General features: G+C 40.4%; 3 protein-coding genes across 3 annotated transcripts; 1 reads left to right on the forward strand and 2 right to left on the reverse strand.

Annotated features, from left to right (window-relative positions):
* Nucleotides 1–18,723: 18,723 nt before the first annotated feature.
* LOC115219217 (BTB/POZ domain-containing protein KCTD9) lies at nucleotides 18,724–76,441 on the reverse strand. Its single transcript, XM_029789351.2, has 12 exons — nucleotides 76,053–76,441; nucleotides 44,422–44,543; nucleotides 41,286–41,329; nucleotides 40,325–40,475; nucleotides 36,338–36,399; nucleotides 34,787–34,918; nucleotides 32,782–32,849; nucleotides 31,396–31,491; nucleotides 27,656–27,805; nucleotides 24,404–24,509; nucleotides 20,290–20,423; nucleotides 18,724–19,336 (listed from the first exon to the last, which is right to left on the reverse strand). The coding sequence occupies exons 1-12, from the start codon at nucleotides 76,098–76,100 to the stop codon at nucleotides 19,220–19,222; spliced, it is 1,230 nt and encodes a 409-aa protein (XP_029645211.1). The 5' UTR covers nucleotides 76,101–76,441; the 3' UTR covers nucleotides 18,724–19,219.
* On the reverse strand, nucleotides 61,074–62,363 carry LOC118765900 (palmitoyltransferase ZDHHC11-like). The gene has a single exon (XM_036508690.1). It carries the CDS (start codon nucleotides 62,155–62,157, stop codon nucleotides 61,312–61,314), a length of 846 nt encoding a protein of 281 aa, XP_036364583.1. The 5' UTR covers nucleotides 62,158–62,363; the 3' UTR covers nucleotides 61,074–61,311.
* Nucleotides 76,442–88,378: 11,937 nt separating the features above from the next.
* Nucleotides 88,379–92,902, forward strand: LOC115218873 (CCR4-NOT transcription complex subunit 7-like). Its single transcript, XM_029788850.2, has one exon. The coding sequence runs from the start codon at nucleotides 90,008–90,010 to the stop codon at nucleotides 91,109–91,111; it is 1,104 nt and encodes a 367-aa protein (XP_029644710.1). The 5' UTR covers nucleotides 88,379–90,007; the 3' UTR covers nucleotides 91,112–92,902.
* Nucleotides 92,903–117,500: the final 24,598 nt, after the last annotated feature.

The following is a 117,500-nucleotide window of genomic DNA, read 5'->3' on the forward strand; positions in this document are numbered from 1 at the left end:
AGAGAAGTGAACTTATACAGCCAGATGTAGTTGGCATAAAACTGATGTAACTCTTACTGGTTCCGTTGACTTCAAGTAACAGAAAATAGGAAGCCTAGTGGTGTTGTATGGTCTGCGGATGTGTGTCGGTTAATAAGAATAAGGCAGTGGGCGACAGGTGGCGGGACCAAGTTTTGTCTAATCTCTATATATATAAACGGCAAAATGTCTGCGTGCGTGTCCTTTATACAAATCCACAATTTTTCAGTTAGAGGGCTCGCACTTTCTATGGTCATTTAAAACCGTCCAAGGGTGGTCATACACATCTTTACATTTCCCCAGTCACTCCGCAAAGCCATTAAAAAATCAATAGAAGTGATTTTTGGTGAATTTTCTATCCAAAACCCAATCAAAATGCCCGAAACTTGATTCGCCAATTGAATGCCAGCTAGCTGTATGTGATTGGTCGGAGATTTGGACAGTACTTACATGTATGTGTGCACGCACGCAGCTGTATATGCATGCGCTAGCACTATGACCCGGCGTTGCCGGGTCATAATGCTAGTATAGAATATAGAACGGTATTAAGAGCGTTTGAAGATATCTATGTGTCGATGTGGAAAGCTTGTACGAGATGGGACTAATTGATGGAGAGAGGATTTGCAAAATACTCAGCTTCCACGCTGGCGGCATCGGTGTAGGGAGGGAAGAGGAGTTCAGGATGCTGAACTCCTTAAAGACAACGACTAGGGAGAGGAGTGGAGTGAGATAAACATCCTCAACACAGGAAGGGATGTGGTCGAAGAGATTCTCGTGATTTCAGGAGTTAAAAGATCGGAAGAGGAAGCAGATGGTTTAGAAGAATTGGTGGCGAGAGACTTGTTGCTGATATCCAGGTTAGTAACATCAAAAAATGGAGTTTCCCCATTCTCGCAGTCACTCATCTCTCTCAATTGAGCCAATCGTCTCTGTCGTGAACATAGATACCACCTTTCAGGATCAAGATACAATGGATAGTGAAGCGTGGACAGCTGAGAGGAGTTGAATACTGGCTTTGAGAAATCGCTATCTCGAAGACAAAGAGGATGTGACACTCGTAGAATGGAACAACGCCCATAGCAGAGAAGGGAAAAGTGTTCAGAGGATTTTTTTAATGCATTTCTGACGCCTGAACCGAATGCTTACAACAGAGTAAACTCTGCTAAAAGTACCCAAGAACTAAGTGGAAGAACCACACCCGGTGGTATCATAAAAATATGGGCATAGATACATACATCTACCTACTTATATACATATATATATATATATATATATATATATATATATATATTATATATATATATATATATATATATATTATATATATATATCTTATTATAAAAGGCAGATTTTATCTGCCTCCCTTTGTCAGTTATAGAAATCTACAATATAAGATTTCTTCAATTACAATTTACCTAGCATTTTAAAGAGTAGAATGCATCGGGTTATGCCAGGTCCAGTTTTTAAAATTTAAACTCCAATTAAGCAAAATTTACAGAAAACTCACATTCTGGTGTGTATGTCAAATGCTTTTCTTAATGTGGTTTACACCACACGCACACGCACACACACAGTGTGCAACGAAAGTAATTCACTGTGTGTGTGTTGACAGGTAGACAATAGAATGCGATGGCGATGGCGATGTAATATTTGTTTCTGTCTATCACGCTGATAGATACATGAGTAAAATGTATGGCAAGCTAAGAGATAAGAGTGAGTGAAAATGTTCTTGGAAGAGAGTAAATAGCGACAGAGTGATTTGAGGAAGACTAAACTGAAAGTATTTCTATAAAACGGATCAACCATGCTATCAACATAATTTCTCCCACTTTCTCTTTGCAAGTGTACCTTAAACCACTACTCAAAAAATAAAAAAAACACAGCAAACAGAAACAAATAAATACATAACGATTTACTCCTCACACAATTTCTTCAATTAGAGTTTACCTAAGATTTTTCAAAGTACTCCATTCGGTCATGCCATAACAAATTTCTTTCAATTTCACCCCCAATTAAGACAAAATTCGAGAAAACTCAATATTTTAACATTTCACTCCGAAAGCATTGATGTACATGTGTGCGTGCGTGAGTGTGTGTGTGTGTGTGTGTGTGTGTGTGTGTGTTTGATGGGTTGTGCGACACAGAAAGTGTGGTGTGTAAGTGAAGTGCTTTTGTTACTGTGTGTAAAGAGACAGAGAGAGTGAAAGAGAAATAACTGAACTTTTTTTATTCACTTTTTGTAGTGAGTGACTGAGAGAGAAAAGAGAGAGAGAGGTTATGTATGTATATATGTATGTATGGCTTCAGTGACACACACACACAAAAACACATACCTACGTACACCTAAAGCACGCACACACACACACACAAGCGGAGCGCGAACTTCAAAATTTTGGTAGTATTAATTTGCGAGCGTACTTCTAAGCGCGCGTAATTGAAAGTTTTCACTATGATATCATCACGTGCGAAAAAATTCGAAGGGTTTTGAACAATTGAGATACAGATGTCACACCTGTATTGAAACCATTGCTAAGCTGCCGTAATTGCTTAATTAAGACTTTGTTTAAATTGAAAGGGGCAAATATGTGACGAGGTTGAAAAAAAATACCCCAGAAAAAAAATGTACTGCTGGTATTTATATAATTCACTACTATTTTGCTACAATGTCATGAAAAAGAAAAAATTTAGGTATATACAACATATACATTTTTTCTATTCATTCAACGAAATTTAAAAAATCGAATTCGCCACCCCCTTTTCCCCGTTCGCGTTTGTGTAAAAAAAATTATTATTTAAGTTTTAAAAATTATTTACTTTGTTCAAAAAATATTAATATTAATTAATTTTCAAGAATTATTTAATTTTATTCTGTAAAATAGTAATTAATTCATTTATCTGTAAATCCGCGTGGTTGTTACTCAGGCACCTAGAATGGTAACCTTCAACTAACACTATCTCCTCCGAGACCCTGCGGCGTAAGTTGACCAAAATTGAGAGTATGATAGAAGAAGGGTTGCTCTTCCTTCCGTAGAACATAAAATTCAAATCGGACCATGTTAACACCAAAAATTATTTACATCAAAAAGATGCTTTTTTCTATGAAAATCCCTATTTTTTACGATTTTTTCACTGCTGTGTCGCCACTTTTCGGTGTATTTCGACCAGAAAAATGTTCACAAAATTTTTACTTTTCAAAATTACAATTCCAGCGGGTCGAAACAAACCCGAGCAACGCCGGCGATACTGCTAGTATATATATATATATATATATATATATATATATATATATATATATATATATACGTAAGCGCGCGCGCACATACACACAAATATTTTTATCTCTTTGGTGAAACTTTGCCTTATATATTTTTCAATGATTTCCACTCAGTTTTATAATAAATATATTTTAAATGACAGGAATTCAGAAATTCCTAAAACGATCGAAGAACTTCAAAGAAATTCTGACAAGGGTGTTCAGAATTTATTTGTTTTGGGGATGACGTTTTGACATTAGCTCATTTCTAGAATTTGATAAAGGAAGTCATCTGGATGAAGAATTGCTTATAGCTGCACAATGGCATTGCTCGACATCCGCCAGAATATGGCTTAGCAAAATAGACTTCTGACCACAATATCTTAAAGTTTATGATACCTAAAATAAAATGTTTGTTGTGTACCTTCTCATAAAGACGCATTCTTTTAAGCCTATTGTAACATGTTTTCTGCCAACTTCACCTTGGCACAATATATCAATTTCTTGCTGTGGCATATATTGTTAAATGGACGTAAGTTAGTACTCGTACAGTTGCATTGGGATTCAATAGCTGTTTTTGTAATTTCGTCTGTTATCTTAAGGTTTCTGATACTGCTGTAACAGACTTTCATGGAATTTTTGTTAAAGGTTTTATAATATTTATGACCAATTAGAAAGTATGTCTGTATAACTGTTAATAAAGATTTTGCGATATTAAATGTCGCATTCGGACTAAATAGATAATACGCTTGTGTGGTTTTTGTAGCTTTGTGATATGTTACAATGTCCAGGCGTACATAACATTTCTTTCAAAATTACGAATAGCTGTGAAATTTGCGCCAAATTCCAAAGAGTTGAGAATAAGGGGTTTACAAATGGAAGGGTAAAATTCTATTATATCTATTATGTGCAAATTTACAATTACATAAATTATCTCTTTAGTTAAGTCAATTAGTTATAATGGAACTATTTTTCCACAAATTCATATTCGTAACTTGACAAACTTTATCGCATCGGAAATATAATTAGCAACTATGTCTAACGGGAGTGGAAGAAACAAAAAAGTTACCTTATGATCTTTAAATGTAATTTGGGATATATCCAATTCAAAGTATTCAACTCTCTCTAGTTAAAGTTTGGTGGCGAATATTTGTTGCTTATAATTAATCTTAAGTGTGGCACTAACGGTTGATTGCAATAAGTGAAACTCATTAATACAATTGCATTGTCTACTGCTTGTAGAACGACTTCCGTTCACTAAAATGGTTGCATGCTTCATTATGTCAAAATCGCTCATTACAAGAAACCTCACGTAATTTTGGTACAAAACATGGAATTGATTTCTCTGTAGACATTCTCAGTTCTTACGCCAAAGACAGGCGAGAGATAAACTTGGCCAGGTACCATGCTGCGAGACGTCTGACTTCATTAAAATCAAGAAGCGTTTATGAAGTAAGAAGTAGCAGAAATTTTATCTGGATCCGGCTTTATTCCATTTTTGGCGAGTTTGATCAACAAAAAACTAATTTTAATTACTAGCAAGGACACGGTATTCCGTTTTGCAACCACAAAACGCTACCGAGTATATTAAAGGTAACCGAGTTAATATCGTCTTACTTTTGGGGTTAGCTTTGCAATATTCTCATTTTTAAGCGATAAACTATAGATTTTCTATCGAATTCAGAGCCAGTGAGTTACCGCTCACCCATCAACAATTTTTCTATCTTCAATCACATTGTTTACAGGTTTGAGCGTGAATTGAAGGCTGTTTATGCGTGTTCGCATCTATAGTAGCGTGCAATATTTGAAGTGATGCTGGCTTGGCAGGAGTAACTGATCTTAACATTGTGCGATCGAATAGTTCATAATGCTTATTGGTTCTAAGGAAAAGTCTTAGAAGCGATAAATTACGGGACTCAGTAGAAGTGTAGAATATTCTTTAATACATCATGACTAAAAGGCTCCTATTTTCAGTACTCCGAGTCACATATTTCCAATCATCAGCTTTCCCTTTGGAATATTTGCCGTTTGAAAATATTTTTGAAATATTATTTGAAAGTTATGAAGAAAACGCGGATCTTTTCGGTTTCAACGACAGTTTTTTCTAGCGGTGTCATATGAAATTGTCACCCATAATTATGACCCTAGTATCGATCTATTGCATTTCAATCTGTTTTAGGGTTAGGGTTAAGGTTAGGGGTGGGGGGAAGGGTATCTTTTTTTCTTCACAAATATAAACAAACCCAATCTGTTTCTTAAACGAGGGACATATTCATACGGCACAGAATGCTGTTTTTACCTCAATAGACGTCAGTGATTGGTTGAAATTGCAGAAATTGAAGAAAAAAACAACAAATATCTTACAAACTATAGAATTTTCTCAATAAAACCAAGAGAAAAACATGCTTTATAAACACATTCTACCAGTATACGAAGTTTAAAATTTTTTAGTTACCTAGAAATTATGTTAAAAACTGCCGTTCAAACCGAAAAGATCCGAGTGCGTTTTGTGTGCGCCTGTGTATATACATATCTATACTTATACGCACATATATCCACGAAATTATGTATGCATACATATATATACATGTATGCATATATATATACATACGCACACATGTTGATGATGATAAGGAAATTGCTTAACATTCGTATCGACTCTCCGACCACGTGGAGCTGGCATGAATTTCTTAACTATTCCACTATATTGCGTTTATCGAGCGCGAGTGCGCGCACACAGACACTCACACATTGATACTCTCTATTATATAATATATACATAATACACACGTATGTATAAATATATATAACTTATACAATGATATATACCAAACACACACACGCATGCATGCACATACGTCTGTGTGTGTTCATGTATGAATGTGTTATGTAACGTGTGTGTTCTTCATTAGGTGTGTATAAAAATGTACGTGTGGGTTTATGCATGTGTGTATATGCATGTGTGTATATGCATGTGTGCATGTGTGTGTGTGTGCGTGTGTGTATATGCATGTGTGTGAAAGCGAGTGCCCCAAAAGGTTATGACCCACAGCCGTTTTTACCTTATTGCTGGACTTCCTTTCTCATCTTGGAAATAATGACGTCAGACGCACGTTGACATTTCGCGTTCGGATTATTACCAACATAGCAAACATACAAACCCAACTACTGCCAGTTACCACACACGCGCGCGCGTACATATACATACATACATACATATATAAATATATATATATACATACATTCATACATATATACATACATACATTCATACATACATACATACATACATACATACATACATTCATACATACATACATACATACATACATACATACATAAATACATATGTACATACATACATATATAAATATATATACGTACATACATATATATACATACATACATACATATATATATATATTTATATATATATACATACATACATGTATGTATGTATGTATGTATGTATGTATGTATGTATGTATGTATGTATGTATGTATGTATGTATGTATGTATGTATGTATGTATGTATGTATGTATGTATGTATGTATGTATGTATGTATGTATGTATAGTGCGTTCGGCTAGATTTTGACGATTTTATATGTCTCCTGTTTTCACGAACGGCTCTTGGCATATTAGTGAACAGTCGACGGTGTTGGAGAGCATAAAGGTTAGTTTAGAAAGAGTTAGCTGGAGGCCGTCTGAATACTGGGAAAGAGTTTGTTTGCGTCATGACGATTGGCGCCGGGTATCAAAACGCCAGCATCATGACTGCTGCTCAATACTCTGTGAACATTGTAAAGGGTGTAAGACAAAGAATGGACATCTGTAACAGAGGCTACGAAGTGGTTGCCAGTAGGATGGGACACTGCAGGCGTTCTGACTGCGTCCACACGCTAGAATTCAACCCCCACGTCTTTAAACGGGGCATCAGGCTCAATTCGGACGGCTACTTGAAGCTGCTGGAGACGGTGGCCAATCCCTGACCAAAGAGGGTTGTTGCTGAAAGGCCATATTTGTGGCAGTAGGATTTGGTTCCTCGCCATGGTTCCAAAAAGTGTCAAAAGAGACAGTCGGAGAATTTCTATGAGTTTACCAGCCCCAATATCTGGCCCCCTAATTCACCCAAAGGGAATCCCATGGATTTCTATGTGTGTGGCATGATTGAGAAGGACACCAATTGCTCTGCCTGCAACACCAAGACCAAGCTACTGGGCTTACAAAGAATAAATCCTGGAGTTGATTCGCTCGACTAAAGGCGGTGCCCCAGCATGGCCACAGTCAAATGAGTGAAACGAATAAAAGAACAGACTAAAGATCACCAGATGCATTACATCAATCAGTGACACTCGTTACATATAAATCACTTGACGACTCCAAGTTTGCTTTGTGAGTCAGGTGACTTTTGGACACCCTGTAGGATGAAGAATAAAAGCCAAACAAACTCATAAAAGTCAACGGTCATCCATTTGCATAGATATGTATTGGTTTATATTATTTATCTTTACACTCCTCTTTTAGCATTTGTTTATATTTTCTCTCTCTCTCTCTCTCTCTCTCTCTCTCTCTATCTATATATATATATATATATATATATATATATATATATATAATATATATATATATATATATTCATGTACATTTTGTCATTTTATATTCTAGCTTAGTCACAAAGCTGTTTGCCCTTCAGTTCTGTGTGGACTTTGTGTGTCATGGGTGGAGGGTGCACAGTGATATAGACAGGGCTACATTTGCACTTTGTCACATGTGCATGCTGACTAACATTGTACATCCTGCTTCCTTTCTTTCAAGCCTTCACATGTCCTCTGCATCCGCAGTCTGCATTTCCCTATCACGTAGCATCTCTATTTGTACGCAAGCATCATACAATCTGCCCAGTTCTTTATGAGGGAGGCTTCTTGTTAAAAATGAAGGTAATAGCTCTCTGAACGTCCCTCATTTTGTAACAGGTAAATTGAGGATTGATAAAAGGTCTCATCTGCATAAAAGAGATCTTATTTATTCAGTTTATATTGAGATTTGTGATAAAACAACAGCAAATTTTCTGGCAGATTTCCAGTGGGACAATCACTGAGTTGCTGCATTTCCAACAGTGAGAACCAACAATGAAGCATTTGCAATTCAGTGATCTTCACTCAAAAAAGCACCAATTTGTCTTATGCTTACAACCTTCACCAATACAGACCAATGCTGACACACACACAAACACCCTGACTGGCTTCGTGCCAGTGGCACGTAAAAAGCACCATCCGAACATGGCCAATGCCAGTGTCCCCTGACTGGCCCTGTACCAGTGGCACATAAAAAGCACCATCTGAATGTGATCGATGCCAGGCCCACCTGAGTGGCTCCTTGTGCCGGTGGCATGTAAACAGCACCCACTACACTCTCAGAGTGGTTGGCGTTAAGAAGAGCATCCAGCTGTAGAAACATTGCCAGATCAGATTGGAGCCTGGTGCAGCCACTGGCTTTCCAGACCTCAGTCAAACCATTCAACCATGCCAGCATGGAAAACGGACGTTAAACGATGGTGATGATGATGATGATATATAGGTCAGTTGAGTTAGAGGTTAAAATAACCATCTAAGGGATAGAAATATCCATTACACTACCAGTATATTACCTATATTTAACCATGGACATACATATGCAGACATATGCTCATAAATTACAGGTAAAGACAAAGATAAACATGTGTTTATCAAGAATCAAAATTTGAAGAAAACAGAAAATTGAGAAGTACTGATTAACAACAATTGACTTACACCAATTATTATTTATTAATTCAATACATCTAATAGCTGTTTCTGCTTCCAATGTTATATGGTATTGCCATTGATATTCAAAATATGTAAAAATATTAATCATATTTGGTAATAAAACCGATTTGAAACAAGGAGCTTCATCAGAGTGAAGAATAAATAAAGAAGAAGAGCATGAAGAAGAAAAAGGGAAAAGTTGAATATGGTTGTAATCCTAGCATTTTGCTTGTGTCACACAAATATAATATATACTAGTGTGACCACGTTATCTTTAAGATAGCGTATTTTATATTGTATCATATATTTGTGTAATATATATATATACATACGTATATATAAGCGTAGGAGTGGCTGTGTGGTAAGTAGCTTGCTTATGAACCACACGGTTCCAGGTTCAGTCCCACTGCGTGGCACCTTGGGCAAGTGTCTTCTACTATAGCCTCGGGCCGACCAAAGTCTTGTGAGTGGATTTGGTAGATGATAACTGAAAGAAGCCCGTTGTATATATGTATATATATATGTGTGTGTTTATGCGTTGTGTTTGTCCCCTCCCCCCATCGCTTGACAACCGATGCTGGTGTGTTTGCGTCCCCGTAACTTAGCGGTTCAGCAAAAGAGGCCGATAGAATAAGTACTAGGCTTACAAAGAATAAGTGCTGGGGTCGATTTCCTCGACTAAAGGCAGTGCTCCAGCATGGCCACAGTCAAATGACTGAAACAAGAAAATGAGTAAATGAGTAAATATATATATAGAATGCAGTAATTAATAATGGAGCAGAAAAGTCTTCGCGTCTGAAAAGGAATAGCTGAAATATTAGCAAACTCCATGGTCCAATAGCATTCACGGTCATCATGTGCTAAACCCAGTTTCCTTGCAGCCTCTTTGTAACTATGGCAAACTACACCATTAATAGTCCTCATATCTTCAAATGATTAACTCCGGGAATATGATACAGTAAATCTCTCAGATAGAATCGCTCTTCTTCTTTTGGTGAAACAAAATAGATACGCCCAATTGAGTATGTATTATTTTTTCTGAGATGCCACATTTTCTCACTATTATTCCATTTGTAAAATTCAGGGAAATCAATAAAGTGTAATGTCCATGCAAATGAGTGATTGCTGGTGATTCCTGGTTAACTCGCATCCATTCAGTGAGAGTGGAGCTTCCATGTGTGTGGATAACATGTTCAATATCATCATCATCGTTAAAGTAAATGTATTGCTGTTGGGGTAAGCTGTCAGATCGCAGGATATGAACCTCTCTTTTACTCTTTTACTTGTTTCAGTCATTTGACTGCGGCCATGCTGGAGCACTGCCTTTAATCGAGCAACTCGACCCCTGGACTTATTCTTTTGTAAGCCCAGAACTTATTCTATCGGTCTCTTTTGCCGAACCACTAAGTAACGGGGACATAAACACACCAGCATCGGTTGTCAAGCAATGCTAGGGGAACAAACACAGACACACAAACACACACACGCATATATATATATACATATATACGACGGGCTTCTTTCAGTTTCCGTCTACCAAATCCACTCACAAGGCTTTGGTCGGCCCGAGGCTATAGTAGAAGACACTTGGCCAAGGTGCCACGCAGTGGGACTGAACCCGGAACCATGTGGTTGGTAAGCAAGCTACTTACCACACAGCCACTCCTGCGCATGTAATTTGAACCCTAAAATCCTCCAGACTGCCTCGGATGAGGATACACAGTGGCCAGTGATATAATTTTCAGTTTCATCTTTGTGTGTTTGTTGTGCATTGGTTTGTCCACTGATATTGACCGTCACCCGATAATGACCTTTATGAATATATCTGCTAATATATTTAATTGATTTTACAGATGCACATATCCCTACATTACAACGACCTCCATATCTGACTACGAAAGATGAGGACATATGGTAACATTAGCCAATGTAAATGTAAAACCATTATTCCAATGTCGCTAAAGTGGACAGCCATTATAACTGTGTCATGTATTTTCCTGAAAGTCTCTAGAGAAATGTTTTTTTTACATTTCCCATCAACCATACATGTTTCATTAGGTTTATCTCTTCCACATGGACCATGTAGCATGCTTTTCATGACATGTTGGAACAGAATTGGTTGTATTTGGGCCTTTGGAAGTTCTGCACAAACAGATTTATCCTAATGTTCTGGATCTTTATTTAATATGAACAATATTTGACAAGGGGCTAGTCCACGCTTTTGGAACTCTATAGTCCTCATGTACCCCTGCAACCTATCCCAAAACATTCTTCTCCAAAATATTATGCAAGATATCCCTAAGTTTCATATTAAATACTCTGTCAGTGAAATCTGGTCTGTCAGCTGGTGTCTGACCTGGATAAAGTTCGTCTGTGATACCATTTGAGCAACGAAAATTCTGACACAAATGAAAATTAAATTACAGAGATGCATAGCAAGTGACTTGATCTGAGATTGTACTGAAAAAAACAACAATTGCAGCATGGAAGATGATTGTAAGCCATCAAAGAACACACAAAAAGCCATTAGATTCATTTCAATATTCAGCACAAAGTTTTGTCAGCACAAAGATGCAGCACAAAGTTTTGTCAGTGAAGAGGTTCTGGTTTCAGAGAAACGAAAATATTTTGACAAATTAAATTTAAATGTTGAAGTGAATCTAATGATTTTTTGTGTGATCTTAAATGGCTTACAAACATCTACGCTGCAATTGTATTTGAAAATTAAATGTTGAAGTGAATCTAACATTTTTTTTGTTTTCCTTGAATGGCTAACAAATTTCTTTGAAGCTGCAATTGCTATAGATATACACAGGAGTTGAACAAAATAGTGGAAACACCTAGCATCATAGCATCATAATTTTGAAATATCTATAAAACTGTCGAAAGCTTATTTATTTTTATGTTTTTTTATTTATTATTAGTGTTGCTTTATATGTTTTGCTAAAGTTGCTGTTTCTTTTGAGATATCAGAAAAAGGTAATTAAAATTCATTAAAATGGCACATCTACCGGACTTTCAAAGAGGTCAAATTGTTGATGCTCGTATGGCAGGTGCTAGCATAAGGAAAACAGCTGAAATGTTTGGAAACTGACTTTCCGTCGACAACTATGATTGTCACACGCCGATGATAGGTCAATACCTTGAAACTCGAGTCCGTGTGTATCATAAGTTGAAGATGGGAAGGATGACTTCCCTTCACAAATACTGATAGGGCACAGAAAGTGTGTCTATAGCCAGCTGGAGGAGGTGTCTTAGGGGTTAGCCATATTCAAATGGCAAATATACGTCACTATATATATATATATATATATAGATATATATACACGCACACAAAAAGATAGATACAACTAAATGGGCAAACAAAAATATGAGATGCTGCCTAGTGCTTTTTTTTTATGTTGATAAGCCCCCAATAGGTGCCTTAACTCCCACATTTTAGAGCTCCATGACCTCTATTTTTCAGGAGCAAAATCCTTTTAACAAGTTCCGTAAGATTGCAATTTTGGAATCTGCACATAAAGATCAGTAGTATGGGATGCATGTGTCATGATTAGAATTTTTTTAGGGTGTGTAAAGAGGGGAATTGCAATTGTGATGAAATTCGAATCATAGGTAGACCAGTTCATTAGAGAAAATATAACAGAAAAGTCTAATTGTTCAACTGCATGTAACACGGGCAGCGCCGGGTATATCTGCTAGTATATCTATATACTCAGCTGTAAATAGGTAACCCTACTGTAGACTAGCCATCTGATCAGGAGGTAGTGTTGGCCTGCATGCCCTAACCAGTGGGATGACGTAATTTTATAGTTAAAACAATGCAAAGCGCATTGTGACCAGTGATGTGTAATGTCTGATGATTTGGTTGATCATGTGATCATGCATATATGTATACACACACAAGCTTCCAAACATTCCTAAACCATTATAGGTGCATGTTCAGTGGAATTGATCCCAGGACCATGTGGCTTGAAGCAAACTCATGAACCATGTGCTCACATCCATGTTTGATTGGAAGTAATTGTAACCAGGTGAGTAAGGTGGAGAAGAAAAGCTCACCTGAGATCCAGCAGAGTTACGGTGTTTGGAGAGGGATGTTTTCAGAACAGAATATTGTAAACTGCTGATAGAGAAGATAAAGGAAGAGAGGGGAGGGGGCTAAAGGTGAGGGTCACTGATCTCAAAGAGCCTCTTCCAAGGACAGACATTGAAGGTCAAAAACAAACAAACAAACAAAAAAGCACCTTGTTAATGTCAGGGGCGACAACTCCACAAAACTTAAGGGATTTGAGTTGGCAGCAATCGAATTGACGATGTGAAGTAAACAGCGACAAAGCTAAGATGGAATTAATAAATTGAATTATACTTTGAGAACCAACATAGATCAGTGTTTGTAATAGTGTCAGGGGATGGACGTGAGGCTAAGAAAACTTGCCAGACGTGTGCTTTCAGGTTCAGTGCTTAATGCACAGCACCTTGGCCTTGTATTTTCTATTTGCAGCCCCAGGCTGATCAATGCCTTCTGGAGTGAATTTGGGAGACGGGCAACACAGTGTGTGCGTTCAGATTGGTGGTCTACGAATATCACTATGAGTTGTATTGTTGTCACATCCCTCCTCCTCATCATCATCATGTCAACAAATGGTTCATCTGCTTTCTACTTTGAAGACATGTTCAGTAAAATATCTGTTACTTGAAAAACAGGTAAGGATTAGTGACAGGAAGAGCATCCAGCTGTAAATCTATGCCTCAATAGAATATTTGTCTAACCCATGCCAGCATGGAATAATGGACATAAAACAAACAACTAAACCTATGAGACGGTACTCCAGCATTGCCACAGTCTATCAACCTCAAAATAAAGAACCATAAGACACTGGATACGTTTATCTTGGCTAAATAGAGTTACATTTATGCTTAAACCTGCACATATTTAATGTATCTGTATGTTATATGCATAAAATATTGTTTGATGTATAAACCTGCAAACATTGGTTTCAGCTGTTTTAAATAGAAGTGTTGAATTAAATAAGAAGATAGGGGTTAAGAATTAATTTCCAAATATTCACATATTTTATTGAATTTGTTTTTGATCTCATAATTTTGATTTCTGCCAAGATGAGAGAAAGAAAGAAATAAAGAAAACAGCAGACCTTGCAATTAACTCTGAGTTGAAGTAAATCCTGTCCTTTCTCAGATTTACTGTAGCTTGGCCTCTCATTTATCTCTAGATTTATGTGTGTTTTATATTATACATACATATATTACACACATCTACCTATAATATGTATGTTTAGTGTCAAACTGTCAGAAAAAAGAGTACTCAATACCATGGTAAAGATTGATATTTTATTTTGGTTAAGTTAGCCTCTTTCACCTGTATGTGCACAGGATCTTCAGGTACATAGTAACTTGCCTGAAGAGCCTGTGTACCAACATTTGAAACCCAAAGTAGCAAGAGACTAATTCAACCAATACACACACACACAATATTAAAAAGATGGTCTTGTCACATTTCTGATTGCTGAATGGTACAACAATGCACTATAATACAGACAATGGGCTATATACCTGTTGTAATTTAGTCATCCATTGTCTGAAGAAGGAATTTTATTCCAAAACTAGCAGTATCACCCGGCGTTGCTTGGGTTTGTAAGGGAAATAACTATACAAGCATTTTTAGAGATGTAAAGTATAATAGCCATCTCAATATGGCTAACCACAAAGGGGGGGTGTTACTGTAGCTTTTTACGTTCTGAGATTTAATAAATTTTTAGAGAGTTACTTCCCTTATATATGCCAAAAATGCATTAAAAATGGGAAAAATTCATGGTAAATTTTTTTTTAAATCGTAGACGCGCGCTAATACCCAGAAGGGCTCGATATGAATCATGACTATAAGATACCCGGTTTTGGTTAAACTGCACCGCAAAATGTGGGAGTAGTTAGGAATCTAAATCGTAGGAGACAGACAGCACACAACCTCACTTTTATATATAAAGATATCATATCAGACAATGGATGATTAAATTACAATGGGTATATAGCCCATTGTCTTCTCTCTCTGATGACCTCTGAAGTCCGGTGTAAGGGATGTCCTCGCAGAATATACACGCAGCAAGTTTAGATGGGCTGGACACGTCGCCTGGCTCACCAATAATCGGTGGACCTGCGCAAGCAGAAATAACCACTCGGAAGGCCTCCACGACGGTGGAGTTACAATTTCAGGAGGACGATTGGGATCACGTGGATGAGAAAGGTGCGATCTAGAGGAGTGGACAGCGTGCTGTGACCAGCGGTGTCAAATGGACGCCTGACAGAATGGTCAGTCAAGGTGATCAAAGTAATATAGCCCCTTGTTTGTATTATAGTGCATTGTTGTGTCATTCAAAACATTTTGTTCTTTACAAACAATTCACAATGCTTCAAGCAAACTACAATACTCTCCAAACAGTTTATTAATTGTGAGGAGATTAAAAAAGATTCTTTGTTTTGAAACCTGAAGAACTTTATGCCCGACAGAATGAAGAATTTTCCAAATAGATGTGGTCATGTTATCAATAATGAGGAGACAAATAATATTTTGATTAATATGTTTCAATTAAGACCAAAGAAGCATTTGTCCCTTTACCATCTTGAAATGTGACAATTGGTCCCAGGGTAGAGAAGAAGAGACTTGCCCAAGGTGCCACACAGTGGGACTGAACCTGAAAATACAGGGTTGGAAAGAAAACTTCTTAATCACATAGCTATCCATGCTTGCACCTAATACACACACACACACGTGAAGTCGTGGCTGTGTAGTAAGAATTTTGCTTCCCAACCACATGGTTCCAGGTTCAGTCCCACTGCATGGCACTTTGGGCAAGTGTCTTCTGTTATAGCCTCAGACCAGCGGTGGTGATGGAGGAGGAGGAGGAGGAGGCAGTGATGGTGACACTGATATTCATAATGTTGAATGGAGAGAGAGAGAGAGAGAGAGAGTGGGAGAAGATATTAATATTCACATGGGGGAGAGAAACATGTGGGAAAAGAGGAGAGAAAAATGATGATGGTGATGATGGTGATGATGGTGATGATGGTGATGATGATGGTGATGATGGTGATGATGGTGATGATGGTGATGATGGTGATGATGATGGTGATGATGGTGATGCTGTTTATTTCTTTTTTGTGACACTTGCTGTTTGTTTGGTGGTGGTGGTGGTGCTGATTGTGGTGATGGTGGTGGTGCTGGTTGTGGTGGTGGTGGTGCTGATTGTAGGGCTGGTGGTTGTGGTGGTGCTGCTGCTGCAGGTGGTGGCGGTGGTGGTGCTGGTGCTGATTGTGGGGCTGGTGGTTGTGGTGGTGCTGGTTGTAGTGATGGTGGTAGTGGTGGTGGTGGTGCTGGTTGTGGTGATGGTGGTGGTGCTGGTTGTGGTGGTGCTGGTTGTGGTGGTGCTGGTTGTGGTGGTTGTGGTTGTGGTGGTGGTAATCCATCATTTCAATGATGCTGGAGGCAACAACACCGCCATTAAGGGACAGACATGAAATAAATAGTTGTTTTTATATTTTAAATTTTAGTTCACAAAAATCCAAGGCCGGCTCCTTGCAGCCATCACCACCACCTCCTCTGTTATATAACAACCTACCAATATTATCACAGCTCTCAGTGTGTGTGTGTGTGTGTGTGTGTGTTTGTGTGTTTGTGTGTGTGTGTGTGTGTGTGTGTGTGTGTGTGGTGTGTGTGTGTGTGTTTGTGGTGTGTGTGTGTTTGTGTGTTTGTGTGTGTGTGTGTGTGTGTTTGTGTGTGGTGTGTTGTGTGTGTGTGTGTTTGTGTGTGTGTGTGTTTGTGTGTGTTGTGTGTGTTTGTGTGTGTGTGTGTGTGTGTGTGTGTGTTGTGTGTGTGTGTGTTTGTGTGTTGTGTGTGTGTGTGTGTGTGTGTGTTTGTGTGTGTGTGTGTGTGTTTGTGTGTGTGTGTGTTTGTGTGTGTGGTAAAGAAGCTTGCTTTGCAATGCAGTGGTCTTGGGTTCTGTTTCAGTGCACAGCACATTGTGCAGGTATCTTCCACTATAGCCCTGGGCTAAACAAAGACTCCTGAGTGGATTTGTTGGATCGAACTGAAATGTGTGTGTGTGTGTGTTTCTCAAATCTCCGAGTATGTTTATGTGTTGGTGATCAACCATGGCTTCCCTAATGAAGTCATTTACTTGCAGTCCACCATGAAAATATATCCCTGTTTTGTTCTTTATCATGTGTCCGTGTGTCACAGAATCATCTTTGTATATAAAGGAATAACACTTATTTCTTTGTAACACAACTTCCAGAAAACACACACACACACACACACACACACACACACACAAAACACGTACATATATAGGCAATATCAAATATATCTAAATACAACAATGATGATGATGATACGTATATACATACATATACACATCATCATCATCATCATCAGAAATCGGACGCTAAATGATGATGATGATAATGATGTGTATATATATGTATGTATATACGTATCATCATTATCATTGTTGTATTTAGGGTTAAGGTTAGGGATATATATATAAATATGATGATGATGATATATACATGGTGGACTCTCCCGTCAAGGACGAAATATGAGCATTTAGCTTTTGCCGAACGACCTGCACAAATTATTTGTTTATAAGAGATCAAAATGTTTGTGCCACACATTAGCTTACTCTCACAATCAAATCAACAGTACCTGAATAGGTGTCACAGTGTGCCATGCATCAGGTGCCAAAGTGACTGCAGAGCAACATGAAATAAAGTGTTTTGCTCAAGAACACAACACACCGCCCGGTCTAGGAATTGAACCCATGATCAGTTGACTGCGAGTGCAATAGCCTAACCACTAGGTCACGCACTCTCACTGATATATCTATATATCATAGTCGTCATCATTGTTTAACGTCCGCTTTCCATGCTGGCATGGGTTGGACTGTTTGACTGAGGTCTGGAAAGCCAGGACGCTGCACCAAGCTTCAGCCCTTCCTAACGCCAACCACTCCAAGAATGTAGTAGGTGCTTTATACATACCACCGGCACAGGAGCCAGTCAGAGGGCACTGGCATCGGCCACGTTTGGATGGTGCTTTTTACGTGCCACCAGCACAGGAGCCAGTCAGGGGGCACTGGCATCGGCCACATTCAGATGGTGCCACATATATATGTGTGTTTGCATCATCATCATCATTGCATGTAAATATATTTGACATTGTCTATATATGTACGCGTTTTGTGAGTGTGTGGGGGTGTTTCTGAAAATTGTGTTACAGCTGAAAAAAAAAAGTCCAAAAGGTCAACCAAATCATGGAACCAAACTGTAGCAGCAACAGCAGGGTTCAGTTGGAATCCCATAAAACCCAAACGTAAACCGACAAGGATCTACAGGAAATTTGCAGGGACCGGTTGAAAAATTACAGGACCAGCTACATATCTGAAGGGATCAAATGAGTGCTGGCAGATAGGGGCAAACTGAAATTTTGTAGGGACCAGCTGGAAGCTTGAGGAGAGTAGCTGAAAGATTGCAGGAATCAGACGAAATCTTTAATTCTGTAAAACAGCCAGAAATTATTGCTTTTCTGTGTTAAGTGAAACATTTTGTGAGACCTGAAACCAAAATAAACATTTAAAATAAAATAAAAATGTGTAAATAGATCAGCTATTTTAATGTTATATCCCCACCCTCGTTCCATCTCCAAGATAAATGTGGAATCAATAATAATGAGAAAATAAGGGTCGATACATCCTGGCTCCTGAGTGGTAGTGGTCGGTGGGTAAAGGAAAGGCATGTCCTAATGGAAGCTGAGGGAGAGACAATGAAGAAACAGCAATTGTTGCCCAAGAGCAAGATTGGTGCCGCTTATTGGACACGTTTTGGATCAAACATAAGAGTTGAGGGAATGTTACAGTTGTGTTGATATGCTTCTTCAGTCTAAATATAATTTAAATCCTTCATTTGGTTTTTGTGTTTTGGTTCTATTTCGACGGAACATTCTGGCTTTTTTTTCCACCATTCTTTGTTTCCTGTCCTTGTTCGTTTGTTCTGTACACAGAATCATTGCTCGTTAATTTTCATGTTCGGACGGCACCACTGCAGCCCTCGCCCCTTCTCCAGCTGGCACCAGAGAAGGGGCATGCACGTGTCAGCGCAACGTCTGCGACATATGAAGTGCATTCAGCATTAACTTGAATGTGGCACCAGTCAGGTTGGCTCCGCGCAGGTTTGCATCCTGCAAATCGGAGCCTGAAAGGTCACAGTTCTGAAAAGAGAAAATGAAATTTTTGTTATTTACACTTTATATATTTTTTACATAATTATTTTTTTGAATGTTTGAACATAAGTCAAACTTTTTAAATGCCTGCACATCGATTAAAGTTTAGAGGAGGGTAATTAGAGAGGTGTGTGTGAAGTGAGATCACAGAGTGGAGGTGGGACTGACCATGTGGTTCATCAATTCTTCGCTTATAATTTAAGGGCAAAAAATGTCTTTGAACAGAATATTTAATTGGGGAGAAGAACATCTGGAATTGTGACCTGAAATTTGGTCCCCTATTTGTAGGAAGATGTTTCTCTGGTTTGTTCAGAACCATGAAACAAAAGTAACTCAACTTCTCTTAAGAGTTTCTAATGAGGAAACACATGCACGCACGCACACACACACACACACACACACACACACACACACACACACACACACACACACACACACACACACTTACACTCTCACATACACACACACATACTTTTACACACACACACTTACACTCACATACACACACACATTTACACACACAGACACTCACACATACACACACATTTACACACAAACTCACAATTTACACACACACACACACACTTACACTCTCACACACACACATTTACACTCACACACACACATTTACACACACACACAATTTACACACACAGACACTCACCCCTCCACACACACACACTCTCTTACACTCTCACTCATCCCCCCTAACACACACACATACACACACTCACACACACACATACACACACTCACATACACACACACATACACACTCACACACACACACAGACACTCACACACACACACACCCTGATATCCAATCTTGCAATGCAGAGTAGATTGTTAAATATAAAACCACCATCACCCAGTTTCACCCAAGTGAGGGGGTGGATAAGTGAGCAAAAGAACTGGCTTTTGGCAAACTGATTCTGCTTTACCTCAAGATCAGCACCAGCCAGCACAGCACCCCGTAGGTCACAGTTCTTTAAATTTGCATTCTTCAATGTTGCCACCCGTAAATTGACGCTGGCCATATGGCTGCCTTCCAAGATGACATTCTTCATCTGGGCACCTGCAAACAGAAGGAAAAAGGAACCAGAATCGGTAAACAAAATGGAAACTAACAAAAAAATGAAAAGACGTGGATCGAATGTTGGCATTTTACACATCCACAGCCATGATAACCATGGAAACACTGGAGTTTCACCAGAGCCACATAAGTGTATCCAGGGGCTGAAAACTGTGCTGAAGCATCACTTCAATGGGGTCAAATCTCTCTTTGATTATTGCTGGTTTGGGGCTAAATTGCACACACACAACGGGTTTCTTCCAGTTTCAGTTTACCAAATCCAGTCCAGTCTCAAGTCTTTGATCAGACGAAAACCAGAGTAGAAAACATTTACCCAAGGTGCCACACAGTGGGACTGAACCTGAAACCACAAGGCTGGGAAGCAAACTTCTTATCACACAGCCATGCCTGCACCTGTGTGTGTGTGTGCGCAGAGCACGAGGGGCTAATGATATCAATCATCGAAAAGGCGGCGAGCTGGCAGAAACGTTAGCACGCCGGGCGAAATGCGTAACCGTATTTCGTCTGCCGTTATGTTCTGAGTTCAAATTCCGCCGAGGTCGACTTTGCCTTTCATCCTTTCGGGGTCAATAAATTAAGTACCAGTTACACACTGGGGTTGACATAATCGACTTAATCTGTCTGTCTGTCCTTGTTTGTCTCCTCTGTGTTTATCCCCATGTGGGTAGTAAAGAAATAGAAATAGCAGCATACGCAATTTGGTGATAAACATTGAGGAAGAGTTGATTCAGAAAAACAAGACACCTGTGCGAGTGGCACGTAAAAAGCACCATTCGAGCGTAGCCACCTGACCAGTGCTACCTGACTGACACCCATGCTGGTGGCACATAAGAAGCACCATTTGAGTGAGACCGAAGCATGATCATTGCCAGTGCTACCTGATTGGGTCCCATGCTAGTAGCAAGTAAAAGGCACCCACTATACTCTCGAAGTGGTTGGCTTTAGGAAGGGCATCCATCTGTAGAAACCTTGCCAAATCAGATTGGAGCCTGGTGCAGCTTTTTCCTGGCCTGCCAGTCCTCAGTCGAACTGTCCCACCCATGCCAGCATGGAAAACGGATGTTAAACAATGATGATGATGATGATGATAATGATGATGACACCGCAGTCTCGTCTTCAACATTAAAGATAGCAACAAGAGGGTGTGTACATAGAAAGTGACAGGAAATGATAGCTTGTGAAACAAAATGTCAGTAGATTTAAAACTGATTTATACAATGTTCCCAGTGTCATGAATTGAGGCATTTCATTTATTGATGGAACAAAATATTCTTTTCTACTCTAGGCACAAGGCCCGAAATTTTGGAGGAGGTGGGGTATTCGATTAGATCAACCCCAGTATGCAACTGGTACTTAATTCATTGGCGAGCTGGCAGAAACGTTAGCACGCCGGGCGAAATGCGTAGCCGTATTTCGTCTGTCCTTACGTTGTGAGTTCAAATTCCGCCGAGGTCGACTTTGCCTTTCATCCTTTCAGGGTCGATAAATTAAGTACCAGTTACGCACTGGAGTCGATGTAATCGACTTAATACCTATGTCTGTCCTTGTTTATCCCCTCTATGTTTAGCCCCTTGTGGGTAGTAAAGAAATAGGTACTTAATTTATCGACCCCGAAAAGATGAAAGGCAAAGTCAACCTCAGTGGAATTCGAACTCAGAACATAAAGACAGACGAAATGCCGTTAAGCATTTTGCCCAGCGTGCTAACGTTTCAGCCAGTTTGCCGCCTTGATGGAGCAAAATATTATTAAATGTTGGAGTAGCAAAAAACAATGTGCCAACTAAAAGCTGTGCAGTATTTAATGAAGTGGGCTCTAACATATTGAATGTAATGAATCAATGAATTTTAATGAATTGAAATTATTCCTATAATGAGAAATCAGTCATTATATATTAATAACTAATTATGGTCAAGGGGTGACAACTTCGGTTTTGCAATTAAAACTAGAACATAGTCAAGAGAAAGCTCATCTTTGGTAGTATAGTGATGACTCTGGACATGTTTCAGTCTTATTAGAATTCATCAGCAAAATATAGCCAGTAATCATCTTGGAGCCTTCGAATCTAAGAAATTATTATTGACCTAATCATGTGACGGAAGTGAGTTGGCAGACACGATTGGAGTGCTGGACCAAACTCTTTGAACCATTTGGATTTTCACATAAAAGCACCAAACCCTGCAAAGTGGTTGGCGTTAGGAAGGGAATCCAGCTGTAGAAACCATGCCAAATCAGACTGGAACCTGGTGCAGTCCTGATCAAACCCTCCAACCCGTGCCAGCATGGACAACAGACATTAAATGATGACGATGATTATATATATATATATATATATATATATATATATATATATATATATGTGTGTGTGTGTATGTATATAGAGGGGGCACACACACACACACACACACACAATAAACAAAGTTCCACCCATCTGCATCATCAAGATTTGGCTTATTTGGAAAAAAAGCAACAAAGCACCTCCAGTGATATTGCTGTGGGAAATGGAATATCCAGTATCTTGGGCAGGGGCCTTCTTTTGGCTTGATATGACAAGAGGAAAAAAAAATGAAACACACACACACACACATGTACATGCATACACATAAGTATATATATATATATATATATATATATATATATATATATATATATATATATATATATATACATGGGGTCATCCCATAAATAATGCAGTTTTTTTAACTGCATGAACAAAAAGTTGGAGGAGGACGGGATAAACTACCTGCATCAACTTGCAATAATAGCAGGTAGTAATATTACCTTGTGCTTATTCATGGTGCAAGTTTTGAAGAGTGCAGTTTGATTTTAACAATTATTTTTTCAAAGCTATAATGGAAGTGACGAAGGAACATATTCGCCATATTTTCCTTTATGAATTCAATAAAGGCAACAGTGAAACGGAAAGTGCGAGGAATATTAATGCAGTAGATGGGGATTGAACAATAAGTGTAAGCCAGAGTCAACGGTAGTTCCAGAAATTCTAAACCAGAAACAACAGCCTAGAAGATGAGCTTGGAAGATCTGTAGAGCTTGACAAGGATGTCCTGCAAACCCTGGTGGAACAAAATTTCATCAGAACTGTTGAGGAACTAGCAGAGAAGCTTCCATTTGGTCATTCAACCATTCATCAACACCTGCATGCTATCAGAAAAGCCAGCAAATTGGATCGATGGGTTCCTTGCAAACTTTCTGAATCTAATCATGTGTAGAAAGTGAATATGTGCTCTTTGCTGTCACGTCTCACGAATGAACATTTCTTTGACCGAATAGTGACTGGTGACGAAAAATAGGTTCTCTATAAAAATGTCAAGCACTAAAGACAGTGGGTAGGGAAAGGAGAAATACTGGCATCCCAGGCTAAAGGTCTTTACCCATGTAAAGTGTTGTTATCTGTTTGGTGGGATATGAAAGGTTCAGTCCACTTTGAACTTTTAAACCCAAACCAAATGATAACAAAGGAGATCTACTGCAAGCAGCTTGAGTGGCACTAGAAAAAAAAAATGACCATCTTTCGTTTCAAGACAAAAGGTGTTCTTCCATCAGGATAATGCTTGGCCACTTACAGCAAAGATGACATTCCAAAGGCTGGAGCAGTTTGAATGGGAAATGATGCCCCACCCACCATATTCGCCAGACATTGCCCCATATGATTATCATTTATTCCGCAGTTTTCAAAATCATTTGAATGGAAAAAATATTAATTCTGTAGAGGAGGTCAGAACAGGAGTATTTTTCATCATGGACAAATGAATTTTGGAAGAGGAGCCTTGCAAGTCTACCAGATAGATGGAAGAGCATTGTAGAAAATGAAGGGGAGTACATTTTAGATTGAAAAAAAAACTTTCTTTATCTTAATTTTGAAAAATAAAAGAAGTATTAAAAAAACGCATTATTTATGGGATGACCCAATACATATGTATGTATGTATGTCTTACTGCCTTACCTTCCATATTAGCTTGGTGACCAGCAGGGTCTTCAAAGTTGCAACTACACAAGCTGGAACCTTCCAGATTGGCACAAACCATTTTGATTCCTTGTAAGTTGGCACACTACAAGAAGAAAGCAACAATCCATAGACTTGGAGCAAATAGTTGCAGCAAGCAGCAGCTGCAGTACATGGAAATAAACACTTCAATAAATATATCTAGTAAATAAAAAAACACACATACACACACACACACATGCACGCGCGTGTGTGTGTGTGTGTTTGTGAAGGCATGTGGCTTAGTGGTTAGGGTGTTGCACTCACAATTGCTAGATCATGGGTTCAATCTCTGGACCAGGCAGTATGCTGTGTTCTTAGCCAAAATACTTCATTCATGTTGCTCCAGTCCACTAAGCTGTAAACATGCCACCCTATGATGAGCTAACCTTCCAATAAGGGGAAAAATTTGGCCTGCTTGCCTAACCAGAAGGATGACATCATTCAAAAGTTTAAAAACAATGCAAATCACACTGTGAGCAGTGATGTATAACATCAGACAGTCTGGTCAATCTCATGAGATATCTTCACCCAAACGGCAGAGACAAGTTTAGAAGATTTTATATATTTCTGGATTATTAACCTCCGTTACCAGCGTCGCCTTACTGGCACTTATGCCTGTGCTAGGAGGGTGCCAAGAGCACCATCCGAGCATGATCGTCGCCAGAGCAGCCAACTGGCTTCCGTACCCATGGCACGTACAAGGACACCATTCGAGCGTGATCGCTACCAACGTCGCTTCACTGGCACCTGTGCCAGTGGAACGTGTAAAAAGATTCGAACGAGATCATTGCCAGTACCGCCTGACTGGCCCCCGTACAGGTGGCATGTAAAAAGCACCCACTACACTCTCGGAATGGTTGGCATTAGGAAGGGCATCCAGCTGTAGAAACCATGCCAGATCAAGATTGGAGCCTGGTGCAGCCATCTGGCTCGCCAGCCTTCAGTCAAAATCGTCCAACCCATGCTAGCATGGAAAGCAGACGTTAAACGATGACGATGATTTTTAGTGTTTATTTGCAATATCTACAGTCTTCCTCTTATGCTACCGTCATTCATTTACTACAGTATATTTTTTACTAATGTATTCATAGCGCTGATATTACACAATGGTAAGGCATCAAGCTGGTGGAATTGTCAGCACACGTGGCAACATGCTTAGCAGCATTTCGTCCATCTTCACATTTGGAGTTCAAATTCCAATGAGATTGACTTTGCTTTTCATCCTTTCAGAGTCAATTAAGTAAGAACCCGTCTCCCAAAATTGTGGTCCTTATGCTGAAATTTGAAACCAATGATAAATACTACAGCGATGTATTTTCTGCAGTGAATATTTACTAAGTGACTATTTGCTACCATATATTTACATTTTCACTATATTTAAATTGATTCTGAGAACACCATCAGCTGACTTACTCCAGGGTCTGCATACAAAACTAGACTGTGATTCCCATAAGAATTTCACTATTGTAGTGTAGTGAACTAGTCTGGGACAATGTAGACATCTAGGAATAAGATACTGGATAACAGTCAGAGATCAATCTAATTGGAATTTAATGTGTATATACAGGGAGTGTAAGATATTTGAGGACAGATTATGTTTAGAAAAAAAAAACATATATAATAACTTTATCAAAAAATGCTGTGAGGATAAAAATAAATGTTCTTTTCTATAATGTTATTCAATAAAGCCACCTTCAGCTTCAACAATCGCTTCTATATGAGATCTAAATCATCTACATGCTCAAATCAAGTGGTCCTGGTTCATTTTGGACATTACTCTGACTATGGCAGCTTTCAAAGAATCTTTGGTGTTATGGGCATGTTCATTGACCTCTCTCTCAACAATGCTCCACATGTGTAATAGTCCAATGGATTGAGATTTGGGGAATTAGGAGGCCAAATATCAGGGGTTATGTGATCATGAAAATTTTCAGCCATCCATTTGTGTTACTAGAGCCATGTGTGGAGTCTTGCTGAAACACATAGGGCCTTCTATTGCATGCAGTGTCTATCCAAGGCTTGGCAATTATTTCCAGGACCTCAATGTAGGCAGCAGAATTAACTCTAAGGCTCTGTGGAAATAAGTAAGAGAGGCATCACATGTCCTTCATTGCTGACAACCCTTAAAACCATGACAGTTGCAGAAAATTTTGTATGCATAACACTTGGAAGTTCAGAAAGGTCTGCACAGAACCATCTGTCATTTCTTTTGTTAACCTTTTAATCTTGGCCGAAGTTTTTCTCATTTGAGAAAAACCAAATCATATCTTCTTCTGCTGGATTTTTCAGTTTGTTTAAGAACCTTTTAGATCTGATGTAGTGATTTTCTTTGCTTTTCCTGACAAATTGACCTTTCCACATCATATAAGACTTATATCTGATATCTTCGTGGACAACATTTCCGACACATGGAGATCTTTTGCAATTGACCTCATGGACTTTCTGGGATTATAATCAATGGTCTATTGAACTTGCTGGATAAACTCAGGTGTTCTGATGATTTCAGAGCATTTAGAATGCATTTTATGCTTTGATACTGGTGATACGTTTCCATCTTCAGTCTCTAACTCCTTACAAACTCTGTAGACAAAAGGTCTGGCAACTTTTAAAAATTGAGATATTTCTAAATCACTATGCTCAGCCTTTATAACCACAATAACAGCATGCCTCTTCATTTCTTGAGTAAGCTGAGAGTCTGCAATTATTATTTTCTGAAACAAAGATTATACAGAGTTAGCAAAAAATGCAGCAATGACCCAAAAAAGGCATGTCCTCAAATACCTTATGAACCCTGTATAATACAAATATTGTAAATGCATACAATAAAATTTTTACACATAAAATGTGTTATGCATTGTTATGCTTGCAAAAAGATGTAAGAACAGAAAAACATTGCAACAATGTTTTATGATTAAATGGGGGATGAAGAAATGGAAGTTGTGATGTTCATGCTTTTCCCAAGGACATTAGCAGAATAAATGAAACAGCTACACTTAATTGATAGATAGTTTGAGAACACTCAGTGGGTGCTGTTGACTGTTGTATTTCAAACTGATATTCGTGATGTCTAATAACAATGAAGAACTCACCAAAGACTATCGTCCTGGATACATTATGCCTGAAAATAAAAAAGACAGGATGGCCACAGCTAGAATGCATTCTATCACAAATCTACTCAATGAAGGTTTAGTTGGAGCAATGACAACTTACATCTAAGATGGCTCCAGAAAGGTCAGACCTTTCAAAGTTACAAAATGATAGGTTGGCTCCAGATAGGTTAGCCTTTCTAAGGATTGCATACTTGAAATTTACCGACCGTAGATCGAGTTTCGACAGGTTTGCCGACTGGAAGTTGAGGCCCTGTAAGCAAATAATTCACTTTGGTTATTAAAACACCATCAAGGAAAAACATGGGAAGAAAGAAAATGAAATTCAGTGTTATTGAACATGTTTAGTTCATAACATGTTAGGTTAAGTAATGTGTTTAGTTAGTGATATTCTAGGAAAGTAAGACATGTTTAATTAAGTGTTAGGTAGGTAAATAATGTGTTTAGCTAGTAGCATTACAAATCAGCTTGTTTAGTAAAGTTAGGTAAGTAATATGTATTTAGTTAGTAATATATCAGATTAGTAAGACAAGTGCTTGGTAAGTACTACATGTTTAGTGCAATATATTTCACAAGCATATTTTAAGTAGTAATATGTTAGATAAGTGTTTAGTTAGAGTTGTTAAGTAACGTGTTTACTATGTAATATGTTAATGAGTTTAGTTAATAACATGCATGGTAACATCAAAATAACAATAGTCATTTTAATTATTTACTAATTGCTATGTGATATTTGCTTCTGCACAGCATTTAATTAATAACAGGTTAAGGTATGTGTTTAGTTACTAAAATGTTAGTTTTTTAAGACATGGGTTTAATCAGTAAGGTGTTAGGTTAAGACATGTTAATTAATAATAGGTTATTTAAGACATGTTTAGTTAGTAATTGGTTATTATTAAGATCTGTTTAGTGAGAAAGACGTTGGATTAATAAGATGAGTTTCATAATAGAGAATGGAATCTATTAATTGTGGTGCAAGAACATTGTTTGAACTGTGAAGTCAAAAGAAATAAAGATAGCAAGAGAAAATAGAAAAGACAGATTACAAAGATAAAGAGTGGGGGGAGGGGGAGAAATTAAGAAGAAAATGAAGAGAGGAAGAAAGAAAGAAAAAAGAAAAGAGAGAAAGAGATGAGAAATAAAGAGAGAAAATAAGAACCCAAACAGAATTGAAATGGGGTCAGTTTCTTGGGTTTCCTAGTAATTCATTCATTCTTGATAACCTGAATGATTGCAGGTGTTTTATGATGCAGTCATGGAATTCCATCACTGGAATCCTAGAAAATGTCCAGGTTTCAACAACATACCAAAGAATAGACTACTGTGCTGCAAATGTTGTGCTGAATTCGAGTGGAAACCTGACAACTGTTCCATAGTTGTAGATACAAATACAGTTCTTGTCTTTGACAGCTCAGGCTTAACATGACTGTCTCTCAATAAGTGAAAGTCTTGGACAGTTTTCAGGTTATTACCATTGACTATTACTTCCTTCGTGTATTAACAACTTATTGAGCAAATATGGTGATCCCGATAAAACCTCAGCTCCCTATGATGGTCACCCTCCACACACTGCAAAGATGGCAACAATTCCAAACATACCTTGGACACAATTACAGTCTCAGTACTAAACAATGTTCTTCATCTTTCTCCCAGCAAGGAGAGGAGACCCCTTTCTGTACTCTTCAAACACCCACAAAATTATTAACCATCCTGACAACCTTGAACACCATTTTGAATTCCATATGTCTAACACACGTGGGCATGCCTACAAAGTCAGAAAACAGCAAAGCTCCCATGACTTTCGGAAACATTTCTTCACATTCGGAGTTGCTGAAGCATGGAACAAACTACCTGCATCAGTTGTTAGTTGCCGAGACATTGCTTCCTTTAAAACCTCCATGTTTCCTGAAATTCGCCAACGCTACACCTGATATCCCCCACTCCATACACATGCACACATGTATATCATGACTCATACACTGTTTACCTTCCTGACTTTTGTACATAATTCTATGTACTATACATGCACCTTTGGTGAGTTGTGGTGCACCTGAGCACTATACACAATAATTTCATTATTATTATAATTATTATCATTATTATTATTACTACTACTACTACTACTACTACTACTACTACTACTATTATTATTATTATTATCATCATACAGTCCTGCCAAACTGAATATCTCTTTAATGCCAACCATTTTAGAGCAAGACCAAAGTCTACCGTATCTTTGTAAAAGAACCACTCAATACAGGTGACTGTCTGCCAGTCCACGCAGACAATGGAGTGGATCCTGCCTCAGCTGAATCAAAACAATTTTATCTCAAAATCGGCTTTGAAATTTTATCTTACAAAAAAAAAAAAAAAAAAAAAAAAAAAAGACACACGTGCTGCTCTTCCAACCAAACCCCAATGACTGGAAAACCTCAGCTGCGTGGGACGCACAGCAACATCCCAACACGAGATCTGCTACTTTGGCATTGGTTTTCCTTTACTTGTAGAAATGTGAAGGTTTTTAACAAATCGAAACAAATGGAATTCCCGGGTTCCATTCGTATTGGTAAGCAATCAGTTGTGAAGTAGAAACAGGGTCTGGTATTGTTAGCCAGGCAAAGAGAGAAGGGTTTATATGCCTTGCCCAACACAATGCCTTCACTGAGGATGGAACTCACACACATTATTTCTTTATTCTGAGGATGGAACTCACACACATATGAGCAGGCATCAAGTCCATCCATTTCACAGCCATTAAGCCTTATCTACTTTGCAACATTATATACATAAGTTCGTCTACGTGTATGTGTGTGTCTATAAGCGAGTATGTATGTGTGTGTGTGTGTGTGTGTGTGTATGTGTGGTGATAAAGAATTGAATACAATTTAATGAAAACAATAATACAGAATGTTTTCTAAAATCTCGTGAAAATATAGAAAGGGTTTACAAAACTGTCCCTTTTTCCTTCTTTATTTGCTGAGTGTGGAGGAAGGGTCAAGCCCATGACCTTTGTTCTTTATTTGCTGAGTGTGGAGGAAGGGTCAGAGACCATGACCTTTCTTCTTTATTTGCTGAGTGTGGAGGAAGGGTCAGAGCCCATGACCTTTGTTCTTTATTTGTTGAGTGTAGAGGAAGGGTCAGAGCCCATGACTTTTGTTCTTTATTTGTTGAGTGTGGAGGAAGGGTCAGAGACCATGACCATTGTTCTTTATTTGTTGAGTGTGGAGGAAGGGTCAGAGACCATGACTTTTGTGGACTCCAAGACTGGTTGAGGTTGATGTGGTTTGTGTTCTGTTTAGGTAAACATCTCCAGGAAAGACAGGAGCAGGAAAAAACTCATCCTGCAATGGGGAAGAAGGATTGGGCAAAGTGATTAGTGTGGGGGGAAAGAAGGAGATTGTATTATACCCCCAAGAGAGATGAAAGGTGGAGAGACAAGCGGGTGAGAGGTGCCTGAGAGGTGGATGTATGAAACCAGTGAGCTGGGAGAAACAGGGGCCATTACGGTAGTTTGCATCAGGGAATGAAGGAACACAGCAAAAGCCAAGTTAAATAACCATGCAAGCATCAAATAGGAAAGAGACACAATTGGACATTATGGAAGCAAAAATATAAAAACCACACAATGAACCCTCTATATGTCGCTCAACCTGCTAAAAATATCAGCTTAAATCATACCCTACTGTCTTAAAGATAAAGGAACACCTTGAATAATGGGGTCTCAGCTATGCTGTGTCTGAAAAATAAAATAAGCTGAAGTGGTCATGGCTGGGATGGCATTGATTATAGAGATCTACTCAATGCTGGCTGACCTGGGGCTAAACAACAAACGCGTTTACTCACCTGGCATCGTAGTTCAGACCTTGCTGATGTAGACATTAACCTTAATACAAACTCACGTCGATTGATTGGGGTCGAATCATCAGCAGGGGCTTCACGCTACAACAACAACAACAACAAGCAATTTTGAACAGAGATGCAAGACCGAGAAAGTTTAAAAGGGTCCCAATTTCCATTTACACAATTTCATCTTCAGTAGGACTGAAACCCTGCAACAGTATGATGACAAAATCAATCTAACCACTCAACCAAAATACATTGACAGATCAAAATAAAGATGGCAGGGAAATTCATCAGAAAACAAATTTATCATATGAACAGTGAGAAGGCTTATTTGCAACCCCACTTGTGTTCCAAACAGCAGCATCTTCACTTCTATCGTATAATAAAAACTGCTCATCCACTTCAAGAAATACCCACTTCTTCCAGTTGGGATTCCAGGGGTGTGTTTGGTTCTTCTTTGGCCTCCTGCCTTTAATAATCTTTTCTACTCTAGGCACAAGGCCCAAAGTTTTTTTTTTTTTTTTTTGGGGGGGGGGTCGAATAGTTCGACCCCAGTACACAACTAGTACTTAATTTATCGACTCCCGAAAGGATGAAAGGCAAAGTCGACCTCGGCGGAATTTGAACTCAGAACGTAAAGACAGACAAAATACCACTAAGCATTTCACCAGGTGTGCTAACGTGTCTGCCAGCTCGCTGCTTTATGTGCGAAAGGGGAATTTTCTTACAGCAAAAATGTTTACGGTTAAATTTCCTCTACTCATTAGAGTAATTACAGTGATTAGAGAATGTGTGACCAATGATTCCAGCATCGGTTAATTAGCAGAACAGGTTTCTAGTTTCCCAGCCATTTTGGAAGCATGGCCATTCTGTGATAGGTCGAGGGAGCTTTAAACATATAATCCCAGTTTACCCAGTTTGTAGGCATGTGGTTAAGAAGTTTGCTTCCCAATCCAATGGTTTCAAGTTCAGTTCCACTGTGTGCTACCTTGGCTGTTTTCTACAATAGTCTCTCAGACTAAGGCTTTGTGAAAGGACTTGCTAAACACTAACTGAAAGAAAACCATCCTATATGTGCGTGTGTACGTGTGTGTATGTGTGCACATATGTGTGTGTGCATGTGTACATGTCTGCATGTGTGTGTGCGTGCATCTTGATATCACATGACAGTTGTAACTGAGTGTCCCTGTCATACAAGCGGAGTCATTCTTTCCAATATTCTAAGAGAATATGTTTGGCAATGCTTCTTTGAGATTGATATTGTTTATTCTCTCACTCAAATGGGTTCCGTTTTGTAATTTCTCACAGAAGCAGGTTTGAGGTTGAAGTCCCACCCACCGCCTTACACCAATCTGGACTGTGAAGATTAAAGATATAAAACCTTACCTCGATAATTTCTTCCAATAATCCAACCAGATAATCCAGACCAAAAAATCGAGCCTCTTCTAATACACCTGCAATAATAATAATAATAATAATAATAATAATAATAATAATGATAATAATAATCGTTTAACTTCCACTTTCCATGCTAGCATGGGTTGGACGGTTTGACTGAGGACTGGTGAGCCAGAAGGCTGCACCAGGCTCCAATCTGATTTATCAAAGTTTCTACAGCTGGATGCCCTTCCTAATGCCAACCACTCCAAGCGTGTAGTGGGTGCTTTTTACGTGCCACCGGCATGGGAGCCAGTCAGGCGGCACTGGCAACGACCATGCTCAAATGGTGCTTTTTACATGCCACTAGCACGGGAGCCAGTCAGGCGGTATTGACATCGACGGCGAGCTGGGAGAAGCGTTAGCACGCCAGATGAAATGCTTAGGAGTATTTCGTCTGTCGCTACGTTCTGAGTTCAAATTCCGCCGAGGTCAACTTTGCCTTTCATCCTTTCGGGGTCAATTAAATAAGTACCAGTTACACACTGGGGTCGATATAATCGACTTAATCCATTTGTCTGTTCTTGTTTGTCCCATCTGTGTTTAGCCTCTTGTGGGTAGTACAGAAAAAGGTATTGACATCGACCACGCTCGAATGATGCTTTTTATGTGCCATAATGATCCTTTCTACTAAAGGCACAAGGCCTAAAATTTTGTGGGAAGAAACTATTGACCCCAGTGTTTCATTGGTACTTAATTTATTGACCCCAAAAAAAATGAAAAGCAAAGTCGACCTCGGCAGAATTTGAACTCAGAACATAAGGATGGGCAAAATGCTGCCAAGCATTCTGCATGTCATGTTAAGAATTCATTCAGCTCACCACCACTTCCTCCCCCTCCTCCTCAATGGCAACGACCAGTCCCAGAAAGATGATAGGTGAGACCAACTCTGGCAGGATTTGAACTCAGAAAGTAAAAAGATATAACAAAACAAACAGTAGATAAAAACTAGTGGAGCTGCCGGGGGGGGGGGGATATTAAATGAAACACGAGGTTCAGTTAAAAGCTGGGAAAGAATAAAATACATAGAATAGACAAATAGTGTCTGTGTGTCTTTTATCATTTGCTCGTTTCAGTCATTTGACCACAGCGATGCTGCAGCACCACCCTGAAGAATTTTTTTGTCGAAATGATGATGATGATGATGATGACTGTCACTGCATCAGTTACAACAATAAGGGTTTCAGTTCATCTGAACGACAGAACAGCCTATTCATGAAATTAACGTATAAGCGGCTGAGCATTCCACAGACATGTACCCTTAATGTAGTTCTCAGAGAGATTCAGCCTGATACAGAATGTGACAAGGCTGGCCCCTTTGAAATTACAGGTACAATTCATTTTTGCCAGCTGAGTGGACTGGAGCTACATGAAGTAAAGTGCCTCGCCCAAGAACACAACGCGTAGCCAGGAATTGAACTCAAGACCTTACAGTCATGAGCCAATTACCTTAATCACTAATCCACACACAATGGCCTTCTTTCACTTTCCATTTGCCAAATCCACTCACAAGGCTTTGGTTGGCCCAAGGCTATAGTAGAAGGCACTTGCCCAAGGTGCCACACAATGGGACTGAACCCAGAGCCATGTGGTTGGGAAGCAAACTTCATACCACTCAGCCATACACATATACATATACACATACAGACACCCACACACATGCAAGCGTAATGGTGAGTGACTTATAGGCTGGTAAGGGAGTCAGTCTCCTTGATTTTCTGGAACACGGTTGTCCTCTGAATAGCAATGCATTCAGACCATTGGTACTTATGATCCACCCCCAAGAGACTAGGATGATTTCAATCAATCAAGAATCTATGCTGTTTAGTATTTGATTGAATCCAAAAGCAAAGGAGTGACATTCTTCCCTCACGTACCCATAACTACAAACAATTGACAGATTGACAAAACAATACTAAAAAAGCAAAACAAAGTCATTTTAAAAATGGTTTACCTTCTGGATTGACATTTTTATCCAAGATGAGTTGTCCATGCCGTAAGTAGTTGAGAATTGGTTCAAAATAGGTGGGACTACGATCGATGAGGTAAGCCCCGTTCGCATCAACAGAGCTGTTCCATGGAACTTCTGCCAAATAAAGTGAAAACATTGGAGTCAATGGTTTGAAAACAAATTCAAGCAACAGTTTCAGAGACAAATGAAGGGAAAGATCATGGCATATATATACATTTATGTGTCTGTGTGTGTGTGTGTGTAGGTATACATGTATATATATATAATAATCAGGCAATAACCTGATAGCTCTGTGTCAGTAAGTTCATTGTACCTCCCCTTTCACTTTTTACCATGTATGTATAAATGTAAGCTTCTATGTATTTCTATGTACATACATGTGTGTGTGTGTATCTCATTGCTCATTTACTCCTGATGTCTCGATATGAAACATTTTAGTAATAATCAGGGCTGGCCATAGATTCTGTAGAATATCTGTAGAAACAATCTCAGCAAAATAATGTAACAAACTCTGCTGATGCAGAAGGGGCATGCTACTGACTTATAAAAACATTCAGTATGCTCCATGTTTGCATAACAAACTACCATGTACCTACAAACTTCATATATATATATATATATAATATATATATATATATATATATATATATATATATATATATATAAAGAGCACCAACTGATCGTGGCTGCTGCCAGCCTCCCCTGGCACCTCTGCTGGTGGCACGTAAAAAGCACCCACTACACTCACAGTGGTTGGCGTTAGGATGGGCATCCAGCTGTAGAAACACTGCCAGATCAGACTGGAGCCTGGTGCAGCCTCCTGGCTTCCCAGACCCCGGTCGAACCATCCAACCCATGCTAGCACGGAAAGTGGACGTTAAACGATGATGATGATGATGATGATGATGATGTTATATATATATATATATATATATATATATATGATGATGATGAAATTTACAGGAAAACAAAAGACAAGGACAGGTGTCTAAACAACAAACAGGTGTATTAGTTTAACACTCGGGAAGATGAGAAAGTCTTTTACGTTTTGAGCCTCCACCCTGCAAGAGAAAGGAACATGAGAAAATAAAGAGAGAGGGAATAAAAACACTTTTGGCTGATTCTTCAAGTGCTTCAGGTCAGTGCATGGACATAATATATTTACAAGATTTCTGACATATATATGTACTAGATCCCCCATTGTGTTCATGTGCCATTTTCTATCATTAATAAGACTGTCAGCATTTTTGATGACACGGGTATGCTAGTAACGAATCATTAATTAGTGTATACTAATGATGAATTAAATTAAAGTGAAGTGCATTCACGGCCCATATTCCAATATTCAAAGTGAGTGTCACATCAGAAATACGACAACACATATGTAATCAATGTAATTAATGTAATTAATATAATTAATGTCCAGATCATATTCACATGAGGAACAAGAAAAACATAGAGAAACGAAGTGCATTTGTGTGATAAATGCAGAGAACAATGAAATGCATGGCATGGACAGTAAACAGTGCCTACCTGATTGGTCAGAGAACATTCGAGCCAGCATACTGGCAGGCTCTTGGCGCGTCAAGGTACTCCTTCATATTAAAACATAAAAAAAATAAATAATAAAACATTTCAATATGATATCATGTAAGAGATAAGATAACAACGGATATTGATTTCAAATTCTGGCACAAGGCCAGCAACTTCAAGGGAGTTGGGGTAAGTCGATTACATTGACCCCGGTGTTTAGCTGGTACCCTATTTTAATGAACCCCAAAAATGAATGACAGACAAAGGTGACCATGGCAGCATTTGAACTCAGAACGTAAAAAGGGACGAAATGCAGCCAAGCATTTCGCCCAGCCTCACTGCCTTAATAATCCTCCCTACTCTATAGGCACAAGGCCTGAAATTTCAGAGAAGGGGGAAAAGTCGATTACATCAGTGATACTTAATTTATCGACCCCCAAAAGGGTGAAAGGGCGAAGTCGACCTCAGTGGAATTTGAACTCAGAACGTAGCGATGGGCGAAATACCACTAAGCATTATGTCCAGCATGCTAACGATTCTGCCAGCTCACCGCCTTTATAATAACAGCAGATATTGACAGTTCTAATGTTGATCATAAACTAATGAAGAACTATGAAGATTCTCTGCTGTATTCAGTGATTCTGACAAACAAGATATGGAAAATTTTATGTAAAGCTGAGGTATTTAAAACTATTCACATAGTTTCTCATTATCTAAATATTTTTTTCCTGTGTTAATTCGTTTCTAATTTATTAATTCTGTTTTCTTATAAGTAATGAAAAATAATTTGAGATTTCTTTCACAAGTTACCAAATCCATTTACAATTGCTTGATTCTCAGAACACGTCTAAACCTACTTAATACTAATCCTACAGTTGTATCAAGACCGTTCTCTCTCTCTCCCTTCTATGAACAGTCGATAAAGCCTACCTATATCAGCTTTAGGCTGGTCCATTCGTAATTTGTGACGATTCTTTCCTTAGTTTTCCGAACACCTTGAATTCATTCATCTTGCAATCTATTATAATTAATTATAATTAATGATGTAGACTTGGACTGTGATGGCAATTATTTCTATTCTTTGAGACCTTATTATTTGTTATAAATCTCTGTATATTCTTTCATATACTTTAAACAATGCCATCCCTTTTCTGATGCTAGTAAATGGTGGTCACATATCATGGCTACGTAATACAAGTGTAACAATACTTTCTAAGTATTGGGATCTTTTCGGTTTGAACGGCAGTTTTTAACAAAATTTCTAGGTAATTAAAAAATTTTAAACTCCGTATACTGGTAGATTGTGTTTATAAAACATCTTTTTCTCTTGGCTTTATTGAGAAAATTCTATAGTTTGTAAGATATTTGGTCTTTGATTTCTTGCATTTCGGCAATTTCAACCAATCAATGACCGTGTATTGAGGTGAAAACATTCTGTGCCGTATGAATATGTCCCTCGTTTAAGAAACAGATTGGGTTTATTTACATTTGTGAAGAAAAAAAGATACCCTTCCCCCCAACCCTAAAACAGATTGAAATGCAATAGATTGAGACTAGAGTCATAATTATGGGTGACAATTTCATATGACACCGTTAGAAAAAACTGACGTCCAAACCGAAAAGATCCAAGTTTTGTTTCATTTTACCAATGTTTCAGTGAAGTTTGCATTTTATTTTGAAGGCCATTATCTAAATGGATTCGGCAGAGGGCACCACCTGTAACACTCTTGTTACATGTGATTTACAGTAAGAGTACACTAAATGTCTGTAGACTTCGTACATCCAGGACAGATGTTTGTTGTTCTTGGTGTTGGTCAGTCTTTTATTCATTTCCTACTAAAGCATCAACCACTATCAACACTTTTACTCAATTTTTTTTTTGTCGCCGACCCATGACGCCTGCTACAGACAAAGAGTCAGCTTGGTTTTGACAGAATTGCCTCCCTTTATCAATATAAATACTTTTAAGGCAAATACGCTGACTTACATCAACACACACACACACACACGTGCATTCACCCCCCCTCATCACTCTCTCAACCCTAATCCTCTCACTTCCTGTTCTTCTGTCCATCATGACAACACCTCATCACCACCCTCTTTATCTTTTTCCAGTTCCACCCCATTTACTTCCACCCACCCTTAGATAATGTGGGGTAACCATATATTTCCTCCACAACAAACTTGCCCCTGTCCCTTCCTTAATCACACTTCAATTTCTCAGTACCTGGTCCGAAGCCACCTCACCCCCTCCTCAACTCTTCTCCCTCTCGGTCAAGGCATCTCTTTAGTGTACTACTACTACTGCTGCTGCTATAGTGAGTAACAGATATTCAGTTCATGAATTTAAATCTAAAACCATGATTACATCAACTTGTGTCACACAAGCAACCCACCCACAAACGATACGAAACTCGATTATCAATACCATATCATCTATCATCATGAGTGTTAATCATAACCAACCGTAACTCTATTTGTATTATTATTCCACCGAGGTCAACTTTGCTTTTCATCCTTTCGGGGTCGATAAATTAAGTACCAGTGAAACACTGGGGGTCGATGTAACCGACTTACTCCCTCCCCCAAAATTGCTGTCTTTGTGGAAAAATCTGAAACTATTATTATTATTATTATTATTATTATCAAGACATTTTGCTGGTAATACCTAGATTGCTCTACTTGGCTTATTTGATTGACCTAATTTGAGAAACACAATAGAACTGAAGTGAAACTTTCTGTAAAGACATAGGAAGTGGGGAGGGTCAGATAGTAACACAAATATTACAATTACAATTAATAATCGAAATATCATAATTGCAATTTATAATTAGAATAGATCCAGAATGGATGGCTGAATATTTGTGGTAACTTAGTTGTAACAAAAGATTCCTGAGGTAAGGAATGCAACAGGAGGAGGTGGGGGATGCTTCAATAAAATCTTGTAATCATGATTTAGCAATTTTTTCCGATAAACTCGAGTGTGCTGATGTGGTTCACTTTTATAACGAGGGAAGCAAACGCAGGTTCAATCTCCTCCCACAGTTGGCAAGTATTTTTTAACCTCAGGTCAACAAGAGGATTTTGAGTACAATTGCAAGGGAACAGGGCATAAATCCATCAAATGGACCCTACCTATTCTTAGCTGGTTATCAGGTTTAATACTACTGTCTGGACATTGGGTATTTGTAGCAGAGTCCACTATGTTGTGAAGAAATCCCTAATCCAAGAATATTCAACATCTTTCTCCCTTTCTCTCACCAGTCTTAGAGACCCTGTAAAAAGGGATCAGTGAGACTGGTGAGGTCATATAAAAAAAAAAAAAAATTCATAAGTAACAAATGGTCAGTGAGCACCAATACCTGATGGTGATCCTGTATAGATAACATGGCTAAAACAACATCCCTTTCTCTTGGTGGCCAGAAAATATAGCTTTTATCAAATGCTGAGTCTCTCTAATATAATACACAATGGAGCCCTGCTTCCACAGCAGAGTCTATTCTGCTGACAGAAGCGCAAATATCCTCAATCACATTAAAAAAAAAGCCATCCAATCAAATGACAAAGGCTCACCAAAATACCTATTTCTTTACTACCCCCAAGGAGCTAAACACAGAGAGGACAAACAAGGAGAGACAAAGAGATTAAGTCGATTACATCAACCCCAGTGCATAACTGGTACTTAATTTATCAACCCCGAAAGGATGAAAGGCAAAGTCGACCTCGGCAGAATTTGAACTCAGAATGTAACAGCAAATGAAATACAGCTACGCATTTAAGGTTCACCAAAATACCACAACCATAATCTCACAAACACCCTCACTCTGTGTGTGTGTGTCTCTCTTTCAATCTCTCTCTCTCTCTCTCTCTCTTGCACTATCTCCCTCTCTTTTATTGTTGCTACATCGACCTTTGCATACAAGTTCCACTTGAAATCTCTTCTACTCAGAATCATTCAACATACTTTGATAGTTTGCTTCCTCTTACCGTGTTGTCGAGAACAACTTGCCACCAATGTTCAATGTAAGCCATTCATTTCGGTCAGCAGGCACCAACTTTGTTCGTTGTTTCTCTTTAGCAGCCACAGTCGGTGCAACTGAGACGCTGGCATGATGTGATGTACGGGTACTGAGATAAGCTGCAAAGGTGGACAAGGAAAAAATATTATGGACAATTAAACAGTTATTTCCAGTACCATCTCAAAGCATGGGCACACTGTATAGTTGCCCAGGAGCTTCACAGGGCGAGGGGTCCAATTCTGATCTCTGACTTAGTGTAATGATTTGCCCAAGGGTCTATATTACGGTTAAGATGTCTCTGGTCATCTCATGTAGTAGGATCGCTAATGGTAAAAGATAAGTTAAGCTAGTGTCCTAATTACACTCATTAAGAAACAAGATCATATTGTAGCTGTTCACTAACTTTAATTACATTTCGCTGCCATATGTAGGTCAATTTTGGTTGACATGAAAGTTTTGTCTTGTGTTCTTGTTGTTTTAGAGGTTATAAAAAATATTTTATTGTCCAGACACCATTGAAGACGATTGTGTTGAAGTAGTTCAATGATGTGCTTCTGTAGAGTACGACAGCCTGGCAGACAATAAAATTCTCCAGCCTCTCCAAGTTTATTCAATGAAGAAGGCCAAACTCATCACAACAACCTAATAGAGACAGGTTTAACATTCAACAATTATACAATGATCCAACTTGCTACTTCAACGATAACTCTTCATGACATTTATTTACAGGGCCACAGAGGGCTCGGTGGAGCAGTAACGGGCTGTATTCGATAATTCCAATTCTTACTTGTCCTTCATCTATTAGCCAGGAGGGAAAATAAAACAAATCGCTTGTTACGGAGAAACAAAGAATTGTCTCAGCTACTGTCAGCAGGATTGAAGTTGCGCCTTTGGTTACAGAAGACGAAAACGGAAAGAAAAATACTCACGCTTAAATGGTTCACCATCAGACACGTAAAGAACATCATCATCTCTACAAAGAATTAAAAGGGGAAGGTTAAAGAAAGAATATAGAGATGAATAAATGTGTGTGTGTGTGTGTGTGTGTGTGTGTGTACATTTATTTAGATTATGCTAGTATGGTCATGTGATGCATATGGATGAGGACAGCTGCATGAAGAAGTGCTAATCTCTAACTGTGGAGGGAACCTGTGGAAGTGGTGGACCCAGGAAGACATGGGGCAAGGTGGTGAAGCATGATCTTCTGTGGCATCTCACAGGGGCAATGACAAGTGATCGTGACCACCGTGGGCAATTTGCTGAGCTTGAGAAGACTCATCAAGCCAAGTGAAATCGCAGTTGCGTCCAGTGCTGGTGGCACATAACAGCATCCACACCAGGGACACGTAAAAGTACCCGTGCCAGTGACATGTTATAAGGACCCACCACACTCTCGGACAGGTTGGTGTCAGGAAGAGCATCCAGCCATAGAAACCAAACCAAAGTCAGACTAGATCCTGGTGCAGCTCTCTCACTTGCCAATTCCAGTCAAACTGTCTAACCCATACCAGCATGGACAACAGGCGTTAAATGATGATGATGATGATGATAAACTTTAAGAATGTTGGTGTGCATTCATGTTTATGTGTATGTGTATATAAATGTGTGTGTGTGTGCATGTGTTCATCATCAGCAGCAGCAGACTCATGCTTGCATGGTTGAACAAGGTTTATTGTGACACATTTTCTATGGTTGGATGCCCTTCCCATAGTCAACCCTTATCTGTTTCCAATCAAGATAATATCTCTCCAGTCATGCTTTCACACAATGCTGGAAAAGAAGGACATTGCTTGTGTGATGGTGAGACTCGTTTACGACTGTCACTTGAGGGAGGCAGTAACATACACAAAGAAATACACACATGCATTCAAACAGACATACACACCAACGTGTGTGTGTGTGTGTGTGTATATATACATATACATATACGATGGGCTTCTTTCAGTTTCCATCTACCAAATCCACTCACAAGGCTTTGGTTGGTCCAGGGCTGTAGTAGGTGGCATTCTATGGGATTGAACCTGGAACAATGTGGTTGGGAAGTAAAAGTTTTTGCACAAAGCCATGCCTGTATATATATATATATATATATACACACATACACACACACATATATATATATACACACACACACACACATACACACACACATATATATATACACACACACACACACACATATATATACACACACACACATATATATACACACACACACACACATACACACACACACACACACAACACACACACATATATATATATATATATATATAATATATATATATATATATATGTGCGTATATATATATATATCTTTATATATATATATATAAAATGTTTGCGTTATGAGATAAAAAACCATGGTTGTGTAGATATTAGAACATTTATCTATAAATGCTCTAATATCTACACAGCCTTGGTTTTTTTATCTTATTACTCAAAAAATTCATATATACACATGCTGGCATAGAACCAACATTGAACCCTTTATTTGCAATATTATCGAATCTGGAACTTAACTATGGTCTGTCTATTGCACTTATTCAGCATTACCAGACACCTTTGGGTCTCAATGACACCATTACCTCTTATAACCTCTTCATTGGACACTAAACTCTGCTTGTGAAGACTTGTTGAGGCAATCAAAATCGAAATCAAATTCGATGACTGGCATCAGTGCTAGTGGAGTGCTAAGAGTACCATACGAGTGAGATTGTGGCCAGAGCAACAAGCCGGTGGCATGTTAAAAACACCATTCGAATGTGAGCGTTACCTGCGTCGCCTTGCTAGCACTTGTGCTGGTGACACGTAAAAAATATTCAAGCGAGGTCATTGCCAGTACCGCTGGACTGACTCCTGTGCAGGTGGCACATAAAAAGCACCATTTGAGCATGGCCGTTGCCAGTACCGCCTGACTGGCCCTCGTGCCAGTGGCACGTAAAAGCACCTACTACACTCTCGGAGTGGTTGGCGTTAGGAAGGGCATCCAGCTGTAGAAACTCTGCCAGATCAGATTGGAGCCTTGTGCAGCCATCTGGTTCGCCAGACCTCAGCCAAATCGTCCAACTCATGTTAGCATGGAAAGCAGACGTTAAACGATGATGATGATGTGTGTATATATATATATATATTGACCTCACGAGTACTGATGCCATGTAAAAGGCATCCAGTCCACTCTGTAAAGTATTTGGCATTAGGAAGGATATCCAGCTGTAAAAATCCTGCCAAAGCAGAGAGTAGAGCTTGGTGCAATACTCTGGTTACCCCCCTCCTTTCAAACTGTCCAACCCATGCCAACATGAAAGAAATGATGAAGATGAAGATGATGATACATGTATATATTTCTACACACACACACACACACACACACCAGCGTTCTTAAGTTCTTACTAAATCCACTGAAAAGGCTTTGGTTGGCCTAGGGCTGAAGTAGAAGACAGTTGCCCCCATCCCACCCCCACCCAAAGTGCCATGCAGTGGGAATGAACACAAAGCCACCATGTGCTTACTAAGTAAAATTCTTAACACAAAGCTAACACTGTACCTATGCTGCTTGCCTCCTGCCTATATTTTCATGATCATCATTTAACATCCAATTTTCCATGCTGGTATGGGTCAGACAGAATTTGTTGAGGCAAATTTTCTATGGCTGGATGCCCTTCCTGTTGTCCACCCTCACCTGTTTCCAAGTAATGGTGATACTTCCCAAAGGCCAGACATGTTTTCATGGAAGATTGGGAATAAGCAATACCACCTGTATGAGGGTGACATTCATTTACTGAATGTCAAAATGAAGAGACACAAACCACACACACGCACACACACATTTTCAGCTTCTGTCTGCCAAATCCGCTCACAAAGCTCTGATAAACCTATAATAGAAAACAGCTGCCCAAGGTGCCAAGCAGTGGGTCTAAACCCAATACCATTTGGAAGTGAACTTCTTAATCCCACAGCCATCCCAGCACCCATGTGTGTGTATGTGTATGTGTAGTGTGTGCACACACAAATTTATGCAAACACAAGCACACTCACACATATATATTAAGATCAATATCTGACCTGATTAACTTTATGTCATCAATGAGGCCTCCTTGTGGAGTGTAGAGTGATCGGGCTGTTATACCCAACTTCCTGCCAGCTTCCAGGAGGATCTCATCCAAGCTCTTCCCCAAACCAATCACCTGAAAAAAAAAACGGAAAAAAACACAAGTTCAAAGATCAATTCAAATTAGAATTTCTAATTTAGATACAAAGCCATCAATCTCGGGGGATTAACCCCTCCCCCCCAGCTAACCAAAAGGTTGGATCGTTTTTTGAGAGGTTTGGACTCAGAGTATACAAATGCCAGAATGAATATCTCAAAGTGTTTACCTGATCTTCTACTGACTCATTTCAAATAATCATTTTGAATCATAAACACAATGCCTAATAATATTCATTTTAAATTTTGGCACAAGGCCAGCAATTTTGGCACAAAATCAGCAAGTTGATTTCATTGACCTCAGTGTCTAACAGGTACTTATTTTATCAACTCCACTACGACCACCACCACCAAAAGAAAAGATAAAAGATAAAGTTGACCTTGGCAAAATTTGAACTCAGAACCTAAGTCAGATGAAATGCTGCTAAGCATTCGGCCCAGGGCAGTAATAATTCTTACATAAGCTAATAATAATAATAATAATAATAATAATAATAACAATAATAATAATAATAATCTGTGGAAATTATGACCTAGAAATATCAAGGACATGGTCTGACCAAATCCCTGAGGGAGTTAATGAGAATGAAGATTGCAAAATCCTGATTCAGTTTGACCATCAGATCAGACATTGGAAACGCGACATTGTTGTGGTGAACAAAAAGGAAGGAACTTGCGTGAGAATCAACAAAGCATGTCCGGCTGACAACACGATCGAAGAGAAAGAAAAATCATCATCATCACTTCCACTCTCTTCATTGACCACAACCTGAATTCGTCATGGTTGTTTCCTTTTGATTTTTCTTTCTCTTCGATCGTGTTGTCAGCCGGACATGCTTTGTTGATTCTTACGCAAGTTTAACGTCTGCTTTCCATGCTAGCATGGGTTGGACGGTTTTGACTGAGGGCTGGCAACCAGATGGCTGCACCAGGCTCCAGTCTTGATTTGGCAGAGTTTCTACAGCTGGATGCCCTTCCTAATGCCAACCACTCCAAGAGTGTAGTGGCAATGTCCTCGCTCGAATCTTTTACACGTGCCACCAATACAGGTGCCAATGAAGCGACGTTGGTAACGATCACACTCGAATGGTGCCCTTTTTACGTGCCACAGGTACAGAAGCCAGTTGGGTACTCTGGCAACGATCACAACGATCCCACTCAGATGGTGTTCTTGGCACCCTACTAGCACAGGCATAAGTGCCAGTAAGGCGATGCTGGTAACGATCATACTCGAATAGCCTCTCTGTCAACGATCACACTTGTATGGTGCTCTTTGCACCCCGCTAGCACGGATGCCAGTCATCGAAATGATTTTGATTTAATTTTGATTTAATTTTGATTACACTTGCCACCAATAGTAATTGGTGCACTCAGCTACCAACATGGCTGGAAAAATTCGGTGCAAGTGTGAAGGTAGAACACCTACAAAACCCAGCAAGAATTCTTCGCAGGGTTCTTGAAGCATGACCAGTAAACAAGTGTCACCTTAATCTGCTGGCTGTGGACAGTTGATGCTTTCCATCATACTCAGCAAAATAACTTGTTTTTGTCAAATAATAATGGTTTTAAATCTTGACACACAGCCAGCAATTTCGGAGGGGGGGGAGTCAATTACATTGACCCTAGTGCAAAACTGTTACTTGTTTCATTGACCCTGAAAGGATGAAAGGCAAAGTCAACCTCAGCAGCATTTGAACTCACAATGTAAAGATGAAATACCGCAAAGAATCTTAATAATAATAATAATAATAATAACAATAATCCTTTCTAGTAAAGATACAAGGCCCCAAAATTTGTGGGAAGGGTGCTTATTTTTTCGACCCTGAAAGGATGAAAAGCAAAGTTGGCCTCAGCAGAATTTGAACTCAGAAAGTAAAGGTGGATGAAATGCCCCCAAGCATTTTGGCCAGCACGCTAACCATTCTGAGAGTTCACCTTAACAACAACAACACTGTGTAACATGATTTCTGTCCTTGGACAGCAACTATTACTTCCTGTTTGCTTACTCCTAGAAAGTATGAAAAATGGCTAATATTTCCTTCAGACTTTGCTTTTGTCACATTTATTCAAACCCCAAAGAATCTCTCTCCTCAACGCATGGTTACGATGCTCCCACCCACTACTCCTGCTCATAATTACAGATGCACACATTGTCAGCCACAAAGAGACAAGCTCAAGTGGTTAAGGTCAAGCAACTGACAAACAAATCTGTGGTACTGAACAGAATATTTGCTATAATGATATTTCTACTTGAGCAACTCAGCACTGAATTTGTCTGAAATGTAATGGAAAATAGGTCAGGTTACAAAAGAAAAGTTTGAAGGAAATAATAGTCATTTTTATTTCGATTTCTAGATAGAAGCAAATACAAAATAACACTTACTGACCAAAGATTAAAACAAATAAAAATTTTGCTCCACTGTAATCTCTATATATATAAAGCTGAAGTTGTCTGTGTATGGCAGGTTTGGTAGCCTTCAACTAACACTATCTTCTCCGAGACCCTGCAGCGCAAGTTGACCAAAATTGAGAGTATGATAGAAGAAGGCTTGCTCTTCCTTCCATAGAAGAAAAAATTCAAATCGGACCATGTTGACACCAAAAATTGTTTACATCAAAAAGGTGCTTTTTTTCAATGAAAATCCCTATTTTTTATGATTTTTTGACTGCTGTGTCACCATTTTTCGGTGTATTTCAACCAGAAAAATGTTCACTTAAAGAGAATAACAAGCTACATAGTGCAAAATTTTTACTTTTCAAAACTTCCAATTCTAAAGGGTTGAAACAAACCCGAGCAATGCCGGGCAATATTGCTAGTAATAACTATTTCTAATTTAGGCATGAAGCCAGCAATGTTTGTGTGAAGGGCTTTAGTTAATTTCATGAACCCCCCCACCACCTCATGACTGATACTTTATTCAACCAATCCCAGAAGAATGGAAAGAAAAATTGAGCTAGATGGGATTCAAACTTGGAATGTAAAGAGCTGGGACAAATGCTGCAAGACATTGATTCTGCCCCTGCTCAGACACGATCAAGCTGACTCTCACAGACAACAATCTATGAAACAAAATATTGGTGATGGTAATAAATAAGTTCCATAACCTCCAAAGAATCTGTGGACAAAATCTGAGGAAAAAAACTGTGGGAAAAAGAAAAAAGAATAATAGTAAGGACTGACCCAAAGAATATTTTACATTGAGAATTACTAAAAGAAAGTAAAATTATATTTTTTTCAAAGGAGATAACTCTCCAGCATGGAAGACATCAAACCAGTGGTTCCCAACTTTTTCACTATCAAAGACCCCTTTTATTTAAATGAGTTTTCCCACAGACCCCTTTTAATATACTTGTCCTTATGTGTGTGCATATATATATGAAATTTTGAATTTAGTTCCTGGACCCCCAGTACTACCTTTGCAGACCACCAGGGGTCCAGACCACAGGTTGGGAACCACTGTGTTAAACGATGATGATGATGATCATCATCATCGTCGTCATCCTCTTATTTTTTAATTATCTGTGAGATTAATTAGGCTACTTTTTTATTGTTTAATTAGGTTCTATTACCTGAGTTAAGTATCATTATAATTTAATAACCTCCCCAAAGCCCAAACAATGTAAAATAAATTTTACCTAAAGGTGAATTTTTCAACAGCTTACAACTAAAAGTTTAGAAAAACACAGATTTTTCTGAACACCTATAAGCACCAACCTTGCTAGAGATAACAGGCAATGTCCATCATCATAAACAAAACCAACTTCTCATCCTTTTGGAGGAGTTGATGAAATAAATCATCGTTTAACGTCAGCCTTCCATGCTAGCATGGGCTGGACGATTTGACTGAGGACTGGCGAACCTGATGGCTGCACCAGGCTCCAATCTGATCAGGCAGAGTTTCTACAGCTGGATGCCCTTCCTAACGCCAACCTCTCCGAGAGTGTAGTGGGTGCTTTTATGTGCCACCGGCACGAGGGCCAGTTAGTGGGTACTGACAACGGTAACGCTCAAATAATGTTTTTTACGTGCCACCTGCACAGGAGTCAGTCCAGCAGCACTGACAACGACCTCGCTTGAATGTTTTTTCACATGCCACTGGCACAAGTGCTAGTAAAGTGACGCTGGTAACGATCACGCTCGAATGATGCTTTTTACATACCACCAGCATGGAAGTCAGTTAGCTGCTCTGGCAATGATCATGCTTGGATGGTGCTCTTTGCACTCCACTAGCATGGATGCCAGTCATCGAATTTGATTTAGATTTCGATTTCACTTGCCTCAATAGGTTTTCGTAAGCAGAGTTTAGTGTCCAATGAAGGAAACGTATGCATAAGTGGGCTGGTTACACCCCTGGCATAGGTCTCAAGGTTATGGTCTCACTTGGCTTGCCGGGTCTTCTCAAGCACAGCATATTTTCAAAGGTCTCAGTCACTAATCATTGCCTCGGTGAGGCCAAATGTTTGAAGGTCATGCTTCACCACCTCGTCCCAGGTCTTCCTGGATCTACCTCTTCCACAGATTCCCTCAACCGCTAGGGTGTGGCACTTTTTCACACAGCTATCTTCATCCTTTTTCACCACATAACTGTAGCAGTGCAGACATCACTCTTGTACACCACATCTGATGCTTTTTAGGCCCAACTTTTCTCTCAAGGTACTGACACTCTGCCGTGTATGCACACTGACATTACACATCCATCGGAGCATACTGGCTTCATTTCTTGCGTGCTTACACATGACCTCAGTAGTCATGGCCCATGTTTCACTGCCATGTAGCATGGCTGTTCTTACACATGCGTCATACACTCTACCTTTTACTCTGAGCTAGAGGCCCTTTGTCACCAGCAGAGGTAAGAGCTCTCTGAACTTATCTCAGGCTATTCTTCTTCTAGCAGCTACACCTTCAGTGCACCTTCCCCTGCTACTGACTTGGTTACCTAGGTAATGGAAGCTATCAACTACTTCTAATTTTTTTTCATGGAATGTGGTGGAAGTTGTTCTCTGCACATTTTCAGTGTTTATTGCTCCTGAGAATCTGCCACATACAAAAACTATCTTCCCAGTTAGCTTTCCTTTGATATTGCTGCACCTCTTACATGTCCATAGCTTACACTGGGTACAAGTTATAGAGTTTCTACCTACACCTTTTCTACAGATCGAGCAGGGCCAACTACCTGAAGGGATTTGTGGTTTGTCTGCCTTCCTACTTATTAGGACTTTGGTTTTAGCTAGGTTGACTCTAAGGCCCTTCAATTCTAACCCTTGTTTCCACACCTGAAACTTCTCAAGTTCTGAGAGTGACTCAGCAATTAGAGCAAGGTCGTCAGCATAGAGGAGCTTCCAGGGGCATCCTGTCTTGAATTCCTCCATTATTGTCTGGAGGACTATGATAAATAGGAGGGGGCTGAGGACTGAACCTTGGTGGACCCCCACCTCTACCCAGAATTCTTCGCTGTTCTCATTGCCAACCCTCACCTCACTGACAGCATCCCTGTACATGGCTTGCACAGCTCTCACTAACCATTCATCTATCCCTAGTTTCCTCATTGACCATCAGATAAGGGATCGGGGGACCCTGTCAAAGGCTTTCTCCATGTCAACGAAAGCCAGGTACAGGGGCTTATCTTTGGCTAGGTATTTCTCCTGCAGCTGTCTTACCAGAAATATGGCATCAGTGGTGCTTTTCCCTGGCACAAACTTAAACTGCATCTCATCTGAACTGACTCTCTCTCTAATTAGTTGGGCTATGACCCTCTCCGTAACCTTCATTACCTGATCCAACAGCTTGATACCTCTGTAATTATTTGTACCTAAAGCGTCACCTTTACCTTTGTAGCAGTTGACTATGGCGCTGCTACACCAGTCATTGAATATGACTCTTTCGTGTATCACCTCGTTAACTATACAGGTGACTAGGCTATAGCCGACACTGCCAGATATTTTGAGCATCTCTGCAATGATATCTGATGGGCTGGGGGCTTTCCCTGTCTGCATACTCTTAATTGCTTTATCTACCAAGGTACTGTCAACTCAGATAGCTGGTTCCTCTGTTGGGTCAACATTCGGCAGACTCTCTTTCTCCCATTCATTCTCTTTATTGAGCAACCTTTCATAGTGGCATCTCCAAACCTCTCTCTTTGCAGCCTCGTTTGGTGCAAGTGAACCATCATCCATGCGGACACATTTTTCTCTTACAACATCACGATTCTCTCTCACACACTGTCTTGCAACATGAAATACCTCAAGTCTTTGGTCCTCACGGTGCAGAACATTGGCAAATTTTTTCTTATCTGCTTCCCCTCTGGCTAAATAAACCTGCCTCCTAGCTTCCCTTCTGGCAGTCTGATACACTTCCCTGCTACCACCATTCTTCCAGTTTTTCCAAGCCTGTTTCTTTTCTCTAATAACCTCTGTCAACAACATTGTTCCACAACCACGTTATTTGGGGTCGACAGGGGACTTTGCACCATCCACCGATCTGGTCAGTGGCCCTCAGCAGGTTGTCCCATAGAAACCTCCAGTTGTCTTCTACATCATGTGAAGCTATATCACTTTCTATTCCGTTAAAGGCTTCGAGTAATATGTCTCTAAATCTCTGTCCATTCAAAGGATCTTTAAGCTTCCAGACCCTTCTGCTCCATGCTGGTCGTCTTCTGGGCATCCACTTAGCCCTAAACAACTGAAGAGAATGTGTGTGTGTGCACAAATATACATACATACATACACACACATATACACACACATATACAAACATACATATAAATAAAAATATATGTTTATATATCTCTATATACGTATGTAAGTATAAAAGTCTGTATACACATATATGTAGATGTCTGTATATATAAATATATCATCATCATTTAGTGTCCATTGTCCATGCTGGCATGGGTTGGACAGTTTGACCAAGTCTGGCAAGCTGGAAGGCTGCAGCAGACTCCAGTCTGATTTGGCATGGTTTGTACAGCTGGATGCCCTTCCTAATGCCAACTCCTCCAAGAGTGTAATGGGTGCTTTTATGTGCCACCAACACAGGTGCCATTTGCGTGACACCAGTATCTGCCATGACTGCATTTTTACTTTGCTTGATGGATCTTCTTCTGAAGCACACCAATGTGAAAGGTCTCAGTCATTACCTCCGTGAGACCCAACACTCAAAAGGGGTTTTCCATGTGCCACCAACATCAGCTACATGCCTCTGTGAGGCCCAACACTCGAAAAGTGCTTTTTACATGCCACTGGCACACGTGCCAATTACATGACATCTGCACAACTATGACTTCACTTGGCTTGAGGGGTCTTCTCAAGCACAGCACATCACAAAAAGTCTTGGTCACTAATCATTGCTACCATGAGGCCCAAAGTTCAAAGATCATGCTTCCCCACTTCATCCCATGTCTTCTTGAGTCTATCTCTACCACAGGTTCCCTCCACAATTAGAGATCAACACCTCTTTACACAGCTGTCCTTGTCCAAGTATGTCACATGACCATACCAGTGCAGTCATCTCTCTTGCACATCATATCTGATGCCTCTTATGCCCAACTTTTCTTTCAAGATGCTTACACTTTGTTGAATGTGCACACTGACATTGCACATCCTGTGAAGCATACTGACAAGCTGTCACAGCCCATGTAGCATAGAATATTTATACGGGTGCAAAGAGCACCATATGAGTGTGATCATTGACAGAGCGGCTATTCGAGTATGATCGTTACCAGCGTCACCTTACTGGCACTTATGCCTGTGCTAGTAGGGTGCCAAGAGCACCATCTGAGTGTGATCATTGCCAGAGCAGCCAATTGGCTTCTGTACCCGTGGCACGTAAAAGGGCACCATTTGAGCGTGATCATTACCAACGTCACATCACTGGCACCTGTTCCATTGGCATGTGCAAAAAGATTTGAGCGAGGTCATTGCCAGTATCGCCTAACTGGCCTCCGTGCAGGTGGCACATAAAAAGCACCCACTACACTCTCGAAGTGGTTGGCGTTAGGAAGGGCATCCAGCTGTAGAAACTCTGCCAGATCAAGACTGGAGCCTGGTGCAGCCATCTGGTTGCCAGCCCCCAGTCAAAATCGTCCAACCCATGCAAGCATGGAAAACAGACGTTAAATGATGATGATGATTCCCACTTGTCCTTCCTATGCTTCCCTTTATAGAGAACCACCACTGTTTGGGACACTCTTTTCAATTCAAAACTTTGGCATAAATCTAGTTAGACATTGAAGCAGGTTTTTAAACCCACATTTCAAAATCTCAGCTCAGAGATCATCCATCCCAGATAACTTACCACTGTTAAATATATATGATGGTTAGCTGTCAAAACAAAGCTATTCTTATCACTAATATTGGAATGCCTGTATACTGAGGATTGTGATCATGTTGCAGACTCTTATGGACTCTCAACAGCAAGCGGTATACTGAGTCTAAAAACCAACCTGAAAAAGCTATCTTGGACCAACCTGCACCCAGAGAGGCAAACTCCAAGTCAAACATTTACATGTATGGACAGAAATTGAAGGGTGTAGATAAATCCCAGTATTTAGGCAGGACTGTGAATATTTCAGTGTTGATAGCATTTGATAATTTCCCATTTTCAATGTGATCTGAAACTGAAGGTGGGCCTTTATGGGAATATATTCTCTCAGGTTCAAAAACTTGTTCAAACAGTATTCAAAGTTTTATTTTATTTTTCTGTGAGTGTGGCTGTGTGGTATGAAGCTTGCTTCTCAACCACAGGATTTGGGTTCAGTCCCACTGCATGGTACCTTGGGTATCTTCTACAACTTCAGGCCAACCAGAGCCTTGTGAGTGGATTTGGCATACTGAAAGAAGCCGGCCATATATCATCATCGTTTAACATCCTTCTTCCATGCTGGCATGGGTTGGACGGTTTGACAGGAGCTGGCCAGGCTGAAGACGGCACCAGACTGTTTTGGCATGGTTTTTACGATTGGATGCCTTTTCTTACACCCCCGCCCCAGGGTGGGCTGAGTGCTTTTTAAATGGCACCGCATTCACGTATATCTTTATGTCTGTGTTTGTCCCCTACCACCGTTTGACAACTAGTGTTTGTTGGTCTGTTTAGCTCTCTGTGATTTTGCTGTTTGGCAAAAGAGACTGATAGATACGTATTATTAAAAAAATAAGTACTGGGATCGAGTTAATCCACTAAAATTCTTCATGGTGGTGCCCCAGCATGGCCACAGTCAAATGACTGAAAAAACTATAAAATGAAAGATTTGTGTAAAAAAAAAAACAATATAAAAAATGTGAAACAAGTGAGATTGCTCTGACCCCAAACTGAAGAAACGAAAACACAGACGCCTTAAGGGTCCCTCAGTGTAAGATTGGTTCTCTAACAATTACAACACCAACTCATTGGATTTTCGTTTTATCCTTGTTTTATTGAGAAAATAGAAGGGGGGAGTCCTCTGATGGTGGGTGGCTGTGAAGGGGACAGGCAAATTGCATTGTCTAATAAAATTAAAATAGTTTTAAAATTCGTTTTAAATTTGCCCAACACCATGGTGAAGAATAAAGAGTTATATGAATGGGGACCCGACAGTGTTTGCTTATTAATGAAGAGGGGAAGGGGAAAATGCAAAATAATTTCATTCATAAATATTTATGTGTTGCCTAAGATTTCAGTTTGACAATCACAATGGACCAGAGTAGTTTCGGATCTTTTTGGTTTGAACGGCAGTTTTTTCAAGTGGTGTCATATGAAATTGTCACCCATAGTATCGATCTATTGCATTTCAATTTGTTTTAGGGTTAGTGGTGGGGGGAAGGGTATCCTTTTTTTTTCTTCAGAAATGTAAATAAACTCAATCTGTTTCTTAAACGAGGGACATATTCATACGGCACAGAATGTTTTTTTACCTCAATAGACGTCAGTGATTGGTTGAAATTGCAGAAATTGAAGAGAAAAAAAAAACAACAAAAATCTTACAAACTATAGAATTTTCTCAATAAAGCCAAGAGAAAAAGATGTTTTATAAACACATTCTACCAGTATACGAAGTTTAAAATGTTTTAGTTACCTAGAAATTATGTTAAAAACTGCCGTTCAAACCGAAAAGATCCGTAGTTTCTCTTTGTGTAAAAACAGGCAACTAGGGAAAGCATTCAGGGACAGAGATATTGGTTGTTGACAAAAACGAGAGACAGACAAGGGGGTGATAATAACAAAAAAAGAACGAAGAATTGTGTCGATGAGCCACTTTCGATTCTCAAGTCCAAGATCATTTAACTGCTCAATCTTTTACAATGCCAATTGTTGCCATAATTCACTTGTGCCCGAGCAAACCCAACTTTAAAGCCAGGGATTCTAACCATAACCATTTAGTCTTTTATTCTAACCTTACATCAATTTATTTTTAAAGACAGTAAGGTCTGAAGGTGTGACTTGAGAAAGATGTAGCTGTTGTTTCCAGCAGATCAAGCGACCAAATAATAGCTTCCTTGTTCCCATGTTGTATATTCAATACTGGATGAAAAATATAAAATTTTATTGTCCGAAACTGGAATTTTCCAAAAAACTTAACGGATAGATTCTTTCTCTTTATTTTATTTTATTTATTTTTCTGGCTAAACACTGAAGTTCTGAATGGTTAATTAAATTGAATACAATTTATAATAAAAGGCTTAAGGAGAGGAGTGTGGTAAAGAACCCTAGATTTTCAAAACTATTTTTTCATAAAAAGCTTTGGATCTTTTCGGTTTGAATGGCAGTTTTTAGCATAATTTCTAGGTAACTAAAAAATTTTAAACTTCGTATACTGGTAGAATGTGTTTATAAAACATCTCTTGGCTTTATTGAGAAAATTCTATAGTTTGTAAGATATTTGTTGATTTTTTCTTCAATTTCTGCAATTTCAACCAATCACTGACGTCCATTGAGGTAAAAAAAAACATTCTGTGCCGTATGAATATGTCCCTCGTTTAAGAAACAGATTGGGTTTATTTACATTTGTGAAGAAAAAAAAGATACTCTTCCCCCTACCCCTAACCCTAAAACAGATTGAAATGCAATAGATCGATACTAGGGTCATAATTATGGGTGACAATTTCATATGACACCGCTAGAAAAAAACTCGTTCAAACCGAAAAGATCCAAAGCTTTCCCCACCCCAATCATTTTGTAGTGCGTGGAGGAAAAAAAATGAAATATCCCCGCCGAAACAGAAAATCCAACATACGAGGGTCACCTATTGCAGACCTCAGCCCAGATTCATACCACAAGAGTTGTTCCGCATGAACTATTCCTACTTTACCAGGCCTAATTTTTTACGGTGCCCATAGCTGCTATTTCTAGCAGTGACGAGAAACTGAAGGAGCGCTTTTTTGACCTCCAATGTCAACAAACATGTGACTGACACAATTTTATTCTCTGATATGGTTGTTCCATTATTTCTCCTCCCCTCACCAAAAAAAAAAAACATGATTGAAGGTTCATTAACAACAACAACACGGGTTAGGACGCATTTCTTGGGATTAATTTGAAAAGACAAAAATACAATTAACTTCTGAATTTGATAAAAAAAAAAAAAAAGAGAGAGAGGCGCAGGAGTGGCTGTGTGGTAAGTGGCTTGCTAACCAACCACATGGTTCCGGGTTCAGTCCCACTGCGTGGCATCTTGGGCAAGTGTCTTCTGCTATAGCCCCGGGCCGACCAATGCCTTGTGAGTGGATTTGGTAGACGGAAACTGAAAGAAGCCTGTCATATATATATATATATATGTGTGTGTGTGTTTGTCCCCCTAGCATTACTTGACAACCGATGCTGGTGTGTTTACGTCCCCGTCACTTAGCGGTTCGGCAAAAGAGACCGATAGGATAAGTACTGGGCTTACAAAGAATAAGTCCTGGGGTCGATTTGCTCGACTAAAGGCGGTGCTCCAGCATGGCCGCAGTCAAATGACTGAAAAGAGTAAAAGAGTAAAAGAGTAAGAGAGAGAGAAAAGGTGTGGAAGACGATCACAGAATGCTTGAAATTGTGGTGAAATGTCCTTGCGCATGCGCCAAAATCTAAAGACGATCGGACGATATTTTCTTTTCGTTATCTAAAATTGCCAAAAACTTGGAGATATTCGCTGGTTTGCTTCCAAATGTGTGTTGCTTCCCAACCACGTTGTCTTGGGTTCAATGTCACTGCGCAGCACCGCAGGCAAGTTCCCCCTTGTGACTGGTGGCTCGGTCAGTCACCACTTGGCGAGTCGGCAAAAGAGATCGGTAGAACAAGTTACCAGACTTTAAAATAGGTCCTGAAATCGATTTATTCGAATCCTTCCAATGTCCATGACTCGAAACAAGTCATCCATTCGCAAATATCGCCGACTCCAATCTTCAATGCTTATGGTTTATATTGGTTTCGTATTTTGGCACACAATGCCAGCAATTTCGGGGGTCGGGAGTAAGTCTTTTACATCGACCCCAGTATTCAACTGGGGATCTTTTCAGTTTGAACGGCAGTTTTTTCTAGCGGTGTCATATGAAACTGTCACCCATAATTATGACCCTAGTATCGATCTATTGCATTTCAATCTGCTTTAGAGTTAGGGGGAAGGGTATCTTCTTTTCTTCACAAATGTAAATAAATCCAATCTGTTTCTTAAACGAGGGACATATTCATACGGCACAGAATGAAGAAAAACAACAACAAATATCTTACAAACTATAGAATTTTCTCAATAAAGCCAAGAGAAAAAGATGTTTTATAAACACATTCTACCAGTATACGAAATTTAAAATTTTTTAGTTACGTGGAAATTATTTTAAAAAACTGCCGTTCAAACCGAAAAGATCCCTCAACTGGTACATATTTTATCGACCTTGAAAGGATGGAAGGCAAAGTCGATCTCGGCAAAGTAATTTAAGGATTTTCCAGTCCTTAAAATGAACCAACAGTGCACGCGCGCTGGTAGTTTTGTTTTCTTTTTGACTGATGAAATGAGAGACGGGCATATTGGGTGAAGAATCAGGAAAATTATGTCGTGAATTTGGTTGTCTTTTACGTTTCAAGTTCAAAACTTAACATTTTTTAATTTTGATTTTCTTGAAGCCAACAAAAATATAAAAACTCTTTAGCATTCTCTACCGCAATCCTAACCCGACCCTTTCTTCTGACCCAAACTTAACTGGGGCTCATCCGCCATTGGCGAAGTCTCAAACTCATTTGGCATTGCTAGCCGGGTTAAAACACAATAATTGGGAAAAGGGTTCAATGTAACATAACAACTTTGACCGCATGCTAGCGATACGTATTTTACTAGTAACTAGCAGTATCGCCCGGCGTTGCTCGGGCTTGTAAGGGAAATAACTATATAAGCATTTTTAGAGAGTTACTTCCCTTATAGATGCCAATTCGGGCTTTCTTAGCCATTTCTGTTTTGGTGTCTTCAAGCCATGAAGTCGTTGTTCTAAAAGAACGCTGGTCTCCTTGACAACGCTTTACGACGTTGATTTCCTTACACTCCCTTCCCTACAGCTTCACGAGGGAGGGAAGAAGGGGGAGAAGCAAACAGGTGCAGGTGTGACCATGGACGCCAACTCCGCCGCCATCGACACACGAAAAATTATGCATTAAAATGGAATAAAAAATGATGTTAAATTATTTTTAAAATCGTAGACTCATCGTAGACGCACGCTAATACTCAGACGGGCTCGATATGAATCACGACTATAAGATACCCGAATTTGGTTAAACTGCACCGCAAAATGTGGGAGTAGTTAGGAATCTAAATCGAAGGGGACAGACACTCACACAACTACAGTTTTATATATATAGATATGTAACTGAAAAAGTTTCGCTTTATAAAATTGAACCGAGGGAGGCAAGGGTTGACCAAATACTACCGCAGACCGTATGTTTAATATTCCCATAAGTTTTCATGAAAAATATTTTACTTTAAAATGTTTAATTGTAGTTGTATCATAGAAAGAGAAAAAAATGAATAAGTTTACACAAACTACCAGTTCTGTGATGTAAATGTTTTGCTGTTCCACATGTCTCACTTTGAAGATGAAATTTATGGGGGTTTTTTTTTCCCTACTATTTTTTTATGGGTCTTTTGAAGGAATCTATCAAAATCGTCGGGAATCACTCATTCTTTAGATAAACCCCAACTACTGAAGGTGAGACGGGTGGAAAGTGGAAATATTGCAGATTTCATAACTTTGGACCAAGTCACAGTTTTGATGAAAAACAAAAAAAAAATTTACTTAAATTTCTTTGCGAATTAGCAATTGCCATTTCTTGTCAAATATTTGATTAAAAGGTAAAAAAACAAAAATAAAAAAAAAAGCAACTGTGGCACTGAAAATCTACTTTAAAAAAATATATGTATTCTGTAAGCCTCTAAAATGACAAAGTGAGTTCAAGAATCAACCATTATATAAGAGATACACCTGAAGTCATGAATGAAATTCTGTACAAATTTCGAAACTAAACGGTAATATTTACGAGCTGCCAGAATCGTTCGCAGCACGCCGAGCAAAATGCCTTGCGGTATTTCGTCCGTTTTTATGTTCAAAGTTAAAATTCCGCCGAGGTTGACTTCGCTTTTTATCCTTTCGGAATGGATAAGATAAAGTACCAGTTGAGTAAACGACTTTACCCATCCTTGGAAATTGCTTGAAACCAATATATATGGACTGCACAAGAAGTATACGAATGGAAAATAAGCAAAGAGAAGAAAAAAGAAAGACGATTGAGGGTTTGGGGGAGAGGGGTTCCTTGGATCTTCTCGGTTTGAACGGCAGTTTTTTCTAACGGTGTCATATGAAATTGTCACCCATAATTATGACCCTAGTATCGATCTATTGCATTTCAATCTGTTTTAGGGTGAGGGGAAGGGTATCTTTTTTTTTCTTCACAAATGTAAATAGACCCAAACTGTTTCTTAAACGAGGAACATATTCATACGGCACAGAATGTTTTTTTTACCTCAATACACGTCACTGATTGGTTGAAATTGCAGAAATTGAAGAAAAAAAATCAACAAATATCTTACAAACCATAGAATTTTCTCAATAAAGCCAAGAGAAAAAGATGTTTTATAAACACATTCTACCAGTATACGAAGTTTAAAATTTTTTAGTTACCTAGAAATTATGTTAAAAACTGCCGTTCAAACCGAAAAGATCCCAAATATTTTTACATCTGTCTAACTTTGGAGGCAAAATGTATTCCATTTGTGGCTTTGAATGTTTTGAAAGAATCTGACCATCGAACCCATCAAAAACTATTCGTTCTGTTGGCAAATCCCGAACCATAAAGCTAAGACCGGGTGCAAATAGAAAACATTTAACAGAGAGCATAGAACTAACAAAATCCTGTGAAAACATCAATCGATATTTATGTGTTCATAAGATTCGTAAAAGCCATAAGTTACACAGTTAATAATTAATTTACATAAGCGAAAACTCACAGAAATGTTGTAACGTCTAGTCTTGTTGCATTCTTTTGTTCTTCAGATCTTGCCAAATATTTTCATGGACTTCTTTAAATGTTAATACTACTTTCTAGGTACTTTCGCACCGAAATATTAATAGCGGTTTTAATTACAGGTATATGGATATTTATGCTGTTGGAATCAGCACAAAGAATAAATACGAGGACTGTTAGATTTGTAGGCCGCCCTTCGATGTTCCAGACTTAAGTCTGCAAATCGACCACATATTATAATAATAATCCATTCTACTGGAAGCACAAGGCCTCAAATTTGCCTAACTGGTACTTGTTTAATCGATCCCAAAGTCGACCTCGGCGGAATTTGAACTCAGAACGTAGCGGCAGACGAAATACCTATTTCTTTACTACCCACAAGGGGCTAAACACAGAGAGGACAAACAAGGACAGACAAACGGATGAAGTCGATTATATCGATCCCAGTGCGTAACTGGTACTTAATTTATCGACCCCGATGAAAGGCAAAGTCGACCTCGGCGGAATTTGAACTCACAACGTAACGGCAGACGAAATGCCGCTAAGCATTTCGCCCCGGCGTGCTAACGATTCTGCTAGCTCGCCGCCTTAATAATAATAATAATCCTTTCTACTATAGGCACAGGCCTGAAATGTGTGGGGGAGAGGACTAGTCGATTACATCGACTCCAGTGTTTCACTGGTATTTAATTTATTGACCCTGAAAGGATGAAAGGCAAAGTCGACATCGGGGAATTTGAACTCAGAACGTAGCGGTAGACGAAATACTGCTAAGTATTTCGCCTGGCGTGCTAACGATTCTGCCAGCTCAACGCCTTAATAATAATAATAATAATAATAATAATAATAATAATGGCAGTAAATAGAATTTAAGTAAATGTTAAACTATTTCTAGATTTGAAAATATTTGCCATTTTATTCGGAATAAAAAAAAAAACAAAATCATGTAACAATGTAAGCAAGAAAAGAAATGTCCCAAAGTAATTTGGTTTATAAAATTCCTTGTTAGAAACCGAAGAATTTGAGAAAGAATTACTGTTTGAGTAAAGATATTCCTGGAATTAAATCTGGATTTTGGTTTTAGGGTTTCCGTATTATAAATTTTAATGTTGTTCCTCGTTAAATCGAAAGAAGTAAGTTCTTAAGAGATAAATTGTTTTAATTATCTGAAACAACAATTATTGTGTGTGTGTGGAATATTAGAGAGGAATAAATACACAAACCAGAGCCAAAGAAAAAGATGACAGCAATATATCTTGTATCTTTCGTGTATCGGATTTTCTTTTCGACCATATCATGTATCCCAAAGAGCACGAACCGGGTAGTTACGTGTCTGGCGTATGTACTCCAGCGTGGTCGTGTTGTGGCACATCAAATAAAAGTGGAAAATAATCAAACACAGAAGGAGAATCATTATAACGAAAACCAAGATCTCGGTGGCACATACCAGTGCTAACCAGACGTCAGGTCGACAGCGAATAAAGAGAATTTCGAAGGTGGGTAAAGAATTGCGCTCAGTGGCGTAACGGTACATAAATTTCCACCAACCGACTAGCAGGATAGAATGGATACGCTCTGACATAATAACCAGGGTACTGGTGAAAACTGTAGCCGACAGGATGAAGGCTGAACTGGAACTAATAATGAAACAGGCGTAGTTGCGACTTCCGATGCAATTGTTCAGCCAAATACAATGGTGGTCGAAGAGGAGGACACATTTCTGACAGATAGGGCAGTGGTAGGACGATCCACACACGTAAGTGCCGCACTTGGCGCAGTAACGAAGGTCTTCGTCGTATTTTATGGCGACTTTCAAAAGTGCTGACGATTCAACAGGTTCTCCGTCCGGCATCGAACTGCCAATGCGAGACACCGGATCGACGGGGTCGGTCAGTTTTGTGACGAAAAATGTTGTCAGAAATAGAAGGCTCATCAGACTTGCCACTATACCCAAACCAACGGTGGTTTTCGTTGGAAAGAGTGGCAAGACGGCCGAAAAGTATATGAAGAAAATCCAGATAACTGAAATCCACAGAACCGCTTGGCGGCAGTTCTTCAAACGGTGGCGGCCATGTTGTTGAATATGTCCAGTCAACAAAGTCCTCTCAGTGGGAGACGCGGAAGCATAACTGAAAGGCATTTTCAAAGATTAAAGGACGTTTTCTTTTGTCTTCGCGTTTGCCAAGGAGCACCATATAAAGGAACTAGTTTGGCTAAAGAAACCAAGCTAAATAACTGTTGGATATATCATTCCGTTGCGTCGGTTTATTGAAGGAAAGCGCAGGAGGGGGGCCAGGCGGCAACAGGCATCAGTTTACAACCAAAATCTAAGATGAAATGTGTTACTAGTTTTTAACTTGCACACAACCAGGTTGAGTCGGAAATTTGCTAGTAAAGGTGGTAACAGGTCAAAAAATAAAGAAATAGGTAACAGGTCAAAAAGGCAACACATTTCACTGTTTCGGGGGTGGGAGCCATCTGTTTAAACAATAAACAGTTTATTTTTTGAGTATTTGTATAGTGCAGAGTTCAAATCTGTCCTGAAGTCAAAGTCGTTGTTAACTCATTTTAGGACAATTAAACGTATGTGTATAAAAAACACAACTACGTTCCAATTTTAACCTTTTGTTTATTTCATTTTATTTCATTTTTTCGTTTCTGCGTGATTTGCAACAATAAACTACACAAATTCATGTTTAGGAACATATCCACGCTATCTCAGCCTCATCTCAAGGATAAACAATGATGTTGCTCGTTCTTTTTATATAATGGCCGGCTTTTGTTCCTGCAGACTTCACAACCAGGGTCTGACTGCAAGAGGGTTATTAGAGTTCCACCTCATTACATGAGTATTAATGCTGTTAAAAAAGGGGGGGGGGGTGCAGTAGAAAGCCAGCCCCACTCAATATCATGAAGACGAGAATGAGATAACCAAGAAATGTTGGTTATTGTATTTTGGAATGTTATTGTTCCAAACGAACTCTCAAGTTCTGAAACGCAAGTACGAGAAAGCCCCTAACAATCACGCGATATACACACATCGGCAGGTAGCAGTAAAATAAAATGAATATTTCACGTAATTATTTCATAATTTTCCTCTTTTTAATGATTTAATCAAGTGTGGAGATCTGTGAACCATGACGTTCCCATGCCGAGCGAGACAAGTGGGGTCAATAGGATTGAAATTTCGTGTCAACGTCCGTGGCCTGACCTCTGCACGACAGAACACCTAGGCTGAAATAGGGGTTGCTGTTCTAGAGTAGGGGTCGGCAAAGTGGTCAATATTGACCTCCTGTCTCACCTCTTATGCTCCCCCATCTCCTCTTGTAAATCCAAACCCAGCCACATTCTCAATTCTTGTGACCCGACCCACTTCTACTCACCTCTTATCCGGATCATTCCCACTTTAAATGTGATTAGCCATGTAGCTCCTCTACAAGAAACTGCTCTGCTCTACCTTTCTCATACTTTAATTCCTCATGCAGCATAAAGCTATATATACGTACGAACGCGCGCGCGCGCGTGTGTGTGTGTGTGTGTGTGTGTGTGTATATATATATATATATATATATATATATATATATATATATATATAAAGGCGGCGAGCTGGCAGAACCGTTAGCACGCTGGGCGAAATGCGTAGCCGTATTTCGTCTGCCATTACGTCCTGAGTTCAAATTCCGCCTAGGTCGACTTTGCCTTTCATCCTTTCGGGGTCGATAAATAAAGTACCAGTTTCGCACTGGGGTCGATGTAATCGACTTAATCCGTTTGTCTGTCCTTGTTTGTCCCCTCTGTGTTTAGCCCCTTGTGGGCAGTAAAGAAATATATATATATATATATATATATACACACACACACATATGACGGGCTTCTTTCAGATTCCACCTACACTTCTCCAAAGAGACTGAACCTGGAACCATGAGGTTGGGAAGCAAACTTCTTACCACAGAGCCACGTCTGTGCCTATATAAATATGTGTGCATGTGTGTGTGTGTGTGTGTGTGCACGCACACCCACACACACATCTTTATATCCAACGTGGATATCTTGTTAGTATGCTGAAAAGAGTCTCTCATATAGACGCATGGTGCATAAAAACACAGCCACATAAAGATTGCCATTTGGCATTAATACACCTCCCATCACACTAATAATTATTCATCATCATCATCGTTTAGCGTCCGCTTTCCATGCTAGCATGGGTTGGACGGTTCAACTGGGGTCTGGGAAGCCAGAAGGCTGCACCAGGCCTAGTCTGATCTGACAATGTTTCTACAGCTGGATGCTCTTCCTAACGCCAACCACTCCGTGAGTGTAGTGGGTGCTTTTTACGTGCCACCGGCACAGGTGCCAGACGAGGCTGGCAAACGGCCACGATCAGATGGTGCTTTTTACGTGCCACCGGCACGGGGGCCAGGCGAGGCTGGCAAACGGCCACGATCGGATGGTGCTTTTTACGTGCCACCGGCACGGGGGCCAGGCGAGGCTGGCAAACGGCCACGATCGGATGGTGCTTTTTACGTGCCACCGGCACGGGGGCCAGGCGAGGCTGGCAAACGGCCACGATCGGATGGTGCTTTTTACGTGCCACAGGCACGAAGGCCAGTCGGGGCGGCGCTGGCAACGGCCACGTTCGGATGGTTCTCTTACGCACCACCGGCACTGGTATCACAGCTACAATTTCCATTGATGTTGATCGATTTCGATTTTGATTTTGATTTTTGTTTATTGATTTTGATTATTATTTAAAAAGCTTGCTGTGATATCAGTGTCTGAAAAGATCCTGATATTCTATATATCGGTGACAGCACAATTCAGCTGGTATGTGGCCACCAGATGCCTGGCACTGAAGAGATCCAGTAGACCAAAATTATGGGATCTGATTGTTCCGGTGGCCATATCAGACGATTACCATCTGCTACGATATGTGTCTGTGCTTTTGTGCACCATGCGTCCATATGAGAATATCTTGCAAGGCTAACACTGCAGCCTTCTGCATTCGAACAAGACAGCCACATTAAGTTGGATATAATGATTACCATTTGCTAAAAATACTGCTTCTGCTGTTAATAATATATATATATATATATATATAATATATATATACACACACATATGACGGGCTTCTTTCAGATTCCACCTACACTTCTCCATAGGGACTGAACCTAGAACCATGTGGTTGGGAAGCGAACTTCTTACCACAGAGCCACGTCTGTGCCTATATAAATATGTGTGCATGTGTGTGTGTGCACGCACACCCACACACACACACACATCTTTATATCCAACGTGGATATCTTGTTAGTATGCTGAAAAGAGTCTCTCATATAGACGCATGGTGCATAAAAACACAGCCACATATCATAGCAGACGAGAAGCTGGACATAAAGATTGCCATTTGGCATTAATACACCTCCCATCACACTAATAATTATTCATCATCATCATCGTTTAGCGTCCGCTTTCCATGCTAGCATGGGTTGGATGGTTCAACTGGGGTCTGGGAAGCCAGAAGGCTGCACCAGGCCTAGTCTGATCTGACAATGTTTCTACAGCTGGATGCTCTTCCTAACGCCAACCACTCCGTGAGTGTAGTGGGTGCTTTTTACGTGCCACCGGCACAGGTGCCAGGCGAGGCTGGCAAACGGCCACGATCGGATGGTGCTTTTTACGTGCCACCGGCACGGGGGCCAGGCGAGGCTGGCAAACGGCCACGATCGGATGGTGCTTTTTACGTGCCACCGGCACGGGGGCCAGGCGAGGCTGGCAAACGGCCACGATCGGATGGTGCTTTTTACGTGCCACCGGCACGGGGGCCAGGCGAGGCTGGCAAACGGCCACGATCGGATGGTGCTTTTTACGTGCCACAGGCACGAAGGCCAGTCGGGGCGGCGCTGGCAACGGCCACGTTCGGATGGTTCTCTTACGCACCACCGGCACTGGTATCACAGCTACAATTTCCATTGATGTTGATCGATTTCGATTTTGATTTTGATTTTTGTTTATTGATTTTGATTATTATTTAAAAAGCTTGCTGTGATATCAGTGTCTGAAAAGATCCTGATATTCTATATATCGGTGACAGCACAATTCAGCTGGTATGTGGCCACCAGATGCCTGGCACTGAAGAGATCCAGTAGACCAAAATTATGGGATCTGATTGTTCCGGTGGCCATATCAGACGATTACCATCTGCTACGATATGTGTCTGTGCTTTTGTGCACCATGCGTCCATATGAGAATATCTTGCAAGGCTAACACTGCAGCCTTCTGCATTCGAACAAGACAGCCACATTAAGTTGGATATAATGATTACCATTTGCTAAAAATACTGCTTCTGCTGTTAATAATATATATATATATATATATATATAATATATATATACACACACATATGACGGGCTTCTTTCAGATTCCACCTACACTTCTCCATAGGGACTGAACCTAGAACCATGTGGTTGGGAAGCGAACTTCTTACCACAGAGCCACGTCTGTGCCTATATAAATATGTGTGCATGTGTGTGTGTGCACGCACACCCACACACACACACACATCTTTATATCCAACGTGGATATCTTGTTAGTATGCTGAAAAGAGTCTCCCATATAGACGCATGGTGCATAAAAACACAGCCACATATCATAGCAGACGAGAAGCTGGACATAAAGATTGCCATTTGGCATTAATACACCTCCCATCACACTAATAATTATTCATCATCATCATCATCGTTTAGCGTCCGCTTTCCATGCTAGCATGGTTTGGACAGTTCAAGTGGTGTCTGGGAAGCCAGAAGGCTGCACCAAACCCAGTCTGATCTGGCAATGTTTCTACGGCTGGATACTCTTCCTAACGCCAACCACTCCGTGAGTGTAGTGGGTGCTTTTTACGTGCCACCGGCACGGGGGCCAGGCGAGGCTGGCAAACGGCCACGATCGGATGGTGCTTTTTACGTGCCACAGGCACGAAGGCCAGTCGGGGCGGCGTTGGCAACGGCCACGTTCGGATGGTTCTCTTACGTACCACCGGCACTGGTATCACAGCTACAATTTCCATTGATGTTGATCGATTTCGATTTTGATTTTTGTTTATTGATTTTGATTATTATTTAAAAAGCTTGCTGTGATATCAGTGTCTGAAAAGATCCTGATATTCTATATATCGGTGACAGGACAATTCAGCTGGTATGTGGCCACCAGATGCCTTGCACTGAAGAGATCCAGTAGACCAAAATTATGGGATCTGATTGTTCCGGTGGCCATATCAGACGATTACCATCTGCTATGATATGTGTCTGTGCTTTTGTGCACCATGCGTCCATATGAGAATATCTTGCAAGGCTAACACTGCAGCCTTCTGCATTCGAACAAGACAGCCACATTAAGTTGGATATAATGATTACCATTTGCTAAAAATACTGCTTCTGCTGTTAATAATATATATATATATATATATAAAGTTAATCCAAACATGAAAACACAAAGAGAAAACACAACAACGCAAGGATGTGGAACAAGTATAGTATTATTGGACGTTCAGGAAAGAAGGAGGGTTTAATGTTTCGAGCGGAGCTCTTCGTCAGAAACATAGGAAAAGGAAAGATCCAAAGAAGGGAAGACGGAGGGAAAAAATCGCCAATGGTACGCACGCGGTCACATTTTGAATGATATATATAGTGAGAGAGAGTATTAAAAGATAGACTAGTTATTGCAAGGTATCATGTCCTAACATATTTATACAGAGGAGAGTACAAAAATATACCTCTATATTTAGCAGAAAACCAAGAGAATCCACATAATGAAAGTCCATAGTGAATTCACATTGACAGATACATAACCAGGAAATTTAGTTAATAACATCATTGACAATTTAGAGGAGAATTTGAGTAGTCCTTCATGTTGGTTCAACCTAGCTAGGTAAATAAAGATGCAGGGGATCACTTGTCAAAATGTTGAAATAAGGGAGTGGAAAAAAGCAGATAGTTCTTTACAGCTGTTTCTGAGTAAGGTGTTCTTTTGAAACAGTCAAGTGCACTGTGCCTGCATATAACATAAGGTAGTTAGGTGCAAGTTACTGTATATGTATCAGCATATGTGTACGTTATGTGAATAGCCTAACCCATCATCAGAAAAGAAACTTCACATAACTTACAGCTTGCACCATTCTATTTTAGGTATATGCAGGCACAATGCACGTAACTACTTCTGCAGGAATACAGCCAAGTATCTTTCAAATCAAACCCTACTGTTATTTTTAAAATGAAAGGCTGTTTTCAAAAATATTGACGAGAATAATCAATATCCGAAGAGTCAAGAGATGAACGTGCCTGGCACACTTTTCATCATGGATTTCTTCCATCAGAGCTGACCTGGGACCAAATAAAAAGAACTGTAATAGACAAACACCTGCTCCACAAACCAAAGTGAGAACTTCCTGTCTAGCCAAAGAAATGTGAAACAGAAAACAGATAAAGTTTCTAAAACAGCTACAAAGTTATGAATGCATAAAATACATGAGTTTTTTTAGTTCTTGTTTGTTTTTTTTTTGGTTTTTTCCAGTCATACATTCGCCAATACATTAAACTTTGTTGCTTCATTGCACCACCACAAATTAGGAAGCAACGTTGTTTTAAGAATTTGGTTGATTAATCTCTGCCACACAATATGTCGACAACAACAATTATTATGATGATGATGACGATGACGATGATGATGGTGGTGGTGATGATGATGAATATCTAGTTCATTTTATCATCATGCAGCCTCCACTCTGCATGCTGGCAAAGCCAGAGAGTTGTGCTGAGCTCCACTGTCTGTTCTGGCATGGTTCCTGTGGCTGGATGCCCTTTCTAATGTTAACCACTTTGCAGAGTGTACTAGGTGCTTTTTTTCATTGCACCAGCACCAGTGGGGTCACCAAGTAACTTGCAAGACAAGACAAAGTCCCCCACCACCACCAGTCAAGGGGCAGTAGTATTGAGGGAGGTGGCTTCGTACCAGTTGATGAAAGGCTGAAAGAATGATAGAGGTATAGAGATAGGTGTCTTGCTGTAGAAAAGATACAAGGACATCCTAGTTGGAGAAGGGAGAGAGGAGGAGACTTAGAGAGAGTGGGAGGGGAGACAGAGAGGGAGAGAGAGAGAGATAATGGTGCATATATGTATCTGGGCACTATAGATGCTTATAAGTTTCCAACAGATAAGTCATTGGCTAAGTGCATGCCTGACAACAACAAGGAGTCTGCAACTTGATACCACAAAGGATTATTGAAAAGTCTTGAGCGATCCTTCAGTTTAACATTCCAACTTATCTTATATATTACTTTACGTAAAAACAAATATATAGTCAAACCGTCCAACCAATGCCAGCATGGACAACAGACCTTAAATGATGATGATGGTGTGTATATATATATATATGATTGATTGATTGATTGATTGATTGATTCTAGTTTCAGCTTATGAGCTGTGGCCATGCTGGGGCACCGCCATTTGGTGTTGCTACTTGGTTTCACTTCATGGAGGCTTTCTAGCAACTGCTATTTGGTGCATGAGAGAGTTCGATGCAGCTGCCCTCATCTGCCCCTCCTGCCGTGAAGTTGGTTCATCTGGGACACCTGACAGGAAGAGATCCAGCTCCATTTTAAAGACATCTGTATCCACCCCATGCAGGTCTCTCAGGTTCTTCGGGAGGATATTGAAGAGCTGTGGGCCTTGGAAGCCCAGGCTATCACAGAATCTTGTCCTACATCTTGATGGCAAGTTTGGAGTCCTAGGCACCACGCAGTGGCGCCCAGTTCTGGCATTTGCGTAACTCTCGATGCCAAAGTTCAGGACACTTCCCTCCAGGATCTTCCAGATGTATATTATGGCATATCTTTCCAGCCTACGCTCCAGGGAATATAATTTTAATCTCTTGAGTCTTTCCCAGTAGCTTACATTCTGCATAGAGGCTATCTTCTTCGTGTAGCTTCGTTGGATCGCCTCAAGTTCTGTGATCAACTTGACACTGGATGGTGACCATAGCTGAGAGCAATAGTCAAAGTGGCTTAGGACAAGTGTCTTCCAGAGGACCATCATGGTTTCTTGTTCTCTTGTTCTAAAGGTTCTAAGAATCCATCCAGCCAGCCGTCTGCATTTCATTGTCAGTTTAGCAACATGTACATGAAAGGTCGCGTCATCACTCATGTGAATACCCAGGTCACGCACTGATTGTGCCTCTGGGATTGCAATCCCTCCGGGTCCAGTGTATTCATTGGGTATTGCATTCAGTTTTGCATGCTGATAGTATAAAGCTTGAAACTTTTCAGCATTGAACTGCATGCTATTCTTTTCAGCCCACTTGTATATTTCGTCCAGCTCATATTGCAGGTGCTTAGTGTCTTCAGGGTTCTGTATTGCCTGTGAAACTTTTGTATCATCTGCATAACTTGTGATCGTGGCTCTCCGCGTGGCTGAGGGCATGTCTGAGAGGGCCATTATGAACAGTAGTGGTCCCAAAACAGTGCCCTGTGGAACACCGCTCACTATTTGCGTGCTAATGGAAGTGGCCCCATTGGCTGCTACCACCTGACTTCTATTCTTCAGAAAGTCGTGAAGCCATTCTCCTAGTTTTCCAACTATGCCAAGATCACGCAGTTTGTGACATATCATTCCATGATCGACTTTATCGAAGGCCTTTGCGAAGTCGAGATATATCACTTCCACATTTGAGTGGTTGAGCAGTTGTTTCAGCACCCAGTCATAGTGCTGCAGGAGCTGAGTTAAGCAGCTTCTTCCTGGTCGGAAACCATGTTGGGTGTCGGGCAGCAAGTCATTTTCTTCAAGGAAGGTGACTAGTTTCCTTCTGACTATTCGTTCCATGACCTTGCTGATGTGTGAGGTCAGAGAGATAGGTCTGTAGTTCTTGGCCTCCACTCTGCTACCTCCTTTATGAATAGGGCATATTTTACCTTCCTTCAGTTTTCTTGGAAGTTTGCCAGCTGCAAGGAAGCTCTGAAAGAGGAACTGCAGTGGTCTTGCTAGGACTCTCTTACATACTTTTAGGAGGATTGCCGGGAATCCATCGGGGCCAATAGCTGAGTCTGTTTTCATTTCATCTATAGCCTTTATTACATCGTCTTCCTTTATATCGATGTAATTTATCGTCGCCGCCTCTGATTCTATATCTGCAGTGGTAAAGAAGTCAGTTGGATTGCTGATTTGGAAATGCCCAAGGGGTGGAGTGAAAACACTCTTGAATTGTTCATTCAGTATTTCACTTACCCTCATTGGTTTTCCTGTGAGTGTGCCATCCTTTTCAAGGAGTGGCCCTATCCTACAGTGCACCGTAGCTGTTTCTTTGGCATACCTGTAGAAAGCTCTGGGGTTAGTTTTTATGTTGTCTACAGCCCAGGCTTCTTTGTCTGCTCTTTCCTTCTCATGGGAGAGTTGCAGACAATTTTCAATTTCCAACAGTTTTATTTTCTTGTGGAAATTTGCTCTGCTTGAGAAGACATGTAAAGCTAAATAAAATCACATACAGGCAGGTCCTTTACGGCCATGCCCCACCACACACACATAATTCTGTCCTCTATCAAATTCCCCCAAAACCCATCATCCCAACACCCACCACTATTCTCCTTTACATGCCTATCCGCACACCAACCATACACCCTCCTAGTCACTCCAATTCCTCTCACCATCACTTGCTATCTCTAAACATCTTCCCTCACCCTCTTATGGAACATTCCCCTCTGGACTACTTAAAGAACCCCCACCATTACCTATGGACAAGCCCTCTCTCTCATTCCCACTTTCTTCTCCTTCCTTGTCCTCAAGTATCTCCTCAATAATATGAGGGCCCTGTCATACTCCCTCCCACAGCCAAGTGGCCATGCAAGCTCATGGATGCTGGTGCAATGAAAAAGCACCTGTGCCAATGCTACATGGAGAGTATCCATACTGGTGCTACATAAATAGCACCCAAGTCAGTGTCACACAAACAGCACCCATGAAAGTGCCACTTCTATGAAGTGGTTGGCATAAGGAAGGGCATCCAACCATAGGAACCATGCCAAATCAGACAAATGGAGCCTGGTGCAGCTCTCTGGCAGACCAGCTCCTGTTAAACCACTCAACCCATGCCAGCATGGAAAACAGATGATGATGACATATATGAAGGGGTGAGGCTGAAAAGTTCCTATCTTTGGGGAACAGAAAATACTGGAGGAGGATCAGTTAATTATGATTTTATTCAACGTATTCCCTTCTCAGATTCACACTTATTGCAGTGGTCCTTCCCTTTTTCTAAGCCCTGTAAAAGAACTTAGAAGGTTGGACCTCCAACCAGGCCTTTCACGACACCCTTAAAGCCAGGAACTTTTCAACATCCCCTTGTATACATATACGTGTGTGTGTGTGTGTGTGTATCAGTGTATGTCATCATTGTCATTTAACATCGGTTTTCCATGTTGACATGGGTTTGACAAGGACTTGTAAACTGGAGAACTGCACTAAACTCCAGTCATCTGGCTTGGTTTCTATGGCTACATGCCCTTCCAAATGCCAACTACTTTACAGAGTGTATTAGGTATTCTTTCCATGTCACTGGCACAGGTGCCTTTCACAGTCCACTGGTAGGGGTGCCTTTTACCTGTAACCCTACAATGACCCCAATTCACTTAGCTTGACAAGTTTTCTCAAGCACAGTAAATCACCAAAGCTCTCAGTCACTTGTAATTGCCTCTGTGAGGCTAAACAATCAAAGACCATACTTCACCACCTCATCCCAAATCTTCCTGGATCTCCCCTTCTACAAGTTCCCTTTATAGTTAGAGATCAGCACTTTTTTACACATCTGTCCTCGTCCAAACACATCACATGACCAGCATAATCCCCTTAACCCTTTCGTTACTGTATTTATTTTGAGATGCTCTGTGTTTCAGTTATTTTAAATATAACAAAGAATTTAGTAAAATAACTTAGTTATCATTCAGCTAGTGTTAGGAACCTAAATTGTGACTAAGGCTTGGTGGAATATTCTAACTCAAAATTTATGAAAAGACATTTTACCACAGAGCCAGAGCCGGTTTTGGCCGGGTTAGAAACAAAAGGTTTAAACCTAATGTTTCTCTTGAAACACATTCTGTCGCACATCCAGCAAAGCATGCTAGTTTCATTCTTTTCAAGCCTTTACATATCCACAGCCCATGTTTCACTGCCATGTAGCATGGCTGTTCATAAGCAGGCATCATACAATCTGCTTTTCACTCTGAGGGTGAGGCCCTCTGTTACCAATAAAGATAGAAGCTCTCTGAACTTTGCCCACCCCATTCTTATATTCTAGCAGCTACACTCTCAGAGCACACTGCTGATTTGATCCCCTAGCTTAATGGAAGAAGCTATCTAATACTTCTAAGTATCCTGCTGGGCATTTGACAAAGTCTATTTTCTCCACATTCCTTGTGTTTATTGAACCTGGACATCTGCTAAACACAAAGATTATTTTCCCTTTTAATCTTCCTCTCAGATTGTTGCACCTCTCATGTGTCCATAGCTTGCACCAGATACATCTCATGGAGTTACTAGCTAAATCTTTTCTACATATCAAGCAGGGCCATCTCCCTGAAGGGATTTGTGGTTTGTCTGTTTTCCTATTTACTAAGACTTTGGTCTTTGCTAAATTAACTCTAACACCTTTAATTCCAGAACTTGTATCCACACCTGAAATCTCTTCTCTAGTTCTGGAAGTGATTCAGCTATAAGAACAAGGTAATCAGCATAGAGAAGCTCCCAAGACCAGCCAGTCTTAAATTCCTGTTATGATAAACAAAAGGGGGCTGAGAACCAATCCTTGGTGAACTCATACCTGTTCACTGAATTCAACACTATATTCATTACCTACCTTCACCTTATTGGCAGCATCCCTGTACATCTCTCACCAACTGCTCATCTATCCCTTGCTTACACATTGACCACCAGATAAGGGAGCTGGGGACCCTGTCAAAGGCTTTCTCCATACAGACAAAGGCCAAGTACAAAGGTTTTTTTTTTTTTGGTTAAATACTTCTCCTTACTTGGAAATGTGTGTGGGTTGGTAATTGGAAAAGCAAGCATTTCCCTCATACAAACGGTGTCATCGGTTTCCCAACCTCCATGAAAATATGTCTCACCATGGGAAAAGTATTACTTTGCTAGGAAACAGGTAAGGGTTGACAACCCGAAGGCGTCAGGCCGTAGAAAATGTTCCACAGTGAATTGTCAGAACCATTCAAGCATGGAAAATGGCTATTAAAACGTTGATGATACGTGTGCATTTAAGGGATCACTGACCAAAAAGATATTATTTAAGAAGTCGGTGCCTTTTAACTTTAGAGAATCTTTAAAAGTAAAACAATTGTGATAAGTAGCTTGCTTACCGACCACATGGTTCAGGGTTCAGTCCCACTACGTGGCACCTTGGGCAAGTGTCTTCTACTATAGCATCGGGTCGACCAAAGCCTTGTGAGTGGATTTGGTAGGCGGAAACTAAAAGAAACCCGTCGTATATATGTATATGTATGCATGTTTGTGTGTCTGCGTTTGTCCTCCCCAACATCGCTTGACAACCGATGCTGGTGTGTTTACGTCCCCGTAACTTAGCGGTTCGGCAAAAGAGACCGATAGAATAAGTACTAGGCTTACAAAGAATAAGTCCTGGGGTCGATTTGCTCGACTGAAGGTGGTGCTCTAGCATGGCCACAGTCAAATGACTGAAACAAGTAAAAAAAGAGAGTATAATAACACTGAATGAGTGTCCTTATCTTAGTTGTTACCGACACGATGTCTTTGGTTGTTCCGCTTATGTGTTCAATAACGTTCCCAAAACTTTGATCCACGGAGGCGACTATTGCCATTTTGTTGTCCATAACAGAATATTGCTCCTATTAGTTACTCTTCTAGTTTGGGTGTTGCTTGCTCGTTCTGCTTTTACCTAAATATATACTGATTCACCCAAGAATTGAACTCGAGACTACTACCTAAACAACTACGATAAACAGTTCATCAACGCTTATATCCGCCATCCCAATGTCCATCCCCGTCTCTCTAAATTTTTTATATCCTTGAGGAATTCATTTATTCTTGCATCAAATTTATGATCTTGTATGAAATTTTCATTTCGAACGCATTCACCTTTCTATTTCCTGCAAATTCTATCCTCGGCCTGTCTTCATTACTCCATCAGTTGTTTCGTCCCACAAGAAATATTCTTGAAGTGGGTCGTTCTTCGAAATACTTATTCTTGCATTTATTTTCTAGGATCTTTTGCCTTAAATACTTATTCAGTACTAACACATCGAGAATAATTTTACTATGACACCCGTCTTGAGATAAGAATAACAGTAACAATTTACCGGCGAAGGGTACAGAATAGGGAAGCAACAATGTAAATAATTGAATTTGGGGGTCACAAAATTATTTCACCGAAAAAAACAACCACCCAATTCCTTGAGGTAAGTGGTAGCTATTCCGAAAGTCTGTCGATCAGAGAAGACAGCAGTCTCGTGAAACGGGTGGAAGAGTAACAATTTACCCTGTATCGAAATATTTTTAATGTCAAAAAATGTTAATGTGAATAAACAAAGAGGCGGAAAGAGAGGAGAAAATTTGTTGCAACTAACAGAGCGTGTCCAGTGTCAATGAAAGAGACGGCGGTAACAACAAATGAAGGAGATATTATTGATATGGGAATGGTGTTTCACTTTCAGGGGGATCCCCGAAATGATAATAAAAAGAGAGAGAGAGAAACACCTACAGCTGAATTGGACAAAGTCTGTGAGTACGGAAGATGAGAGAAGAAAAATAGCAGCTAAATGGGGGGAAATGGAATAAGAGAAACCTATATCAAGGAAACTGAGTGGCGATCGACTTGCAGAATAGATGAAGCAAAAATTAACTTTAAAACAAGACACTTGGTTCTTGACATCATTCCAACAGGCGCACATGGATTGATGGATGTGCAGACATAAAAAATATGTCAATAGTTTAATAGTGAGGTCATAATATTATTTACCTTTCCGTCCGTACTTGATCCATTCAGAAATATGATGATCCTTTTCATGTTTCTACACCAGTTTGTTTTATCATTGAAACGTCGATGAATAATTGAACATTGTCAGTTTGTGTCTCTTTTCGATTTTTTGCTCCGCTTCTGTCTCTAACATATTTTCACAGTAAACATGTGTGTATATCTATTGTATTCCTCTGCGTGGATTTGTGTCTTTTACTTCATTTTAAATACTTCCTCTTTCTATAGAAGTCCATTACTATACCAATTACATCTATTTAAATATATATATATCTTTATACATAAATATGTGTGTTGTGTTTGATGGTTTATAAAGAAAGGAAGACATGAAGAGTTCCAGGCTCGGCCAGCTGAAGGTCGCTCCTCACCTTGCTAGTATTAACTTCATAAAGGCTATCACACATACATAAAAAAAAAACCAGCATACATACACACACATATATACACACACATACATTCATATATATATATATATATATATATATATATATATATATATATATATATATATACACACACACACACACACACACACACACACATATATATATATATATATATATATATATATATATATATATATATATATATATATGTTTCTTTTGGAATTTTGTTTTATGAATGTTATTGTTTCGCCTTTGTTTTATCAGATAAAAGAATATAAGTATATACAATTTCGAATAGACACTTTTATTCTTGTTTAGATACTAATAAATAAATGTATAAATTTATATGAATGAATGAATGAAAACATTTTTAAGTAAACATTACGAGATGTTTTTTTCTAATGACGTAAGGGATAAACGGTGTCGCCGGTGGGTGCCACCTCCCACCGATCTTGTCAAACGTCAAAACTATTTACTTCTGACATCTTCCACCATATTTTCACAGTATGTGTATACTCTTTTTAATACAATATCGGTAGTGCTCTATTTTCAGATTAGATTAAAATTAAATTTGCTTGTCATGAACTTTCTATTTACATCCATTTTCCCTGTACCATTATAAAATTAATGGCAATTTTGTTGTGTGTAAATACGTAGACCAAAGGAGCGCACTAATTATGGAAACGTAATTGCTACAGAACACCTGACCACTTACGGCGAGACGAACCCTAACTCGAGGATGGTGTTTAGAGGCTGAGATGCCATATACTCTACCTAGCATACGTCATATATCTTGCTGGCCATCACCTTACAGCTGTTCAATCCTCTGAACACCACCACACCATGTTGCTCACTTCGCCTTCATTCCTCCCCTTGGCCTGTGTGTAAGAGGCAGGATTGGACCATCTTCATGCTTTTGTCCTTCCTTCTTTCCAGTGCATCTCTCTTACCCTCTTTGTCTACCTCTACCCCAGGTCGTTACACTATCTCACTCCTTTAGGGGCCACTTCTATTGCCATCCATCACCTAATCTTTATCTTATCCTTTCGGTCACACTTTCATCACAGTTACGCTTTGTCAGTCATGCATACTGATGTTGCAAATTGAATGGAGCCCACTGTCTTCATTTGTTGCCAGCCTATGCATGTCCTCCGCAGTCAGAGTTCATGTCTCACTACCATGTAAGAAAGCTCTTCTCACACAAGCATCATACAACCTACCTTTCACTCTCAGCATCCACCACTGTTACTAATTTCTCTCTGAGCATCCACCACAGTTACTAATTTGTCCACCTAAATAGCAGAAACTATCTACAAGAGAGCCTCTTGGGCATTTTAGAGAGTTTAAGTCCCTCATGCTCTTAGTACTTCCTGTTCCTGCTACACTCAAAAGCAATTATCTGATGACCTTCCCATGATTCCACTGCATCTCTTACGCACCCATAGGTTACACTTGATGCAGCAAATGGAATTACATCTCACTCCTTTCCTACATATTGAACAGGGCAATTTACCAACCAAAACGAGAATCTTATCTCTTTTCTCGCTAACAACAACTTTAGTCTTAGCTAAGTTAACTTTAAGGCCCTTTGATTTCAGGTTTTGCTTCCAAACCTGAAACTTCTTCACCAATTCTGCTCCAGATTCTGCAATAAAAGCAAAATCATCAGTATATAGTAGTTCCCATCAGCATCCAGTTTTCAATTCCTCTGTTATGGCCTGGAGAACTGTGATGAATAAGAAGGGGACTAACAACTGATCCCTCATGTGCTCCAATTTGTATGTTAAATTCATCACTGTACATGGCTTGGACAGCTTCAACAAGCCAGTCCTCTACTCCTAATTTCCTTAGAGACCACCAAATAAAGGAGTGGGGAAACCCTGTTGAAAGCTTCTCCAGGTCGAACAAAGTTAAGTACAATGGCTTACTTTTGGCCAAATACTTTTTTTGTAACTGTCTCGCTAAGAAGATAATATCTGTAGTACTTCTCCCAGGAACAAAACCAAACTTCGTCTCATCTACTTTAATTCTATGGACGCATAAGAGGTGCAGAAATATCAAAGGATAGCTAACTGGGAAGATAGTTTTTGTGTGTGGCAAATGCTCAGGAGCAATGAACACTGAAAATGTACAGAAAACAGCTTCTGTCACATGCCAGGGGGAAAAACTAGAGGCAATTGATAGCTTCTCTTACCTAGGTGACCAAGTCAGTAACAGGGTGGATGCTCTGAGAGTGTAGCTGCTAGAATAAGAATAGCCTGGGCAAAGTTCAGAAAGCTCCTACCTCTGCCAAAGACAAAGGGCCTCTCGCTCAGAGAGAAAGCTGGACTGTATGACGCATGTGTTTGAACAGCCATGCTACATGGCAGTGAAACATGGGCCATGACTTCTGAGGACATGCATAAGCTTGCAAGAAATGAAGCCAGTATTCTCCACTGGATATGTCATGTCAGTGTGCATGCATGACAGTGTAAGCACCCTGAGAGAAAAACTGGACATAAGAAGCATCAGATGTCGTGTGTAAGAGAGATGACTTTGCTTGTATGGTCATGTGTTGCATATGGATGAGGACAGCTGCATGAAAAAGTGTCACACCCTAGCAGTAGAGGGAACCTGTGGGAGAAGTAGACCCAGAAAGACCTGGGATAAGGTGGTGAAGCACAACATTCAAATGCTGGGCCTCATGGAGGCGATGATGAGTGACTAAGTCCTTTAGAGATATGGTGTGCCTGAGAAGACCCAGCAAGCCAAATGTGACAGTAACCGTAGCATATGCTATTGTGTTGGCTGATGCCTGTACTACCTGACTGGCACCCTTGCCAGTGGCACGTGAAAAGCACCATTTGAATGTGGTCGATGCCAGTACCAGTGGCATGTAAAAAGCAACATTCAAGCATGGTTGATGCCAGTACCACCTGACTGGCCCTCATGCTGGTAGCACATAAAAAGCACCCACTACACTCTCAGAGCGGTTGGCATTAGAAAGGACATCCAGCTGTAGAAACCTTGCTAGATCAGATTGGAGCCTGGTGCAGCCTTCTAGCTTGCCAGCTCTGGTCAAACCATCCAACCCATGCCAGCATGGAAAGCAGATGTTAAACGACGACAATGATGATGAAGAAGATGATGAGATATAATTCAATAATTCTATTAGTTGAGAAATAACTCTCCCTGTAATATATATATATATATATATATATATATATAGGGAAAGTTTACGGAAAAAACAAAAGACGAAGACAGGTGGTGTACAAAACAAACAGATGTATTAGTTTAACATTCAGGAATAGAAAAAGTCTTTTACATTTCGAGCCTATGCACTTCTACAGAAAGGGACACAGAAAAACAAGGAGAGAAAAAAATGTGTGTAGTGGCTAACGATTAATCATGGCGACTATATATATATATATATATAAAATTAGAAAAAAAAAAAATTATATCAATTCAAAATGAACAATTAAATCACACCATCCAGAAAATTACATATAATAGAAATATTAACATTAAAATAACAATAAAATGTCAAAGATTAAGTAAATTGCAAAAAACTATAATAATAATAACTTTTATAAATTGTAGAATAACATCACGTGTTTCGTGGCTATATTTCTATTATATGTAATTTTCTGGATGGTGTAATTTAATTGTTCCTTTTGAATTGATAAAAGGTGGGTTTTTTTAATTTTTTATATATATATTATATTGTGTGAAATTTGATTTAGTACTTCTAAATTGAATTTTTTTTCCTTGTAAGTTTTGGATTTTATTCCCTCAAATATTAATAATTATATATATATATATAATATATATAGGGGTATGAAAGGTATTAGTGTCAGGAAGACCCAAAGGCTATCGGGTAAATGCTAAGTAAGTGCTATGGATAGACCATGGTTAAGCTCCAGGCTCGATAATGATACAAGTGAGGAGTCCAACGTGGGTCATGTATTAGTTTGAAGTGTGGAGGTGTAGGGTGGTGTGGTTCAGTTCAGTCGTCCACTTGTAATTTCCCCATAAGTTTGCAGTGGTTGGTTGCTGTTGATGTCATTTAGGGCAGATGTTGGTGCCCTTTTGTAGGATCTGTAGAGTTCCTTCTTCATGAAATTATTGTATTCCTCGATGGTAATGGAATATGTATTTCCTGTTTTATCCAAGAAGACGTGTAATTTAGGGGATGCAACGATTTGTTTTATGGTGTGTGAAAGTTTTTTTTTTTTTTAAATATTTGGAGATTTTAATGTTTCTAATCAAATGAAACACATCTGCTTCGAATTTTTCCAGATGGGGGTTGTGGGGAGGATGTTTATATGATTTGAGGTTATAGGTGTTAATATTATTGTCGTGGAAGAAAGCTTTCCATCACATTCTTCGGATGAGGTCCTTAGTTTTAGTGAGGAGGAGTAAGAGGAAAGTCTTTTGTAAAGGAATAGGTATATCCTTAAGAGAAATGCCAAGGAATTGTTTATCCATTACGGAAGCATTACCTGAGATAAGTGCTTATAATAACGAGAAACCAAGGGTATGAAAGGTATTGGTGTCGGGACTCTTGCAAATAGTACAATTAACAACAATACTAGTAATAATTACTAATAGCTTGTACCTTTCTACCCCATTCTCTAACCTCTCCTTTGATAATATTACCTTCTCCATTCCTGAAAACAATCTCCAAAATACACACATTTATAACTGCCGTCCTGGGGCCCTCTGCCCTTAAAAACCCATTGTAGATCCCAACCAATGAAGGAACACACACCTTGGGCAGACTCATGTGTGTGAGACCTTAATTTGCCTTCACATAGCTGTGTGGTATCGTTATCTTCACTGGGAAGGCGGTGAGCTGGCAGAAACGTTAGCATGCCGGGCGTAATGCATAGCCGCATTTCGTCTGCCGTTACGTTGTGAGTTCAAATTCCGCCGAGGTTGACTTTGTCTTTCATCCTTTCAGGGTCGATAAATTAAGTACCAGTTATGCACTGGGGTCGATGTAATTGACTTAATCCCTTTGTCTCTCCCCTCTATGTTTAGCCCCTTGTGGGCAATAAAGATATATATCTTCTCTGGGGTTATCAGGTCAGACATTTGTTTTTCACCGCAATGCCCGCGTTATAGAACATGTTCAACCACTGTGAAAAATAGGGAGATTGTAGCAAAATCCTTACAAACTTTGCAGCTTATAGACTGAATAATAGGTATGAATATATACTAATAACGATGAGCAACTTTGCATGAATTGAGTTGAATAAAGAGAAAAAAGTTAAAGGCAAAAATGCTTGAAAAGTTTTAGTCGTTGCTTCACATCTTTACCACAATTGAACAAATATAAGCTCTTACTGTGCTTAATGCTTGGGGAAATTTTATTGAATTTAAACCTGAGACACTCCTTTGGTATTCCTGAGTCTCTCTTTTACTTGTTTCAGTCATGTGACTGTGGCCATGCTGGAGCACTGCCTTTAGTCGATCAAATCGACCCCAGGACTTATTCTTTGTAAGCCCAGTACTTATTCTATCGGTCTCTTTTTTTTTTGCCAAACCGCTAAGTTACGGGGACGTAAACACACCAGCATCGGTTGTCAAGCGATGTTGGGGGGACAAACACAGACACACAAACACGCACACACACACACACACATATATATATATATATATATATATACGACGGGCTTCTTTCAGTTTTCATCTACCAAATCCACTCACAAGTCTTTGGTCGGCCCGAGGCTATAGTAGAAGACACTTACCCAAGGTGCCACGCAGTTGGACTGAACCCGGAACCATGTGGTTCATAAGCAAGTTACTTACCACACAGCCACTCCTACGCCTTGGAGTCGTTTGCTTCCAAGAATATCTACATGGACAAATTGTTTACAGCAGTAATGCCAGATATAAGGTTCATTAGTAAATTTTCAGTTGAAAAATAGGGCTTTGTGCAAAGAAATGGTATACAATGCTTCAAAGATATTGTTTCATCATGGAATATGGAAGACATTCACATTAGCAGTTTAGCTGTGGCACAAAGGCCATTATTGATGGAAAATGTGCCGATAATTGTTCCAAAAAGCATGTTTTTTTGGCCATTTTCCATTGACAAATAGGGTTTTGTGCATCACAAATGCACTCATAACACTCCTTGTACACTGCTGCATTTTTTGACACCGAAAACATTAAAATTGGCAACAGAGATTAGAAGTGAATCAAAATATTGCATGAAAATGACCTCAAAATTGTACAACCTGATCTTGTTTTCACACTTATTTTTGTCGTAAAAAAGAGTTATTGTGCAAAAAAATACTTCATTTGGTAGCTGAAAGATTATTGAATGTTTTGATATTCCATACGTCAAAATTGGCAACTCTGTTTTCAAATCCATAAGGAACATACACATCACACACACACACACACACACAAACTCTGTTTTATATATATATATATATTTTATTCTTTTATTTGTTTCAGTCATCTTGACTGTGGTCATGCTGAAGCACGCCTTTAGTCGAACAAACCGACTCCAGGACTTATTCTTTGTAAGCCAAGTACTTATTCCATCGGTCTCTTAGCAGAGCCGCTAAGTTACAGAGACGTAAATACACCAACATCAGTTGTCAAGTGATGGTGGTGGGGGACAAATACACACACAAACACGCATATATGACAGGCTTCTTTCAGTTTCCGTCTACCAAATCTACTTACAAGGCTTTGGTCAGCCCAAGGCTATAGTAGGACACACTTGCCCAAGTTTCATGGAGTGGGACTGAACTCAGAACCATGTGGTTAGTAAGCAAGCTACTTACCACACACCCACTCCTGCACCACATTTATATATATGTGCAGATGTTAAATGATGAGGAGGAGGAGAATATATATATATATATATATATACACACATTTAAATATATATACATATATATATGTATACATAAATATATGTATATATATATATATATATATATACATTTATATCATCATCATCATCATCGTTTAATGTTGATGATGATGAATATATATATATATATATATATTTGACGTCTATGTTTAGCATATTAGGTGTCCACTTTAGTGGTCATTCTTCTCAATTTTGTATATATATATATATATCACCGTTACCGACCAGGCTATCAGATGTTGCTACACATCGATGGTCACGATGCGCTTCGCATTGTTTTAGCCTTCAAATGACGCCACCCTGCTGGCTAAGCGAGCAGGCCATATATATATATATATATATATATATATATATATATATAGTCAATCCAAACAAGAACAAGCAAGAAAAAATAACAACACGAGGATGTGGAATAAGTACAGTGTTATTGGACGCTTAGGAAAGGAAAGAAAAAAAGAGGATTTCATGTTTCGAGCAGAGCTCTTCATCAGAAATATAGAAAAAGTCCAAAGGGAAGACGGAGAAAGAAAATTGCCAATGATACACACGCGGTCACATATTGAAATGACCAGAAGGGAATGGTTTAAGAAAATTTTTTATAAGACAGGAGAGTGCAAGAGAAGGCAGTATGTGTGGGCATGTGCATGCGCACAGGTCTGTGTGTGTGTGTGCAATGATAGCATGTGTATGTGTGTGGTTGTAGCTGTTTATGCATGTGTGTTGTTGGACTTTGAATCGCTTAATGTCGTAGGAAGAATTTATAGTAAGAATAATGGTAGAAGTGGCTGTCTGTTGTGTGTCTCCCTTAATGCATATGTATATAGATAGATAGATAGATAGACAAATAGATAGATAGATACATACATACATAGATATTGTCAGTAGTCATATAATCTACTAAAAGAAGCACACTCTGAAGTATTAGAGCAGTGATATATTTTTTAAAGGGAGTTAAAAGTTTCGGCCAGTCATATAAAGCACTTAGCAGTTTAGGCGACCCCTCAGACTCAAATGGCTGAAGGTGCATAACCTCTCTACAACTAGAGGAAAAATACATAATGGTCTGTTGGTTTCTAAACAATATATAAATGTCCATGATGCAGGGGGGATGGGGTTGTCCCCCTTACATTGGCTCTGGCCATGGTGATATTCAAAGGAGCTGTGGTGGGCCTATTCAACAAATGGGAAATTGCAAGTTTGTAGTAGGAAACATTTTAGATGAGAGCATTGACTGAAAACTTCTTTCCTGCAGTTTAAAAGAGTCCCCAAGTTGAGTGAATTTTTTTAAGATTCTTGCCCTCGCTGCCAAACAAAGCTTACGTCATTTGCTCCCATTTATATAAGTCCCCTGTTGTTCAAGGATTTTTCCTTTAATTATACTTAGGGTTCCTTTCTCTTTTAAGCATCATTCATAACTGGCAAGAGATGTGATGTTGCAACTTTCCAGTATCCTGAAAGTAGATTTGTGGTAGTTCAGACGTTGCTTAAATGAGTGTACGGTTGAACTGACATATTTTTGTGTCTGTGTATTGGATCTGCTACCACCCCTGATGTTTCTTTCATTAAATCTGTGTCTGATGTTGTTGTTGCTGGAATCACTGCTGGTGCTAATATTCCTGGACACAGTTCTGGTGGTTCTGTTGCTGCTGGCATAGCAGCTAATTCCTGCCGCAAAGTTGGTGTTGCTGTTGCTGCCATTGCAACTGTTAGTATTGTTGTCTCTGCTGCTTGATGTGCCGCTATCGTTGTTGTCGTTGGTGGAGGTATCGTTACTGCTGAGACTGTTACTTGGATGCCAGTGGTGGCTACCACCTCAGCCTCATACACAACTTCCTTGGCTTCACTTCAACCCCGTCTACCCCCCCACCACCACCACCAATGGTCATTGCATACCCTACATGAGCATCCTGCCTTTGGTCATGGCTTAGGGGTACTCACTAAAATTTTCTTAATGTTGGTGTGCAACTGAGGAATACCCTTAAGTTATGCTTATTAAACAAATGTCCATATCTATGTGACTGTGCGAAGTGTCTGTCTCAATCCAAGGAATGTTCTTCCTACACAGGTTTTTAACATTGAGAGAAAAGGGTGGGACAAACTAAACATTACACTGATGCTTCTTTTTGCAAGCACTATGGCTCAACATATAGGAGATGTGGTCCTTAAATCCACTGGACACCAGAGCCACAGTTTTGAAAACTCTTGACTTGAGGACAGGTTTGAGATTCTCTAGCTGTTATCCTTCACTAGGTTCCTGAACACAATAGACTGGTGGCAGGAGGCTGTGTTAAAGTAGGACATCCTCTTGTCTGGTTTCTCTATTGGCAAGAAATCTTGAAATAAAACTGAACAATGACATACATACATACATGCATGCGTGCGTACGTACATACACACGCATGTACACATACATACATATATTCATAGAAACAATACTTTCAGAGCATCCTCCACCATTGAATAGGGTGGAGGAAGTTCAGAGAGCTATTACCTCTGTTGGCAACAAAAGGACTCTCTCTCTCAGAATGAAAGGTAGACTATATGATGCTTGTGTACAAATGGCTATACTCCATGGTAGTGAGACATGGGCTCTGAATGCAGAAGACATGCATAGACTGGAGAGAAACGAAGGTAGTATGCTCCATTTGATGTGCACATGTACAGCAAAGTGCAAATGTATTGAGAGAAAAGTTGGGCATAAGAGGAATCAAATGTAGCAAGCAAGAGAGAAGACGATATTGGTTTGGACATGTGATGTGTATGAATGGGGACAGCTGCATAAAGAAGTGCTGATCACTGAAAGTGGATGGTACCCAGTAGGACATGAAATAAAGTGGTAAGGGCTGATCACAGGATGTTGGGCCTCATGGAGGAAATGACAATGAACTGAAATGTTTGGCAACATGAGATTCCTGAGAAGACCCACCTGCATCAGTGAAACTGAGTTCTAGAAGCACTGTGTGTACCACCCACACTTAGCAAGAAAACTTCTCACACACCCTACCACAAAAAACCAAACTGCATCTCTTCTCTTCCTCGCATTTCCACTTCATGCACTATGCTTACCCCACTCTCCTCAATCCTGTCCTCTTCACTCTGTTTCACTGTATCATTGATACCTGCTAGCCCCGATCTGTGTGTCCCACCTACACACTCTGTCTCACTGTATCAATGATATCTGCTAGCCCCTAACCTGTATGCTCTACCCACACGTAACAAGGAAACTTTTCACACACCCTACCCCAACAAACCAATCTACATCTCTTCTCTACTTCACATTTCCTCCTTCTTACATATGCCTACCTCTCACTCCCCAATCCTGTCTTCATGGCTCTGTTTCTCTGTATCATTCTCTGTATCCATCTATATACACCCAGGTTTTCACCACTCCACACTCTCCAATCATGCTTCTTACACAATATCCTGCCACTTATATTATGACATTTGAACCTCAAGGGTATGCTCTGGCTCTTTCCACCTTCTATATCTCTCTCTCTTCCTTTACTCAATCACACCATTTATATTCTGATCCCCCGTTCCTTGTGAGTATGCCTGGCACTTTTCCACCATCTCTATCCTGCTGTATCCCACTCTCTCTCTCTCACTCTTTCTCTTGAACTTCCCTCAGGTTGGGTAACCATGTATCTTTTTTGCAGCAGCACACTTGTTTCTGTCCTGAATCCTGATCTTTCTCTCTCTCTTGCTGGGTAACCTGGTACCTCCTCTGTAGCAAGATACCTGTATCTGTCTCTCTATCTCACTACAACCTTTCATCATCCGACCCAAGATCAACTCTTCCAATGTCCCCTCCTCTCTCAAAAGATTTTTGTCTTGCAAGGTACTTGGTGACCTTGTCAGTGCAGGTGCCACTTAAAAAGCATCCAGTCACACTGTAGAGTGGTTGGCGTTTGGAAGGGCATCCAGCTGTAAAAACCTTGCCAAAACTGACCTCGCATGTACTTGGGCCATGTAAAAAGCACTAAGTCCACTCTGCCAAATGGTTGGTGTTAGAAAGGGTATCTAGCTGCAAAAAATCCTGCCAAAACAGTTACAGGTGTCTGGTGCAGGTTTCTGGCTGATCAGCTCCTGTCAAACCGTCCCAACCATGCCAGCTTGAAAGGCGGACGTTAAACGACGACGATGATGATACATCCATACATTTAAAATATAGAATGTATGAATGATTTAGGTTGAACTGCACTCGCATCAGTTATCCGAGTTTTCGATGCTAGCTTCAGTAATAAGGCGACAAGCTGACATGATTGTTAACGAGGGAAATGCTTAGCGGCATTTTGACTGTCTTTGCGTTTTGAGTTGAAATTCTAGTGAGGACAGCTTTGCCTTTTCACTTGTCGGGGATCAATAAAATAAGTACAAGTTAAAATAAGCACAGGAGTCGCAGTAATCGACTTAAACGAAATTGTTGGCCTTTGAAACCAATATTAACTCTAATATCAGGCGGCAAGCTGACAGAATTGTTTGTATGACGGGCAAAATGCTTAACAGTCTTTTACGTCTTGAGTGCAAATTCTGCTGAGATTGACTTTGCCTTTCATCCTTTCGAGGTTGATAAAATAAGTACCAGTTGTGCATTGAGATCGATGTAACCGACTTACCCACCTCCTCTGAAATTGCTGGCCTTTTGCCAGCATTTGAAACCAATATTAACTCTAATATCAGGCGGCAAGCTGACAGAATTGTTTGTATGACGGGCAAAATGCTTAACAGTCTTTTACGTCTTGAGTGCAAATTCTGCTGAGATTGACTTTGCCTTTCATCCTTTCGAGGTTGATAAAATAAGTACCAGTTGTGCATTGAAATCGATGTAACCGACTTACCCACCTCCTCTGAAATTGCTGGCCTTTTGCCAGCATTTGAAACCAATATTAATCCAATAAGAATAGTTTCTTTGAATAATGTTGAAGCCACTTCCTTCCCAGGAGAAGAAGTAAAGAGTTTATGTTATATGTGAAAAAACTATTTATTATAGACTCATGGAAGTTTTTCGTGCTGAACTTAACGTTACTGTTCGGATCAGCGGAATCTTTTAATATTGGATACGATGATAAGTATTACACCGCTTCCAGTTAGACGTAATTAGGTGTTGACAAGAAAATTGGAACTTAAAATCCGATGTTTTACGGTTTCGTGTTGAGGAACGACTCACTTATCCTAAGACCAACTCTTCGACGAAACAAGTCCTCCAACTGACAATTTTTATCTGCTATTTTTTAAATCTTAATCCTTTTCTTTTTTTTTTTTTTAATCGACGTCTTTCCCTGTGGATAAGTTTCAAGCCGGACGTTCGTTCGTTCACATTTCTTGGATATTTTTTTTAATTGTGTGTGTTCCTTTCTTCATGTCTCTAATTATTCCATCTGAAGTGTTGCCAGAGGACAGACATCGTACTTACACGGACTATTATTATTATTCATTGCTATTTACGTCTAAAAAGAAAAAGATTTCCCTGGAAGTCGACGACGGCTCACGTCGTGATCGCTACCTTTTCTCCGCAAGCATCTACTCTCTGATGTATTATTTACTGGGCTGTGCTGGTAAGTCCGATACCTGAATATCGAGCCTACAACATTATCACTAAAAACAGTATCAAGACGAACAGTGCCAACAGTGTTAATAACAACAACAGCCACTACATTTAGCTTTTCTCCTTTCCTTCTTGTCAAAAATATAGTACAACCCTGCCGTCCACTTAACGTCTCGAAATATTTACGTCTATCGTCATTCCATTTATACTCCCAAGTTGTTTCTCTCAACTAAATTTGTGATATATTATAAATATAACTATAAATATTTATAAAATTATTTAATCTTTCTTTTGTTTATATTCTTCCCAAGTAATCTTTGGCTGCCCCCACCCAGTTCCCATTATATGTATTTATATATGTGTATATATCGGAAAAGACATTGCATTTTGACACCGAATTAAAGAAATTCCATCTAAGCATAGAAACAAAAACAAACAACTGACATTGTCTACTCAAGCTTTACTGCTATATTTTCAATCCAATCTTAGTTTTGTCCCACTGACTAAAACTTGTACGCAATACACACACACACACACACATAAACAAACGTCTGGAATAATTTATTTTGTTTTGTCTAACGACCAACAACAAACAGTATCAACTTCGTGACATTATTTTTGAAGGTACCAACCAGATAATATTCTCTCAACCCACATTTCTTGTGGCATTTACTTTCTTCCCCCTTTTTTTTTTTTGTGCGTATTATTAATAATTTTCTTTATCAACCAATTTGTTGCGTTAGTTCGGTATAAACTGTTGTGCTACCAGAAGTGAACCGTTTCTTTTTTTTTTTTTTTTTTCCTGTAAGTCTGGTGAATTTTTTATAAAGAAATATTTTGTAACTAACAGTGGAACATTTTTTTCCCCTTCTTTTAAAGAACTCTTTCCTCTTCAACTTGGACGAATCTTCTAACCAATATCCGCCATCATCGCTGACACCTGCAGCTAACCTACTTTATCCCAACAATAATAGACCCGACCAAACTTCCCAGAATTTTCTATCTGTTAACAGTTTTATATTAAACCTGCCGTCTTAATTACCATACCACACTAATTTGTATCGGCCTCACTTCCACTTTCTTCGTTCTTTACTCCGACAGGCCACCCCATAGACATTGGCGGATTCGGGATCCGATGTGCGAGACCGATTTTTACCAAATTCCCAAGGATATCAACGAGGTTATCTACCCACAAGTGAATGACACGGGTGGCCAGTACGATATAAGAATGCCCTCCGTTGCACAAGCCGATTACAGCATTCGCGACGTCTGGCAGTCTAATTTGGAGCAGGAATTCCGCACCATTCGCCAAGTTGTACAATCCTATAAATATGTTGCTATGGATACCGAGTTTCCCGGGGTGGTGGCTCGTCCCATCGGCGAATTTCGCAGCAATGCCGACTACCACTACCAGCAGCTGCGATGTAATGTCGATTTGCTCAAAATAATTCAAGTCGGTATGACGTTTCTGAATGATTACGGCCAGACACCTGCACCAATTTCAACTTGGCAGTTCAACTTTAAGTTCAATCTTACTGTGGACATGTACGCCCAGGAATCTATTGACCTGCTCACTAACTCAGGAATTCAGTTCAAGAAACACGAAGAGGAAGGTATCAATACGGATGATTTTGCCGAACTGCTAATGACTTCTGGCGTTGTGTTGACCGACCAAGTGAAGTGGCTGTCATTCCATAGCGGTTATGACTTTGGTTACATGCTAAAAATATTAACTAACACCAATTTACCAGCCGAAGAAGCAGACTTTTTTGAGCTTTTGCGAATCTACTTCCCGAACATTTACGACGTGAAGTACCTGATGAAAAGTTGCAAAAACCTCAAAGGTGGCCTACAGGAAGTGGCCCAACAACTAGAGATTCCTCGAGTGGGGCCTCAGCACCAAGCGGGCAGCGACAGCTTGCTGACCGGAGCGGCTTTTTTCAATATGCGGGAAATGTTTTTCGAGGACAATATTGACGATGCTAAGTACTGTGGTCATCTCTATGGACTTGGGAATAATTATGTAATGAACGGAAGTGGTAGCGGCGGTGGCGGCGCCAGTAGCAATAACGGCAGCAGTAGCAGCAACATTAATTCTAGCAATGGTAATAGTAACAGCAACAACAACATCAGCAACAACGGTGGCAGCAGCAGCTTTGAGAACCACATTTCTCCACTTAGCTCTGCAGTGTCTACCAACAACGGTGATTCCTCCAGTAGTCAAAACAGTTCTTCCTAAGGTGTGCCCACCCCAATTTACAATTGCTGTATACCTTTCTCTTCCTCTCTACTTTATCTTCCTGGAGCCTTAACAACACCAAATTATCATAATCCTGAGTTAAACCTGGTTAAAACGTATATATCCACCAGGTTCATCATAGCACTTGTCTTTCAAACCCTTCCAGACTTTTACAAAATTTTTTATTTATTTTTATTACTTTTAGGGCGATGGCATCATTGTAGCAAATGGTAGGGGCTGAACTAAATACTTAATACTGTTCAGTTATGTCTTTACATTTCGAGTTCAAATCCCACCAGAGTCAGCTTTGCCTTTCAACCCTCACACTAAGGTCAATAAAATTAGAACCAGCAATATACTGGGATCATTTATATTGACCCTAACCCCTTCCCTACAAATTTTTGGCTTTGTGCCAAAGTTAAAGAATCGTTATTAATGTTATTGCAATGGCCAGACCAAATGGCATCTGTTAGTATTTGGAGTTTTTGTTTTTGAGTTTGAATGCTGCCAACCACCTCTCTGATTCCTAGGAATCAGTCTCCCTTCTTTAATTTCCCCTAATTTTACTCCACCAAAATGTTTAAAAGAAATGATTATTGTGGCAAACATAGCATTTTGGCGAAACGAATCCAATTTTGGTTTCAAGCTACAACTGTTATAATTTAACATTTACTAATGTAACGAGGAAATGCATAAACCTCACTACATCCTATTTGTTCTTTCCCTGTTAATCTGATGTAATTATGCAAGAAATATATTTATTTGTTAATTATGAAGCACCAAGACGGGTGATGGCTTGTTGGGCCGCTTGCATCCTGCTGCAAGCAATGCTTTACATTTGCAAGCTCTAGGCTGCTTTCTAATACCTGGCTAAAGCAGTGGATGGGAAGTAGCAGACAAAATACCTTGTGGTACTTAGATATGTCCCTTTATGTTCAAATCCTGCCGAGGTTAACTTTGCCTTTCATCCTTCTGGGGATCAATAAAAAGAAAATAGCAGTCAAAAACTGGAGTTGATCTAGACAACCATTTATCCCTGCTCTCCCCACTAATGTATAACCTTGTGCCTATATTAGAAACAAGAGGGCAAGCAAGTACCACCAGGGACTTAAAGGGAGGAAGGGAAAGTTACCTGAGATAACCTGGCATCCTCTCCAGGATGAGATGTGTCACTCATTTTGCTTAACTTGCTACTAAAACTGTGAAAGGGTTATTGTTATTCCCTCATAATGACTTGGCGAGATTGCAGACTCAATAAAGTGACAGATTTTAATATCTTACAAGATTTAGTTTCGTTTTGTCTTTCATCCAGTTGTGGTTGATAAATACCAGTAATTACAAGTATCTATCCTGTTGACTGAAACTTCCTTTTTAAGACAAGCTTTTCTCCTAATAAGGAAAATTATTATTATTATTATTATTATTAATTGTTGTTATTGTGCTAGATAGCAGAATTAGTAGAGCGTCAGACCAAATGCCATACAGTATTTAGTTTTGGCCCTTTACATTCTGAGTTCAAATCCCGCCAAGGTCAACTTTGCCTTTCATCCTTTTGGGGTCGATAGAATAAAGCACCAGTAAAATACTGGGGTCAATACAATCGACTAATCCTCCCCCCACACACAAAATTTTTGGCTTTGTGCCTGAATTTGAAACCATTATTATTAATTACTATGATTTTTATTTTTATTATTATTATTATATCTGCAAATAATGATTTTGTATGATCTCCTTTGCTAATCCTGAACTCTTCAATTTTTTTTTTTCTTTCTTCTCTGAATAAAGCTTATTCTAACAAGAAACCAATAGTTTTTGTATTTTCTACAGTCACATGTTGATCATGTTTTATTTCCTCTGCTAAACTGACAGGTAGACACAAGGTGCAATCTGCTATGTTACACTATTTTGCTAGTATCTCAAATTTTCACTCTCTCCTCTTCTCTGAGTTCAAATCAGACGAGGTCATTGTTGCTTTATATCTATCTATCTATATATATATGTGTGTGTGTGTATCATCGTTTAACGTCCACCTTCCATGCTGGCATGGGTGGGACGGTTTGACAGGAGCTGGCCAGGCAGAAGCTTGCACCAGACTTCTGTGACTGTTTTGGCAGGATTTTTACAACTGGATGCCCTCCCTAACACCAACCACTCAGCAGAGTGGACTATATATGCATGTGTGTGTGTGTGTACATATATATATATATATGGGGAGAATTCACAAAAAAAAACAAAAGACGAAGACAGGTGGTGTAGACAACAAACAGATGTATTAGTATAACACTCGGGAAGTGAAAAAGTCTTTAACGTTTTGAGCCTACGCTCTTTCACAGAAAGAAACAAATATACATTTATATGTGTGTGTTTGTGTGCATAATCATCATCGTTTAACGTATGCTTTCCATGCTGGCATGGGTTGGATGGTTTGACTGAGGACTGGCAAGCCAAGAGGCTGCACCAAGCTCCAATCTGATTTCGCAGTGTTTCTACAGCTGGATGCCTTTTCTCATGCTAACCACTTTGAGAGTGTAGTGGGTGCATTTTACTTGCTACTGACATGAGAGCCAGTCAAGCAGCACTGGCATCAACCATGCTCGAACGATGCTTTTTACATGCCAGCCATGTAGCATTGGTCATGCTTGAATGGTGCTTTTTACGTGTCACTGGCACAGGAGACAGTCAGGCATCACTGGCATCGACCATGCTCAAATGGTGCTTTTATGTGCCATATATATATGTGATTGACTGTTGGCTCCAAAAGATTTTTTATTCTCTCTGTTTCTACAACTGGATGCCCTTCCTCGTGCTCCTTTCTATTGAAGAGCACAGGCTCGAAAAATATACGATTTTCTCACCTTCCTGAGCGTTAAACTAATACACCTGTTTGTTGTTTATACACTTGTCTCCGCCTTTTATTTTTCTGTAAATTTCAACTACATATATATATATGTGTGTGTGTATTTTTATATTAGTGGCACATAAAAGGCACTAGTACACTAAGGTGGTTGGCATTTAGAAACCATACCAAAATAGACAATGGAGCATGAAGAGTGTGTGTATATATATATATATACTTTTATGCATTTCAGCCCTAAAGTTGTGGCAAAGGTGGAGCATTGCCAGTGCTCTGTGTGTGCGTGTGTATATGCAATAATTCTTCACTTTACAAGGACCTACTTTATGAGACCTTGGGTTTATGAGTTTTATAATAAATATAAAAAGCTTAACTATTTTATGTGTGTGACAACATCGCAACATGTGGCAACACTAGTTCTGGCACATCTACACATGATGGGATAAAATTTCATTGCTACTATGGGAAATTATTGCTCTGCTTTGTGAGTTGTTACTTTACAAGCAATCTCCAGGAACAAATTAACTCGTATATTGAGGCATTACTGTACATATATAAAAGTGTCACATGGTCCAATCCTTTTCCAATTTGTTGTTTTTAGTTTTGCTTTTAGACTTTACATGAAACGGATCTTTTCGGTTTGAACAGCAGTTTTTAACCTAATTTCTAGGTAACTAAAAAATTTTAAACTTCGTATATTGGTAGAATGTGTTTATAAAACATCTTTTTCTCTTGGATTTATTGAGAAAATTTGATTATTTTGTAAGATATTTGTTTTTCTTCTTCAATTTCTGCAATTTCAACCAATCACTGATGTCCATTGAGGTAAACAACATTCTGTGCCGTATGAATATGTCCCTCGTTTAAGAAACAGGTTGGGTTTATTTACATTTGTGAAGAAAAAAAGATACCCTTCCCCCTAACCCTAACCCTAACCCTAAAATAGATTGAAATGCAATAGATTGATACTAGGGTCATTACGGGTGACAATTTCATATGACACCGCTAGAAAAACTGCTGTTCAAACTGAAAAGATCCCATGAAACAATAAAAGCCTTGTTTGGAAGCTTTATTAGTTGAATTTCCTTGTTTTAAGTTTGGTAAGATATTAACATGAGAAATGAGATAATATGGGGCTTCACATTAGGAACCAATTTCTTTTTGTTGGCATTTTTTCCTGTGCTCAAAGGGTTACAAATTTAGTATCTCCATCAGTTATTCAATTAAACTCAATTGCTGCCCTCCTCTGAATCCTAAAAACCTGTATTTCTTTAACTTTTTTTATTTTTTTTATTTCCATTATTAACACAGCAGTGAGCTTAGCAGAGTTGTTAAAGTGTTGAACCAAATGCCTAGTAACATTTGGCTCTTTTACTTGTTTCAGTCATTAAACTGCGGCTATGCAGGGGCACCACCTTGAATTTTTAGTCAAATGACAGTTATTTTACTAAATTCTTTATTATTTTCAAAACTAATTTAAACAACATTGATATATTTCAACAGGAATATGGTAACCAATTTAAAAGTATGCTTGCAGCATAAGACCAATAATGTTGTAGATAGTAACTAAGATAAATCTAATAATATCAGTTATCTCCTTTTAGTGGATGGACAAACAGAGAGAATAGATAGACATACTGCCAATTAGATTAATAAATTTTGGTGGCGACCATGTTGTATAGTTGACTAGCATCCAATAAAAATGCTCTCTTTTACTTTATCACTCCTTAGAATTTGTCTCTTGTCTCTTTATTTTTATTCTCAGATCCCTTTTTCTTTGACTTTTGTACTGTTCCACTCTCTTTCTTGGACCCTTTCCCCTTTCTTTCATTCTCTCCTTCACAAATCCTTTTTCTTTTATCAGATTTCTGCTTTTCTTTCAATTCTTCATACCTCACCCCCCACCCCATCTCTACATATTTTTGTTATTCTTTGGCATTTTTTGTTTGTTGTTTTATTGTTGTTATTGTTGTTGTTGTTGTTAATCTTTAGTTTCCATGAACAATGGCTATTTCTATGTCAGAGCAGGGAATCAACGTTACCATTTTTGATGTTTCAGGTGTGAGGGATAAGGATTAGTGTGTGTGGTATTTACCATGAAGTCCCTATGGGGTCACTCAACTTGCTACTGTTTAACAGCGAAATTCCCTATAATTGCACTGTTACATCTTAAAAATGGAAGAACACACTGTAGTTGCAGATATACAAAATGATGTTATGGTCATGGCTGGAGTGTCTTTGATCACAACTCTGTTCAATCAGAGATGGTCTGGGACTACAAACAACATCCAGAGGACCCTTTACATTTCATTTGACCTGCAACAAATAGCAGTCAAACCTCTATCATTCAAAGAAGAAAAAATAATGGACATAGTAAATAATGTTATTCGAGAAAATAAATCGAGATGGTCATAACTGGAAAGTTTTTCATCAGAAGTACGTCTGTTCCAGGAATACAAAAGATCAGCAGCAGCAGTGGAGATGTGTGAATTGAATCCCATCTTCTGTATTTCTAGTTCTTAGAAAAGTTTGTTCAGTTCCATTGGTATGGCAGTGAAGAATCTAACATTTCCAACACTTGTCCATCATTTAAGAGAGAGAGAGAGAGAGAGAGAGAGAGAGTTGTGTTGTTCCTTTGGCTGCTGAACTGGCCAACCTGTTCCAAAGAACATTCGGGACGGGGCCTATGGATAATTACCAAAAGTCCCTGGCGTGGCAATGTTACAGAGGAGCTTTACCGGTTCGAGATATGCTCTTTAGACATGGGTGTGCACCTTCGCCGGTTTGCGCAAGATGCGAGCAGGACAGTGAAATTGTCCTGCACACGATTGTGCAATGCCCCAAGGTGACTGAGCTCTGGGCTTATGTCGAACACCTGCTGTCGCATTCGAGAAGAGTACAACTGTCGAGCGAATCTGTAATTAAGATTGTTCTGCCGACCTCCCTGAATAGGGAGGAGCGAGCCTGTTTTCTCTCGGTAGTTGCTGTTGCGAAAGAGGCAGTATGGAAGACGAGAGTGAAAGGAATTACAACAGACATGTTCATCTCCAGTCTCGAGCTGATCGACTTTTCCGTTTTCCACATGAAACGGAAAATAAGGCTGGAAGAAGAAATGCCTGTCGCAAAGTGTGTTTAGTAAAAGATGGAAGTATGTTGCGAGTGAAAGAACCTGTTTAAACGAGAATATAAAAAGGAGAAAGCAAAGTCTTCCGTGTGAGTATGTGGTTTTTTTTTTGGGGGGGGGGGTCGACCCGTCCTCCGCTTCATTTAATGTAAATCACTCATTCTCATTTAATTGTATATATTTTAATTGTTTGTTTATTCATACTCTTTTACTCTTTTATTTATGTTTTACACGTTTCGACTCATTCGATACCCTGACCCCCAATATTTGTTTTGTGTCCTCGTATCGTCCCCTCTTTTTCTCAACCTCATGGTTAATAAAGAAATTGAACATTTGTCCATCACCACAGACTGGAATTGTTTTTCGGTCGTGTTATTCTTTGCTCCACTGTGAAAGATTGTTTTTGTGCTGAAGATTGGGAAAATTTGCCGTTTTGATCGTCGAGACGAGTTCTTTTCTGCTGTTACAGCAGAATTTTGCTGTTGTTTCTCCCTTGTTTCAAAGAGGAAACAGCTAAAAACATGAATTTGTCACCAATTTCTTCCATATCCGAGGAAAACTTTGAAATTTTGTTCCAAGACATAGGGAGGAGTATGTGGGAGGAGGGCGGTAAAGATATAGAGGCGTCGCACGTGCTCGCTACAAAGGCAGACGACAAGATGTCTAGCGAGCCTACACAAGAGGAAAAATCTAGAGTTAATTTTGTGAGTGTAGCAACCCTCTCTTGTGAAAATATTGAAATAATCAAGGAAGATTTTTTAAAATATCAAGGTTTACTCAAAAAGGAAGGTGAAAATGTGAAATTGCTCCCTCCCAGTGAATTAATCAACACGACGGATAGAAAAACTCTATATAAGACTTATCACGTTAAGAATAGAAAAATTGACTTCGTGACGAGGGAAGCAATAGAGAAATGCTTGAGGCCGACATGGCAACAAACAAGTTATATAGCGTGGGGTAGTCGCTTCGGCACTGTAGAGGTGCGTTTCCCTAGCGAAGAAAAAGCCAGGGAACATTCAACAATGACATTGAAGTCGGAAGTATTTCTCCCGCCGACTGACTTAAAAAGGAGAACTTCCAAAGTCAGGGTCAGTGATATACCAACCGAAATAGATGTGGCCTGGCTGGTATCCGCTATCTTCATGGGCAGAGAGGAAAAAAATTACAATTCTACAGACAAAGAGATACCACCACATGAACTGGGTTACACAAGAGTTAGAGCTCGTCATTCAAGCAAACCCCATAGATTTAGAAGAAAGGGTACAGTTCCCTTACAATTGGAGAAAATACCAGCCTGATGGTGGTAGTCGAGGGCGAAAGCCCAGGTGTTACAAATGTGGCGAGAAAGGCCACATAAGGTCAAACTGTAAGAAGAAAGAAACAGTCAAAGGAAATGCAACAGAAAAGGTAAGCACGCCATCGAAGACAACGACCACACTGCTAGAAATAGCAGCCACGTCGCGCGCACAAATTACCGAAGTACAGCCGACAGCGGGAGAAAACAACAACAAAAACAACAACCGGGAGTGGGTCACCGTGGAACCTTCAAAAAGAAGACTGAAACGAAAAGACCATCCCCTCTTCGGATACACAGGACTATGCTCCGAGAGAGATAAGCCCACCGACACCCACGCGCAAACATACACGTAACCAAAAAACACACACACTGGAAAAGGTACACACAAACACACAGGCACCTACTAGAAGCACACACACACTCACACCCACAAGCACACACACACCCACAAGTACACCCACACCCACAAGCACACACACTCGCAAGCACACACACACCCACAGCACACACACACACGTACAAGCATACTCACACCCACAAGCACACACACACCCACAAGCACACACATCCAAGAGCACACACACCCACAAGCACACACCCACAAGCACACACTCACCCACGAGCGCACACACCCACAAGCACACACTCACCCACGAGCGCACACACCCACAAGCACACACTCACCCACAAGTACACACACACCCACAAGCACACACACCCACCCACGAGCACACGCTCACCCACGAGCACACACCCACAAGCACACACACCGACAAGCACACACTCACCCACAAGCACACACACACCCACAAGCACACACTCACCCACGAGCACACACCCACAAGCACACACACACCCACGAGCACACCCACCCACAAGCACACACTCACCCACGAGCACACACACCCACAAGCACACCCACACGCACAAGCGCACACACCCACGAGCACACACTCACCCACGAGCACACACAACACCACCCCGAGCACACTCACCCACGAGCACACCCACAAGCACACACCCACGAGCACACCACACACACAACACCCACAAGCATACACACCCACAAGCACACACACACACCCACGAGCACACACTCACCCACGAGCACACACACCCACAAGCACCCACACACCCACGAGCACACACACCCACAAGCACACACTCACCCACAAGCACACACCCACACAAGCACACACACACACAAGCACACACACACACACCCACGAGCACACACTCACCCACGAGCACACACACCCACAAGCACACACACACCCACGAGCACACTCACCCACAAGCACACACCCACGAGCACACACTCACCCACGAGCACACACACCCACAAGCCCACACACCCACAAGCACACACACACACCCACGAGCACACACACCCCCACGAGCACACACACCCCCACGAGCACACACACCCACAAGCACACACTCACCCACACACACTCACCCACGAGCATACACACCCACAAGCACACACACACCTACAAGCACACACACACCCACGAGCACACACACACCCCCACAAGCACACACTCACCCACAAGCACACACACACACCCACGAGCACACACTCACCCACGAGCACACACACCCACAAGCACACACACACCCACGAGCACACACTCACCCACAAGCACACCCACACACCCACCCACCCACAAGCACACACTCACCCACAAGCACACACACACCCACGAGCACACACACACACAAGCACACACACACCCACACCCACAAGCACACACACACCCACGAGCACACACTCACCCACAAGCACACCCACACACCCACGAGCACACCCACCCACAAGCACACACTCACCCACAAGCACACACACACCCACGAGCACACACTCACCCACGAGCACACACACACACAAGCACACACACACCCACGAGCACACACACCCACAAGCACACACACCCACAAGCACACACTCACCCACGAGCACACACACACACCCACGAGCACACACTCACCCACGAGCACACACACACACAAGCACACACCCACGAGCACACCCACCCACCCACGAGCATACACACCCACAAGCACACACACACCTACAAGCACACACACACCCACGAGCACACACACCCCCACAAGCACACCCACAAGCATACACACCCACAAGCACACACACACCTACAAGCACACACACACTCACGAGCACACCCACCCCCACAAGCACCCACACCCACAAGCACACACACACCCACAAGCACACACACCCCTCAACAATTGCTTAATAAAAAAAAAAGAGAAACAACTTCATGGCCATAAACAAAAATAATAAACTCTTAAGAGACCAAATTTTTTAATGAAGCCGGCGAAAAAATATATCGCAACAGATTTAAACAGTACAATTCTTGCAAATGTAGAGTTTTATACCATCAAAAACACAGACTATTTCGAACTAAAAAAAATCTTTTGCAGAGGACGTCGGCCTGACACAGATGAACTCTTCGAGCCATCTCTACAGGCAATTTGCTAAAAAGAATTACCTCGCAAACCACAACACCTACAGACAGAAAAGAGAAGGATGAAACCACACAGTCACTCCCATTAAAACAGTAAGTTTTAAACATACCATTATATTTCACATTCTCGTTTAAACTCGGTTGATTAAATGTACGCAGCCTGGGGTCGGATTGGAAGCAAGGCTGTCTCTTTGATGACCGTGGGTTGCATCGTTTGGACGTAGTTGTAATTACCGAATCCAGACTGAGTGGGCTGCAAGCTTTTCCACCCCTTCTAAACGGCTACGAAAAATACGTTTCTCCCTGCCGACCCAGAAGGGGCGGAGGAGTGGCAGTGCTGGTCAGGAAAAACCTGGATTTAGAGATTAGAACTGTCTTTATAGATCCGGAAGGCAGGTTGGCCGTTTTGGATGTGATGCACAGCAGTGGTAAAATGTTTAGGCTGGTTGTTGTGCCCTCTCTCCCTACTTCTCTACGTTTTGGCCCTTGACCCAATGCTGAGGAGGTTGGAAACTATGAGGGGCGCTCCGCAAGATCTAGGGTGTGGAAAGTCAACTTCGGCATATCTGCATCCTGCCTCAATAGATGCGGCGAACCGGCCAGGAGATCTGCGAGCTTCTCCCCATGCTCCAGTCCGCCTCTCCTCCCGAATAGCTGAGTGAAATGATCGTGAAACACCTTGCACATCTCCTTGGGTTCATTTACTGATCAACCATGTGGGTCTGTCAAAGATCAAATGGTTGAGCTGTTGCCATGCTGGCTCTCTACCACCCGGGCCCATCTGGCCGTGTTGATCCCTTCCTATCTCATTGCACGGATCTTAGCCCTGACAATGCACCCTTCGTATTTAGCTTTGAGATGTTGGTCGAGTGCCAACCTCGCCACTAACACTTTCGATGCACTGGCTGACCTCATTGCCTCGTCTACTGCCTTAACTAGTTCCTTTTCTACTTTGTTTCTAGCACTAGCTAATTCTTTGCTAAACCTAATTGACTCAAATTTGATGGCTCTTTTCAGGGCGTACCACCATTTGTTGTTGATAATGGATCCGCTTAACACCCTCGTTACTAACTGTCTAATTCGCTTCCTGTAGGCTTCACAGTCCAATAGTGACTTGTTTAGCTTCCAGTAACCGGTACCTCGTCTGCACATGCTATCTGGGTCGAGTGTACAGGTCACTAATTGGTGATCGCTGTAGCTGACGATATAGTGTTGTGGACAGCTAAGTATTTTCTTATCTTTCCTTCTAGTAATGATTCTATCTATATAAGATCTGGACGACCCATCGTTTCTTGCCCAGGTCCACGCTGGAGTGTCTAGGTGGTCCAGTCTGAATTGATCTGCCAACTCGAAACAACTTAGCAGATCGTTGAGGTAAGGGAATCCCCTCCTATTCTTTCTCGAGCCAACATAATCTACACATGCATCGCAAATTGTGTTGAAGTCACCTACCAATACTAACGTGTTCAACGTGCGGAGAAAATTCTCTAGGATTTTGAAGTAATCTTTCTGTCCAGCTTTTTCTTCGCAGGGAGCATAGACAGCGACCAGCCTGAACACTTTACCACTGCTGTGTGTCACATCCAAAACGACCAACCTGCCTTCTGGATCTATAAAGATAGTTCTAATCTCTAAATCCAGGCTTATCCTGAGAGAGAGAGAGAGAGAGCATTGTATTGTTCTCGTGGCTGTTAATAAAGAATGAAGGATTTAGTGTGGAAAGGTAGACGGGAATGGTATAACAGAAACCCTGGGAATGGGTTGCACAAAAAGGGTTACCAGATTGTTTTTTTTTTTAAACCACAGTTCAGGAATTCAGCTTTATTTTTCAGTTGCTTGGCTTCATGAAATCTGCTTGGCTTTCTTATCTTTTTCAAGCTCTTCTCCTTATCACCTGAGTGCTGTACTACATCATGAGCGAGCTGCAGCACACAAGACTTTCGGAATGGTTTGCCTGAACAAAACATTTCTTTGAATTTTCTTTGTAGTGCAGCCAGCCTTATGATAAGCCATGTCCCATGTGGTGATTGGTTTTTCATATTTAAATCATAAAGTATTCAAGTCATATCGTTCATGCATGAAAAATAAAAACCATAATTCTTTCTGTTATCATTTCCACTGTCAGAATGATCATAGCTTCACCCTTCCCCCAAACACATTTCCTCTTTTCACTAAACCATAAAACAAAACAAAGAAAAAAATACACATTTCTCATACACCATAAAAAGTTAAGTTTGACATTTGACCAGATGGAACCAAAGCTGTTGACATATAAATTTTTTTTTTATTGCCCACAAGGGGCTAAACATAGAGGGGACAAACAAGGACAGACAAAGGGATTAAGTCGATTACATCGACCCCAGTGAGTATCTGGCACTTATATATATATATATCATCATCATCATCGTCTAACATCCCTTTTCCATGCTGGCATGTTTGGACGGTTCGACCGGGATCTGGGAAGCCAGGAGGCTGTAACCAGGCCCCAATCTGATATATATATACACACACAAACACACACATATACGTAAAAAGCAGCCACTACACTCTCAGAGTGGTTGGCATTAGGAAGGGCATCCAGCTGTATAAACATAGCCAGATCAGATTGGAGCCTGGTGCAGTTGCTGGCTCTTCAGACCTCAGTCAAACCGTCCAACCCATACCAGCATGGAAAACGGACGTTAATAGATGATAATAATGATATATAAACTTAGATAAACTTAGATATGTTTCGACCAAAGATTGGTCCAGGCCATGTCTAACTTAATATATATATATATAATATATACATATACATATTATACATACATCATCATCATCATCATCATCGTTTAACGTCCGTTTTCCGCGCTAGCACGGGTTGGACGGTTCGACCGGGGTCTGGGGAGCCAGGGGCTGCCCCAGGCTCCAGTCTGGTCTGGCAGTGTTTCTACAGCTGGATGCCCTTCCTAACGCCAACCACTCCGCGAGTGTAGTGGGTGCTTTTTACGTGCCACCTGCACAGGTGCCAGAGGGGTCTGGCATCGGCCACGATCGGTTGGTGCTTTTTTATGTGCTACCGGCACAGAAGCCAGTCATATATATATCATCATCATCATCATCGTTTAACGTCCGTTCTCCATGCTAGTATGGGTTGGACGGTTCGACCGGGTATCTGGGAAGCCAGAAGGCTGCACCAGGCTCCAGTCTTATCTGGCAATGTTTCTACAGCTGGATGCCCTTCCTAACGCCAACCACTCCATGAGTGTAGTGCTTTTTACGTGCCACCTGCACAGGTGCCAGGTGAGGCTGGCAATGGCCACGGTCAGATTGGTGCATTTTATGTGCCACCGGCACTGGCTTCGGCCACGATTCCGATGGTGCTTTTTACGTGCCACCGGCATGGAAGCCAGTCGAGGTGGCGCTGGCATCGGCCACGATTCGGATAGTGCTTTTTACGTCACCAGTCCAGGGGTCCTGGCATCTGCCGGGTGCCAGTCTTAGGATTGGTTCACCTGTGTAAGGCAGCTGCTTAATGAGCAGAAGCCATGCCGAGAGTCGTGGAACAAGTCTTCTAGAAACATTTTCAGCTTTCTCCTGAAAACTCATTCCATCACTTTAGTGGCATGTGAAGTTAGAGAGATAGGCTATAATTTTTAGCAGCTGCTCTGCATTCTTCTTTAAGAATTGGACAAAATATACCCTCCTTGGATTTTTTGGGAAGTCTCTCATTTGTATGGAAACTTTGAAAGAGGATCTGTATTGGTCTTGCCCCTTTGCATTTCTATAGGAGGATTGCTGGGAATCTATCAGAACCTTTGGCTGAGTCTAAGTTCATTTCATCAGTGGCTGATATCACATTAGTTTCTTTTATTCCAATGTAATTGTTAGCAGTCGTTCCTTCATGTAGAACAGTGGAGTCAAAAGACTTCTTCAGCACCGCAGCTCTACATATATATTTGAAAGTTTCATAGTGATGGTATGAAAACATTTTTTATCATCTTTTAGGGGTCTGCAGTCAGTCAGCCATTTTCTTTGAACAGTGGCCCTATCTTATACCACACTGAACAGACCCTTTTGCAAATCTATAGAAGGCTTTAGGATTCATCATTACAATTTTACACAACCCTGGCTTCTTTTTCTGTTCTCACCTTTTTATGAGAATGTTTGAGTTCACTTGTTTTAGATCAGATTCCTCACTATCATTTAGAGACCTGTTTCCGTGATTTGAGATCTTTGCTCATCATCTTCTTAAAATTTTCCTATCCCTGGCAATAACGTTTTATTTTGTTTTTTAATCAGTTTGACAATTCTTTCTGGTAGAAACCTACTGCACAGTTCAGACATGATTGTCATAAAGTGTTGCAGCTTTATGCCAATATCCTGCAGAAAGAGTCTGACAGATTTGTTTTGTTGCAGGTCTTCTTTCAGAATACCTTTCCAATAAGATTTATGGAAGTTTAGGCTGGAAGGGAGTTGGATGCCTCTAGTAAACTGCTTGTCAGTAGTTTTGCTCAGATCATACATTGTTAGTTCTGTTAAGTTAAGGTCTGAGAAAAATCATTAGTATCTCTCTCTTTACTCTTTACTTGTTTCAGTCATTTGACTGCGGCCATGCTGGAGCACCGCCTTTAGTCGAATCAAATTGACCCCAGGACTTATTCTTTGTAAGCCTAGTACTTACTCTACCAGTCTCTTCTGCCGAACCGCTAAGTTACGAGGACCTAAACACACCAACATCAGTTGTCAAGCGATGTTGGGGGAGGGACAAACACAGATACACAACATATACACATACGTACATACATACACGCATATGTACGACGGGCTTCTTTCAGTTTCCGTCTACCAAATCCACTCACGACGCTTTGGTCGGCCTGAGACTATAGTAGAAAACACTTGCCCAAGGTGCCACGCAGTGGGACTGAACCCGGAACCATGTGGTTGGTAAGCAAGCTACTTACCACACTGCCACTCCTGCGCCTAAACATTATAGGTAAGCACAGAATTATTTGTGATGTAGAGGTCCAGGACATTTTTACCCATTGGTGGATGGAGTACTATTTTCTCCGTCAATAGCATTTTTGTAAGGTCAAGCAGAAACTCTGCTTACTCCTGCTCATGTAGTGACATAGCTGAGAGGAGACGGCTCTCAGGGAGTTTGAAGCCCACTAGAAATATGTGAAGGCTGTCATCTCTTCTATCTTTTTTAAGGCTCTCTTTGAATGTGTCCCCATGGTTTGGGGCACCTGGTGGGTGATATATTGTACATATTACCATTTTTGAGTGGCTGTGTGGTAAGTTGCTTGCTTACGAACCACATGGTTCCGAGTTCAGTCCCACTGCGTGGCACCTTGGGCAAGTGCTTTCTACTATAGCCTCGGGCCGACCAAAGCCTTGTGAGTGGATTTGGTAGACGGAAACTGAAAGAAGCCCGTCGTATATATGTATGTATGTATATATATATATGTGTGTGTGTGTGTGTGTATATGTTTGTGTGTCTGTGTTTGTCCCCCAACATTGCTTGACAACCGATGCTGATGTTTACGTCCCCCGTAACTTAGCGGTTCGGTAAAAGGAGTCCGATAGAATAAGTACTAGGCTTACAAAGAATAAGTCCTGGGGTTGATTTGCTCGACTAAAGGAGGTGCTCCAGCATGGCCGCAGTCAAAAGACTGAAACAAGTAAAAGAGTAACAATGAGGCACAGACTGAGTTTGAGTGTGGCAGCAGGATAAAAGGACATGGCATCTTCTTGGATGTACATGACAGCTTTGCCATGAGTACTTTCTCTCCTATCATTTCAAAATACAACGTATTTCAATGTACGTATTTCAGTAGTTTGAGTGCCCAGTGATTGGTCAATAGACATTGAAGCTATGGTCCACAAAGCAGAGGTGCTAATGTCCAACAAAAGTAAAAGCAGCAGCAACGAAGAGACATCTACATAGAATGGAGGGCTCCTCTAAGGTCAGGCTAGATAACCACGAGAGAGGCACAACATTACACTAGCCAGCTCTATATGGTAGTTGTAAGGGAAAGGGATACTTTATAAAATTAATTGAAAACTACTGGAACAGCCTGGGTCATACCTTTGTGGATTCTGGTAGTGCTAACTTTGCTGACCCGTGAGGAAAATATTCCTTAAAAATTCCAATGACCAGGGTGTCTTCTTGATATCAAAAAGTAAGATTTGTAGTCACCGTTCTCCTGATTAGAAATTCATTTTGGAACATTATCTTCCCCTTTTGTTGACAAGAGAAGAGGAAAAAAATATACATAAGCAAAGCGAACATCATCGCTGGAAATTTACAATGGGAGGCAACTCTTCTTTTCCATCTCAGAGATTTTTCTGTTCCAAATTTTGTCACCACTAAGCTAACAGAGACTGTATCTTTACGTCCAGCTTTAAAGATGTTATGTGCTTTTGGCCAGCACAAGTCTGATGAGTTGTCTCTACTGCCAAGTGCAGTAGTAGACACGAAACCAATGGTAACTTTCTGATTGGTTTTATGCCGTAACCATGAATATAGGCACAGGCGTGGCTGTGTGGTAAGAATCTTGCTTCCCAACCACATGATTCCGCTTTCAGTCCCTCTGCAGGGCATTTTGTGCAAGTGTCTTCTACTATAGCCTCAGACTGATCAAAGTCTTGTGAGTGGATTTGGTAGATGGAAACTGAAAGAAGCCTGTTGTATATATATATATATATTTGCATGTCTGTGTTTGACCCCCCCTACCACCATTGCTTGACAACTGATGTTGGTGTGATTACATGTAACTTAGCAGTTCGGCAAAAGAGACCGATAGAATAAGTACTAGGCTTACAAAGAATAAGTCCTGCGGTTGATTTGTTCAACTAAAAGCAATGCTCCAGCATGGCCACAGTCAAATGACTGAAACAGGTAAAAGAAAAGAATAAATAGTACTCAACAATATAAAAGTAAATGTATGTATATCTATATAAGCTTGTATGTGTGTGTGCATGTGTGTCACTTTATATAAAATATGAATTTCATTTAGGTTTTATTCTCAGAGTTTGCTTTATTAAGCCAGCCCATGGCTAACACCTATCAGATATAAAAGTGTAAAATGGAAATAGATAGCTTTACTGATGATATATCTAAAAAACTATAAAGTTTGTGTAATTATTAACAAAGAGAATAGAGTGAAAAACTGGTTTTACTGTATAATTTTACAATTGTTTCATCAAAATTTTATAAGATTATTGTTATATTATTACTATATAATGCACGTAACAATGCATTGCAAAAATATAAACTCATCAGGATTTTGTACAACATCCATTTGCTGGATGAACTGTATGTTCGAGATTATATATATATCCAAGACGTTCTTTATAAGGTGAATTCTGCAATAAAGATGTGATTTCCTCTATATATATTCTTTAATATCAAATACTCTGGATTTCCTGAAATTCTTCTATATGGTATTTGGATCGACTTGTTAACATGAGGATTTACCTTGGATGTGTATTCTACTTACATTTACTGGTGTCTGATTGTTGAATATTGTTAACCAAATTGTTTTTAACTGATTGCTTTATTGATATCTGCCTGGATTTTTTAATCCCTTTTTTCTTCTAGCTATATATATATATATGTGCTTTTGGTCAGCACAAGTCTGATGAGTTGTCTCTACTGCCAAGTGCAGTAGTAGACATGAAACCAATATATATATATACCCATGCTAGCATGGAAAACGGATGTTAATCGATGATGATGATGATGATGATATATATATGTATGTATGTATATAGATACAGATATATATAATCATCATCATCATCATTATCATCATTTAACGTCCGCTGTCCATGCTAGCATGGGTTTGACGGTTTGACTGAGGACTGGCAAGCCAAAAGGCTGTACCAGGCTCCAATCTGATCTAGCAAGGTTTCTACAGCTGGATGCCCTTCCTAATGCCAACCACTCTGAGAGTATAGTGGGTGCTATTTACGTGCCACTGGCATGGGAGCCAGTCAGGCAGTATTGGCATCGGCCACGACAATGATTTCACTTGACTCAACAGGTCTTCTCAAACGCAGCATATTGCCCAATGATTGAAAGGTACTCTTAAATGGGCCAGTTATGCTACACTAGCTACGGTTTTACTTGGCTTGCCGGGTCTTCTCAAGCACTGCACATCTCCAAAAGTTTCAGTTGCTTGTCATTGCCTCCATGATGCCCAACGTTCAAAGGTCATGCTTCACTACCTCATCCCAGGTCTTCCCGGGTCTACCTCTTCCACAGATTCCCTCCACCATTCGAGTGTGACACTTCTTCACACAGCTGTCCTCATTCATATGCAATACCTGACCATACCAGCACAGTCATCTCTCTTGCACACCACATCTGATGCTTTTTATGTCCAACTTTTCTCTCAGGACACTTACACTCTGTCGTGCATGCACACTGATATTACACATCCAGCGGAGCATATCAGCTTCATTTCTTTCAAGCCTACACATGTCCTCAGCAGTCACAGCCCATGTTTCACTGCTGTGTAGTATGGCTGTTTGTACACAGGCATCATACAGTCTACCTTTCACTCTGAGTGAGAGGCCTTTTGTTACTAGCAGAGGTAGGAGCTCTCTGAACTCTGCCCAGGCTCTTCTCATTCTAGTAGCTATGTACTCAGAGCATCCACCCCCACTACTGACTTGGTCACCTTGGTAACGGAAGCTATCAACTACCTCTAGTTTTCCCCCCTGGCATGTGACGGAAGGTGTTTTCTGCACATTTTCAGTGTTTGTTGCTCCTGAGCATTTTCCACACACAAAAACTATCTTTCCAGTAAGCCAATGCCTTTTCTACTGATTGAGCAGGGGGGCCATATATATATATATATATATATATAATGAGTATAGTGAAGAATTCCGGGTAGAAGTAGGGGTCCACCAAGGTTCAGCCCTCAGTCCCCTTCTATTCATCATAGTCCTCCAGGCAATAACAGAGGAATTCAAACGGGTGGCCCCTGGGAGCTCCTCTATGCTGATGACCTGGCCCTAATAGCAGAATCACTACTGGAACTAGAAAAATAAATTTCAGGTGTGGAAGCTAGGTTTAGAATCATAAGGCCTTAGAGTAAATGTAGCAAAGATCAAAATTATAGTAAGCAGGAAGGCGAACTCATCACACACACCCTCAGGTAGGTGGCCCTGCTTGATCTGTAGAAAAGTGTAGGTAGAAACAATATAAGATGTACCCAGTGTAAGCTATGGACACATAAGAGGTGCAGCAATATCAAAGGAAAATTAACCGAGAAGATAGCTTTCGTGTGCAGCAGATGCTCTGGGGCAATAGACACCACAGATACTCAGAAAACAGATTCCATCACACACCAGGGGAAGAAACTAGAAGTAGCTGATAGTTTCCGCTACCTAGGTGACCAAGTTAGTAGTGGAGGTGGATGCTCAGAGTGTCACCACTAGAATACGAATAGCCTGGGCAAAGTTTAGAAAACTTCTTCCCCTACTGGCGACAAAGGGTCTCTTGCTCAGAGTGAAAGGTAGATTGTACAACATATGTGTGCGAACTGCCATGCTTCATGGCAGTGAAACATGAGTTGTGACTGCAGAGGACATGCGTAGGCTTGAAAGAAATGAAGCTAGCATGATCCACTGGATGTGTAATGTCAGTGTGCTCATACGACAGAGTGTAAGCACCATGAGAGAAATGCTGGACTTAAGAAGCATCGGATGTGGTGTGCAAGAGAGGCGTTTGTGCTGGTATGGTCATGTACTATGGATAGATGAGGAGAGATGTGTGAAGAAGTACCACTCCCAAACCGTTGAAGGTATCCGGGTTAGAGGTAGACCCAGGAAGACATGGGATGAGATGGTCAAGCATGACCTTTGAATGTTGGGCCTGACAGAGGCAGTGACGAAAGACCAAGATCTCTGGAGATATGCTGTGACTGCAAAGACCCAACAAATAATATGAGTTCATGGCTGTTTCCTGCACCAGTTTCGCATAGCCCCAACCCACCCAAAGTACCTTGGATTGCAGAATAACCTGCTGTGCTTACCTTGGATCGTAGGGTGACTTGCTGTGATTGAGGAGACCTATTGAGTGAAGTACATCAACATCAAAAGGAAATTGTACTTGTGGTACCTGAGACAGTGGCATGTAAAAAGCACCATCCGAACATGATTGATGCCAGTGCCGCTTTGACTGGCTTCTGTGCTGGTGGCACGTAAATAGCACCAACCAATCATGGCCGCTGGCAGCCTCCACTGGCACGTAAAGAGCACCCACTACACTCACGGAGTGGTTGGCGTTAGTAAGGGCATCCAGCTGTAGAAACATTGCCAGATCAGACTGGAGCCTGGTGCAGCCTCCTAGCTTCCCAGACCCCAGTTGAACCGTCCAACCCATGCTTGCATGGAAAACGGACGTTAAACGATGATGATATATATATATACATACATATATACAAAGAGACCCTTTGTCACCAGTAGGGGTAGATGTTCTATACATATATATATATATATATATAATATATATATATATACATATATATATATTATATATATATACATGCATACACATATATATATATATATACATACATACATATATATACATACATACATATATATATACATACATACATATATACATACTACATACATATATACATACATACATATATACATACTTTATACATACATACATACAATATATATATATATATATACATATATACATACATATATACATACATATATATATTATATATAACGGGAAGCTTTATGAAAATAAACAAAAGACGAAGGCAGGTGGAAAACAAACGAACAATTGTATTAGTATGGCGCTCAGGAAATATAAATAAAACAAGTCTTTAACGTTTCGAGCCTACGCTCTTCAACAGAAAGATACACAGAGAGAGAAAAACAGAAAGAAGGAGAGAAAAAATGCGTGCAGTAGCTAACGAATCAACATGGCGATCTGATTTCGGCCAGAGGTCAAAGATCAAACATGAGACGCGAGAGCGAAATAAGGGGAGATAATAGGGTTGATAAAAGGGTTGAGGGACCAGCTAATAGTGCGTGGGAGGGGTCTGGATGTGTGTATGTATAGGGTTGGTGTATGTATTAGTATGTATAAGGGTGTGTGTGTGTGTGTATGAGAGAGTATTAGTGCGTAGGATTGGTCTGGACGTGCGTATGTATGGGGTTGGTGTATGTATTAGTATGTATTAGTATGTATTAGTACGTTGGGTATGTATAGGGTGTGTGGTGTGTATGAGAGAGTATAAGTGCGTATGCGGGGTCTGGACGTGTGTATGTATAGGGTTGGTGTAAGTATTAGTATGTACTAGTATGTATTAGTACGTATTAGTATGTATTAGTGGTGTGGTGTATTAGTATAGCACATCATATGTGATGTGATGTGTAAAGTCATGTGGTGTAGTGAGGAGAAGAGGGGGAGGGGGAGAAGAGGGGGAGGAGAGGGTATGGGAAGAAGAGGGGGAGGAGAGGGGGGAAGAGGAGAGGATGGGGAGAAGGAAGGGGAGGAGGGGGATGAAGGAGGAAAGAGGGAGAGGGGGAGAGAGAAGGGGAGAGAGGGAGCAGAGGGAAGGGGAAGAGGGAGGGAGAAAGAGGGAAGAAGGGAAGGGGAGTAGGGGTGAAAGGATGAAGGACTGAAGAAGTAGGGGTCGGGGGGAGAAAGGATAGGTGAGGAGGGGGGAGAGAGGGGTTAGATGAGGAGGGGGGAGAGTTGAGACCAAATGGCGTATAAGAGCGAAGAGAGAAGATTAATTCCTGTTCACGGCGCAAACGGGAATCCGGATGGCCTCTGTGTAAGGACAAACCGAACACAGATAGGTGTTGCAAGGAGTGACCGGTGGAGCGGAAATGGCGTGAGACCGGTTGTGTCGTTCGCAAGGTGGATGTCACGAAGGTGTTACGCGAACCGGTCAGCCAAGCGGCGTCCCGTTTGTCCGATGTACAAGGAATTGCAGAGAGAGCAAGAGATGCAATAGATAATATTGCTGGAGGTGCAGGTGAAGGAGTGGATGATGGGATAGGGTCGATGGTGGCTGCTAGTGAGGCGGGTGGTGTTGGAGAGGTAAGGGCAAGTGCGGCAACGTGGGCGGGAGCAGGGGAACGAGCCGGGTTGGGAGGTAGGGTCAGGGAAGGAGCTATGGACCAAAAGGTCTCGAAGTTGTGGGCTCGTTTGAAAGAGGGGAGGGGTCGGTTAGGGAAGAGGTGTGAAGTGGACGGGTCGGACTGGAGAAGACGGAAAGCTCGAAGAATGGTGCGTTGGAGACGTAGGGTCGTGGGGTGGTAAGTGAGGGGAAAAGGGAGGCGGGAGACTACAGGGCGGGTTCGGGGAGAGAGAGCAGATACACGGTCCACGGACCGTGCTCTGGCAAGGGCGGTGTGGATAGTGGTGAGGGGGTATCCACGTAGGGTGAAGTGGTGAGCCATACGTTGAGACTGAGTCTCAAAGTCATGGTCGTCACTACAGAGCCTACGTAGACGGAGGAATTGGGAATAGGGGATGGAAAGCTTGGTGTGTTCTGGGTGGGAGGAAGAGAAGTTGAGGTATGAGTGTGAGTCTGTGTGTTGTAGTGAATGGAGGTGGTAAGAGTGGAGTGAAGAATGCTAACCGAAATGTCGAGGAAGGAGACAGAGGTGTTGGAGATAGTGGAAGTGAAGTGGAGGGCTGGATGGAAAGATTGGACGAAAGAGAGGAAGGAATCTAGATGTTCGCGGGAGAGTGAGGTGGCACCGATAATGTCGTCAATATAACGACCATATAGTTCAGGAGTGGGACCAGTGAAATTAGAGAATATGGGCCTCAACATAGCCAACGAACAGGTTCGCATAGTTGGGGCCCATTCGCGTTCCCATGGCCACTCCCGAGACCTGATGGTAGAACTCGCCCGCGAACGAGAAGCAGTTCAGAGTAAGGACAAGTTCGCCCAGACGAATGAGTGTGGAGGTGTCAGGTACAGGGTTAGAGCGGAGGTCAAGAAAGTGTCGAAGGGCCTGCAGTCCTTCGTGGTGAGGGATAACAGTATAGAGGCTTGGATGTCCATAGTAAAAAGGATTTTGGAGGAGCGGGAGGAAAGGAGAAAGAGTTGAAAAGCCGGAGAGCATGGTTGGTATCGTGGATGTGGGAGGGAAGAGATGCCACTAGGGGGGCAAGGACACGGTCGAGGTATTTAGAGATGAGCTCCGTGGGGCAGTTACAGGCGGAGACGATGGGGCGGCCAGGGTTGTTGGGTTTGTGGATTTTGGGGAGGAAGTAAATGGTGGGGGTACGTGGGGTTCGCACAATTAGGTTGGATGCGGTGCGGGGGAGACGGGAGGATGAGATGAGGTCTTGGACAGTAGAGGATACCGTCTGTTGGTAGCTACGTGTGGGGTTAGAGGGCAGAGGGGAATAGAAGGTGTCATTGAGTTGGCGACACATATATATGTGTGTGTATGTGTGGAGGTGCAATGGCCCAATGATTAGGGCAGTGGTCTCACGGTCACAGGATCACGGTTTCGATTTCCAGACCAGGCGTTGCGAGTGTTTATTGAGCAAAAACACCTAAAGCTCTGCAAAGCTCTTGCAGGGGGTGGTGGTGAACCCTTCTGTACTCTTTCACCACAACTTTCTCTGACTCTTTCTTCCCGTTTCTGTTGTACCGGTATTTCAAAGGGCCAGCCTTGTCACTTTGTGTCACACTGAATCTCCCTGAGAACCACGTGGAGGATACATGTCTGTGGAGTGCTCAGCCACATGCATGTTAATTTCACGAGTAGGCTGTTCCGTTGATCAGATCAACTGGAAACCTGGTTTTCATAATCGATGGAGTGCCCAAGGGCCCCTTCCAAACCACATGATCTTAGATTCAGTTTTACAGTGTGACACCCTAAGCAAATGTCTCTTACTATAGTCCCAGGTTGACCAATGCCTTGTTGTTAGAATTGCTAGTTGGAAACTGAAAGAAGCCTGTTTTGTGTGTATACATCATCATTGTTCTAATGTCCACTATTCCATACTTGCATAGGTCAGACAGAATTCCTTGAGACAGATCAGCTATGGCTGGATGCCCTTCCTCTCGTCAACCCCTACTTGTTTTCTAGCAAGGTAATATTTCCCCATCGTCAGACATATTTTTACAGAATATTCGAAATGAACAACTTCACTCATCTGATGGTGATACTATTTTATGACAAACACAGAATGTCAACACAAGACACACACACATAAACACATGTCCACACACATGAATGTGTGTGCGTTTCTGGACATATTGAGTGATGGACATATTGAGTGATCTTTGTAAATAAAAGGCTCACTTTGGCATTGGTTGCTTCCAGTTTTCCACATAAGCATGTCCTGGCTGTTTGTTGTTTGAGAGACTGGGAGAGTGCTATTACACTTGGAAACAGGTTGGTGACAGAAGGCATCAGCCCATGGAAAACTGTGCCCTAAAGCATTCTTGTCTGACACATGCCAGCATGGAAAAGTAGATATATTAAAACAATATATATGCACACACACACACACACACAATAAATGAATATGAATGAAGACAATTTTCCATTGTTTCCATAGTAAGGTTACTTATTTGCTTATGACAAGCGCAGAATGTCAACACAAGACACACACAAAAATGCAAGCCCCCACACGTGCATGTGTGCTTCCTGATATACTGTGTGATCTCTGTAAAAAGGCTCACTTTGGCGTTGGTCGTTGAATAGTGTACATTATAAAAGAACATAACTGGATCATTTCATCAAATATTGCACAATCACAAGACATATTGAATATGTGAAAATTTATTTTTATATTTTTCTTTTCACATATACGTATATAGAATAAACTAATTACCCCTTACAAGAAAATATACGAGGTGTAGTCAAAAAGTATCCAACCTTTGGCCCCCAAAAAACTCACCATTTTGATTTAGTCTCCTTCAAAGTATTTGCCTTGGGAGTCTACACACTTCTGCCAGTATTCCTGCTACTGCTGGAAACATTTTTGGAAAACCCTTTTTGGGATGCTGTAGAGCTGTGCTGTTGAATTATGCTTAGCGTCCTCTGTTGACTCAAATCTTCTTCTTCTGAGTGTTTTTTTGAGTTTTGGGAATAGCCAAAAGTCAGAGAGAGCCAAGTCTGGAGAGTAAGAAGCCTGACAAACGAGTGGTGTGTTTTGCTTGATGAGGAATGCTTGAATGACATGAGTGGAATGAAGTGAACTGACTAAAACTGACCCATGGCTGATTTCAACTTCTGCAACAAACTCCTCAATAGTCACACAAGAATCTTCATAGATTATTCCTCGAACCTTTGCAATGATTTTGTCATTTCTGCTAGTCAATGGTCTGCTACAACAGGGATCACTGTCCACTGAGGTGCGGTCATCTTTGAACCAGTTGTACCACTCCTTTATTTGTGTTTTTCCCATAGCGTCATCTCCAAAGGCCTTCTGAATCTTCTTGCTAGTCTGGGCTTACGTATCACCAAATTTTTGGCAGAATTTGACACAGTATCTTTGCTGAATGCGCTGTCATCTTTACTCTAAAAGAAAAATCACACAGCACACTCAACACATCACTGTGGGTGAATGGTGCAACCTACAGACATGAAAATTTTTGCGCATGCTCAGGAAGGACACAGCCACCTATTACCTATGCAGATTTTACTCACACTTTATTATTTTGTACAAAAAAAAAATCAAGGTTAGATACTTACTGACTACACCTCATATATACATATAAAATTTTCAACTGATTTTCAAGCATTTTAAAAGTATATATATAAATGACTAGTTAAAAATTAGGCTTCAGAAAAGCAAGCGGCAATATCAACAGTAAGCTCCCCATTCAGAATTGGCTTGTGCAGGAATTAATGTAATGTAATATTTAACTGAAAATCCAAGAAATCTAAACAAAAAATTTTTCTATGATGAGAAAATAAAGCAAGAAACCAGTAGGTGTGAGATGTAAATATAGATTTTATTTTTCTATGACTTCCATATGATTACAGCTGTTTCGTAACATTCATCATGTAATATCATTAAAATCAGTGTGCAAAATTAAATGTACGTTTGCATCCATTTGTGCTCAGCATTATACAATACAACTGTATATTCACAAATTAACGCAAATAAAGAAAACTCAGTCACTCACCGGGACTCATCAGAGTTACATCTATGACTCAGCTTCATATTTGAGTGTGTGTGTGCATAGGAGTCGCTGTGTGGTAAGTAGCTTGCTTACCAACCACATGGTTCTGGGTTCAGTCCCACTGTGTGGCACCTTGGGCAAGTGTCTTCTACTATAGCCTCGGGCCAACCAAAGCCATGTGAGTGGATTTGGTAGACGGAAACTGAAAGAAGCCCGTCGTATATATGTATGTGTGTGTATGTGTTTGTGTGTCTGTGTTTGTCCCTCCAACATCGCTTGACAACCGATGCTGGTGTGTTAATGTCCCTGTAACTTAGTGGTTCGGCAAAAGAGACCGATAGAATAAGTACTTGGCTTACAAAGAATAAGTCCTGAGGTTGATTTGCTCGACTAAAGGCAGTGCTCCAGCATGGCCAGTCAAATGACCGACACAAGTAAAAGAGTAAAGAGTATATACACACACACACACCTCAGATAGAAGAACTT

Source organism: Octopus sinensis, linkage group LG14 (assembly GCF_006345805.1).
Source record: "Octopus sinensis linkage group LG14, ASM634580v1, whole genome shotgun sequence".
In the NCBI taxonomy this organism is placed as follows: domain Eukaryota; kingdom Metazoa; phylum Mollusca; class Cephalopoda; order Octopoda; family Octopodidae; genus Octopus; species Octopus sinensis.

Bases quoted from the DNA above. Each gene is read 5' to 3' on its own strand.
- LOC118765900 (XM_036508690.1), bottom strand. From the start codon at position 62,157: ATGCCTTTCAGTTATGCTTCCGCGTCTCCCACTGAGAGGACTTTGTTG.
- LOC115219217 (XM_029789351.2), bottom strand. From the start codon at position 76,100: ATGAAAAGGATCATCATATTTCTGAATGGATCAAGTACGGACGGAAAG. The intron at 40,476-41,285 runs GTGAGTATTTTT...CCACCTTTGCAG, and splicing joins TGATGGTGAACCATTTAAGC to CTTATCTCAGTACCCGTACA. The intron at 19,337-20,289 runs GTAAAGCAGAAT...TTCTCTTTTCAG, and splicing joins TGGCTGGTGCTGATCTTGAG to AACTGTGACCTTTCAGGCTC.
- LOC115218873 (XM_029788850.2), top strand. From the start codon at position 90,008: ATGTGCGAGACCGATTTTTACCAAATTCCCAAGGATATCAACGAGGTT.